At 37.4% G+C, this 144,179-nt stretch overlaps 1 protein-coding gene across 7 annotated transcripts; it reads right to left on the bottom strand.

The window, feature by feature from the left end:
- Window positions 1–52,204: 52,204 nt before the first annotated feature.
- On the bottom strand, window positions 52,205–127,021 carry SMARCA1 (SNF2 related chromatin remodeling ATPase 1). Of its 7 annotated transcripts, none has more exons than XM_082716738.1 (25): window positions 126,675–127,021; window positions 122,021–122,107; window positions 119,072–119,238; window positions 118,648–118,748; window positions 118,041–118,141; window positions 115,477–115,656; window positions 110,917–111,072; window positions 109,648–109,779; window positions 108,552–108,620; window positions 104,250–104,359; window positions 102,050–102,276; window positions 101,027–101,148; window positions 97,735–97,770; window positions 96,646–96,798; window positions 94,037–94,169; window positions 92,229–92,377; window positions 91,368–91,487; window positions 85,916–86,026; window positions 85,574–85,687; window positions 74,714–74,836; window positions 72,271–72,403; window positions 68,227–68,345; window positions 67,902–68,114; window positions 53,771–53,912; window positions 52,205–52,682 (listed from the first exon to the last, which is right to left on the bottom strand). In XM_082716738.1, the coding sequence occupies exons 1-24, from the start codon at window positions 126,846–126,848 to the stop codon at window positions 53,778–53,780; spliced, it is 3,165 nt and encodes a 1,054-aa protein (XP_082572864.1). In that variant the 5' UTR covers window positions 126,849–127,021; the 3' UTR covers window positions 52,205–52,682; window positions 53,771–53,777. The 7 variants fall into 7 exon arrangements, with proteins under 7 accessions (XP_082572864.1, XP_082572866.1, XP_082572862.1 ...); XM_082716740.1 differs by having other exon boundaries at window positions 52,205–52,751; window positions 53,802–53,912; XM_082716736.1 differs by having other exon boundaries at window positions 53,802–53,912.
- Window positions 127,022–144,179: the final 17,158 nt, after the last annotated feature.

Here is a 144,179-nt window from a genome sequence, read left to right as displayed (position 1 = left end):
GATCATTGTAAAAGAGAAAGAAGTAGGGCAAAAAAAAATGTAATTGATCAACTGGACAGATACCAGGTCATAAAAGATTTTCTAAAATGTGTAATAAATTTAGACATTATCCTTTGGCAATGGGAAACCACAGAAGGCTTTTGAGCAGGGAAGTGACATGATCAGATTTATGCTTTAAAAGGTACATTCCAGCTATAATGTAGAGCACTGACTGGAGGATGGGGAAAGAGTAGATGCCAGGAGACAATGAGAAATAATGGTGGCCTGGAAGGGAGTGGTAGTCTGGTGCAGTGAAGAAAATGCAGAACAATGGAGAGATTTGAGAGATACTTAGGAGTTAAGATGTATAGGACTTGGTGATTGAAAATAAAAGAGGAGAAAAAAAGGTGTTAAGGATAAGTCTTTGATCTAGGGCATAAGAAAGTGTGTGGTTGGCAATGCCATTCACAGGGGTAAAGAATGCACAGGAGACTGTCCAAACTCGAAGGACTGTGGAGAGGGACAGATGAGTTTAGTTTCAGAAGTTTTGAGTTTGTAGGACATGTAGTATATTCCAGTAGAGACACTTAATCAGTAAAGAGGCAAAGCTTGGGATGAAAATATAACTTGAGAGCTGCCATCATTTAGAATATACTTGAAGCTATCAAATAAGATTGCCTAGGCAGAGAATGCAGGGCAAAAATTAAAAACGGCTGATGCTCAAGTCCTAAGAAATCCAACATTTAAAATGATACTGAGAGGGAAAAACTAGGAAGTAAGAGGAAAATCAGAAGAGTTGTATCATAGAAGAATAAGAAAGGAATGTGTTGAGCAAAAGGGAGTAGTCAACAATGTAGTATGCTGCTGAGGAGCCAGGTAAGATGTAGACTAAGTGTCCCCTGGATTTAACGACATGGAGATAATTTTCTGTTCTGTATCCCAGTTGTCTCACTCCTAAAATGTAGGAATTGGGTTCATCTTGGTCTTACCCAAATTCAACTAAGTGCTTTTATATGCTTTATATGTTGGGCTTTTTTACGTAATATTCTATTTGAAGAAAAAAAAACTCTATGGATTAAAAAGAATCTAATGAAAGCTATAGGAACTAGATACTGGACTAGGAATTCCAGCTCTAGCTGGAATACTAATATTAGCTATTAGCAATATTAGCCCTTCCAGCTCTGACATTCTGTGATTCTATCTACTCAAGATGCACTCCAATCTATACTTATTTTACTATACTGTCTCCAAATGGTTCCTGATATAGATATTCAACCCTAATTGTTGGCCTCCTTATATTGTCAACTCCATGGTAGTTTCTTTGTATCCCTTTCACACTTCTCTCTATTGAAATCTTTCCAAATTAATTTAAGAGCTCACCTTCTCTCTAAAGCCTTCACTGACTTCAAGTCACACTGACAGTATGTAACTCTGCCTTTGCTTTAGCAACTATCACACACTATCTCTAACTTAATAGCTCTCTGTTTGAGACATGTTAGTCTTATCACTCCAGTGAGATTGTAAACTCCTCTAGAGCAGCAACAGTGTATTTGCTTGCCTATCGCCCCATGCCTGGCACAGGCTACATGCCCAGCAGTGCCTAATAGAAGCCATTTTTCTCCTAAAACTGGTATGCTGCCTGTCTTTTTAGCTGTTAATGCAGCAAGACCAAGCCCAACACTCTGACATCTGTGTAATGCTTATTGCAAAAGATTTTCATTCTATGGCATTTGCCATAGTTGATGGGGTGGGGTGGGGCAGGGAAATGTCAATATTTTAGTTGCAGTAAAGCATACACATAAACACACACACACACACACAGGAAATGCCACAGGAAAGAAAACAGCAGGCACTGCGCTCAGGAACCTAGGACCTTTGTTCCAAACCTTCAAATCCCAGCACAGGCCTGGCCTTAAGAATAAATATTTCAAGCTAAGAGGTATTCATTTCTAAAGAAGGTCATGTTTGAGGTCATAGCTAGTAGACTATACTGCTTTAATGGGGACAATATAAAAATCATACATTTTCTAAACAAGGGCTTTGGGAATGGCTTTGCTTTGGCTTGTGATGCATTTACCCTAGAAGGAAAGCAGGTAAACATGGTTGAGACTTTCATTAAGCTATGAAAATTGATGGAGCCCATTATCTCCTTCTGAAACTCAGCCAATATAAGAGGAGAATGGAAATGACTTAGAAATGGAAATGAGGCACTAACAGAGGTATGAGTGGCATCTAGGCAGTCTGACTGTTATAGTAGCCTATAAGGAACTGGGGGTCCTTCTGGGGGAAAATTTTTGACTGAAGTCAGTTAGCTTTTTTGAAGCACCTCTTGTTCCTATAAGCCTTAGTGTAGCACTCTGTTGTAGATAATATTAAAATACAACTTTGCTGCTCCTTGCTCTATAGAAATCTACAGTACAGTTGGTAGGAGCAAGGACAAAGATATCTGAAATAACAGAAGAACATTTATAAAGTGGTATGAGCTGAAACAAAATGTAAATTAGCTTCAAGCACTCAAAGAAATGAAGAGTCAGGAAACCACATGATGTGTGTATATCTCCATGTGTATGTGTACCCACTTATATCTGTTAAGGAGGTGCTGGTGCAATGATTTGGCAAATTGAGCTTTATCCAGAGGAAGTATATGAGCTAGAATGCTCTCTTTCAATTTGTCTTAACTGTCTTAAAAATAGGGCAAGAATGCCCTATTGTTGAAAGAAATAGGGCAAGAATGCCCTATTGTTGAAAGAAATAGGGCATTCTTTGTAACCATATAAGCAATGGGTACAGAAGCAAAAATAAACAGTACATGTAGGGGCACCTGGCTGGCTCAGTTGGTTAAGCATCTGCCTTTAGCTCAGACCATGATCCCAGCGTCCTGGGATCAAGCCCCATGTCAGGCTCCCTGCTCAGCAGAGAATCTGCTTCTCCCTCTCCCTTTGCCCCTCCCCCCACTCATGTGGTCTCCCTCATTCTCTACTCCCACCTCAAATAAATAAAATCTTCTTTAAAAATTGTGATGTAGGGGCACCTGGGTGGCTCAGTGGGTTAAGCCTCTGCCTTCAGCTCAGGTCATGATCTCAGGGTCCTGAGATCGAACCCTGCATCAGGCTCTCTGCTCAGCAGGGAGCCTGCTTCCCCCTCTCTCTCTCTGCCTGCCTCTCTGCCTACTTGTGATCTCTGTCTGTCAAATAAATAAATAAAAATATTTTTTTAAAAACTGTGTATGTAAAGAAAAGAATAAAAAATATATAGGTTAAGGGTACCTGGATGGCCCAATCATTAAGCATCTGCCTTCAGCTCAGATCGTCATCCCAGGATCCTGGGATCCCTGCATCTGGCTCCCTGCTGAATGGGAAGCCTGTGTCACCTGTCTAAATAACCTGTGTGTGTGTGTGTGTGTATATATATATATATATATATATATATATATATATATATATATATGTTATGTGTATATATATATATGTTATGTTATTTTTGTAAACAAGGCTGGGATTCTGGAGTTCAGCAACAGGCATGCAAAGGTCAGTAGTGGGAGAAAAGTTGGATAGATCAGTTAAGACAAGTCGAAAGAGAGCTTCAAAACCCACAGCTCAGGGCACCTGGGTGGCTCAGTCAGTTAAGCATCCAACTCTTAATTTCAGCTAAGTTCATGATTTCAGGGTTGTGAGATGGAACCCTGTGTCAGGCTCCACATTCACAAGGAGTCTGCTTGAAATCCTCTCTTCCATCTCCCTCTAGCCCTGCCCCCAAATGCTCTCTCTCTCTCTCTAAAAGAAATAAATTTTTAAAAACAAAAACAAAAAATAAAACCCACAGTTAACATCATAATCAATGGTGAAAGACTGAAGTCTTTCCCTCTCAGGTCAGAACAAAATAAGGATGTTCACTTTCACCAATTCTATTCAACATTGTGCTGATGGTTCTAGCCCAAGCAATCAGGCAAGAAAAAAGAAATAAAATGCATCCATATTGGAAAGGAAGAAGTAAAACTGTCTCTATTTGCATAATATAGAATCTTAGTATTTAGAAAACACTAAGGAATCCACCAAAAATCTATTGTAACTAATAAACATGTTCATCAAGACTGCAGGATATAAGATCAATATACAAAAATCAATTGTATTTCTATACACTTGCAATGAACAATCAAAAACTGAAATTAAGAAAACAAGTATACTTCCAATAGCATCAAAAAGAATAAAATACTTAGGAAGAAACTTTAAAAGAAGTGAAAAACTGGAGCACCTGGGTGGTGCAGTCAGTTAAGCATCTGACTCTTGGTTTCAGCTCAGGTCATGATCTCAGTGTCGCGTGATTGAGCCCAGCATCAGAGTCCATGCTTGCTACGGAGTCGTTTGAGTTTCTTTCTCTCTTTCCTTCTTCCCCTGCTCCTCCCACTCATTCTTTCTCTCTCTTTCTCCCAAATAATTAAATAAATAAATACATAAATCTTTTTTTAAAAATTAGAAATGAAATACTGATACTCTGAAAAACTACAAAGTATTGTTGAAGGATATTAAAGATCTAAATAAATGGGAAAACATCCATGTTCACAGATTGGAAGACTTCATATCATAAAGATGGCAATATTCCCCAAATTAATCTGCAGATTCAACATAATCTCTATCAGAATCTCAGCTGACATTTTTGTAGAAATTGACAAGCTGATTCTAACATTAATATGGAACTGCAAGCTTCCCAGGATAGCCAAAACAACCTTGAAAAAGAAAAAAGTAGGAGTACTCACACTTCCTGATTTCAAAACTTTACTAAAAACAACAGTAATCAGGACAGTATGGTAGTAGCACAGGATAGGCATATAGATCAGAAGAATAGGATCATGAGTTCAAAAATTAAATCATGTATCTAAGATCAACTGATTTTCAATAAGGGTGTGAAGACCATTTAGTTGGGAAAAATATTCCCTTCAATAAATGATGCTGGGACAGCTGGATAGTCATATGCAAAAAGAAAAAAAAAAACACCTCACACCTTACACAAAATTAACTCAATATGGATCAAAGACCTAAATGTAAGAGCTAAAACTATAAAACTCTCAGGACACATAGATGAAAGTCTTCATTACCTCAGATTTTACAAAGAATTCTTGGGACACCAAAAACATGTCCAACAACAACAAAAAAAATAATGTGGACTTCATCAAAATTTAAAACTTTTGTGCTTCAAAGCATACCATGAAAACAAGTGGAAAAAAGAACAGAATGAATGCAAATATCTGTAAACTATATATTGAATAAAGACTTGTATCCAGACTATAAAAAGAACTCTTACAAATCACCAATAAAACGACAAATAACTTAAGATATGGCCAAAAGATCTGAATAGACACTTCTCCAAAGAAGATACAAATGGCCACTAAGCACATGAAAAGATGCTCAACATCATTAGTCACTAGGGAAATACAAATTAAAATCACAATGGAACACTGAAAAAATAAAATTAAATTTATAAATAAATAAATAAATAAATAAAACAATAAGATATCATTTCATATGCACTAGGATGGATATAATAATAAAGATAAACAAGGGTGCATGGCTGGCTCAGTTGGTACAGCATGTGATTCTTGATCTCAAGGTTGGGAATTTAAGCCAAAGATTGGGTATAGTTTACTTAAAAATAAATCTCAAAAAAAAAAATAGATGACTAGTACTAAGTATTTAGGAGGATGTGAATTAAGTGGAAACCTCATACATTTCTGATGGAAATGTAAAATTGTGCAGCCACTATGGAACACCATTTGGCAATTCCTCAAATAGTTAAATATAGTAATCATATGACCCAGCAATTCATAACTATATACCCAAGAGGAACCTAAACATATATCCACACAAAAGTTTTCAAACAAATGTTCATAGTAGCACTATCCATATAGCCCAAAAATGGAAATACAAATGTCTATCAACTGATGAAAGGATAGCCAAATTAGTATATCCATATGATGGAATATTATTCAGCCATAAAAAACCAAAGTATTGATATATGCTATAATGTGAATCAAACTTGAAAACATTTTTCCAAATGAAATAACAGTTATATTGGACATACTGTATGATTCCATTTATATGATATGTCTAGAAAAAGCAATTATAGATTACCAATTGCTTAGGATTGGGGCAGGGAGAAAGGGTAAATAGAGAGTGGCTACTAATGGATATGAAGTTTCTTTTAGGGGGAATGGAAATTCTAAAATTAAATTGTGATGATGGTTACACAACCCTGTGAGTATACTAACAACAACTGATTGTACAATTTAAATGGGTGAATTGTATGATATGTAAATTATATATGAATAAAACTGATATCATGAGTTGAATTGTATCTCCCCCCAAAATATGTAAAAATCCTAACCCCCAGTACTGGTAAATAGGACCTTATTTATAAACTTAATCAAGATTTAATCAAGTTAAGATGAAGTCACTACATTGGTTCCTAATTCAACATGACTGGTGTCCTTATGAAAAGAAGAAAATTTTAACAAAGACACACAGGGAAAATGCCATGTACAACAGAAGCAGAGACTGGAGTAATGCATCTGCCAGCCAAAGATTGATACCCACCACAAGAAGACAGGAAGAAGCAAGGGATGATTCCAGCCAGAATCTCAGAGGGACCATGGCTCACTGATACCTTGATTTCAGGCCTCTAGCCTCCAGAGATGTGAAACAATAAATTTCTATAGTTTTAAGTCACCCAGTTCATGGAATTTTGTTATGATAACCATAGCAAAACAATATAGCTATTAAAAATAAATAAAGCAACCCAAAGTGTTTCAACTTGTAGGAGATTTCAAAAATAATTAAGAGACCTAAATTTCTTGTCCCAATTTTCTCCTGACTCACTGGATGACATAAGGCAAGTCACTAGCTCTCTCTGAGCCTACATTTTACCATTTATAAAATAATGCAAGAATTGGGTTACATAATCACTAATGTCCTCTCAAGGATGACATTCCCACTGGTAGTAGAACTAATTAACTTTACAGTTCTGAAATATCAGCATGGGGTCCCAAATTCAAATAACACTATTAAAAACTAGGGAAATATTTTGTAAACAAATCAACTTTGTCCATCTTGAAGCTCTTTTGTTCACCTTGAAATCTTGCTGGAACTAAAATCACACCCATTTCTTCTTAGCTCCTACAGGAACATGAAATCATTCTCCAAGCCTTGTAGGGACTATGAACTGAGACATAACATACTAAGACACAATACAGTTGTGAATTAAACTCCATTTGTTCTCTTACACTTTAAAAATGCAGAACATTCTTTCTAGCATTGTATTAATATAAAACTTATGTGATTCCAACAACTAAGCCTCATTTAACTAAATAAAGAGCATTGTCCTAGTTCTTGTTCTGGCTTGTATTCAAAGATACTTTATGTAGTTTGTAAAACATTGGTTTTGATATATATTAAAGAAATATCATGCTGACATGCCCTTCATTATTAAAAATGTACAGGATACTTACATAACACAGAATGTGTTCAAAATGGTTTCCAATCCCCTTTCTATGTTTTAAAGATTTGGAACATAAAAAGCTTTCCTTTATGCTTCCTTTATGCTTTTTTTATACTCTTTTTATCTCTCCTGTGGTCCTTTCTCTTTGCAAGAAAAGTCACTTGACCCTCTTGACACTGGCAAAATCCTTTGTAGCTCAAGAAATGGAGTATGTATCAGTTGCTGAATTGCGCCCCAGCCATAAAAAGTGTCTTTTCTTCAATACATAGCCTCATGTGAAGTTTAAATTACCTTCCCAGATCACCACAAACCAGCAGAATGCTTTTTCATAGGCTGAATATTCAGGAAGCAGTTTTTTATTTAGTTTCAAAATAATGAACTCTTCTAAGGGTCAGTCATTGGCTTTTTGGCAACTCATTATGGTTTCTATTTAATAGCCTGCCTTTGCACTTAAGGTTTTCTAACTTACTACTGCTAATATGTATCAAAACTTTTTACCCTGTAGGTTTTAATAAAATGGCATTTTTAATTTCATGCTACAGTAGTTAGTTTTAAATTTATTCAGTCACTCATTCATTCAGCAAGTATTTGTTGAGTGATGTGCAAAGCTAGAAAGATACGATTTTTACAAATTAAACCACATTTCAATATAATACATGAGTTGTTATTTAGAAGAAATTTAGAGGGGAACCTTCTGTCAAGTAAGTAATCATTTGGTAAAGAGATGCCTCTAACTTAATGTATGCTGCATTGAGTTTATTTAAAATAAGGACCTTATTAGTTGAACATAGATGGAACATTAATATCCCTAATGGGGCACGAAATGTGGTCTTGAGCCCACATAAGACAGAAAACTGGAATTGAGACTCCTTTTTAAAATTAGGATCCTCAAAATCTACCCGTTCTTTGTAAAAGAGATTGGAACAATTTCACCCATCATCTCAGGAAAACATCATCTAGGATACTTACAGGATCCTGGGAGCTACAGATTGAAAATAAATTCCTCCATCAGAAGTAACATTCTGAGTATGTGACACATTTTTGCATGGGTGTGCCCCATTAACATTATTCACATAGAATACGACAATAAATTAACATAAAATTTGGTCCAGACCTGGTAAGACTCTTAAGGTTCTTATGGAATTGAAACCAATTACTTAGAAATACCTGCACACCCCATGGTATCAAACACCCAAGAAAAGACAACCTTGAGTTTATAATAAAAACATACAGACTAGGGGCACCTGGGTGACACAGTGGGTTAAGCGGCTGCCTTCAGCTCAAGTCACGCTCTCAAGGTCCTGAGATCAAGCCCCACATCATGCTCTCTTCTGTGCTTCCTGCTGAATGAGGAGTCAGCTTCTCACTCTTCCTCTGCTGCTTCCCCTGTACTTGTGCTCTCTTGCTTGAACACCCTCTCTCTCAAAGAAATAAAAATCTTTAAAAAACAGACAAACATGTTTGTATATGTATTAAAAGCTTTTTTTAAAAAAACAATGGGGCATAGTACTTGTTTCAGCCTATAGGTCTGATAACTCAAGTTAACTACTTTCTGAAAATGAAAGAATTTGGGAATTAAAGATAGCAGGGCTGAAATAATGACAATGAAAATAATAGCTACTTTATATTATTTATCAACTTATACATGACTATTTAATCCTTAAGTTACACATATTGATTACTGACACTCATTTTTTGAGGTCAAATCACTGTTCATCTTACTGGAACAGTTTTTGCCTCATCTAACACAATTTTTCAGAGCACATCATTTCAACTTCCAAATAGTAGAAGAAATATACAATGGAATATTATTCAGCCATAAAAAAGAATGAAATCTTGCTGTTTGCTAGACAAGGACAGAGCTAGAGAGTATAAGCAAAATAAGAAAGCCAGAGAAAGGCAAATACCATATGATTTCACATATATGTGGAATTTAAGAAACAAAACAAATGAGCAAAGGGGGAAAAAGAAAGAGAAAGATGTAAATCAAGAAACAGACTCTTAACGAGCGAGAACAAACTGATGGTTGCCAGAGGAGAAGTTGCCGGGGAGGGGAGAGAAGATGGGTGAAACAGATGAGGGGGATTAAGGAGTACACTTGTTGTGATGAGCACATGGTGATGTATGGAAGTGCTGAATTACTATATTGTACACCTGAAACTAACAGCACTTTATGTTAACTCGAATTAAAATTAAAACTTAAAAAATTTGGGGGTGTCTGGGTGGCTCAGTGGGTTAAGCCTCTGCCTTCAGCTCAGGTCATGATCTCAGGGTCCTGGGATCATGCCCTGCATCAGGCTCTCTGCTCAGTGGGGAACCTGCTCCCTCTTTCATTCTCTCTTTGCCTGCCTCTCTGCCTACTTCTGATCTCTGTTTCTTAAATAAATAATAAAATCTCTAAAAAAAACCTTAAAATTTTTTTTAAAAATTTAATGTACAGCATGTTAAAAATACTATGAAATTGAAAGAAAAAGCCATCAGTAGAAGAAAACTATGAAAGGGAAAAATGTCATATGTAAAAGCAAACATATAATAAAGGTACCAGACTAATCACTTAATACACATAAAATGTTATATATAAACTCAATGGTAACCACAAATCAAAAGCCTATGATAAATACACAAAAGATAGAGAAAGGAATCCAAACATAACACTAAAGAAAGCCAACAAACCACAACAGAAGAAAAGAGGAAGAAAGGAACAGAGAACTACAAAAACAACCAGAAAACTTAACAAAATGGTAAAAAGTACATAACTATCAATAATTACTTTAGGGGCAACTGGGTGGCTCAGCGGGTTAAGCCTCTGCCTTCGGCTCAGGTCATGATCTCAGGGTCCTGGGATCAAGCCCCACATCGGGCTCTCTGCTTGGCAGGGAGCCTGCTTCCTCCTCTCTCTCTGCCTGCCTCTCTGCCTACTTGTGGTCTCTCTCTCTGTCAAATAAATAAATAAAATCTTAAAAAAAATAATTACTTTAAATGTAAAAAAACTAATTGCTCCCATCAAAAGGCAGAGTGTGACTGAGTTGAATAAAAAAACAAGACCCATCTATATGTTGCCTGAAAGACACTCACTTTAAACCATGCATACTGAAAGTAATGGAATGGAAAAACAAATATGATCCAAATGGAAGTTAAAAAAAAAACAAGCTGAGGCAGCAATACTTATATCAGACAAAAGAGACTTCAAAACAAAGATTGTGGCAAGAGACAAAGGGCACTACATAGTGATAAAGGGATCAACCCAACAAGAGGACACAACAGTTTTAAATATCTATGCACCCAACATAAGAGCACCTAAATACACAAATCAAATATTAACACACATAAAGGGATAAATTGACAGTAATACAATAATAATAACTTTAACACCCCACTTACATCAATGGATAGATCAGACTCAAATTGAGAAAAAAAAAATCAGTGGCTTTGAATGACACATGAGGCCAGATGGACCTAATAGAGACTATTTCATCTAAAACCAGCAGAATACACATTCCTTTTAAGTACACATGGAATACTTTCCAGGATAGATTACATGTCAGGCTACAAAACAAGTCTCAATAAATTTAAGAAGACTGAAATCATATGAAATATATTTTCTGGGGGAGGAGTCAAGACAACAGAAAAGTAGCAGGCTGAGATGACATCAGCTAGCAGGAGATCAGGTAGATAGTTTATCAAACCATTCCAAACACCTACAATTCCAGCAGGAGATCAAAGAGAAGAAAAGCAGCAATTCTAGAAACAGAAAATCGACCAATTTCTGAAAGGTAGGACATGCAAAGAAGTGAATCCAAAGCAAAGGGAAGATAAACCGCTGGGGGAGCAGCTGGATCCCAGCAAGCAGAGGAGCAATGGAGCACAAAATCAGAACTTTTAAAAATCTGCTCCCCTGAGGGACATCAGAGCCTAAGCTGGGGTGAAGCCCACACGGGGACAGCAGGGTCTCAGGGCCTGCTCCAGAGGCTAAGTGGGGGTGGACCCCTTTCGGGGACAGTGTGGTATTGGGTCCCGCAGGGTCACAGAAGGATCAGGGGTGTCTGAGTGTCACAGACCTCACAGGTAGTAGAGCAGGGAAGCCGGCTACAGAGACGGAGCCGAGAAGTGAGCTCTCAACTCGAGGTTACCTTAAACTGTGATCCATGGCAGAGTCAGGCCACTGCTCTGTGAGCAGAGATCCCACAAGATCCAGGGAGACCCCCCTGGAAGAGCACAGGGATCTTCTGGGTTTGGAGACTCCAGGCAGGGCTCTGTGCCAGAGAGAGAGAGAGAGACGCTTGGTCACAGGCTGGGTGAGCTCAGAGCACAGACAGAGGCCAGGGAGATGGGAGTGATTGAGCACTTTTCTCTGAGGGTGCACTGAGGAGTGGGGCCCCGAGCTCTCGGCTCCTCCGGGCCAGAGATTGGGAGGCTGCCATTTTCATTCCTGTCCTCCAGGGCTCAACAGAAAGTGTTCATGGAACAAAAGCTCCCATAAGCAAACCCAAGTGGATTACTTAGCCTAGGCCCTGATAAAGGCAGTGGAATTCCGCCTCAGGCAAAGACACTTGAGAATCACTACAACAGGCCCCTCCGCCAGAAGATCAGAAAGAAATCCAGCCAAGACCAAGTTCACTTACCATGGAGAACAGCAGAATTCCAGAAGAGGAGAAAGCAAAGCATGGAATTAATGGATTTCTCCCCATGATTCTTTAGTCTTTCAAAGTTAATTAAAATTTTTTTAATTTTATTTTTTTCTTAAGCTAAAATATTTAAACTTTTACACTTTTCTCTTTTAACATTTTTTAACTAGTTTATCTTAACAATACCCTTCATTAAAAAAACTTTTCTGAAACATCATTATTAAAGTCATATTTTATCCTTCATTGTATCTAACTTTATTTTTTGTATACACATAGGGATTTTTCTTCTAAAAAACTTTGGGATATAACTTCTTCTAATAGATCAAAATATACCCTAACTAGTGTAGGACTTTGTTCTAGTCTCCAGCCTGAGCAAATTCCCTCCACTTTCTTTTTCGTTATTATCCCAACCAACTTATCTCATCAATTCATCTTTTAGAAATTTTTTTAAAAGTTTCATTTTATAGTCATATTGCATCCCTTCATTGTGTTTACCTTTATTTTGTGTATGTGTGTGTGTATGTATTTTTTTTCATTCTTTAAAATTTTGGGAGGTAGTTTCTTCTAAGAGACCTAAATACTCCCAGAATTAAGTGGGTGACTCTGTTCTATTCACCAGTCTAATATATATTTTTTCTTTTTTATATTTTTTCTTTATTTTTCCTTTTTTAAATACTTTTTACAACTTCTTTTTACTCCCTTTCGTCCCCCCACAATTTGTGTCTCTTCTGATTTAGTTAAAGCACATTTTCCTGGGGTCCTTGCCACCCTTTTAGTATTTTATTTGCTCCTTCATATATTCTTATCTGGATAAAATGACAAGGCTGAAAAACTCAACACAAAAAAAAAGAACAAGAGGCAGCATCAAAGGCTAGGGATCTAATCAATACGGACATTGGTAATATATCAGATCTAGAGTTCAGAATGACGATTCTCAAGGTGCTAGATGAGGTAGGAAAAGGCATGGAAGATATTAGAGAAACCCTGTCTGGAGAAATAAAAGCCCTCTCTGGAGAAATAAAAGAACTAAAATCTAACCAAGATGAAATAAAAAAAGCTATTAATGATGTGCAATAAAAAATGGAGGCTCTCGCTGCTAGGATAAATGAGGCAGAAGAGAGAATTAGTGATATAGAAGACCAAATGACAGAGAATAAAGAAGCTGAGCAAAAGAGAGACAAACAACTATTGGATCATGAGGGGAGAATTTAAAAGATAAGTGACACCATAAGATGAAACAACATTAGAATAATTGAGATTCCAGAAGAAGAAGAAAGAGAGAGGGAAGCAGAAGGTATATCAGACAGAATTATCCCTAATGTTGCAAAGGGAACAAGCATCAAAACCCAGAAGGTGCAGAAAACCCACCTCAAAATCAACAAGAATAGGTCCACACCCCATCATCTAATAGTAAAATTTACAAGTCTTAGTGACAAAGAGAAAATCCTGAAAGCAGCCTGGGATAAGACATCTGTAACATACAGTGGTAAAAATATTAGATTGGCAGCAGACTTATCCACAGAGACCTAGTAGGCCAGAAAGAACTGGCATGATATATTCAGGGAACTAAACGAGAACAACATGCAGTCAAGAATACTACATCCAGCTAGGCTATCACTGAAAATAGAAAAAGAGATTAAAAAACTTCTAGGACAAACAAAAACTGAAGGAATTTTTAAGCATCAAACCAGTCCTACAGGAAATATTGAAAGGGGTCCTCTAAGCAAAAAGAGACCCTAAAAGTAGTAGACCAGAAAGGAACAGAGACAATATACATAATAGTCACCTTACAGGCAATACAAAGGCACTAAATTCATATCTCTCAATAGTTACCCTGAATGTAAATGGGCTAAATGTCCCAATCAAAAGACACAGGGTATCAGAATGGATCAAAAAACAAAACCCATCAATGTGCTGTCTACAAGAAACTCATTATAGACCCAAAGACACCTCCAGATTGAAAGTGACGGGGTGGAAAAAAATTTACCATGCTAATGGACATCAAAAGAAAGCTGGGGTGGTAATCCTTATATCAGATAAATTACATTTTAAGCCAAAGACTATAATAAAAGATGAGGAAGGACACAGTATCATACTCAAAGTGTCTCTCCAACAAGAAGATCTAACAATTTTAAATATCTATGACCCTAACATGGGATCAGCCAACCATATAAACCAATTAATAACGAAATCAAAGAAACACATCAACAATAATACAATAATTGTAGGGGACTTTAACACTCCCCTCACTGAAATGGACAGATCATCCAAGCAAAAGATCAACAAGGAAATAAAGGCCTTAAATGACACATTAGACCAGATGGCCTTAAATGCCACCTTAGACCAGATGTCCATCTGTGTATCACAGATATACTTACCACATTCCATTCCAAAACAAAAGAATACACATTCTTCTCTAGTGCACATGAAACATTCTCCAGAATAGATTACATTCTGGGTCAAAAATTGGGTCTCAACTGGTACCAAAAATTGGGATCATTCCCGCATATTTTCAGACCACAATGCTCTGAAGCTAGAACTCAATCACAAGAGGAAACTTGGAAAGAACCCAAATACATGGAGGCTAAGGAGCATCCTTCTGAAGAATGAATGGGTCAACCAGGAAATTAAAGAAGAATTGAAAAAGTTCATGGAAACAAATGGTAATGAAAACACGTTTCAAAATCTGTGGGACACAGAAAGGCAGTCCGGAGAAGAAAATATATAGCGATACAAGCCTTTCTCAAGAAACAAGAAAGGTCTCAAATACACAACATATCCCTACATCTAAAGGAGCTGGAGAAAGAAAAGCAAAGAAAGCCTAAACCCAGAAGGAGAAGAGAAATCATAAAGATCAGAGCAGGAATCAATGAAATAGAAACCAAAAAAACAGTAGAACAAATCAATGAAACTAGGAGCTGGTTCTTTGAAAGAATTAATAATACTAATAAACCCCTGGCCAGACTTATCAAAAAGAAAAGAGAAAGGACCCAAATAAAAATCATGAATTAAAAAGGAGAGATCACAACCAACACCAAAGAAATACAATTATAAGAGCATATTATGAGCAAATATATGCCAGCAAATTTGACAATCTGGAATAAATGGATGCATTCCTAGAGACATATAAACTACCACAACTGAACAAGGAAGAAATAGAAAACCTGAGCAGACCCATAACCAGTAAGGAGATTGAAGGAGTCATCAAAAATCTCCCAACAAACAAGAGCCTGGGGCCAGATGGCTTCCCAGGGGAATTCTACCAAACATTTAAAGAAGAATTAATACCTATTCTCCTGAACCTGTTCCAGAAAACAGAAACGGAAGGAAAATATCCAAACACTATTATAAGGCCAGCATTACCTTGATCTCCAAACCAGACAAAGACCCCACCAAAAAGAATTACAGACCAATATCCTTAATGAACAGAGACATGAAAATTCTCACCAAAATACTACCAATAGGATACAACAGTACATTAAAAGGATTATTCACCATGACCGAGTGGGATTTATTCCAGGGCCGCAAGGTGGGTTCAACATCCGCAAATCAATGGGATACAATACACCAATAAAAGAAAGAACAAGAACCATAAGATACTCATAATAGATGCTGAAAAAGCATTTGACAAAGTACAGCATCCTTTCTTGATCAAAACTCTTCAAAGTGTATGGATAGAGTGTACATACCTCAATATCATCAAAGCCATCTATGAAAAACCCACAGCAAATATCATTCTCAATAGGAAAAAACTGAGAGCTTTTCCCCTAAGGTCAGGAACATGGCAGGGATGTCCATATCAGCACTGCTATGCAATATAGTACTATAAGTCTCAGTCTCCGCAATCAAACAACAAAAAGAAATTAAAGGCATCCTAATTGGCAAGGAAGAAGTCAAACTCTCACTCTTTCCAGATGATATGATACAATATGTGGAAAAACCAAAAGACTCCACTCCAAATCTGTTAGAGCTCATACAGGAATTCAGTAAAGTGTCAGGATATAAAATCAATGCACAGGAATCAGTAGCATTTCTTTACAACAAGAAAGAAGAAAGAGAAATTAAGGAGTCAATCCCATTTACAAATTACACCCAAAACGATAAGATACCTAGGAATAAACCTAACCAAAGAGGCAAAGACTCTCTACTCAGAAAACTACAAAGTACTCATGAAAGAAATCGAGGAAGATACAAAGAAATGGAAAAATGTTCCCTGCTCATGGATTGGCAGAACAAATATTGTGAAAATGTCTATGCTACCTAAAGCAATCTACACATTTAATGCAATCCCTATCAAAATACCATTCATTTTTTTCAAAGAAATGGAACAAATAATCCTAAAATTTATATAGAACCAGAAAAGACCTAGAATAGCCAGATGAATATTGAAAAAGAAAGCCAAAGTTGGTGGCATCACAATTCCAGACTTAAGCTCTATTACAAAGCTGTCATCATAAAGACAGTATGGTACTGGCACAAAAACAGACACATAGATCAATGGAACAGATTAGAGAGCCCAGAAAGAGACCCTCAACTCTATGGTCAACTAATCTTTGAAGAAACAGGAAAGAATGTCCAATGGGAAAAAGATAGTCTCTCCAACAAATGGTGTTGGGAAAATTGGACAGCCACATTCAGAAGAATGAAACTGGACCATTTCCTTACACCACACACAAAAATAGACTCAAAATGGATGAAAGACCTCAATGTGAAACAGGAATTCCTCAAAATCCATGAGGAGAACACAGACAGCAACCTCTTCGACCTCAGCCGCAGCAACTTCTTCCTAGAAATATCGCCAAAAGCAAGGGAAGCAAGGGCAAAAGTGAACTGTTAGGACTTCATCAAGATAAAAAGCTTTTGCACAGCAAAGGAAACTGTTAACAAAACCTAAAGACAACTGACAGAATGGGAGAAGATATTTGCAAATGACATATCAGATAAAGGGCTAGTATCCCAAATCTATAAAGAACTTATCAAACTGAACACCCAAAGAACAAACAACCCAATCAAGAAATGGGCAAAGGACATGAACAGACATTTCTGCAAAGAAGACATCAGATGGCCAACAGACACATGAAAAAGTGCTCCACATCACTTGGCATCAGGGAGATACAAATCAAAACCACAATGAGATACCACCTCACACCAGTCAGAATGGCTAAAATTAACAAGTCAGGAAATGACAGATGCTGGCGAGGATGCAGAGAAAGGGGAACCCTCCCACACTGTTGGTGGAAATGCAAACTTGTGCACCACTCTGGAGAACAGCATGGAGGTCCCTCAAAAAGTTGAAAATAGAGCTACCCTATGACCCAGCAATCGCACTACTGGGTATTTACCCTAAAGATAGAAACGTAGTGATCCAAAGGGGCACGTGCAACCAAATGTTTATAGCAGCAATATCCACAATAGCCAAACTGTGGAAAGAACCTAGATGTCCATCAACAGATGAATGGATAAAGAAGACGTGGTATATATCTACAATGGAATACTATGCAGGCATCAAAAGAAATGAAATCTTGCCATTTGCGACATGGATGGAACTAGAGGATATTATGCTTAATGAAATAAGTCAAGCAGAGAAAGACAATTATCATATGATCTCCCTGATATGAGGAAGTTGAGATGCAACGTGGGGGGTTTGGGGGACAGGAAAAGTATAAATGAAACAAGATGGGGAATCCCATGTGGCTCAGTCAGTTAAGCATCTGCCTTTGGCTTGGTTCATGATCCCAGGATCCTGGGATCAAATCCTACATTGGACTCCTTGCTTGGTGGGAGCCTGCCTCTCCCGCTGCCTGCTGTTCCCTCTGCTTGTGCGCGCACTCTCTCTCTCTCTCTCTGACAAATAAATAAATAAAACCTTTAAGGAAAAAAAAAGAAACAAGATGGAATTGGGAGGGAGACAAACCATAAGAGACTCTGCCTCTCACAAAACAAGTTGAGGGTTGCCGGGGGGGGGGGGGGGTTAGGGTGAGGTTGGTGGAGTTATGGACACTGGGGAAGGTATGAGCTATGAAGTGTGTAAACCTGGCGTACAGAAACCTGTAGCCCTGAGGCTAATAATACATTATATGTTAATAAGAATTTTTTTAAAAAGAACATCTTTTTTCGGAGGAGTCAAGATGGCGGAGAAGTAGCAGGCTGAGACTAGTTCAGCTAGCCGGAGATCAGCTAGATAGCATATCTAAAGATTGCAAACACCTGAAAATCCATCGCCAGATCAAAGAGAAGAAGAACAGCAATTCTGGAAACAGAAAAACAACCACTTTCTGAAAGGTAGGACCGGCGGAGAAGTGAATCCAAAGCGACGGGAAGATAGACCCCGGGGGGAGGGGCCGGCTCCCGGCAAGCGGCGAAGCAACCGCGCACAAAATCAGGACTTTTAAAAGTCTGTTCCGCTGAGGGACATCACTCCAGAGGCTACCCGGGGCGAAGCCCACGCAGGGTCAGCGTGGCCTCAGGTCCCGCAAGGTCACAGAAGGATCGGGGGTGTTGAGTGTCACAGTGCTTGCGGGTATTGGAATGGGAAAGCCCGCTACAGAGACAGAGCCGACAGTAAGCTCACAGCTCAGTGTTACCTTGAACCGGTCGCAGGCTCGGTGAGCTCGGAGCACGGCCGGAGGTCAGGCAGACAGGAGTAACTGGGCGCTGTTCTCTGAGGGCCCACTGAGGAGTGGGGCCCTGGGCTCTCAGCTCCTCCAGGCCGGAGACCAGGAGGCCGCCATTTGTATTCCCGTCCTCCAGAACTCTACGGAAAGCGCTCAGGGAAAAAAAGCTCCTGAAAGCAAACCCAAGCGGATTACTCACCTCGGCCCATGGTAAGGGCGGTGTAATTCCGCCTGGGGCAAAGACACTTGAGAATCACTACAACAGGCCCCTCCCCCAGAAGATCAACAAGAAATCCAGGCGAGACCAAGTTCACCTACCACGGAGTGCGGTTTCAATACCAAGGAGAGCAGCAGAATTCCAGAGGAGGAGAAAGCCAAGCACGGAACTCATGGCTTTTTCCCTGTGATTTTTTTTAGTCTTGCAGTTAATTTAATTTTTTTCTTTTTCATTTTTTATTTTCCTCGCCTTCGGGTAAAATTTTTTTTTAACTTTTACCTTTTTCTTTTTTAACATTTTTTAACTAGTTTATCTAATATATATATTTTTTCTTTTTTATATTTTTCTTATCTGTTTTCTTTTTTTTAATTCTTTTCTTTTCTTTTTTTTTCTTTTTTCTTTTTTTTCATTCTTCCTTTTTGAACCTCTTTTTATCCCCTTTCTCACCCCTCACGATTTGGGATCTCTTCTAATTTTGTTAAAGCATATTTTCCTGGGGTTGTTGCCACCCTTTAAGTATTTTCCTTGCTCCTTCATATACTCTTATCTAGACAAAATGACAAGACGGAAACATTCAACACAAAAATAAGAACAAGAGGCAGTACCGAAGGCTAGGGACCTAATCAATACAGACATTGGTAATATGTCAGATCTAGAGTTCAGAATGACAATTCTAAAGGTTCTAGCCAGGCTCGAAAAAGGCATGGAAGATATTAGAGAAACACTCTCGAGAGTTATAAAAGCCCTTTCTGGAGAAATAAAAGAACTAAAATCTAACCAAGTTGAAATCAAAAAAGCTATTAATGAGGTGCAATAAAAATGGAGGCTTTCAATGCGAGGATAAATGAGGCAGAAGAAAGAATTAGTGATATAGAAGACCAAATGACAGAGAATAAAGAAGCTGAGCAAAAGAGGGACAAACAGCTACTGGACCATGAGGGGAGAATTCGAGAGATAAGTGACACCATAAGACGAAACAACATTAGAATAATTGGGATTTCAGAAGAAGAAGAAATCAAGAGGGGAGCAGAAGGTATACTGGAGAGAATTATTGGGGAGAATTTCCCCAATATGGCAAAGGGAACGAGCATCAAAATTCAGGAGATGCAGAGAACACCCCTCAAAATCAAAAAGAATAGGGCCACACCCCGTCACCTAATAGTAAAATTTACAAGTCTCAGTGACAAAGAGAAAATCCTGAAAGCAGCCCGGGAAAAGAAGTCTGTAACATACAATGGTAAAAATATTAGATTGGCAGCTGACTTATCCACAGAGACCTGGCAGGCCAGAAAGAGCTGGCATGATATTTTCAGAGCACTAAACGAGAAAAACATGCAGCCAAGAATACTATATCCAGCTAGGCTATCATTGAAAATAGAAGGAGAGATTAAAAGCTTCCAGGACAAACAAAAACTGAAAGAATTTGCAAACACCAAACCAGCTCTACAGGAAATCTTGAAAGGGGTCCTCTAAGCAAAGAGAGCGCCTACAAGTGGTAGATCAGAAAGGAACAGGGACCATATACAGTAACAGTCACCTTACAGGCAATACAATGGCACTAAATTCATATCTCTCAATAGTTACCCTGAATGTTAATGGGCTAAATGCCCCTGTCAAAAGACACAGGGTATCAGAATGGATAAAAAAACAAAACCCATCTATATGTTACCTCCAAGAAACTCATTTTAAGCCCGAAGACACCTCCAAATTTAAAGTGAGGGGGTGGAAAAGAATTTACCATGCTAATGGACATCAGAAGAAAGCAGGAGTGGCAATCCTTATATCAGATCAATTAGATTTTAAGCCAAAGACTATAATAAGAGATGAGGAAGGACACTATATCATACTCAAAGGGTCTGTCCAACAAGAGGATTTAACAATTTTAAATATCTATGCCCCCAACGTGGGAGCAGCCAACTATATAAACCAATTAATAACAAAATCAAAGAAACACATCAACAATAATACAATAATAGTAGGGGACTTTAACAATCCCCTCCCTGAAATGGACAGATCATCCAAGCAAAAGATCAGCAAGGAAATAAAGGCCTTAAATGACACATTGGACCAGATGGACATCACAGATATATTCAGAACATTTCATCCCAAAGCAACAGAATACACATTCTTCTCTAGTGCACATGGAACATTCTCCAGAATAGATCACATCCTCGGTCCTAAATCAGGACTCAACCGGTATCAAAATATTGGGATCATTCCCTGCATATTTTCAGACCACAATGCTCTAAAGCTAGAACTCAACCACAAAAGGAAGTTTGGAAAGAACCCAAATACATGGAGACTAAACAGCATCCTTCTAAAGAATGAATGGGTCAACCGGGAAATTAAAGAAGAATTGAAAAAAATCATGGAAACAAATGATAATGAAAATACAACAGTTCAAAATCTGTGGGACAGAACAAAGGCAGTCCTGAGAGGAAAATATATAGCGGTACAAGCCTTTCTCAAGAAACAAGAAAGGTCTCAGGTACACAACCTAACCCTACACCTAAAGGAGCTGGAGAAACAACAAGAAAGAAACCCTAAGCCCAGCAGGAGAAGAGAAATCATAAAGATCAGAGCAGAAATCAATGAAATGGAAACCAAAAAAACAATAGAACAAATCAATGAAACTAGGAGCTGGTTCTTTGAAAGAATTAATAAAATTGATAAGCCCTTGGCCCGACTTATCAAAAAGAAAAGAGAAAGGACCCAAATAAATAAAATCATGAAAGAAAGAGGAGAGATCACAACTAACACCAAAGAAATACAAACTATTATAAGAACATACTATGAGCAACTCTACGCCAATAAATTTGACAATCTGGAAGAAACGGATGCATTCCTAGAAACATATAAACTACCACAACTGAACCAGGAAGAAATAGAAAGCCTGAACAGACCCATAACCAGTAAGGAGATTGAAACAGTCATTAAAAATCTCCAAACAAACAAAAGCCCAGGGCCAGACGGCTTCCCGGGGGAATTCTACCAAACATTTAAAGAAGAACTAATTCCTATTCTCCTGAAACTGTTCCAGAAAATAGAAATGGAAGGAAAACTTCCAAACTCATTTTATGAGGCAAGCATCACCTTGATCCCCAAACTAAACAAGGATCCCATCAAAAAAGAGAGCTATAGACCAATATCCTTGATGAACACAGATGCGAAAATACTCAACAAAATACTAGCTAATAGGATTCAACAGTACATTAAAAAGATTATTCACCACGAATAAGTGGGATTTATTCCAGGGCTGCAAGGTTGGTTCATCATCCGCAAATCAGTCAGTGTGATACAACACATCAATAAAAGAAAGAACAAGAACCATATGATACTCTCAATAGATGCTGAAAAAGCATTTGACAAAGTACAACATCCCTTCCTGATCAAAACTCTTCAAAGTGTAGGGACAGAGGGCACATACCTCAATATCATCAAAGCCATCTATGAAAAACCCACCGCAAATATCATTCTCAATGGAGAAAAACTGAAAGCTTTTCTGCTAAGGTGAGGAACACGGCAGGGATGTCCATTATCACCACTGCTATTCAACATAGTACTAGAGGTCCTAGCCTCAGCAATCAGACAACAAAAGGAAATTAAAGGCATCCAAATCGGCAAAGAAGAAGTCAAATTATCACTCTTTGCAGATGATATGATACTATATGTGGAAAACCCAAAAGACTCCACTCCAAAACTGCTAGAACTTATACAGGAATTCAGTAAAGTGTCAGGATATAAAATCAATGCACAGAAATCAGTTGCATTTCTCTACACCAACAACAAGACAGAAGAAAGAGAAATTAAGGAGTCAGTCCCATTTACAATTGCACCCAAAACCATAAGATACATAGGAATAAACCTAACCAAAGAGGCACAGAATCTATACTCAGAAAACTATAAAGTACTCATGAAAGAAATTGAGGAAGACACAAAGAAATGGAAAAATGTTCCATGCTCCTGGATTGGAAGAATAAATATTGGGAAAATGTCTTGCTACCTAAAGCAATCTACACATTTAATGCAATTCCTATCAAAGTACCATCTATCTTTTTCAAAGAAATGGAACAAATAATTCTAAAATTTATATGGAACCAGAAAAGACCTTGAATAGCCAAAGGGATATTGAAAAAGAAAGCCAACGTTGGTGGCATCACAATTCCGGACTTCAAGCTCTATTACAAAGCTGTCATCAAGACAGCATGGTACTGGCACAAAAACAGACACATAGATCAATGAAACAGAATAGAGAGCCCAGAAATAGACCCTCAACTCTATGGTCAACTAATCTTCGACAAAGCAGGAAAGAATGTCCAATGGAAAAAAGACAGCCTCTTCAATAAATGGTGCTGGGAAAACTGGACAGCCACATGTGAAAAATGAAATTGGACCATTTCCTTATACCACACACAAAAATAGACTCAAAATGGATGAAGGACCTCAATGTGAGAAAGGAATCCATCAAAATCCTTGAGAAGAACACAGGCAGCAACCTCTTCGACCTCAGCCGCAGCAACATCTTCCTAGGAACAATGCCAAAGGCAAGGGAAGCAAGGGCAAAAATGAACTATTGGGATTTCATCAAGATCAAAAGCTTTTGCACAGCAACGGAAACAGTTAACAAAATCAAAAGACAACTGACAGAATGGGAGAAGATATTTGCAAACGACATATCAGATAAAGGACTAGTGTTCAGAATCTATAAAGAACTTAGCAAACTCAACACCCAAAGAACAAATAATCCAATCAAGAAATGGGCAGAGGACATGAACAGACATTTCTGCAAAGAAGACATCCAGATGGCCAACAGACACATGAAAAAGTGCTCCATATCACTCGGCATCAGGGAAATACAAATCAAAACCACAATGAGATATCACCTCACACCAGTCAGAATGGCTAAAATAAACAAGTCAGGAAATGACAGATGCTGGTGAGGATGCGGAGAAAGGGGAACCCTCCTACACTGTTGGTGGGAATGCAAGCTGGTGCAGCCACTCTGGAAAACAGCATGGAGGTTCCTCAAAATGTTGAAAATAGAACTGCCCTATGACCCAGCAATTGCACTACTCGGTATTTACCCTAAAGATACAAACGTAGTGATCCAAAGGGGCATGTGTACCCGAATGTTTATAGCAGCAATGTCCACAATAGCCAAACTATGGAAAGAACCTAGATGTCCATCAATAGATGAATGGATCAAGAAGATGTGGTATATATACACAATGGAATACTATGCAGCCATCAAAAGAAATGAAATCTTGCCATTTGCGACAACATGGATGGAACTGGAGCGTATCATGCTTAGCGAAATAAGTCAAGCAGAGAAAGACAACTATCATATGATCTCCCTGATATGAGGAAGTGGTGATGCAACATGGGTGCTTAAGTGGGTAGGAGAAGAATCAATGAAACAAGATGGGATTGGGAGGGAGACAAACCATAAGTGACTCTTAATCTCACAAAACAAACTGAGGGTTGCTGGTGGGAGGGGGTTTGCGAGAAGGGGGTGGGATTATGGACATTGGGGAGGGTATGTGCTTTGGTGAGTGCTGTGAAGTGTGTAATCCTGGTGATTCACAGACCTGTACCCCTGGGGATAAAAATATATGTTTATAAAAAATAAAAAATTTAAATAAAAAAAAAAAGAACATCTTTCCCAACCACAATGGTCTGTAAACAGAAATCCATTACAAGGATAAAAAAGTGGAAAAAACACAAACTCATGGAGGCTAAAAAACATGCTACTGAACATCAAATGAATCAATGAAGAAGTCAAAGAGGAAATTAAAGGAGTATGTGGATACAAACAAAAATGAAAACACAATGGCCCAAATCTTTAGGAGGCACCAAAAGCAGTTCTAAGAGAGAAATTCATAGCAATACAGGCCTACCCCAAGAAACAAGAAAAATCTAACCTTACACCTAAAGGTATAAGAAAAACAAATCCCAAGGCTAGTAAAAGGAAGGAAATAGTAAATACAGTAGCAAAATAAATGAAATAGAGACTAAAAAAATAAAAAGGATTAATGAAACCAGGAGCTTGTTCTTTGTTAAGATAAACAATATTGATAAAATTTTTTTAAAAGATTTATTTATTTACTTTAGACAGCATGCACCTGTGAGTGGGGTATAAGGGGCAGAGGGAGAGGGGGAGAATCTCGAGCAGTCTGCCTGCTGAGTGCAGAGCCCAATGCTATGAACTCAAGATCGTGACCCGAACTAAAATCAAGAGTTGGACACTTAACTGACTGAGCCAATCCAGGCGCCCTAATAAACCTTTAGCCAGAGTCACCAGGAGAATAAGAGAGAGGACTCAAATTAGCAAAATCAGAAATGAAGGAGACATAACAATCAACACTACGGAAATAGAATTACAAGAGAATCTTATGAAAAATAGGACAACCTAGAAGAAATGGACGACTTTATGGAAACATATAATCTTCCAAAACTGAAACAGGAATAAATAGCAAATTTGAACAGTACAATTACAGTAAGGAAATACAACTGGTAATCAAAAAACTCCCAAAAATCAAATATCCAGGATCACATGGTTTCATAGGGAATTTCTACCAAACATTTAAAGAAGAATTATGAATTCAGTAAAGTTGCAGGATACAAAATTAATATACAGAAATCTTCAGCATTTCATACACTAATAATGAAGTGGAAGAGAAATTAAGAAAATAATTCCATTTGTAATTGCATCAAAAAAGAATAAAATACCTAGGAATAAACTTAACCAAGGGGTGAAAAACCTATACTTCAAAAAGTATAAGACATTGTCGAAAGAAAATGAATACAACAACAACAAAAGAAATTGAAGACATCATAAATGGAAAAACATACCAAGCTTGTGGACTGAAAGCATTAATATTGTTAAAATGTCCACACTAGGGGCGCTTGGGTGGCTCAATGTGTTAAAGCCTCTGCCTTAGGCTCAGGTCATGATCCCAGGGTCCTGGAATCGAGCCCCGCATCAGGCTCTCTGCTCAGCAGGGAGCCTGCTCCCTCCTCTCTCTCTGCCTGCCTCTCTGCCTACTTGTGATCTTTGTCTGTCAAATAAATAAATAAAATCTTTTAAATAAATAAATAAATAAAATAAAATGTCCACACTACACAAAGCAATCTACAAATTCAATGCGATCCCTATCAAACTACCAATAGCATTTTTCACAAAACTAGAACAAATAATCCTAAAATTTGTTTGAAACCACAAAAGACCTCAAATTGTCAAAGCAATCTTGAGAAGAAAGAACAATTCTGGAGGTTCCAGATTTCAAGATATATTACAAAGTGTTAGTAATCAGAACAATACGGTACTGGCACAAAACTATATATATAGACCAATAGAAGAGGATAGAAAACCCACAAGTAAACCCACACTTAAATGGTCAATTAATCTACAACAAATGGGGCAATAATGAATAAAGGAGTTGTTTGTTTGTTTGTTTGTTTGTTTTTCAATAAAAAACTGTGGAATTTAAGAAGTTAAACAAATGGCATGCCTGGGTGGCTCAGTCAGCTAAGCATCTGCCTTAGGCTCAGGTCACGATCCCAGGGTCCTTGAATCAAGCCCCTCATCAGGTTTCCTGCTCAGCAGAGAGCCTGCTTCTCCCTCTACTTCTGCTGCTTCCTTTGTTCATGCACTCGTGCTCTCTTGCTCTCTAGCAAATAACTAAAATCTTAAAATAAAATAAATAAATAAACAAACAAAAAACCCAAACAGTGATGCCTGGGTGACTCCGTGGGTTAAACCTCTGCCTTCAGCTCAGGTCATGACCTCAGGGTCCTAGAATCAAGACCCACATTGGGCTCTCTGCTCATTGGGGAGCCTTCTTCCCTCTCTCTCTGCCTGCTGCTCTGCCTACTTGTAATCTCTCTCTCTCTCTCTCTCTCTCTCTCATAAATAAATAAATAAGTCTTTTTAAAAAACAGACTCTTAAAAACAAAGGACAAACTGGTGGTTACCAGAGGGGATATTGGTGGGGAGATGGGCAAAATAGACAAAGGGGATTAAGAGGTACAAACTTCCAGTTAGAAAATAACTAAGTCATGGAGATGGAAAGTACAACACAGGGAATATAGTTGATAATATTGTAATAACATTGTATGGTGACAGATGATGACTACACTTATGGTGAGCACTTAGTAATGTATAGAATTGTTGAATCAATATATTATATATCTAAAAGTAATATAATATCATATGTCAGTTAGTAGTAAGAATTTTTTCTCCTTAAATAATGAAAATTACTTATAGGATAATAAAAATTACTATACATACATTACTTATATGACGTTCTGTATTTAAAAAAAGTTCCCAGGCGAACCCTCCTACACTGTTGGTGGGAATGCAAGCTGGTGCAACCACTCTGGAAAACAACATGGAGGTTCCTCAAAATGTTGAAAATAGAACTACCCTATGACCCAGCAATTGCACTACTGGGTATTTACCCTAAAGATACAAACGTAGTGATCTGAAGGGGCATGTGCACCTGAATGTTTATAGCAGCAATGTCCACAATAGCCAAACTATGGAAAGAACCTAGATGTCCATCAACAGATGAATGGATCAAGAAGATGTGGTATATATACACAATGGAATACTATGCAGCCATCAAAAGAAATGAAATCTTGCCATTTGCGATGACGTGGATGGAACTAGAGGGTATCATGCTTAGCGAAATAAGTCAAGCAGAGAAAGACAACTATCATATGATCTCCCTGATATGAGTAAGTGGAGATGCAACATGGGGGGTTAAGGGGGTAGGACAAGAATAAACGAAACAAGATGGGATTGGGAGGGAGACAAACCATAAGTGAGTCTTAATCTCAGAAAACAAAGTGAGGGTTGCTGGGGGGAGGGGGGTTGGGAGAAGGGAGGTGGGGTTATGGACATTGGGGAGGGTATGTGCTATGGTGTGTGCTGTGAAGTGTGTAAACCTGGTGATTCACATACCTGTACCCCTGAGGATAAAAATATATTATATGTTTATAAAAAATAAAAAATTAAAAAAAATAAGTTCCCAGGCAACAAGTATGTATAGGCATAACATGCATAACAGTCCATTTTTTCCCACTAATAATTTAACACAATGATTAAAATATAGTCTCTGGAGTTTAACAAGCTAACATCTATTGAGGACTTACTAAGTGCCAAACCTATTCTTCACAGTAATGCTCTGAAGTAAAGTGTGACTTAGCGGCATTTTTTAGATGATGAAAACCAAGGCTCTGAGAATCTGAATTATCTACAGCTAGGGAGGATCTGATGGTAAAGCCCAGTGTCTCTACTCTAGCTGCTCCTATCAAGAGGATTATCTACCCAGAGACATGTTATGAAATTAGCCACAAGAAATCTGGTAGAAGGGGAATGTTGTCCACAATCCTTGTCAATGCTGTCAGAGCAAAATCTTGTTTTCAGTTCAACCAATGATTTCAAGTAATTTTGACAACAAGAATTCCAGAGAATTCAGATGTCTTTCCCTGAGCTTTTCAGATTGCTTAAATGTTCAAATTACCCAAAGCAATTGACAGATTCGTTGCAATTTCTATAAAACTTCCAATGGCATTTTTTACAGAAATATAAAAAACAATCCCAAAATTCATATGGAACCACAAATGACCTCAAATAGCCAAACGAAGTTTGAGAAATAAAAGCAATTTTAAATAGCATCCTAAGAGAGACTCTGATATTACATCCCTAAAACAAGGACAAAATGCTATGACAAAGGACCAGAGAAAAAGTTTGTGTATACTTAAAATGTTATTTCCAGGTGTGCCTTGGGTGACGCAGTCAGTTAAGCATCTGATTCTTGGTTTCAGCTCAGGTCATGATCTTGGAGGTGATGGGGTTGAGGCCTGCATCTGGCTCTACACTGAGCATGAAGTCTACTTAGAGTTTCTCTCCCCCTCTTCCTCTGACACTCCCTCTTATACTCTTTCACTCTCTCTCTCCTCTAAAATTAAATCAATCTTTAAAAACTAAATAAAAATAAAGTGTTACTTTCAAAATAAAATTTACTGACAAGCTTGAGCATAAAGCTGAGGAAATTTCCCAGGAAATAGAAGAGACAAAGAGATAGGAAATATGAGCAAGAAGATTAGAGATATAGAGAATCAACACAAAAATTCCAAATTTGGTTAACAGGAGTTTCATAAAAGAGAACTGAGAAAGGAGAAGGAAAGAAAATTACCAGAACAAAAAATACAAGATAATTTTATGGAACTTTTTGAAGAACAGAGTTTCTATGTCAAATGGTCCCCCCTCCCCACAGTGTTGGGCACAATGAAAAAAAAAAAAAAAACCACTCCAAAACAGGCCACATCATTGTGAAATTTCAGAATGCCAAAAATCAAGAGAACTTTCTAAATGCATCCAAAGATTACAAAACTGTTCATCTACAAAGGTACAAGAATCACACTCACATTATATTTTTCATCGGCCACATCAGATGTTCAAGAAGACACCTGAACCATGCCTCTCAAATTCTGAACAAATTCTCAAATGAGAATTCTGTATCTACAAAGTTATCTATCAAGTATAAGACTAGAATGAAAATACTTTCAGATATGTAAAATTCAGAGTTTATCTCTCACACATTCTTTCTTAGGAAGTTACTTGAGGATCTATTCCAGCAAGAAAAAGTAGTAAACCAAAAAAAAAAAAAAAAAAAAAGACACTGAGATCCAAGAACCAGTGTCTCCACCCAAGAACTTCAGTGAAGAGAAGTCCTAGGATGATTGCTGTTCTTTGGAACTGGGGAGCAATCAAGTCAGATTGCAACAAGGTAAAGTGCTCCAGAAGTGAGATATCCATGGAATCAAGAGATGTTGTACTATCTTTAAAAACAGGAACAACCTAAGGAGAGGATTAAGGCAAGAAATGCCTGGGAATTAGGAAAGCAACCAAGCTAGCAGTAAGTAATACAATGCCCACAGACCATTCTGGAAAGAAGTACTTAAGGATACAGTACATTCAGGCAAGAAATATACAAAATAAACTTATAAATAGACATTCTTGTTAAAATGGACTGGTGGTCCTGGCATTAAATCAATGTAAATATAAAGCTAAAATCAAGCAACTATGGAAACTGAGGTTATGGGGACTTCCCACCTCAGGTAATATGGTGAGTAATAACACTACATTTATTGGACTCCCCTAGAGATGGCAGGGGCCTGGGGCAGGCAATGAAATATAAGTGGTATTTGGGGCTTCTAAAAGAGTCTTTTTGAGGGCAGCTGGCTGGCTTAGTCATTAGACCATGAGACTCTTGATCCCAGGGTCATGAGTTTAAGACCCACATTGGGCATACAGATTACTTTAAAAAATTAAGACTATGAAATAAAGCACATTTTGTTTATAAGGGTCTTTTTTACCTTCTTCCACCTTCTTCCTGCTTCTTGCTTGGAGTATAAACACAAGGACTGGAACTCCAGAAGCCACCTATGACCTTGAAAATGAAAATCATATACTAAACATGGTAAAGGAAGAAGATAGAGGAATCTAAGTTCCTAATGAGTTCATGGAGCCCTGCCCATGTCATAACCCTTACCTCCAATCTTCCTTTAGATGTGAAACTAAATCTTTATGTGTTTAAGTCACTATAGTCAGGTCTCTAGAAACTGGCAGTCAAACACAATTTCTAATCAATTACTAGAACATGAAATAAATGTATAAACTTGACATTGTGATAAATTTTATTATATAAAGCATAAATTATGGAAGGGGAGAAGAAAAAACAGTCAATCAATACTATTAAAATTAAAACAAGGTGGAAAAAGTAACAACCTCTTGATGCTTTTTAACATCAATTTTTTTTCCCTCAATCATACAGGGATCTATTAGAAACTGATATACCTTGTGGGTAATAAGTGTTTTTTGGAAGTGTATAGTTTTTTCATTTTCTTTGTATCGCATTAATTTCTAGTAACAGTACATTGAGTAATTTTAATAAAAATATGTATAATAGGATACAAATTTTTTTTAAAAAATTGATTCTGTACATCTATCACCTATTTACCTGCAATGAGATATTTAGAATGCTGTAAACCTCACATTAATGGTGTTTGTATCAGGGTGGTAAGAATTCAGGTGGTTGTAGCCCTCAACTTTTTACTTTGAACTGCTTAAAATTTTTAAAGTAATGACCATGTATCATTTTTAGAAGAACAAAAAAGTCATTTTGAAATGAGATTAGGCTCAAAGGTCTCCAAAAATCTCCAAGCTCTGTAAGTCTATGATGTAATATTCTGTGAAGCAAACATAGATTCATAATTCAATGATAAAAGTCTCCAGATTTTTTTTAAAAAATGTCTCACTGAATCTTCTAGCCTTCTTTGATCACTGATCTTTGTCTAGGCACAAGCCAAATAGAAAAGAACTAAAGGACCTCAAATAATTAACCTTAGAAGACAGTGTGTTCTCAAACTAAAAACAATTTTTTGAATATAAATGAAAATTTTAAAACAGGAAGCTTGCAGAGCACCTGGCTGGCTCAGTCAGAAGAGCATGTGACTCTTGATTTCAGGTCATGAGTTTGAGCCTCATGTGGAATGTACAGATTACTTAAATAAATCTTTTTCAAGAAGCTAAAGAAATAAAATGAAGCATGCTATCTAATCCCAGAACAATGAAGAAACATTAACTTACACAAAAAGTTATTCTAGTATTTAACTGTAATTATGGTAAACTGTTTAGAGAGGTTGTAAATACAGCTTCCATTGGCATCCTTTCTTCAAACAAGGAGTACAAACATATGATCTGGTAGGAATATTCACTATTCCCCTTATCTCCCAGCTCCTGCATGTATCTTTGTCTTTATACACATCCTATAGCTTCCTCCTTCATCTGTAATTTGGACCAATGCCATTTGCCTGGCAAAACTCAGTCCTTCCCACCACTTTAGGCCTATAGCTCTTGGCTACACTATATACTATACTCTGTTGTAACAGTTCTCAGGGCCATAGTATATAACTGTGCAGTTTGTGCACTACATAAAGGCACACAGAGTGGAGAGTAACTGGGAGTTGAAGTCCATCTTGAGTTCAGTTGCCAAGCTAGGCTGGACCTGCCCAGATGAAATCTTTCTCATTAAATTTGCACAAAGGAAACTTATAGGTTCACATTAACTCTTAAAACTGTTGGGTTGAAATCAGAGTTTATTCATCCATTGTTCTTCCTAGATGGTGAACTCATCAAAGACCCTTCACAGAGTAGGAATTTAACGTTTGCTTAATGGAACCTGAATAATTATAAGAGATAAACAATTCCCCTTACTCTCTTAACATCACAGTAAAAACAAGTCAGGTATTTTCTCTTCCTTTATTTAAGTTGAAATACATGTTTTTTAAAACTTCTATAGAAAGAAAGGAAGAATATAAAACTAAAATTTCATAAGTAGTCATTGTATTTTAGGAACTTCATATATATTTCATTTGATGTTCTCAATAACCCTACCAATTGAGGCTTATTCAGAGTAATAGCCAAAATATTTAACAACCGGTACTGTATGGGCATCCATCCGTCAGAGTAGACATTGGCCAAATCAGAACAGAGTCCAGCAATAAACAGCTGCTCCACTCATGCTGGCTAAGTATCAGCTGAATGTCAGCCCTGAATAGATCATCCTCACCTTACCGATGGACAAATTAATGCTCAGAGAGGTTACCCCCACATAGCTTGTAAGTGGTAAGTGGAGAAACTAGGACTAGACCCTGGATGATTCTGAATCCCAAAACCAGTGCTCTTTTCACTATACCATGATGCTTCTCCCTGCCTCCAAAGCCCAGCAGGAGTGTGGAAGTTGAGTCTGAGTTTCCTGAGTTCTAATCAAATGTCTATTCACTAGACTACTTACTTCCCCCAAAAGGAATAACCATTGTTTATGATTCTAGAATAATCACCCTCATTCCACAAGTCACATACAAAAAAGAGTCGTGTTGCTTTAGAGTCACGGTTCATATCATAATAAATCTGAGTGAGACATTTTTATTACTTTATATATTGAAGGGGTCAGCAAAAGGAGACAATTCTTGAATAATGTTCCTGACTCCCTCTGAAATACTAAAAGTCTGCATTCTTTGAATTTGAACTACATAATGTAGTTTCTTTCAGCAAACACACTTCAACTACTGAAGAAAAAAACAAATGTAATTTTGTTCTGTGAAAGTTCAGGGCAATACTTTGCATCCTACACATTTTAGTATCAGCCAAATTCTAGCTTAAGACCTCATATGTTCTATGAACATATGTTCATTTCTGAATCCTATTATTTACTCAGTCCGTGGATCAGCACTGATCCATGATGGCCAGACACTATACATCATGCCAAATCCTTACCAGGAATGAAAACATTCAACAATGCTTGGTTTACTTTTGGGTAGTTTTCCATCACAGCCCTGTAGGAGATTCTAATAAATCTGTTTCTACTGTGAAATCAGTTCTTCTCTGTAAAGGAAAGGGGATATTCCCCCCATAGGTCAATTTTACTAGAATATAATACTAACAGGCAACCAACTCATTCTGATTTGTGACCAAAATTAATTTTTCTGGCAATAGAAGAGTGAACCTAGGGAAAGATTATCACTTTAAAAATGCTTTTTTAAACACCTGATTTTTTTTTTTACATATTAAGTGGTGAACGTTTTTAAAAATGCAAAACTTATAGAAAGACACATTGAAATTGCTTTAAAATAAATCAACTGAATTACAAAATGTGTTACAACTATACTTACACAAGTACACAGAGAAAATACTGTACATATGCCTTCTGCAATATGAATTTTGAATCCTCTTTCCTTGCAAGTCACAGGAGTAGCATTCAAAATATTTAATAATCACTGTGGCACTAGGCCAATCAAAATGAAAGCCAACCCTAACCCTGGGACAGAAGCCTGGAGTCCTCTGCTATACCAAAAATTAACTCTTTAGTTGCTGGGTAGTAAGAAGATCTTGGGGTTCTGAGTGAGAGGTCAAGTCAGCAGGGGTGGGAGAAACACTGAAGTGGCTCAGAAAAAAACCTACTTCTCACTAGGAGGTATTCAGTATTTTTTTTGGTATTCAGTATTTTAATAACCAGTACAGCTGTACTAGCTAGCAAATAATTATCATTAGTATATTTTAATGTATATTATATTTTAATATTTTATTAAATATTACTATATTATTGAAAAATAACCAGTAGGGAAGGTAGCATCTGAAAACTAATCCTACCAGTCAATATTCTATACTTAAAATATCTATTAGTGAGTGCTACAACCCAAGCCCCTGGCCTAACTACCCTACGCTTAAACCCTGCTGCCCAGTCTACCATGTTATATACCATATGACTCGGACATTCACTGGTTACAGCCACCAAGACAGACCATAGCCAATGGAACTCAGTATGGACTTACAATCCAAGGGATGAAAAACCAGAGGCCAGCCAGCAATGCTTTTTGGCCTAACACAAAAAGATAACCTGGCCAACCAATCAGATTCCCAGTCTTAGGATTTTGAGTTAGGAAACAAAAAAGACTGATACAAGCAGGAGTAAGTCCTTTCCTGGCAGGAAATTAGAATGGGAAAGATGATGACAAAGCTATCACTACATACACAAAAGAAGAGAGCAACTAGGGGTGGACACAAGTGGCAGCAGCTAATCGCAGAAGGGAGTATGTGCATCACAATCAGCACATGAAGAACGCTGATGATCCAGGTGCCAGGAGGGACAGAATACAGAGACCTCTGTTTTGGGTTTACAGACGGAAGGCTTCCCACAGAACGGAAAACTCAGAAATAAACCCACAATTATAAGGTCAATTAATCATCAACAAATCAAGAAAGAATATATAATGGGGAAAAGTCTCTTCAATAAATGGTGCTGGGAAAACGGGACAGCAACATCCAAAAGAAAGAAACTGGACCACTGTCTTACACCATACACAAAAAGTAAATTCAAAATGGATGAAAGACCTAAATGTGAGACCTGAAACCATAAAAGTCCTATAAAAGAACATAGGCAGTAATTTATTTGACATCAACCGTAGCAACTTTTTTTCTAGATAGGTGCCCTGAGGCAGAAGAAACAAAATCAAAAATAAACAATTGAGACTACATCAAACTAAAAAGCTTCTGCACAGCAAAGAAAACAATTAACAAAACTAAAAGGAGAGAGGGAGGAGCAAGATGGCTGAGGAGCTTTGATGATATTTAAGAGTCCTAAATATCATCTGGTCCTGGAGTTCAGCTAGATAGTTAACAAACCATTTTGAATAGCTACAAACTCAACAGGAGAGAGAAGTGAAGAAGAGCATCAATTCTAGGAACAGAAAATCAACCACTTTCCAGGAAAGTAGGAGTTACGGAGAAGTGAGTCCAAAGCAACATTTGGGAAGATAGACCATCAGGGGAGGGGCTGGCTACTGGCAAGTGAGAGAGCAGTGGAGCACAAATTCAGAACTTTTAGAAGGCTGCTCCACTGAGGGATGTCGCTCCAGAAGCTAAGAAGGGGGTGGAGCCCTTGCAGGGACAGTGTGGTCTCAGGACCTGTGGGGTCACAGTAGGATCAGGGGTGTCTGAGTGTGCAGAGCTCCCAGATATCAGAGCAGGGGAGCCTAGCAGTGGGCTCTCAGCTCAGGGTTACTTTAACTGTGATCTGCAGCACAGTCAGGCCACTGTTCTTCAAGCAGGGACCCAATAAGCAGCAGATCTGAGGAGACTCACCTCCCTCTTCTGGGACAAGTGACTCAAGATCATGCTGCAGGAATTTGCTGGGTTTGGAGACTCCAAATGGGGCCGTGTGCCAGAGATAGAAACACTCAGTCAGAGGCCCAGTGGGCATGGAGCATGGCCAGAGACCAGGGAGACAGGAGGGATGGACTGCATTTCTCTGAGGGTGCACTGAGGAGTGGGACCCTGAGCTCTATCCTCCTACAGGGCCAGAGATTGGAAGGATGCCATTTTCATTGCTGTCCTCTGAAGCTGTACAGAAAGCATTCAGGGAACAAAAGCTACTGAGAGCAAACCCAAGCAGATTACTTAGCCTGGCCCCTGGCAAGGGCAAAACAGTTCTGCCTTGAGCAAAGACATTTGAGAATCATTGCAACAGGCCCCTCACCCAGAAAATCAGCAAGAACATCCAGACAAGACCAGGTTTACTGATCAAAGAGAACTGCAGAACTCCAGAGCTAGTGGAATGCAGCACATAGGATTCATGGCTTTTTCCCCATGTTCCTTTAGTCTTTCAAAGTTAAATCTTTTTAAATTTATTTTTTCTTATTCTATTTTTTAAAATTGTTCCTCTTTCCTATTTTAATGCTTTTAACTATTTTATCAATACCTTTTTAAAAATCTTTTTAGATTTTCATTGTTATACTCACATTTTATCCTTTCATTGTATTTAACACATAGAGATTTTTTTTCTTTAAAAGTGTGGGATAAAATTTTTTCTAAAAGATTAAAATGTACCCTAAATCTAGCACATGACTTTGTTCTGACTCCGGCCTGATCATATTCCTTCCTCCTTTTCTTTTTCATTTCTCAAACTTCTTTTCTTATAAATTCCTTTTTTAGAATCTTTTTAAATTTTCACTGTTACAGTCATATTCCAACACTTCATTGTGTTTGCCCTTAATTTGTGTGTGTGTGTGTATATATATATTTATCTTTCTTTAACATTTTGGGAAGTAGCATCTTCTAGAAGACCAAAATACACCCAAAGCAAGTGTGTGTCTCCTTTCTATTCACCAGTCTAAAATGGTTTTTTTTTTTTTCTTTTCTTCCTCCTTTTGTGTCCTCCCAGTTTGGGGTTTCTCCTGACTTGGTTACTGTATATTTTTCTGGGGTTGTTGCTACCCTTTTAGTATGTTGTTCTCTCATTCATCTATTCTTATCCGGATAAAATGAGAAGGCTGAAAAACTCACCAGGCAGAAAAGAACAAGAGGCAGTACCGACAGCTAGGAACCTAATCAATATGGATATTAGTAATATGTCAGAACTAGAAAGATGACTATCAAGGAAATAGCTTGGCTCGAAAAAAGCATGGAAGATATTAGAGAATTCCTTTCTGGAGAAATAAAATCCCTTTCTGGAGAAATAAAAGAACTAAAATCTAAACAGGTTAAAATGAAAAAACCTATTAATGAGGTGCGATCAAAAATGGAGGCTCTTTCAGCTAGGATAAATAAGGCAGAAGAGAGAATTAGTGATATAGAAAACCAAATGATGGAGAATAAAGAAGCTGAGCAACAGAGAGAGAAACAACTACTGGACCACAAGGAGAGATTTTAAGAGACAAGTGATACCATAAGACAAAACAATATTAGAATAATTGAGATACCAGAAGAGAGAGGGTCAAAAGGTATATTGGAGCAAATTATAGTAGAGAATTTCCCTAATTTGGTGAATGCAAGAGGCCCCAAAATCCAGGAGGTACGAGAACCCCCCTCAAAATCAAGAAAAATAGGTTAAGTCCACAACCCATCATCTAACAGTAAAACTTATAAGTCTCGGTGACAGAAAGAAAATCCTAAAAGCAGCTCAGGACAAGAGGTCTCTAACACACAATAGTAGAAATATTAGATTGGCAGCAGACCTATCCACAAAGACCTGGCAGGTCAGAAAAGACTGGCATGACATATTCAGAACACTAAGTGAGAAAAGTACTGCCAAGAATACTATATCCAAGTAGGCTGTCATTGAAAATAGGAGAGGTTAATAAAGCTTCCAGGACAAACAAAAATTAAAAGAATCTGAAAACACCAAACCAGCCCTACAGGAAATATTGAAAGGGGTCCTCCAAGCAAAGAGAGAGCCTAAAAGTAACATAGACCACAAAGGAACAGAGACAATATACAGTAACAGTCACCTTACAGGCAAAACAATGGGAATAAATTCATATTTCAATAGCTACCCTGAATATAAATGGGCTAAATGCCCCAATCAAAAGACACAGGGTGTCAAAATGGAAAAAAAAAAGACCCATATATATGCTGTCTGGAAGAAATTCATTTGAGATCCAAGGACACCTCCAGATTTAAAGTAAGGGTGTGGAAAAAAATTAGCATGCTAATGGACATCAAAAGAAAGCTGGGGTGGTAATCCTTATATCAGATCAATTAGATTTTAAGCCAAAGACTATAATAAGAGATGAGGAAGGACACTATCTCATACTCAAAGGGTCTGTCCAACAAGAAGATCTAACAATTTTAAATATCTATGCCTCTAACATGAGAACAGCCAGCTATATAAACCAACTAAAAACAAAATCAAAAAAGCACATCAACATTAATAAATGATAGTAGGGGACTTTAATACACCACCCCAACTGAAATGTACAGATCATCTAAGCAAAAGATCAACAAGGAAATAAAGGCTTTAAATGTCACACTGGACCAGATGGACATCACAGATATACTTAGAACATTCCATCCCAAAACAACAGAATAGACATTCCTCTCTAGTGCATATGGAATATTCTCCAGAATAGATCACATCCTGGGTCACAAATCAGGTACCAACTGGTACCAAAAGATTGGGATCATTCCCTGCATATTTTCAGACCACAATGCTTTGAAACTAGAACTTGACTACAAGAGGAAAGTTGAAAAGAACTCAAATACATGGAGGCTTAAGAGCATCCTACTAAGAATGAATGGGTCAACCAGGAAATTAAAGAAGAATTGAAAAAAATTCTAGAAACAAATGAAAATGAAAACACAACTGTTCAAAACCTTTGGGATACAGCAAAGGCAGTCCTGAGAGGAACGTATATAGCAATACAAGCCTTTTTCAAGAAACAAGAAAGGTCTCAAGTACATAACCTAACCCTACAACTAGAGCTGGAGAAAAAACAGCAAAGAAAGCCTAAACCCAGCAGAAGGGAAACAAGAGAGAGCAGATCAGAAATCAATGAAATAGAAACCCCCCCCAAAAAAAGTAGAACAAGGGCATCTGGGTGGTTCAGTGGGTTAAAGCCTCTGCCTTCGGCTCAGGTCATAATCCCAGGGTCCTGGGATCGAGCCCTGCGTCAGGCTCTCTGCTCAGTGGGGAGCCTGCTTCCTCCTCTCTCTCTCTCTCTCTCTCTCTCTCTCGCGTGCGCTCTCTCGCTCTCTCTCTCTCTCCGCCTGCCTCTCTGCCTACTTGTCATCTCTGTCTGGCAAATAAATAAAATCTTAAAAAAAAAACAGTAGAACAAATCAACAAAACTAGGAGCTGGTTCTTTGAAAGAATTAATAAGATTGATAAACCCCTGGCCAGACTTATCAAAAAGAAAAGAGAAAGGACCAAAATTAATAAAATCGTGAATGAAAAAGGAGAAATCACAACCAACACCAAAGAAATATAAAAAATTATAAGAACAAATTATGAGCAACCATACACCAGCAAATTTGACAATCTGGAATAAATGAATGCATTCCTAGAGACATATAAACTACCAAAACTGAGCCAGGAAGAAATAGAAAACCTGAACAGGAGCACAACCAGTAAAAAGATTGGAGCAGTCATCAAAAATACACCCCCCCCCCCCAGAAAAGAGCCCAAGGCCAGATGGTTTCCCAGGGGAATTCTACCAAACATTTAAAGAGGAATGAATACCTATTCTCCTGAAACTGTTCCAAAAAACAGAAACTTCAAACCTCATTTTATGAGGCAAGCAATACCTTGATCCCAAAACCAGACAAAGACCCCACCAAAAAAGAGAATTGCTGACCAATATCCTTGATGAACAGGGATGCAAAAATTCTCATCAAAATACTAGTCAGTAGGATCCAACAGTATTTTAAAAGGATTATTCACAACCAAGTGGGATTTATTCCTGGGCTTCAAGGTTTGTTCAACATCTACAAATCAATGTTATATAAAACATTAATAAAAGAAAGAAGATCCATATGATACTCTCATTAGATGCTAAGAAAGCATTTGACAAAGTACAGCACGCTTTCTTGATTAAAACACTTCATAGTGTTGGGGCACCTGGGTGGCACAGTGGGTTAAGCCTCTGCCTTTGGCTCGGGTCAGGATCTCAGGGTCCTGGGATCAAGACCCCCATTGGGCTCTGATCAGCAGGGAACCTGCTTCCCCCTCTCTCTCCCTGCCTGCCTCTCTGCCTACTTGTGATCTCACTCTTTCTGTCAAATAAGTAAATAAAATATTTTTTAAAAATAAATAATTTAAGGGACGCCTGGGTGGCTCAGTTGGTTAAGCGGCTGCCTTCGGCTCGGGTCATGATCCCAGCGTCCTGGGATCGAGTCCCACATCGGGCTCCTTGCTCAGCAGGGAGCCTGCTTCTCCCTCTGCCTCTGCCTGCCATTCTGTCTGCCTGTGCTCGCTCGCTCTCCCTCTCTCTCTCTGACAAATAAATAAATAAAATCTTAAAAAATAAATAAATAATTTGAAATTTTAATTTTTTTTTAAAACTCTTCACAGTGTAAGGATAGAGGGTACATACCTCAATATCATCAAAGCCATCTATGAAAAACCCACAGCAAATATCATTCTCAATAGGAAAAAACTGAGAGCTTTTCCCCTAAGGTCAGGAACATGGCAGGGCTGTCCACTATCACCATTGCTATTCAACATAGTACTAGAAGTCCTAGTCTCAGCAATCAAACAACAGATAGAAATTAAAGACATCCGAATCAGCAAAGAAGAAGTCAAACTCTCACTCTTTGCAGGTGATGTGATACTTTAGGTGGAATACCCAAAAGACTCCACTCCAAATCTGCTAGAACTTGCACAGGAATTCAGTAAAATGTCAGGATATAAAATCAATGCACAGAAATCAGCTGCATTTCGATACACCAACAACAAGACAGAAGAAAGAGAAATTAAGGAGTCAATCCCATTTACAAATTGCACCCAAAACCATAAGATACCTAGGAATAAACCTAACCAAAGAGGCAAAGACTCTTTACTCAGAAAACTATAAAGCACTCATGAAAAAAATTGAGGAAGACACAAAGAAATGGAAAAAATGTTCCCTGCTCATGGATTGGCAGAACAAATATTGTGAAAATGTCTATGCTACCTAAAGCAATCTATACGTTTAATGCAATCCTTATCAAAATACCATCCATTTTTTTCAAAGAAATGGAACAAATAATCCTAAAGTTTATATGAAACCAGAAAATCCCCAGAATAACCTGAGGAATATTGAAAAAGAAAGCCAAAGTTGGTGGCATCACAATTCCAGACTTAAGCTCTATTACAAAGCTGTCATCATAAAGACAGTATGGTACTGGCACAAAAACAGACACATAGATTAATGGAACAGAATAGAGAGCCCAGAAATAGACCCTCAACTCTATGGTCAACTAATCTTCGAAGAAGCAGGAAAGAATGTCCAATGGAAAAAAGACAGCCTCTTCAACAAATGGTGTTGGGAAAATTGGACAGCCACATGCAGAAGAATGAAACTGGACCATTTCCTTACACCACACACAAAAATAGACTCAAAATGGATGAAAGACCTCAATGTGAAACAGGAATCCTTCAAAATCCTTGAGGAGAACACAGACAGCAACCTCTTCGACCTCAGCCGCAGCAACTTCTTCCTAGAAATATCGCCAAAAGCAAGGGAAGCAAGGGCAAAAGTGAACTGTTAGGACTTCATCAAGATAAAAAGCTTTTGCACAGCAAAGGAAACTGTTAACAAAACCTAAAGACAACTGACAGAATGGGAGAAGATATTTGCAAATGACATATCAGATAAAGGGCTAGTATCCCAAATCTATAAAGAACTTATCAAACTGAACACCCAAAGAACAAACAATCCAATCAAGAAATGGGCAGAGGACCTGAACAGATATTTCTGCAAAGAAGACATCAGATGGCCAACAGACACATGACAAAGTGCTCCACATCACTCGGCATCAGGGAAATACAAATCAAAACCACAATGAGATACCACCTCACACCAGTCAGAATGGCTAAAATTAACAAGTCGGGAAAAGACAAATGCTGGCGAGGATGCAGAGAAAGGGGAACCCTCCCACACTATTGGTCAGCCACTCTGGAAAACAGCATGGAGGTTCCTCAAAAAGTTGAAAATAGAGCTACCCAACGACCCAGCAATTGCAGTACTGGGTATTTACCATGAGAGACTATGGACTCTGAAAAACAACCTGAGGGTTTTGAAGGGGCTGGGGGTGGGAGGTTGGGGGAACCAGGTGGTGGGTATTAGGGAGGGCACGGATTGCATGGAGCACTGGGTGTGGTTCAAAAACAATGAATACTGTTACGCTGAAAAGAAATAAAAATTTTTAAAAAAAGATACAAATGTGATGATCTGAAGGCACACGTGCACCTGAATATTTATAGCAGCAATGTCCACAATAGCCAAACTATGGAAAGAGCCTAGATGTCCATCAATAGGTTAATGGATAAAGAAGATGTGGTATATATCTACAATGGAATACTATGCAGCCATCAAAAGAAATGAAATCTTGCCATTTACAATGACGTGGATGGAATATGAGGGTATTATGCTGAGTGAAATAAGTCAGAGAAAGACAGTTATCATATGCTCTCCCTGTTATGAGGAATTTGAGAGGCAAAGTGGGGAGTCTGGGGTAGGGAAGAAAAAAATGAAATAAGATGGAATTGGGAGGGAGACAAACCATAAGAGACTCTTAATCTCACAAAACAAACAGGGCTGCCAGGGGGAGGGGGGTAAGGAGAAGGTGGTTGGATTATGGACATTGGGAAGGGTATGTGATATGGTGAGTGCTGTGAAGTGTGTAAGCTTTATGATTCACAAACCTGTACCCCTGGGGCTAATAATATATTATATGTTAATAAATAAATAACATAATGGTAATTACAACTTTGACTTAGGAAGATTTGCACTAAAGGAGACTGCCAGAAACAGATCACTTATATTTATAAGTATGGATGTGCAATAGCACAGATCCAGTCTGAAGAATGGGAAAATTCTGGAACATCTGAGGGGAGTTGCTCACAAATTCCTCATGGAATCACCAAGAAATTAGTATCAATTTCCAAGTCATAAAAATATATCAAGTAGAAGGGCGGGCGCCTGGGTGGTGCAGTTGGTTAAGCATCCATACTTTTTTTTTAGAAAGATTTTATTTATTTATTTGACAGAGAGAGACACAGCAGAGAGGCAACACAAGCAGGGGGAGTGGGAAAGTGAGAAGCAGGCTTCCCAATGGGCAGGGAGCCTGATGTGGGTCTCGATCCCTGGACCCTGGGATCATGAACTCCGCTGAAGACAGATGCTTAATGACTGAGCCACCCAGGAACCCCCAAGTGTCCAACTCTTGATTTTGGCTCAGGTCATAGGATAGAGCCGCACATCAGGCTCTGAACTCAGTGTAGAGTCTTCTTGTCCCTTTCCCTCTGCTCCTTCCCCCCACATGCTTTCTTTCTATAAACATCTTAAATAGATAAGATCTTTTAAAAATATATAGCAGGTAGAACTAAACAATGACCTAAAATATGCACATATTAAAATTTATTAGAAACATAAAACTAAAAACTACATGTCATTTATAACATTGGCCACTCTGAAAACTAACCTGAGAAAATGTAGATTTGGTGGAAATAACCACCATAGAAAAACATGAAAAGTGGTGAAACTGCACATGATAAATTTTGTTATTGGCTGTAATTTTACAGAAAAATCACACGTTCTTGAAAAAATAAGATCTGTAAAGTCTGACTCAGGGAAACCAGACCTTGATGAAAATCATATCCACAAATCAAAAATCTACAATGCCAAGTAAAGTTTACTATGAAAAAGAATTTATTGATAAGGCAAACCCTTACTATAAAGTTAAGACGAAACTAACCAATCCCAATGAAAATACGTTCAGTAGAATAAAATTACAAATGGAAAAAAATGGAAATAGTTTACCTTACAATTTAGAAAATTCATCAAGGACTTTAGTTGGCTTAAGGGAATCTGTTTCAACAAAAGCTTGCTCAATAAAATATCATCAATATTGGGGTATTAGGATAGAGTTCCATATACTAATAACAACAAAATGTAAGACAGTGCCTTAAACAGATGGAAAACTATTTCTCACTATAAAGGAGTCTGGAAGTGGGAATACCCCAGGACTGGAAGGCTGTTCCATGGTCATCAGGGACCCAGGCTCCTTCTATACAGTTGCTACACCATCCTTGATGTGCATCCATATAATTCAAGATGGTGGCTTGAACTCCAGCCATCAAGTCCTCATCCCAACCAGGAAGAAAGAAGAAAGGATGAAGAAAACTTCTTTTCGGGACACTTTCCAAAAGTTGCAATGTTACTTGTCTTTACAACTCATTGGTCAAAACCTGTATGTCTTAAGTTAAAACTTGTATGTCTTACCTCACTACAAAGGAAGCTGGGTAATGCAGGCTTTTAGTCAAGTGTCAGTGTGGAAAAACTGAAAATAGATGTTCTTATTTCTAAGCAAGAAGATATATATTGGGAAACGACTAGCAGTCTCTTATCTCTGTTAGCATGATTGTGATAAAACTGCTTATACTCAGAAACATGGAGTCTAAATATTCTTGGGACCAAAATAGATGGGGGGTCCAAATTGCTAGATCAAAAAGACTACTAGTTTAAAACAGAGTCAAAAATAAAATATATCTGTACCCTTCAAAAACATATCAGGAATGAAGGCTCTAAGTGATAGACTCTGACTTTTCCACTAAGCTATGCACATGGGGACTCAAATGTTATAATTTGGGATACTACTAGATGACTGTAAGTCACACACTAACTATAAATCAGGACACCTTAACAGAAGGAGCCTGTGATAGATTCCCTTCCACACTCATCTTATATCCAGATCTTCTGCAATGTAATTTTGCAGCATCTCCCATCTAGATGTAGAATCAATTTCTCTATCCCTTGAATCTGGTCTGGCTTTATGATTTTCTTTGACCAAAAGAATGTAGTAGAAGGTGTTTGAAATCTAAGCCTGGGTCTCAAGAGACTTGCAAGTTTTGCTCTTTCTGTTAGAACCCTGCCAGGCTACCATGTGAACAAGGCCAAGCTAACCCAGTGGACAATAAGAAATATTGTCTTACCCCCACTGACCAAGCCAACAATCAGTCAACCACCACAACCAGTGTCACCTAACTGATCAGAATTTAACCAAAGACACATGAGTGAGCCCAGTCAAGACAAAAGAACTACCTACCTGAGCCCAGCCCAAATTGCCAAGAATTGCAAGTTAAATGGTTGTCTTGGGGCATGTGGCTGGCTCAGTTGGTAGAGCATGTAACTCTTGATCTTGGGGTTGTTTGGAGTTTAAGCCCCATGTTGGGCATGGAGATTACAAAATAATAAAAATAAAAATAAATGGTTGTTTCAGGCCACCAAGTTTTAGAGTGATTTGTTATGCAAGAAAAGTTAACTGATACAGAACCTAAATAAAACCAAGATTAATTGTCTTCAAAGGCTGAAGCTGACAATTCTGAATTCACTTCCTAATGTTTCCTTCAGTGTATTAATTCTAAAATCTGCATCCTGGGAGAGACAATCACTAGTTCCAGTTCTACAAGGTTTGGGCAGTGCAGCTTGCTATGCTCCAGCACCCACATAACATTGTGGAAGATTTCCACTTGAGGAAAATTATGGCAGGCAAATTATTCACCCACAGTTTACAATGTTTTTTTTAATTACAAAATAAAAACATTTTTAGAAACATAATCCATGCATATTCAAATTTTAGCAGTGTATGTGCATTTATAATAGCATATGAAAAGCATCACTCTTTCTCCTACTATCATGACTGGCAAACATGACCTTTCTCCCAGAAGAGAAAACTCAAAATACTGTGACACCGTTGTATCATAAACAATTATTCACTGACAAATTTTATCTCACCAATAATCACAAAATATGATAGGTGATAAGAAATCCCACATAGGTGATTCGATTCTTGTTAGAAGTTACCAAGTTTGCATTCTGTAAGGGTACCTCTTCTGTAACAGTACCTCTTGTAACACTTTCTGTATTAGTCAATGTTCCAGCCACGTATCAACATGTATCAACCACAAGCTGTAGGACTTGACCTGACTATAGAAGTTAAGCATTGAAACAGTATAAGCATAGTGTTCATACTGGCCTCCAGGGGAAGGGGTTCAAAGTTCCTCTGCGATCCTCTCCCTATCCTCCTACACAAGTAGGAGGAGTGCTGAACTGATGGGTAAGATTCCCAAACACTGTTTGAACCGGAGTTTCTAAATGGGTAGAGCTTTGGGAATCTAAACAATCCCATAGAGAGAGAAAGCCTCTTTCTGGATTCATTCCCTCTGGAGTTGGTAGTTGTGAGGTTTTTTTCCTCATTGGAATGGCAAATTTTGAGATTTGATTTTGGCTTAAAGGAAATGCTAAACAATTCACCTTACTTTGGTTCTGAGTTCCAAGCAGCCTCTACCCTAAATCTCATTATGCTTAAGCACACCTCAGTAGCCCACTAAACCAGGGTTTGGAACAAAAATCCCAGTTAATAGAATGCTACTATGTTTCTTTTCTTTTTATGTACACAAATCCCTTGTGGAACACAAAGAGGTGGTAACGTCAAAGCAGAATTTAAGTATTCCTGAGTCCCCTTGCCTATGACCATCATAATTTCATTCCTTAACAGTACTTGCCTCTCACCTCCACCCCTAACATGGGCATGATCTCAGCAGACAAAGCAAATATGTGCCCCAGGAACTGACATTTGGAGAGCAAAGTCCCTCTAAAGAGACTGAGGTTCAGTCCTCCAACTTGAAGTACTGCTTCTGTAGGCCCAGAATATAATTTCCCGTGTGTAACAGGCAGGTGCTGGTATTGGCGCAAATATTCACTTTAGAAGCTAGGGTAGACTTCAAATTACAGGAAGAGCAAGGTCCTAAAGTCTTCCTAAAATAAGCACCTTTGGCCTATTGGATTGGTAGATATAAATAATCACATGGCCAACTAGATGGCAGGCCCAAACTCTAACTCTCTTAATCATGTTTTAACCTGCATCCAGGGATAAAGAGAGAACTACAGCAAGATGAAATTCTGGGGAACCTTCTCTAAAATTTTCAGAGTCCCTTCTCCACCATATGTTCTCATGTTGACTCTGATTTGAGCAATATCTAAATCCTAATCTACAAATTTGTGGAAAGAAGATAAAGGAATAGAGTAACAAAAATAACCCTTCGTCATTTGCAAGGCTTATTCAGGAGAAAATACATTCCTTGAAATGGCTTTCTTGATCAGGTATCTTCAGTGAGCTCTGGTCAAATGTCATAATTATGGTTTTGGATTTCAGAGGCTTCAGAGTGTGGATACAATCACTGCAGGTAGAATTCACTAATAAGAAATTGAGGCCTTTGCTTCACAGTGAAAGTAGATTTTCTGAGGTGGAGAAGAAAATGTAGTGAAAGAAAAAAGTCAAAAAGATAGTAAGTAATGCCTGTACCCAGAATGCCTTGGCTTTGAGAAATGGGTTGGCCTGGAAATAGTGGGAGGCCCTTAGTCAGCAGGTACAATAATTATAGGGTATTTTGAAACTCTTAACCACAAGATATTCTGAGTTTTAGTTGTGATGGGGGGGCAAACTAGGAAAGAATTAAGAAATGAAGAGAAAGATTAAAGCTTGAGATTTTAGAAACCAGGATAGATGGATAGATACATGAAGGAAAAAAGGACATACCTACAAAAATATAACCAGATGTAATTGTAATCATCTCTCACAAAGGTATGGGAGTCCATCTACCTAACCGTGAACAATACACCCAACACATACTGAGAAAGAGTAGATTGAATACTTGGTGATCAGAAAAAAATGGGTAAATTATCATATTTTACCCACCCGGGGGTGTATCATATGAGGCCATATGCCCTCATATGGCCAGTACAAAAACTAAATGGCATTTGGAGACTTATAGTTGGGTTCTAGGAAAGAACTGAATAAGGTATCAATCCCAACTGATGATGATGATGATCACATACCAAATATTCTAGATAAGACAAGACCTTATGCAAAGATCTTTACTGTCTTAGATATAGTAAACAGACTTGGATCTATATCACTAAAGGAAATATATTAGCTCAAAACTGTATTCATGATGGGAGGTAGATAACTGCACCTACATGACACTCACCATCAATTTTCCATATATAGAAATCCTCAAAAATGTACCACAAAATTTGGTAGTACTATTTGAACAACTTCTAAAATGGATCTCATGGGAACACGATGAGAAGTTAACAAAACATGTCTTGGCAATATGGAAGACAAGGCTGAAAGCCAGTGGGTATGCACAGCTTGAATCTGACCACAATGGCCTAGATGAAATTCTCCCCAGTAGGGAAGCAATGTATCAGGAAATGAACAAATCATCCGGTCACCAGGCCAACAGATTAAAAAGCCTGGTACCACCAGACTGTTGTACTGGCTATATGTCATAGTATAGGGAGAAAGGGCAATGCTTGGTCCAGTTATCTAAATGGACCACTGCTACAGGAAAGGGGCACCAACTACCACAGAGAACACTTCCAGAGACCATAGACTGGGCACTAGCTTTGGCCTTACCAAAAGCTTGGGAACCCTTTCACCTCTGCCTAATGATAATTCCCAATGCCATAACTGTTGGTTATATGAGAAAGTTTCCTTTGTTTACAGAGAGAAATCAGAACCCAGCACTTCGTACCAGGGTAGAATATCCTGATGTAATCCTATCACCTACTAAGTGTCCACAGAGGGGTAGACCTTCTAAGAACAGATAAATGATATACGGTCATTACTCTCCTTAAGCACTCTATACCTTTTAATGAAATAACTGAAGGCTAAGAGCTATGTACACAAGGTGAGTGTCTTAATTTGGGTTTCCCCAGTCTATCATACAAAGTGTAGAAAAACCTTCCAAGGCCTCTGATGGAGTTCTCAGACAAAACCCTTAGACAAAGAGATACTGGCAGTTCAAATCAGCTAGAGTACACAAAAATGATAAGGCTGAGGGATAGGGGACATGACAAACAGCATTAGCTACATGTATTTTAACCACAGGAAAATCATATCCCTTGTCAATTGGGCAGGATAGCTTAGGCAAACTAAATGAAGGAGACATGGAATAGAATACTGACAGAAGTTTGAAATTTGATGACAACTTGAGTTCAGGATTTGGTAAGAACAGCTACAGAGAAAGTGATGTGGACACCAGCACTGCCATGGGCCTTGAAACTGGCACAGGAATCTGAACTAGCTGGCTGCATTGGCTACTGCACCATAGAGGAGGAACACATAGACCACAGTGGAGACCTTTGTCAGTAATTGGGAAAGAACAGCATTTTATTTTGGAGACAGTGGATAGTTTCACCAGTTGAGTTCAGGCTTTTCAAACCAAACACCCAGCACCTAAGATAGCTGCAATACCTTCTCTTAACTGGGAGGTCTCAGACAATGAATCCAGTTTGGGGGCATATTTCAAGGGGGAATTGTATAATGCAACAAGTACCCAGATTTTCCATATAGCAAAACCACTCATAGGCCAGGGAGCCAGCAGATAAAGGAGCTGTGCAATAAAGATTGAGATACAAATAGCTATCAGGCAAATGAGAGATTACTGAGCTCACCACCTTCTTTTGATTCTAAGGAAATTAGAGCCTGAGTACCCAGTGGATCAAGACAGATGCTTTCCAAGTGCCTCTGTGGGAGGATTATTGAAAAACCTATTCACCTCTTGTCTTCTACTGAGGTCCTGAGTGAAGAAAACCACTCAGGGTCCCTGTTCTTCTACTCACTTCCATTCTTGCACATTCTGCAAATAAGGTATCAGGAGGGTCAGATTCTCATACAATTGATTGGAACTTTTTTGCTGGTGGGCTGGATCATTATACATTTGCAAGATTGTCATGAAAACAACACACTCTTCTGCTTCCCCTGGCCTCCAAGCAGCTGGTAAACTACATGTCCTGCTTTTTCTCCTCAAAAGGGCAGTTAGGTCTAGGGCTACTACCCTATCCGTTTCAGTCCCTCATTTGAAATGGGATTTCTTTCCCAGGACTTTTGAATTGTCTATCATACTTTAATTTCTCTGTGAGAACTGACAATAAGAGGTTTCAAATACAGACTCGGGGCATTTTGTATCTCCAACATTGTATTATTTGGACTGTGCTATCATCTGGTGTTCACTGCATGGGCCTCCTTGGTAGGCTATGTTTAACAATAATGCTGTACATAATCTAAGATAAGGAATAGAGTAGGTGGTGAATTTTTCACTAAATATAGTACAATCTTTATGTTAATGTCATGGATAAAACCATTTCACAAGTTTCTGAGGACGACACCAGAGGCATTCATTGAACATCCTGGAGAGTTGAATTTCACTTCTCTTTGGTCCAAGAAAATCTCCTAAGAGTCATGTAAAGATCAGGAAAATGGCCCCATGAAAAGGCTGGAAGAACTTACCTTCAGATTTTCTCCCCTAAAACAGATAGTGACATACAGCTTAACTATTAACCCCTCTGGGTTAACAGGGAAAGAACAAGCAGAGATTGTCAAATTTCCACAAAAGAAGTTTAAAGATCCTAATTGTATCAGCTCCCACCCTATATCTTAAATCCTAAGAAAAGAAATGCTAAGCCGATTGATCAGAGTCGATACCCCTCACTTTTCAGTACACAAAACTTGGAGGTTTCAGTAAAACCCTCCCAGGTATCATTTTCTGTAGCCCAGGTAACTACAGCATTTAAATCTCAATGAGTAGAAAATTCCAAGATTTTATTTTGGGTTTATGAGCTCTGGATTGAAGTTTGGAGTCAAAGCACCAGGTACTGCAGTATTACTTTGCTTACCTTCACCTGTTTTGTGGACCTTACAGGAAGGGTAGTTAAGACAGATTTGGGTAACTCTTTGTCCCTTGACCTAGTATCATCCTGACTTCATTGCCTAATAGCACCTCAATTTCACCCCAACTTCCAACAGAGTACAAGACTCTAAGTCCTAAGAATAGAAACAGTAAAAGGAATCCAATCAGAAGCATGGCAGTAAGAAATATGAAATCTAGACAATGAATGAAGACTTGGAAGAGTCCAGCAGACAGTGGATTGTCATTCTAGATCGATTCCTAGGTGTCATAACCCCTATGAGAAGACTGAGGGTGTGAATTTCATGGCTACCCAACTTTTGCCGGAGACAGAATCGGATAGGAAATGTAAAGGATTTTGGTAGAGGGAGGGAGCAACTCTTTAGTGATCCAAACATTGTTTTGATAACTAAAATCACTGTCCTGCATTCCCAACTTTGCTTATTTGCTATGTGTTTCACACTAGATTCCAATCCATTTTTCCCTGTTCCCTTATAACCTGACCTTGATTTTGATTAATCACATGCTAACAGTTCCATGTGAGAGACACAGGTTCTTTCCTGAGCCAACAGGCCCTGTGGCAAAGGCAGTAATGTAAAACATTCTGCTTATTCCCTTACATTTGCCAGCCATCTTTCACACACATAGGACCATGTGACTACTTTAGGACGATGAAATATAAATAGATGGGACATTTGTCACATGTCCCATGTCTGGACCTAGGTAATGAAGAACCTACATGAGATTCTTCAGCCTTTCTCCTACAGCAGCAGCAGAAAAGGCCACATGTTCCAGATGGTACAGCGACAAAAAACCTTGAAGCCTCAGTCAGCCTGGAACCTTGAGTGACTGTGGGGAAGAGGTCTCCTCCCATTCTCCTATCCTTTTGACTTGCGTGGAATCTGTAGTGTGAGCAAGAACTAAACCCTTGGTGTATAAAACCTCTGACACTTTGAAATTGTTTGTTATCCGAGCATAAGTGTATTCCTATAGAAGCCAGACCCCCTTCTTCTACATGCATAGCACTTATTTTGTACTCTTAACTTAGTTGTTAATAAATCTACATGTTACACCCAGACTCCTCCAAACTGGCTCTATGGGACAGAAGATCATGCACAATTCAGCAAGCAAAGCTTTAACTTTCAACCAAATACACAGTAGTGAGCAATGCAATTCAATAAACACAACTATTTTTCTACTGCACAAAACACAGGAAATAATTAAATTTCTTATAGACATTTCTTTATTATATTTTCCCACTTGAATATTTAGAGAATAATTTAAATGTAATGCATACTGACAGCAAGCACAGTATCAAATATTAGGGTTTTTTTAATATTTTTCTGTTCTCACCCTTTATTCCTTTAGGAAAAAAATATTTAGATGACCTCAAAAGAAACAATTATTATGCTAATCACAGTATGCAGTAACACATACAAGCCCATACTCAATAGAAAAGAAAGCAACAAAGAAGTGAAAAAGTCTTTCTCCTCAAATCATTTTAATTCATTTTTCCACAGCCATATAAATTTAAAGTATGAAACAACAATAATACAGCTATAGAATCTAGGTTCTCTTTCAAAGCAGCGGCATATAAAACATAGAAAAGCTAAAACCTCAGCACAAGCTTCAAAAAGAACAAGGACTGAGAGGATTTTGATGAAGACATGAAATGCACAAAATACAGTACACAAAAATACTAGAATGCATAAAATATAAAGCTACACATTTCAGGTAGAAAGCATTGTAAAATATATAAAATATGCAAGAAATCAAAACCAAAGAGATTTTTCTTAGAGTACCATGAATACACTGGAACTGGCAATTAGCATTTGAAGATGGGAACAAGAAAATAGCAGTTTCCCATTTAAAACTTTATTTCTAGGCTTTAGGATTTCACCTTCTTGACATCCTTCTTTCCAGAGCTCTCAGTAGCTGACTCTGCTTTTCTTTTCTGTGACTAAAATGGAAACAGATTTAATGTTCTGCTCCAATATGCACATTTTTAAATGGCCCAACAATGTTAAATCTAGGATGTAAATGCATTAAAAAAAAATTTTAACATGAATATTCACTTCAATGTTATACTCACAGTTAATGTTCTATATAGCCCAACAAAATATATAACCCAATGTAAAATAACCTCCAAAGATTTTTTTTTTAAGAAAAGACATAAAATACCCATCAAAAATAGTCAGCAAATGTCTACTTACAGATGGTACTATAAATGTACTTTCATCTTAAAGAACTACTTAATACTTAAAGTTTTCTGGACAAAATGCTATTTATGAATGTATTACTTTTTAAAACCATATGATAGATATTAAAATACCATATTTCATATATTCTATGATGTGCGTTACTTTTTCACTTTAGCACCTCTGAAATCAGGATGCATCTTACCAATGATGACAAATTAGTTACCTGGCAGCAGTTTTACTTAGTAATACACAAAATAATGCTGTGTCTTACAAGAGGAAGCCATCTTAGACTTGATGAAATATGGTAGTTTATTTAACCACACTCAAATAAAATGATCTATTAAAGAATATTTTAAATTGTAGCTATACAAGGCAACCTGACTAGATTAAAATCAAGTCATCTTATTATTCAACAGTTAATTTATGACCAAGTAAACCAAATAAAGCTTTGCTGTCTGCTCAAAGTTCTTATTTATACTCATAGTTCCACAAAGATCAGAAAACTTATTTGATCAAATCAGAACTCCCAGTTTCAACCTCAGCCCCACCCCACCCCCCCCAACCCTCTCCTACTCCCCCACGACAACCAGAGTCTCAATTCAAAGGATTTTACTTGCATTATACTTCTGCTTAAAGTCATGAGGAATTTTTTTTTTTTTAAATACTGAGCCCTGTTACTAGGGAGTTCCTAACCATATGCTCTACAAACAAATAGGGAATGCGGTTGTAGCATATTCTTTTTCTGTCAAAAACAAATCAGCACTTCATAAAAAGTTTTTATAATAGGTATCATGTGGCATTAAACATAATATAGGCATTTTAATTATGTAAAAAAAATGAGATCTACCTAAAAGTTAGGAAAATGCTGAAAATTTTACCATTGGAGTTTTAGTTGCCCGTTTCTTCTTTTCTGCTCTCTCTCTTTCCTCAATTTCCATATTTTCTTTCTCAATCAATGAAATCAGAGTATTACAGCGTCTCTGGAATTCCTAAACCAGATAATAAGAGAGTTTTAATTTCTGCAACTGAGACATAATCTTTAAAAAGTAGTAATTGTTTAATGGCATCATTTCTGTGGTACAGAATTCCTTAAGTTGGTATACTTCAGAACAATATTCACACAGGATATTAATAGATTCCACCAAAAAGATGAGGAGGGGTAAATGTTATTCAGTGGGTGAATGGGTAAACAAATGGTGGTCCATCCATACTATGAAATGTTATTCAGCAACAGAAAGGAAAGAACTATTGGTACACACAACAACCTGGATGAACCCGAAGTGAATTACGCTGAGTGAAAACAGCCAATCTCAAAAGGTTATTTATCTTATTATTCCATTTATAGAACATTCTTGAAATGACAAAAGTTTAGGAATAGAGCACTTATCAATGGTGGCCAGGAGCTAGCCCAGGGGGAAGAGTGTGCGTGACTATAAAGAACCAGCATAAGGGAGTCTTTGTGGTGCTGACTACACAAAACCTACATGTGATAAAACTGCACTGAAACACACACACACACACATGTATAACCAATGAAATACGAATGAGCTCTATGGATTGTACTAATATGGATTTCCTAATTGTGACCCTGTAATATAGTTATGTAAGATGTTACCATTGGTTAAAATTTGGTGAAGGGTAAATAGGGCTTTCCTATATATTTTTGTATAATTTCCTGTGAATCCTCTCAAAATTAAAAGGTAACAAAAGTCACATAAACAGGAAAGAGAGGAAGATCCTATTGCCAAAGTAAGTTTTGGAAATATTCAGGTTACAAATGTCAAACAGATTACTCCAGGGCTTCTCAGAGACTTAACTTCCTGCTGAGCACCGTCAAGCACTAGATGGGAGATGTAGGTTGCAAGCAGTTCCCAAAGCTAATGAACCAGCAGAAATTTCTTCTTAGAAGATGTCTTGAGGGATTAGAGCTCTGAGGAGCATATCTCAGGAAATGCTGCCGGATTTGTTAATGCAAGGCAAACAACAGCTGAAAAGATTTTGCATTAACCTTGCCACTACCTGTATTTCACTGCCAGCGAATCAATGCATCCAAACTATAAACGGTTTTCATGAATGTATGGTGAGCATTAAACATATGATTCATTAATATAGGTACTCACACATATTAACCCTGTCTACTCAGCTGTGTTTAGAGATAAATCATAGATAAATAATATTTTAAAGTATAGTTCCTATTCTGTATAAGCAAAAATGTCTGATACATACAAAATAGCTAAACACATGAAGAAAATGTCCATTTATTGGCAATTAAGAACCCCAACAAAAATATGGAAAAAATATAATAGAAATCACAGAAAATTAAAACATTCAAATATTTTAAAATTTTTCACTGAAACTAATGATCCAAGAAATGCAAAGTAAAATAATGCCATCTTTATTAAATTGTCAGTGATATGTGCACACATGTGTATTTGTATAGATCCAGTGTTGGCAATAAGATGGGGATACAGGCGTTGCCTGAGGGGCTCAGTCCATTAAGCATCTGCCTTCGGCTCAGGTCATGATCCCAGGGTCCTGGGATCAATCCCACATTGGACTCCCTGCTCAGTGGGAAGCCTGCTTCTCCCTCTGCCTGCTGTTTCCCCTATTTGTGCATGCCTGCTCACTCACTCTCTCTTGCGTGTATGCACTGTCTCAAATAAATAAAAATTTTTTAAAAGATAAGTTTAAAATCTACATTTAAAAAAAAGATGGAGTGGCGCCTGGGTGGCTCAGTGGGTTAAAGCCTCTGCCTTCGGTGCAGGTCATGATCCCGAGTCCTGGGATCAAGCCCCACATCAGGCTCTCTGCTCAGCAGGGAGACTGCTTCCTCCTCTCTCTCTCTGCCTGCCTCTCTGCCTACTTGTGATCTCTGTCTGTCAAATAAATAATAAATAAAATCTTTTAAAAAAAAAAATAAATAAAAATTTTAAAAAGATGGGGATATGGGAACTCTCATTCTCTGATGATGGGATGCCAATGTTACTGCCTGTTAACAGACTGCATTGTAGTCCCCCAAAATTTATATGCCTAAGCTTAACACTCCCACAGTGTGACTATGTTTGAGTATAAAACCTTTAAGGAGGTAATAAAACTTAAATGAGGTTGTAAGGGTAGGGCTCTAACCCAACAGGACTGGTGTTCTTACAAGCGGAGAAGGAGGCACCCAGAGATACTTTTCTCTACACTCGTGCAGAGAAAGGACCATGTGAGAGCACAGTAAGAAGGCACCATCTACAAACCAGGGAGAAAGACCTCTCCACTAACTAACCCTGCTGGCACTGTGACCTTGGGCTTCCAGTCTCCAAAACTGTGGAAAAACTTCTGTTTAAGCCACCCCATTTGTGGTATTCCATATGGCATCCCAAACAGACTACTGCACTACACTTTGCAGGGCACCTGGCTGGCTCTGTTGGTGAAGCATGCAACACTTGATGTTGGGCTGTGGGTTTGAGTCCTACCTTGGGTGTGGAGGTCACTAAAATAAAATCGTTAAAAAAAAACTCTATACCTCTCTGAAAAACAATCTGAGGGGGTTGAAGTGGCGGGGGGGTGGGAGGTTGGGGTACCAGGTGGTGGGTATTATAGAGGGCACAGATTGCATGGAGCACTGGGTGTGGTGAAAAAATAATGATACTGTTATCCTGAAAATGAATAAATGAAAAAAAAAAACTCTATACCTTTCTAGAAAGCAATTTGGGAATATCAATGGAGCATTTTAAAAATTTCCTCTTTTGAACTAACAATTCCACTCCTAGAAACTTAAAGGAAGGAAGTAAGAGATGTATACAAAAATTTACAAAAGAATGTTTGGAGAAGTATTATTTTTAGCCAGGAAATACTGAGAACTAAATTTCTGATCATGTCAAAGTGGAGGGGCACCAGGGTGCTCATTCTGTTAGCCATCTGTCTTCAGCTTAGGTCTGGATCCCAGAGTCCCGGGATTGAGTCCCAGGATTGAGTCCTGACCATGTTGGGCCCCACTCAGTGGGGAGTCTACTTCTCCCTTTCCCTCTGCTCCTTTCCCCACTTGTGCTCTCTCTCTCTCTCTCTCACTCACTCACTTTCTCAAACAAAATCTTTAAAAAAAGAGAGAGAGAAAATGGAATACACAGACACATCTTACAGTATATATGTATAGAGAAAAAAAGCAAGAGAATAGTAACTACAACATTATGAATAGTCAGCAGCAGCTACCTCTGAACATAGGACAAATGCTAAACTATTATTTTCATTTTCATGCTAGACTATATTTTCCAAATTTTCTGCAATGAACATTTAGGTCCTGGGCAACCTATACGCTTTGAAGAAATGGCAAATGGTTTTAACTTTCAAATTATAAGCCAGAAAAAATGATATACAACATAGGAAATGAAACATATGGAAAGATTATCAACTATCCAAGCATTTTCTACTTTCTAAAATTTCAAGCCCAAAAGAAGGCAGAAAACCAAAGAGAGTCTACCCAGAAAAACAAATTCTCCTTAATGTTTTTTTTTAAAAATTACTATTTATTAAAAATAACCTTACAAAAGCCTGGCACATTCAAGTATCTCCTGCATCCCCAATTACCCAAGGTTAAATAATTCAGGAAAAATAACATCCTTACTTACCAAAACAATAGTGGTATCTTTAATATGCAGACCAAATACTCTTCATAGCTTCATTCAATAACACACATACAAATTAAACAGCATGTTATCCAATTTATCTTTTATAAAAAGGGTTAGGTTGGCCCTGATAAGATTTGATTGTTGGTTTCTAGGGAGACTAGATAGAGTCTTTATGTAAAGCTGATTCTTGAATCATTAAGCTATACCCTCTGGCTGTTATTATTCTCAATAAGTAATACTTGCCAGTGACTGCAGATATCTTTAGATACATGTTCATGGTTCATATAAGGTGATTCAGAGGAAAAAACTAATACTTTTGAGACTGTCTCATATTCAGGGAAGTAGAACATTTCCAAATGACTATAAATAGACTGTATAATAAGTTCTTATCTTCATTCCTTTTAACATGTCACTAACTACTCCAGACACAGAAAAATACCCTCTCAAGAGAAAGGCACCAAGGAATGGAACAGTATGGATGTTACCTTCCTAGCATATGTAATGTCACCTTTCCTTACAGATACCAACCCCATTTTTTATTCACATGCTTAAGCACTGACTGACTAAATGGATGGTATCATAAACAGAACACTAGCTAAAACCAGAAATTACAAGGCGGAAGGCCAGATTATCAATAAAAATGGTGACTCGCTTTTTGAATAACTCAGTGAATGAAAAATTTCATTATGTCAAAAGCACCTTCACCTTATACAATTTCTCCTTTCACACCCATATTCTTCTAAACTCATGTACATCTTTATATTCTTATTTTCCTGGGGCTACAAGGAATGTTTCTTGTGGTCTTTGTTTCCACAATTCTGTGGTCTAATTATCTTTTACCATTTCCCAATCAATGCTGGACTTAAGAATGAAGTTGGAGGAAGAAAAACAGCACACAAGAGGAAGAGAGTATGTAAAAAACAATAAAAAAACTGAAGAGGGTGGGGCACCGGGGTGGCTCAGTGGGTTAAAGCCTCTGCCTTCGGCTCAGGTTGTGATCCCAGTGTCCTGGGATCGAGCCCCGCATCAGGCTCTCTGCTCAGCGGGGAGCCTACTTTCTCCTCTCTCTCTCTGCCTGTCTCTCTGCCTACTTGTGATCTCTCTCTGTCAAATAAATAAATAAAAACTTTAAAAAAACTGAAGAGGGTGAGAAAATGACAAATGGAGGGGCGCCTGGGTGGCTCTGTCAGTTGAGCGTCTCACTTGGTTTTGGCTCATGATCTCAAGGCCATGAGGTCAAGCCCTGTGCTGGACTCTGTGCTCAGCATGAAGTCTGCTTGAGATTCTCTCCCTCTCCCTCTCCCTTTACCCCTTCTTCCCCCATGCTCTCTCTCTTTCTCATTCTCTCTCTCTCAAATAAATATATAATCTTCAAAAAATAAAAAGAAGGGGCGCCTGGGTGGCTCAGTGGGTTAGGCAACTGCCTTCGGCTCAGGTCGTGATCTCGGGGTCCTGGGATCGAGTCCCGCATCGGGCTCTCTGCTCAGCGGGGAGCCTGCTTCCTCCTCTCTCTCTCTCTGCCTGCCTCTCTGCCTACTTGTGATCTCTCTCTGTCAAATAAATAAAAATGAAATCTTTAAAAAAATAAATAAATAAAAATAAAAAAAAGAAAAAGAAAAAGAAAATGACAAATGGAAAACTGGTGTTAGTATCTGTGGCAAAAAAAAAAAAAGTACTGTGTTGCTACACATGTGGGAAATACTGGATTTTTAAAAAGTTAAACAAATTTCTTCAGGGCAGTACTTGGGAGATGCTGTACAGAGTAAGAGTGATAAAGCTAAGTTTGGATCAAAGGGCAAAGAACCTAGACACTAACAGTGAAGAACTTAGGAATTTTACTGAATTTAGCTGACAAAAGGATCTCATTAATGGATTTTTGAGCAGAACTGGTGATGTAATCAAAGATGTATTTTGTACTTGGAAATCTTCCCTTGATAACAGACTCTCAATAGCATGAGTTCATAAAGTCACTGACTCTCAAGATTAGGATCTTTTAAAATCATTCAAGTTGATGCTGTATCCATTCTACTGGGTCTCTGCTAGTTAATTGGCTGGTCTTTCTGAATTCTTCCAATGATGGCACTACCAATAGATTACCTTCCAAGGCTCTGTATTCCACCTTTGGACAAGTTGAAAATGTTCCCTAATGCAGTACTGCCTTATATTTCCCACAATGGGTTCTAGGTCTAATTTTTGAAGTCACAGAGAACAAACTGATTCCCTCTTCTGTATGACAATCCTTCAGATATTACAAGGCAGCTCTCAGGCCACCACCACAATCACCACCAGACCTCCCAAACACCTCTCTTTTAGGCTAAAGAGGCTCTCCCTTTACCCATCCTTCATTTAACCAGAGCGCACATTTTTTCTGTGAAAAGCCAGATAGTACGTATTTTCGGCTTTGCAGACCACACAGTCTCTGTCACAGCTACTCAGCTCTGCCACTGTAGCATGAAAGCACCTGTAGACAATACACGAATGAGTGAGTGTGGCTATGTTCCCATAAAGCCTTATCTACAGATACAAAAATTTGAAATTTGTATCATTTTCACATATCACATAATAGTTTTTTAATTTTCTTCCAGCCATTTGAAAATGTAAAAATAACTCTTGGCTTATAGACCATAGAAAAACAGGTCGGGGTAGGGGGTCTGTAGTTTGGCAAACCCTGTTTTAAACTATAGTCTTTAGATTTACTTTATTTTTTTTAAGATTTTATTTATTTATTCGACAGAGAGAGATCACAAGTAGGCAGAGAGGCAGGCAGAGAGAGAGAGAGAAGGAAGCAGGCTCCCTGCTGAGCACAGAGCCCGATGCGGGACTCGATCCCAGGACCCTGAGATCATGACCTGAGCCGAAGGCAGCGGCTTAACCCACTGAGCCACCCAGGCGCCCATTTAGATTTACTTTAAACAAATTATGCTGCCTCAGTTTTCTAATCGTTTGTTATTCTACTCAATGCAAAGTCATCCAAGTTCCAACTTTTGAATACTAGGATATATATCTCTACCTTTACTTAATAAATGATGAAATGTTTGCAATAAGCAGCATTGCCCCTTACTGTGCAGTGAATATCAATCATGCCAGGCACCAAGTTCAAATATCCTTTGCCCCAACACTCAGCTTCAAAGCATCAATTCAAAAGGCACAGAAAGCATCAGTAGACTTGAAGTGACTTATTGAAAGAGATTAAAGAGGCTCCACATTACATTTCCTATATACTAAAATCCTAGACACTAAGCCTACCTAAGTCTGAATGACAGAAGGTCTGTGCCTGTTATATAGTTCAAAGTCAAAAGCAGGTGAATGAACAAGGGTATAAAATAAATAAATAAATAAATAAATAAATAAATTGCCCTCCACATTCGTGCCTCTAAATTTGTAGGTAGTTCTATAAAGTCAGAATTTTCTTCTACACTTCTTAGTAAAACATAATGGGTGTTTTTCTCCTTTGCTCTTTTATTAACTCCCTTAGCTTTACTTTAAGAATCAATACCTTCAACTGTACATTCTGTGGTATATTTTCCAGGTTGTCACTTTTGAACCTCTATCATACTTTAAGAAAAAGCAACAGCACTCTATATTAGAATCTTAGGGCCCAAGCATACTGGCAGTTAAATGGGAGTTAATAGCCCAGTAAATATATTCTATATTTCTCTAACAAGTATCAACGTTATGATACTTTTAGTTAACTGATGCCATTTACACATCATTATTTATAAAATGTTATTGTCATCTCTTCACAAGAAAACACATAAGTAAAAATACATAAAACGGACTCCCATTAGTGCATTTATCATATTTCAGACTGTTAGAACAGTTCAGTCTTCAATCCCATACTACAGTTGCTAATAAAAACACATATTTATAACAGGCTATTAAAGCTTATGAAATAATAAAGCCTTCAGGGATGACAGCCAAACAAAAACAATCATTAGGAAAAGGTAGATGAAAAGAAGAGAACTTAAACTCATTGCTAGATTTCTTTACTTTCTATCTAAATCTGATCCAACTATAGGAGTTTATGAGATAGAAGTCAACTGAAGCACAAAAGTTCCGTGCTCATTTATTTACTAAATGTCTACTTTGTGCAAGGTGTCCTGCTGGTCCCTTTAGATATAACTTAATTTCACTTGAAGGTTAAGAGAGCAGCAGTTACAAAAAAAAAAAAAAAGACTCTGGGGCAGATGGTGAATATATTAGCCAAGGGAAGGGAAAAAATTGGAGGAACAGAGGAAAGACAGAGATACAAATTTAAATTATTATCAGCTTATGTGGTAACTGAGGTAGACATATGCCCATTTCCATAGAACACTATTTCTAAAATGTTAATCTGATCATTGTCACTGCCCTAGTAAAGCCTTTCAGTGACTCCATTTCCTCTAGACTAATAACGGAACAGCAGCCAACGCCCTTCATAATTTGGCAGCCCACTATTTCCTCATCGCCCAAGACTTCCCTCCTCACACCCTACCATACTAACCTACCCGCAATTTCTGAATATGCTGTGCTTATACCCTTGCATATGATATTTCCACAACCTGGAATGTAGTCCCATGGCCAACTCCTAGTTTTTCAAGACTCAGATCCAAGAAGGACCTCTTCTGGGAAGCAGTTCCTCTAACCTAACCCTCAAGGCAAAGGTAAGCACTACCTCTCCTATACATGCCTCTGTATAGAACCTTTTCTAAAATTAAGGCTCAAAAGGAATATTTTATTCTTTTAGATGCATGAGGAACACTACCCCATGAGCATAAATATATTTTGTTTTTCATATTTTAATAATACTATAGTCAAGGGGCGCCTGGGTGGCTCAGTGGGTTAAGCCGCTGCCTTCGGCTCAGGTCATGATCCCAGGGTCCTGGGATCGAGCCCCACATCAGGCTCTCTGCTCGGCAGGGGGCCTGCTTCCTCCTCTCTCTCTGCTGCATCAGGCTCTCTGCTCGGCAGGGGGCCTGCTTCCTCCTCTCTCTCTGCTGCCTCTCTGCCTACTTGTGATCTCTGTCTGTCAAATAAATAAATAAAATATAAAAAAAAATAAAATATAAAAAAAAATAATAATAATACTATAGTCAAGAATAACCCATCAATATATTTTACAGTTTACCAATTTTACCAATAGTGTATTAAATCATATTTTCATATTTCATATTTCATTATAATGCTCTAAGATACCAACATTGGCTATTAACACACAATTAAGTACTAATATATAAAATAAAAAGTCACAAGCAGCATTATGTATGAAATTTCCTGGACTATGTTGCATAAGCACAAAAGTGTTATTGTTGCTACAGAACAAGTTGGAAATTTTTGAATTTGACTTTCATTTTTCTAAAGTATCTATTTAAAAAATCCTCTGTAATTGGACAGATAATTTATAAAATATCATGTCCCAAACTAATAACCTAATTAAGATTTGCTATAGATAAATCCATAAAAAGGAAGCAAGCTAATAAAAAGCTATAGCAATATTTTCTAAAAAGTATTTTTTTTCTCCTACAGTTCTAATGAGGAATGTCATTGTCTTAATTTTAAATAAGGAACACTTTGATTAATAATAGAGTTGTGATTTGAAAACAAACAGTAATAAGGTAGAATTTTATTACAGTGTATATGACCATGTACAATTCTTTCTCTGAGATGCTATCAGAAAAATTCATTTAACTACCTAAGACAGGGTAACTGTAAACAATTCATTACTAATACTTTGATTCAACTCCAAGGTACATGGCTACAGGCAAATGAGCACACAGCTTCTTGAGGTGGCTGAGAGGAGAAAGAAAAAACTCTTCAGAGGCTAAAAGGCAAGAATGTGTTTTGACTAAAATTAAAAGTCAAAGCAACCCAGCAAAGGATGCAATAAATGGCTATATCAAGAAATGTTCTTCATCTCAAAGAGTTAAAATTCTGCCTTTTCTCCTATAAGTCCTTAAAAGCACCTAAGGAGGTCTAAGGAATTAAACATTGGGTATCTTCCACATGCCCTTTCCAGTAAACTTGAATAACGTGCTAGATCTTTTGAATCTCTCGGATTCTTTTCACATCTCCCAGTCACATTAAGTCTGTTACTAAATGAATGGAGATAATACCCTGCAACTCACTCCCTAAAAGGAGTGGCAAAAAAATTAATGAGCTAATGTTAGTAAACAGATTGGCAAGTATTACATAAAGGATACTACATAAACACAGAGTATTCATTTCCTAATAGTCACTTAGTAAAGTCCTTTTAATTCTGATCTTTGAAAGTCCTAAGATTAAGACCCCATTATAAGACATCTTTCTTAGCAAGAAAATGGTAAGGCGATTCACATGCTCTGAGCTTAAAAATCTAAATTGATCATATCCTTCCTACTTGTTTATGCAAGCTCAATAGCGACTGATTACTTACTTAAAGACCACACAAGTCCTCAGAGAATAAAATCACAATCTTTTTAGCACATAGAAATAGAACTAAAACTCATTTTCTCTTTTGTATAGCCAGCATTTTTAAATGGAGAAGAGCCTCAAAGAAATCTTCGTACTTTAGCTGAAGGCTTTCAAAGTGAGACATATTTAGAAGAGGAGGTTCATGCCTTTAAGCACTGTAAGACTGTTAGTTAAGTCAGAAGCCACATATTCAGTACTCTGAAATGGCTGAATAAAATATAACTATCAACGTTCTCACTTTTTTCCAAAGTATTTCACACTATTTATTGGTATCTCTGGGAAAAAGAGTCACCTTTAAGAAAACTATGTTTTTTAAAGACAGCTCCTTTAGTAAAGCTAAGTTTAAAGTTTACTCAGTAAGATTTTAATTTGAACACAGTGACACTCACATAATGTATCAAATTACAACCTTTGTAGTTCTAAGATAGGATTTTTCAATCAAACAAATTGACTTTGGAAAATACAACTGCCTTCTTCAAGAGGAAGTTCCTCTTCCTAGACTGTGCATGTGATTCACTATAAAGGAGCAATTATTTAAAATAAGAGGGCAGGGGTGCCTGGGTGGCTCAGTCATTAAGCATCTGCCTTGGGCTCAGGTCACAATCCCAGGGTCCTGGGATTGAGCCCCACATCAAGCCCCGCATCGGGCTCCCTACTCGGCAGGAGGCCACTCCCGCTCCTTGTGTTCCCTCTCTAGCTGTGTATCTCTCTGTCAAATAAACAAGTAAAATCTTTAAAAAATAAAATAAAATAACAGGGCAAAGGGATCATCTAGAATTATTAATAATCCATTCCTTTAATTCCTTAATGACTGATAATGCCATGAAATATTCCAAAAAGACAGTCTAACTATATGCATGTTCTAAAATATATTACCTATACTCTAAATCCAGAAATATAAACATAAATTATCCACTAAACAGGAGGGAAATAAAAACAATATGACAGAAAAGTTAACTAACAAAAAGCTTTGGATTAAAATATTTAAATATGAAATAAACCATAATATGTTCTTACAGATTCTTTAGAAATCATAAATTCCACCTCACGGAAGGACAAAGGTATCTTCGTTATTAACAGACAAAATAAAGGTTTCACTTTGTAATCACATAATTAGTTAATATCTGCTCTTTGGAAAATATACATTGGAGATTTAAATCTCTTGGTAAAGAAAGAAGTAAATGCTTTGTAGAAGACAGAGGGAAATAAGAATCTTTACAAAGGAGTTCAGAGACATCTAGTGGTTGATAATAATATACCAGGGTTTTTTCTTAGAAAATAAAATAAAGTTATGTGGTTCTATAGCCATGTTCTTATTACAAATAATGTAAGGTTTTTCTTGCACTTTTGAATCTGTTCCATCCTCTGCTTTAGTTTAATGATTCTAGAAACTGGAAACAGCATTAAACTCTCAACCTTTTAAAAAATGAGTAAGATATCATTGAAATAATACTCAAAATTCAGCAAATGTTCTATCACATAAAAGGGCACTTACGAACTGAAACATGATTCATTGACAAATGCAGGTAGGCATTTGTCTTTTACAAGCTGTTGATGCTGCTCTACATGAGATCATTACACACATAAAACTCCAAATGGCTAAAATTTTTAAATTCATGGCTTTTCAAAGGAGTTCTCTGCTAAACATGGTCATAAATGCACTGTGCTAGAAGATACCTTAAAAGGCCAACTAGCTCACTGCCAAAGTCTTCAGTCAAAAGAGAATCTCATTTTCAAAAATAATAGAAAAGCTATTTACATTGTTCCTCAATAATCTATTGCAATCATCTAAAGTACCCTGTTAAACAACTCTTTCCTCTCTCAAACATCAGCTTTTCATGCTACAGATTATTTTTTATTTTTAATTCGATCTTCCTATTATATCTTATTAACATATATACCTCTTCATATTCTTTGGTGTAAGCATAGCACTTTATTTTTTTTTAAAGACTCCATTTATTTATTTGACAGACAGAGATCACAAGTAGGCAGAGAGGCAGGCAGAGAGAGAGAGAGAGAGAGAGGGAAGCAGGCTTCCTGCGGAGCAGAGAGCCCGATGCGGGGCTCGATCCCAGGACCCTGAGATCATGACCCGAGCCGAAGGCAGCAGCCCAAACCACTGAGCCACCCAGGTGCCCCAAGCATAGCACTTTAAATTTTGTACCATACAGTGGCTAACTGAACTAACTAAAAAAATAAATATTCTTCTACACATTCAAAATAAATAAATAAATAAATAAATTTATCCCTATTAAATGTCATGTTGTGAGACGTAACCTGTCCATCGTTCCAATTTCTCTAGTTCCTTCTGAATCCTGGCTTAATCCAAAGTATTTACTAGCTCTCCAGCATTATGCATTCCATAAACATTCTAATAATCCAAGACCACTCTAAATTTATGTTCAAGTTTTAAGAAATACTTGATCTTATAAAGTATCTACCCAAATTAGTGTCTTCAATATAGCAACTCAGATTTTTCTTTTCCTTTTATTCAGCTTGAACTGAAAATATAAAATGAATCAAATAAAGTATTAAGCACTGTTTCACACCCCTATTCACACTTTAGGCCAAGAAAACACTTATGATAAACACCAACTACCTAAAAATGTCCATTGTTCAGGGGCACCTGGGTGGCTCAGTCAGTTAAGCAGCCAACTCTTGATTTCAGCTCAGGTCACGATCTCAGGGTTGTGAGATCAAGTCCCACGTTGGGCTCTAGCACTGGACATAGAGCCTGCTTAAGATTCTCTCTCCCTCTGTCTTGTTCTCCCCCCATTTCTCTCTCTACCTCTCTAAAATAAAATGTCCATTGTTTAAATTGTTTGTTTCTGGTTCTTTTAATTTTTAGGCTATATAAATCTATTTTGTCTTAATTACCTCAGCTGACAAAAGACTGACAATCCTAACATTAAAAATGTGTTGCACTTAAAAAAGTGTTCAGTATCAATTTGAACACTGTCAAGCAGCAGTAGAATTTAACAAGAACAGAATTCATGTTAGAAAGTAATGAAGTAAATTGCACAAAGCTAAAATATCTCTTCTACTTAATTATTCTCTGTTGTATCATATTCTTTTAAAGATTCAACTTGAGCAAAAATTCCTTCTCATTAAAAACAAATCCTTAGGTCATTCATACCACCTCAAGTATCACCTGCCTAATTACAAAGGGGGAAGGTACCTTTAAAGCTCTGGTGGTCATCAGATTAACCAAGTGATCAAACTTAGCATTACCAAGAGCGGACAACCTATGTCAACGAGCCTCCTGATGTGATGCGGTAAGTACACATCACTTATGTATATTCTTGCCCCAAATGCTTAACCTAAATTTAACAATAAGCAAATGAGTTAATGTGGGACATTCTACAACACAATAAGCCCAGGCACCTTAAAAAAGCCACTGTCATAAAAAAAAAAAAAGAAAAAGAAAAAGTTGTAGATTGAAAGAGACTAAAGAGAATCAACAACTAAATGCAGTATGTGAACTTTGCGTGGATCATCAATTTAAAAAAATGAGTTGAAAGACGCCTTGGGAACACCTGGACAATTTTGTACGGGGAATGTACACTACATGACGTTACTGAATCAATGTTAACATTGTCAGGTAGGATAAAGCTATTATGGTTATGTAAGAAAAGGTCCTTATTTTTAGCAGATAAATGCTGAAGTATTTAGAGATGAACACTCATGATGTCTGCAACTTACCAACTGGCTCAGAAATCTAGATTTGTAGATTTATGAATACCAGATACAGGTATGTATTTCTGAATGTAAAATACAGATTCTATATGTATATATAGATTCTATGCATGTATGTTAAGTACGTATCTGGGAAGAGGACAAATGTTAACAATTAGAGAATCTAAATGAAGAATATACAATATTTGAGATTTTTCAAGATAAAAAGTTGAAGGAAATAAGTAAGAAAAGAATACATACCATGGCAGTTCTAGACTTGATAAACCAGTCAAATCTAAACTGAGGAGCATTCCGTACACACTGTCTTAATTCTTCATATACGTTTTCCCTATCAAAGCCCATTTTGTGTAACATACAAATCAAGAATCTATCTTCTTCCTCAGTATAGTTCTTTCCTTTGCTGGTTCCATACTGAATACGCAACTGATGAAATGGAGCCTTGTATCTTGCAATCTGTAAATTTAAACAAAATAGTGATTTTAGTTAAATGTGCAATAACTCAAAGCTAATCATCCTGTCAATTAAAATAGTCTAATAATAATTTGAAAATTATGAAACATAGTACTTTGGCATCCAGGGCTTTCTTGATACTGATCCTTCGTTGAATTCTTGCTTCTCCACGTTCAATCTGAGCCATAATTTTTTCAATGTCTTGTAATTCATTGCAACGTTCCCAAAAGACAGCTGAAAAAAAGAATTATTACTTTTCAGTAACTTTACTACCATCTTAAGCAAATGAATCCAAGGAGCTATAAAACAAAGAATTAAGATCCCTAATAATTCTTTAAGATAACAAAGAATTAATAAAAAATAAAGAATAATTCATGTATTTCTTTTCATGAAATATGGAATTTTTAGTTATCAACACCAAATGACTAGAATTTCAAGATACTACAGACACTAATTTAAGCTATGTGTTCATTCATTCTGTATCATGTTCATTCAAACATGATACAGAAAGGACCAAACATATAAAAAGAAGAGACGGTGACCATATAAACTTAAAAAACATAGCTTCCCAGCATGCAAAACCAAAAATGAAAACCATTGGGGTGCCTGGGTGGCTCAGTGGGCTAAAGCTTCTGCCTTCGGCTCAGGTCATGATCCCAGGGTCCTGGAATCGAGCCCCGCATCAGGCTCTCTGCTCTGCAGGGAGCCTGCTTCCTCCTCTCTCTCTGCCTGCCTCTCTGCCTACTTATGATCTCTGCCTATCAAATAAAAAACAAAATCTTTAAAAAAAATGAAACCCATTCTGACTGGTGTGAGGTGATATCTCATTGTGGTTTTGATTTGTATTTCCCTGATGCCGAGTGATATGGAGCACTTTTTCATGTGTCTGTTGGCCATCTGGATGTCTTCTTTGCAGAAATGTCTGTTCATGTCCTCTGCCCATTTCTTGATTGGATTATTTGTTCTTTGGGTGTTGAGTTTGCTAAGTTCTTTATAGATTCTGGACACTAGTCCTTTATCTGATATGTCATTTGCAAATATCTTCTCCCATTCTGTCAGTTGTCTTTTGATTTTGTTAACTGTTTCCTTTGCTGTGCAAAAGCTTTTGATCTTGATGAAATCCCAATAGTTCATTTTTTCCCTTGCTTCCCTTGCCTTTAGCGTTGTTCCTAGGAAGATGTTGCTGCGGCAGAGGTCGAAGAGGTTGCTGCCTGTGTTCTCCTCAAGGATTTTGATCCAGCAATTGCACTATTGGGTATTTACCCTAAAGATACAAATGTAGTGATCCAAAGGGGCACATGCACCCGAATGTTTATAGAAGCAATGTCCACAATAGCCAAACTATGGAAAGAACCTAGATGTCCATCCACAGATGAATGGATCAAGAAGATGTGGTATATATACACAATGGAATACTATGCAGCCATCAAAAGAAATGAAATCTTGTCATTTGCGACAACATGGATGGAACTAGAGCGTATCATGCTTAGCGAAATAAGTCAAGCAGAGAAAGACAACTATCATATGATCTCCCTGATATGAGGAAGTGGTGATGCAACATGGAGGCTTAAGTGGGTAGGAGAAGAATAAATGAAACAAGATGGGATTGGGAGGGAGACAAACCATAAGTGACTCTTAATCTCACAAAACAAACTGAGGGTTGCTGGGGGGAGGGGGTTTGGGAGACGGGGGTGGGATTATGGACATTGGGGAGGGTATGTGCTTTGGTGAGTGCTGTGAAGTGTGTAAACCTGGTGATTCACAGACCTGTACCCCTGGGGATAAAAATATATGTTTATAAAAAATAAAAAGTTAAAACTTCAAAAAAAAAAAAAAAAGAAACCCATTATCAACAGATTACTCAAACTTCCTAAGAAACAGCAATTTATACCAAAACTTGCTTTACTTTTGGAACCACTCACTATACTTATAATATTTCCAATGACCTGTATCTTGTTTTCTAAACTTACTTAAAATAGCCTTTTCTCTTAAAGACAAAAAACAAAAAACCCAACAAAGTCACCCAAATTTTATGTATGATTTAAATAATTTGGCTGTATTATGTCACATGTTATAACTTCAGTGAAAGATTTTTTAATACCATACTCTACCTTCTCAAAGTTTTCGTTTTTAGAGCCTATCATAAAAGGAATGTTAGAGCTCTCTGACTTTTATTTATTTTTGTGGGGGTGGGGCTTCAACAACAAACATTTATTTTTCACAGTTATAGAAGCTGGGATGTTCCAAGATCAAGGTGCTGGCAGATGCCAAGTCCAGTGAAAGCCCACACTCTAGTTCATAGATGACCGTATTCCCAATGTGTCCTCACATGGTGGAAAAGGAAAGAGGGCTCTTTGGGGTCTTTTATAAGGGCACTAATTCCATTCATGAGGGCTCTACTTTTATGACCTATCCCAAAGCCCCCATCTGCTAATACCATCACGCTGAGGGTTATGATCTCAACATAGAAATTTGAGGGGGAAACATCCAGCCAAGAGCACAGAATTCGTACCGTAGTGGGCCATTTTCTTCTTTGCACTGGACATTAACCACCCATCTCAGCATCACATGAGGAACTGGCACTTTCTGACTTTCATAAGCACCTCTGTTCATTTTTCATTCTACTTATTCACTCATCATATAAATGCCTGCTATGTATGATATACCCACAAACAGCCAATTGTATTTTCTTTTATTACAACAAGCTACATGAAGTCATTCTAATCTCCCTACTCTCTAACATGACCCTATTTAAGCTGTCCTGAGGTAGTCATGCCACCAGAACATCTGACATGGTATTTTTTTAATCACTTGTTTTCTTAAAATTTCATACACATTGATGCTATTTTAAAGAAAATTCTATTTCAGAAAAATCTCTCTGCACAAAATCTTAGACTCTTTTCATTCTATTCTTGCTACTAGAATTTCTCTCTCTCATCTATTTTTGCCCTAAGACCCCAAATGCCCTAAACTATATGGTAAAGCTTAATAGTAATAGTAATGTTATGCTGGAATCAAGGAAAAGGTAGTTCTTAAATTTGATGTTATATGAAATAAAAACTCAATATAATCAGCCTCAAAATTCCCTGGTAATCACCAGAAACCCTTTCAGATTTCTAAAATAAAAAGCATCTTTTCTCAAAGAACCTGGATTTCTTCAAGCACTAACACTCTAGATAAATTAAAAGCTGTTCCTAACTTGTGTCAATTGTCAGTGTAATTATTAGTACTATAACGTTTCCTCCCTGCTATTTACCACTAAAAAAACACAGAATTTCAGTTGTTAAGCTAAATAGGCTTTGAGAGGTTAACACTGAAATCTAAACCTTTGTATTATTGCTTCAATAAGAAAAAATGCTCTAGACTCTCAACAGTTCATATTCAGACTAAATGTGAAAGTTCAACCTATTTGGAAGTTAGAAACTTGCTATCCTATATATAGAAAACTTGCTAGAGATAATTACCTATCTTTAATAAGATTTGTTTCAGAAGCCTGAGGTTGGATGTGCTGTGACATGGGAATTAGTATTAACTCCATATGCTTCAAGACCAAAGACACAGCTGAGTAAAAAAGAGAGATGATTCTAGAGCCAATCAAAAGATTTATTCAACCAGGCTTTTTAGATCTATTCCAGCTTGCCCCAAGTTAATGGAATACACATGACCTGCCTGGAGTTGACTGGAACCCTGAGGGTGTATGAAGATATAAAATGGCCTGAGAGGAATTTTCTACTTCAAGGATGACCTAGAAAGACACTAAGCCAATCCTTTGAACCTAAAGTCTCAGATCTGAATTGCCCAGAAGACCAAATTCCAGAGATGGGAAAGTGGGAAACTAAATTTTTCAACGCTCATTCAATAGCTACCTTTGTTTCATTAGGGCTTTACTTATCTCTATTAGCTAACTACTGATGATAATAGCAGTCCATTTAGATAATTTTTTAGATGATTTCTAAATATCTAATTCTAATCAATAATTAGATAATTTAGATAATTAGATAATTTCCATTTTTGTGGAAATATAATTATATTTTATATTTTCACTTACACTTTATTTGTAAAAAGTTTAGAAAATCTCTGAACAATGATACAATTAAATTGACACTAAAGAAATGAATAAGGTTACAGTTAAATACTATCTTTAAGGTCATATACAAACCTGAATATTCCATGACCTCCTCAGGGGATTTGCCCTCCACCTCTCGAGCTATATTATCAATGTCATCTCTTCCGTACTTTTCATTAGCTTTAATAAACTGGTTAAAATCTCGCTTAGTCCAGTTTGTGAATCCCTGTGAACAGAAATTAAGCATTATCAATACAACTTAAATTAGCAAACCCATTTATTGTTTTACTTTCTATACAATGATACATTAAAAATAGTTTAAAAGCCTTAAAGTGCCCCTTCTTACAAAATCCCAGGTTTTTTTAGAAAGAGAAGTTGAGTGCTATCAAAATAACTGCTTTTCTATCATGAAGAGAATGCACTTCTCTCCAAGTACTATGAACGGATTTATAGTTCCAAGATATTGTGCAGTTTTTAATTCCGTATTTAATAGATGCCTACATTAAAATACAAATGCAATGATACAAAAATGCTAATACAAATAATAAAACCCTGATATTCTAGTACTTAAACAGTTTTTTTCAAAGATCTGTTCCCCATGTAAATTACGAAAGGAATGTGATCACATTAGATCAAAAAACACAGAGGAAAAAATAAGAATGCAGAAAAAAATGTGAAGCTCTTCTTCACATCATTCCAAACTACAGGTGACTTGAAGAACATGTGTTTGAATCGTGTAGGCCCACTTATAGATGGGTTTTTCAATAAATACTGTGCAGTGCTGTAATGTATCTTCTCTTTCTTATGATCTTCTTAATACCATTTTCTCTTCTCTACCTTACTTTATTGTAAGAATACAGTATGCAATACATGTAACATAAAAAATATGTGTTGATCAACTGTTTATGCTATCGGTAAGGCTTCCAGACAACAGTAGGATGTTATTTAAGTCAAAAGTTACAGGAAATTTTTCAGCTACATAGGGGGTCAACACCCTAACTCCCATGTTGTCTAGGATCAACTGTACTGTGAATAAATCATTTCTATTCAAAATTGTATTCATAAATAGAATTTCTATAAACAGAATATTATTGATCCCACTCACTTTCTTTATTAAAAGACAGAACAGTTTAACCAATCATGTCCTAAATCTCTTTGGTATTATTAGTATGTCTGTGAAGTCATAAAACCAAGGATTTTTTTCCATTCCTTATATCCAAACCCATAACAATGTGATATCCCTCCCTGGCTGTTCAAGACTCTATCTCAAGCCTTTAGCTGATGAAGATTTCAGATGACCCCACATTTTGTATCTTTGCCATGGTATTTTTAAAAGATTAATTGTTTAAGTCACCACAGAAAGTGTTTAAAGGTGAATTCAACTACTAGGAGGGGCAAAAAAATTGATTTTACTTCTAATTACAAACTAGAGCAATTTCTCAGTTGATACTGTATATTCACAATATAGTATACATTCACCATATACTGCAAGCCAAGTAGCATTCTAAGATCATAACTTTATTTTTATGTTCAGGAAATAAATCGTGAAAATAAAACATGAATATTTAAATGTTTTATTTTATTCTGCAGTAAGTCCTAATGGCCAACTGCAATTACATTTGCAAACTAAACTTTACAACTTCCAGGCATTTGGCTCAAAAACTTATGAATATAATTTGTAAAAATTCATTCAGTAAAATTACACATTATAACAAAGAAGAAACCTATATAATAAATAAGATATAAATACAAAAACTACCTCTCAATAATTAATGTGGCAACTTTCCTAGCACTGTGCCTTGCATATTGTTCAAAAGAATTTGTTGAATAAATAAATCTTGCTGGCATCTTTCTACACTAAGGTGGTTTCATACAGTATACATGTTTGTTTATTATCTTGCAAAAGTTTTTTAAGCTATAATTTTTTAATCTCCTATGGATTATTCATCTTCTATAGATTATTTGTATATTGTTTCTACACTCATAAGACTTATTAAAGCCACAATGACCAGAAAGCATTATTATTTTGCTCAAATGAAAACGTTCCATATTTAGTAACTATTAGCTTTTAATTATACAATAATCACCTTACAAAGTTTCAGAACTCTCTCACTGTTACATTAAAGCTCTTTCCAAGACAAGATAAAAGGCATTTTGAAAATTAAATAAAAGATTAGTAGAGTATAATTTCAGAGGACAGTTTACAATCAATAAAATAAATGTAAACTTTCAAGAATATGCTAGTACTTATTGCTTATCAGGAGTCATACATGGTTAACATAATTGATAAAATGTATGACTTCATAGAAATAACTGACACTTATATTTTGCATTTATGTATTTCCTAGCATTTCCAAATGGGTGTGTTCTATAAACAGGATAAAAAATAGGAATAGCTGATGTAAATGTATGTTTACAAAATAGCCCTGTGTGTTGTTGATGTGTCTAATCAGCCCATACAATAAAAGGTAAATGTGTTCTGTATTTTTTTTCTACCAGTTAATTAGAAACACTTTAGTCACTTAAAATATTTTACTTGGGTAAGAAGTTTTTCTTTTTCTTCAGTCTCTTCTGGTGTAAGAGGTTCAGCTGCATCAATCTTTTTTTGCTCCTCTCTTTGAGCCACAGCTGGATTTGGAATATCGGGATTCCTTGGAACCTATAAATCAAGAGATGAATTATAAGTAAACTGTTGAGAAAAATTAATTAACGGTGTATATTTATATATCAATCTTAAAGTTATTTCAACGGTAAACAATATAAAGTCATACCAGAATGACATATAATCTTCTCCACATCTAAGTACAATTATATTACCAAGATAAAAACCATTCTTAACGTGCTGCATGGTATTTTAGGGTTAAACCCCTTGCTAATTGCCACATTATATTCTAGATTTAATTATAACTGTGGGGACACCTGGGTGGCTCAGTTGGTTAAGCGGCTGCCTTCGGCTCAGGCCATGATCCCAACGTCCTGGGATCGAGTCCCACATCAGGCACCTTGCTTGGCGGGGAGCCTGCTTCTCCCTCTGCCTCCACCTGCCACTCTTCCTGCCTGTTCTCTTTCTCACTGACAAATAAATAAATAAAATATTTTTAAAAGTAATTATAACTGTGGAACAAAATACATCATTGTAATATTGTAATATAGGGTAGTAACAATAATGGCATTATGCCAACACCAACATTATATAATAAAATCTCAAGCCCAGAACAAACAAAAAGTTTTGCGGTATAAAAAGAGCCCATATTCACCTGGCAATACAGACCAGGAGAGAGCAGTGCAATGCACCTGAAGTATGTATTGAATGCTCTCATCAGGTCAAAATGCAAAAAGAAAGAAGTGCTTTTACTGCCTGCCAGGGAATGGAAAGGGAGAGCATCTTCACATAAAATGTAAAGACTGGAAGAAGTGAGAAGATAATGAAGAACCAAAAAAAAAAAAAAAGAGAGAGAGAGAGAGAGAGAATATATATATAAAAGGGAAAGGGTAGCAGAGCACACAAACAGTTATGATGGAACCAGCAATCAAGAGAAAAAGCTACAGTAGCAGTGACCAACAGAAACTCTAGTGTTTTAGATACAGAACTACAAATACACTGCCAACTGAGAAGAGAGCTCAAGTCCAAAAGACTGAGGACAGAAACTCAGCTCTCCAAAGAGGTAAGCAATAAGCCATTCACCTGTATCCCAAAGCTGTGGCCCCTATGTTCCATGTGGCACAGTGAACACAGACAACCATTTCAGCTCAGCAATACGGAACAGCATTCATTGTAGGCAGGGACAAACTAAGTCACTCAGGCCAAAGCCTCACATCATTTCTATGTGCACCTGCAGTAACAATGTAGCACCCTTGATTTAAGATAGCAGGTACAGGGGCACCTGGGTGGCTTAGTGGGTTAAGCCTCTGCCTTCAGCTCGGGTCATGATCAGGGTCCTGGGATCGAGCCCTGCATTGGGCTCTCTGATCGGCAGGAAGCTTGTTTCCCCCTTTCTCTCTGCCTGCCTCTCTGACTACTTGTGATCTCTCTCTGCCAAATAAATAAATAAAACCCTTTAAAAAAAAGATAGCCGGTACATAACATGTGTGGTATATTTTATAGGATTCCATTAAACATGAAAAGGATTGACATTAGCCTTCCACTGTTTGATATGTACACCTACTACAAACACCTAATTCCCTAGAGTTATCAGATAGTCATGGTTTTACTACAATGTAGTTATGTTTCAGAGTACACTTCCCTAATTGATATACATTTTCAGAGAGTCTGAAACTATAGCATGGCAACTTGAAAAAAAAATTTTTTAATTTTATTTATCTGTCAGGGAGAGAAAAGAGCAAGTGAGCCCAAGCAGGGAGAACAGCAGGCAGAGGGAGAAGTAGGCTCCCCAAGGAGCAGGGACCCCGATGTGGGACTCGATCCCCAGACCTTGGGACCATGACCTGAGCCGAAGGCAGCCGCTTAACCAACTGAGCCACTCAGACATCCCGAAAAAAATATTTTTTAAAACGACTGCATCCAGTAGCTTTTTAAATATAAACCCCTGGGTTTATATTAATATAAATATATAAATAAATATAAATATAAAATAAATATAAATAAATATAAACTAACTAGATTTAAAAGAATTACTGAAAGAACACGTTCATTTGCAATCATAAGTACCACACAAATTAATAAGTACTGATTAAATGTCTATTGTGTCCATAGCACTATGACAGGTATTCACTGGAATATAAAAGCAGTAGACATGATCCTTACCTACAGGAAGCTCACAACCTAGTTGTGGAATTTTGAAATCTAAGGGCTTGGGGAAATGGAGAAGACGGAAACAACATTCTAGGTTGGAACAATATGAGCAAAAATGGTGAAAGCAAAGCCAAGAAGGACCATACAGGGTTTATATTGAAAAGGAGTAGAAACAAGACCAGGTTGAGATAGATTTACAGGGGCTTTTGAAATTATACAGCAGTGGGGGCATCTCGGTGGCTCAGTCGGTTAAGCATCTGACTTTTTTTTTTTTTAAAGATTTTATTTATTCATTTGTCCTAGAGAGAGAAGCGAGAGCAAGTACAGGAAGACAGAGTGGCAGGCAGAGGCAGAGGGAGAAGCAGGCTCCCCGCCAAGCAAGGAGCCCGATGTGGGACTCGATCCCAGGACGCCGGGATCATGACCTGAGCCGAAGGCAGCCGCTTAACCAACTGAGCCACCCAGGCGTCCCAGCATCTGACTTTTGATCTCAGTTCAGGTCTTGCTCTCAGTGTTGTGAATTCAAGCCCTACACTGCGCTCCATGCCGGGCACGGAGCCTACTTTAAAAAAAAAAAAAAAAAAGCTATACAGTAGACAGCAGCAACCACTAGAGATTTTTCAGTAAAAGACTAAAGTGCCAAAACATAGTGTTTTCACTTGTAAGCTCTGTGCTGGATGGACTGAAGCAAGGAAGCAACTAGAGGTAAGAGAACCAGCTGAATGGTCACAATCTAGAAATGAGGTATGACCACCTGGCCTAGGATGGTAACAAATGGAAATGGAAAAGAAAGTAGAAATTAAAAATGAAATGCAGGCTAGTGATAAGCATAATTAAAAATAACTTTTATCTGGGGCACTTGGGTGGCTCAGTGGGTTAAGCCTCTGCCTTCGGCTCAGGTCGTGATCCCGGGGTCCTGGGATCGAGCCCCGCATCGGGCTCTCTGCTCAGCAGGAAGCCTGCTTCCCCCCTCTCTCTCTGCCTGCCTCTCTGCCTACTTGTGATCTCTCTCTCTCTGTCAAATAAAATCTTTAAAAAAATAATAACTTTTATCTTTTATATTTATTTTCTTGGGTAACTTTTTCAATAACTAAATTTAATTTTTAAATTAGAGAGACATCAGCAATTCCATTCCTGTATATCTATAAAAAGACCTTTGCAAAAATGTTCACAGCAGCTTTACTTATAATAGCCAAAAACCATAAAACAGCCCAGATGTCTACCAACATGAGAATGGATAAGGAAACTGTGTATAGCCTTACAATGGAATCGTACTCAGCAATAAAAGGAATGAGCCACTGATAATGGGACATGAATGCATCTCAAAAAACATTATGTTAAGGGGAAGATACCTTGCACATAATGTATGATTCCATGTGAAATTCTAGGGAAGAAACTAATCTATAAAGGAAAATATCAGAACAGTGGTTGTATCTGGGGAGTGGGTCTAGATATTGACTGGGAAGAGGCAATTTCTGGGGTGACAGAAACGTTCGAGATCTTTCTAGAGGTTCCAGTTATGTCAGCATATACATTTGTAAAAATACATAGAATGAAACACTTAAAAGTTTATACATTTCATTATATACAAATTTTACCTTAAGAAAAGAATCAAATAAATATTGAACTCTGGCTAATGATAGGCACATTGAAGTGTTTCTGGGTGAAATATACTTATGTCTGCAACTCTGAAATGCATTTTAAAAAGTTGGACAGGAGTGCCTAAGTGGCTCATTCAGTTGGGTGTCTGCCTTCGGGTCATAATCCTGGAGTCCTGAGATCCAATCCTGCATAGGGTTTCACTGCTCAGCGGGGTCTGTTTCTCCCCTGACCCTCTCCCCTTTCATACTTTCTCTCTCACTCACTCTCTCTCAAATAAACAAATAAAATCTTTTTTAAAAAAGTTGGATATCCATTCGCTAGAGGCTGGACGAATGGACAAATAGATGACAAAGCAAATACAGTAAGATGTTTATTGGAAAATATATGTGGTGTGTATATAGATTTCACTATACAACTATTTCAATATTCTTGTATGTTAACAATTTTTTTCATAACAAAATGTTTGGAAAAAATTATAGGCATAGCTTTAAAAGTTTAACAGACCCTTGCTGGTATGTGAAATAACTTTGACTTCAAACGTTAACTGAAGAAAAACCTCTTTAATTTTAAGGTATTTCTCTATCAAATAGCTTCAAATACTTCATGTCCAATAAACCATATTTTAACAAAGCATTTCATTAACACTGAACTTTATGCCAGAAAACATAAATGGACTTAGAAACATACCCACATAAAATAAACTGTTTACTCCTATGTACATATCCCCAATACTAAAAATTGTCCCTTGAACTTTAATAAAAGCAAAATCATATTATATTATATTATACCATTAGTTTTTAGGCTCCATGGCAGACTACTACTTTCACATCCACTGCTCATGTTTTTAATACAACAAAACTTTAGAATGACTTCATCAATGTTATGTTAACTATTTTATTTTTTTTAATTTTTTAACATTTTTTTATTTTTGTGTGTGTGTGTGTTCCACAGTTCATTGTTTATGCACCTCACCCAGTGCCCCATGCAATACATGCCTTCCTTAATACCCACCACCAGGATATGCCAACTATTTTAATTCAAATACATAACTGGTAAAATTTCTAAAACTAGAAATGAATCAAAATCCCTATATTCCTGTACCTCCTCCCACAAGAAAAAAAACCTCTTGATATTCATCATTTTTAAAAGCTGTTCATTTTTTATTTCATGAGGTTGTTGTCGGCATTTAACTTCCTGGAGTGATTTCAAAGTACTATGTAAGAATTAAGTAGACAGGGGTGCCAGAGTGGCTCAGTGGGTTAAAACCTCTGACTTCGGCTCAGGTCATGATCTCAGGGTCTTGGGATCGAGCCCCGCATCGGGCTCTCTGCTCAGCAGGGAGCCTGCTTCCTCCTCTCTCTCTCTCCCTGCCTCTCTGCCTACTTGTGATCTCTCTCTGTCAAATAAATAAATAAAATCTTTTATTTAAAAAATCAAGTAGACAAATTATAGACTAACAATACTAATGAGATACCTAAAAGCTATCTCAAGCAACACTTAATACAGCCACAATTTAATCAGTTACCTTTCAAAAGGAAACAACTCAATGATTACTTGGATTTCTAGTCAGACACTAAGGAATTTGCAATTAAGAGCTATGTTCTATGGAAAAATGAGAAGAAAATTCTGGTCTTGGCTAGAACAAGTTTTAGCAAACATTTCATAGAAACATGGAAAAATGAATTAAATGTGGCAACACACAAACTGAAATCCACACACTATACTGTTCTACCACGGCAAAAAGGTGGCTCACAATGGCACATTACCCAAACTCACAAAGATTATGAAACTTCCTCCATTTGTCAAATGTTTCTATCTGTCCCTAAAGAATTTTTTTATGAAGAAAAATGTTAGAATGTTGTACAGCTTTCTTCACTTCAAATATGGCAAAAGCCTTTCACTCCAGGTCTTAGATTTGTCAAGGGACTTCTATCTAGATCCTCTGGATTTTTAAATTCTACACTTGAAATTTCAGTTAAGTCCTCCTCTTCCAACAGAAGATTTCAGGGAACACAATGATTAAATACATTAACTCCTTTAAGTTGCAAGAGCAATAAAACTGCTAAATGTGTCTAACTTGCAACAAGGTCAAAGCTTAGACAGCAAGGAGAATTGACACATAATGCACTGCTACCCACCAAGTGGTTAGGGCAAAACAAACAATACTTCTCAGCCTCAAATAAAACAAAACTCCTTATTTCCAGATATTATCATGAGCAATAGAGTTGTGACCTTGCTATGTTAGATATCAGGGAGGGAAAACAAAATAGAAAATAAAAATGCAAATAAGCAAGATCTGGAGAAAAATGCTCTTTACCAAGTGCTTCAAAAGTACGAAGCCCAGGGTGCTTGGGTAGCTCAGTAGGTTAATCATGTGCCTTTGACTCAGGTTATGACCTCAATGTCCTAGGACTGAGCCCCTGGCCAGGCTCCCTGCTCAGCTGGGAGTCTACTTCTTCCTCTATCTCTGTCCCTCCCCCCCAACTCGTGTGTGTGTGTGTGTGTGTGTGTGTGCGCGCGCGCGCACGCACGTGCACGCTCTCTCTTTCTCTCTCTCTCTCTCTTTCTCTGTCTCAAATAAATGAAAATAAAATCTATTTTTTAAAAAAAAGTACTGAGGGCACCTGGGTGGCTCAGTGGGTTAAGCCTCTGCCTTCCGCTCAGGTCGTGATCTCAGGGTCCTGGGATCAAGTCCTGCATCAGGCTCTCTGCTTGGCAAGGAGCCTGCTTCCTCCTCTCTCTCTGCCTGCCTCTCTGCCTACTTGTGATCTCGCTCTGTCAAATAAATAAATAAAATCTTTTTTTAATTAATTAATTAGTTAATTAAAATTAAAATTTAAATTTAAAAAAGTACTGAGCCCCTTGCTGTCCCACCCAAAATCACTACAGAGTAAGGCTATGGGGACTCAAAATTGACAGAACAGTACCATACACCATAATACCCCCAGCTCTAAGACTACACCTCTCTCCCTTGAGCTAGCAATCCTTTAAGCAGAGGGTGGAAAGGAGTCCCTTTCTGAGAACCTAACTATGCATAAAGAATACCAGGTAACTGCACTGTAACAATTCTGTTCAACTGAGAATAAACTATTGCTCCATTCACACTGTGGTTCTGGTGAGTTTTCTGGAGCTATAGTGGGAAAAAAGAAACACATTAGGTATCTTCGAGAAGATATGTATCAAGAGTTACCAATATCACAACATCCCTGAAAAAAAAAAGCAGATTTTGCAGATGACTAGCATGCCATGCTCATCCGTCTCTACTGTGAATTCAAACACAACACCTACCTAATTAAAGCACCCACCTTAGTTCAGGTCTGCATCCGCTGGTAAAGAATGGAAGAGACAAGGTTCAAAAAGAGCCAACATCCAGAATGTACTCTTAATTTGTCTCATAAATCCTCAGCTAAATATGCATATATATGAGCACAAGGCAAGTCTTCAGATGATACAGAGACAACTCAAAATGAGGATAAAGAGAGCACAGGGCTAGTAGAGTGGAAGGGGCTGGATTTTCCTTCCACCACCCCCACCACACCACTATACTCCAAGCCACCACCATCTTCTCTCATCTTTTCACACTTTAACAGCCTCCTAGCTGGTTTTCCTGTATAAACTCATCATTCTCTGTACTGCAGCCAGAGTGATCTTTTAAAAATGTAAATCTGATCCTCTTCTACCATTTAAAAGTTGTTTGACCCAGGGCAAATTACTCGACCTCTATGTGCCTCAGTTTCACCATCTATAGAACAGGGATGTAGTTTCCGGGCTGTTATGAGGATAATGAGCTAATCTTTTGAAAGAACTCAGAACAGAAAGCAACACAAGTAAGGACGAAATAAGTATCTGCTATTAGTATTTTACCACCCACCCATCCATCTGCCTTAAAAAAAACCATAGTGGTTTTCCTCTGCTCTAGAGCTAAAGTTCAACCTAATTAATGTGACCTACAATGAATGTTCAGCACTTCAGATGGTCTGACTACTCAGTCACCAACTTCATCTCACCCCTCTCCCTCCTTACCAACACTGGGCTGCCTTCAGTTTCCAAAGGGGCCGTTGTCCTTCCTAATACAACCTATGGTCTCCCCGCCCGAGCTCTTCTCTCCCACACTTCCCTTGATTAATTCCTGTGTGTCTCTCTGATCTCAGTGCAATAACATTTCCTTAGGGACCATCACCCTGATCTCCCAATCCACATTAGATACACACTGTCATGATCCCTCATAGCACCCTCTGTAGGCACAGAAAACAAATAATGTCATTACTCTGTGGCGTCAGCTTAATATCTGTCTCCTCCATTAGAGCACAAAATCCGTGCACTGAGAGACCTCGTCTTTCTTCTTCACTACTTTATCACCAATGCATGGCCTAGGACCTGACACAGAGGAGTATTCAACAAGTATGGATTAAGTGAAAAGCAGCCCTTGTTTCACTCATACACCCTTTTCCTGTCATGTATCTCTGGGAGGTGAGGAAGAGAAAAGAGTCAGGTGCCGTCGCATAGATTCCATGTCGTCTTCCCTCTCCTCATTCATCCCTGTTCTCCCTTCTTCCACCTGCCTCCTTCTTGTCATCTTTTGCAGTTGTCCCTTCATTCCTCCCCCTTCTGAGGTTTCTCTCTCTTCCATCTCCTTCCAGTTGGCCACCACTCAACTGTGATTATGAGACCTCACCCCTAACCACAAACTGCCTGTAATGAAAGGAACTACTTGAATTAAAACCAGAGCTGTGGCCAGGATGTGGTGGGCGCTGTACTATGGCAGGGAACAGAATCTCAGAATCTCCAAAGAAGGAGCATAAACAGTCATATTGGCAGAGAGGACTTTTTTTATTGCTGATATTTGACTACTACTTGGCTCACCTCCCAAACAACAAGTCACACCACTATAAACACAGTCCTTATTTAGGGCTGCAAAAAGCAGCAGGGCTATGTCACATGCAGAAATAGCACAGAATGTCTGAGTGGAAAGAGCGTAACATTTGAACACTGAGAAACTGGAGTGGAGACCAGCACCCCTGTTAGCTATATGACCTTGAACGAGTACCTCTCTGAACGTCAGTCTCCTCACCTCTTATATGGAGGTGATAATAACACCTATCTCACAGGGCTGTTAGAAATCAATGATGTATGTAATAAAGCATTTCATAAATCATAAAATGCTCTACACAGATATTTGGTTGACTACTAACTGGGCTTAACATTTCAATTTTTCTAAGTCTCACTAATAGCAATCTACAAAAGTAACAAAACAATGATCTAAATCTAAAATCTATATAACTTTTAGTGGGATAATACATATTTATTTACCTCATGAAATATTACTACTTTATTAACTTTTACTGTTTTCATTTTTATTTTGGATCTACAATTTCCTGTTTCTTCTGGTATATCACCATTTTCACTTTCTTTGAAAGTGATTTAATTCCTGGTCTGAATGTTCAACCATGGTACTTTTATTCTTTGACAACTTCCAAAGACAGACTTCATCCAGTCATGTTGGTTAAATACATTCAAAGGTAATTGTATATCCCTAAGAGATTATAACTAACTTATATTCACTTTCTTATTCCTATTTATGTGTATATTGAAATTTTGTACATAAATAGCAAGCAACCCTTTTTTGTTCCATTTCAAAGAGTAATGTTCTCACTCTGGACAAATAGTACAAACACTCTAGAGATCCACTCTAGTTCCAAAATACAAATGAATTAAGTACCTGATACACATGAAGCTTTTCTCGGCACATTACAGCTACTAATCAAAATAATTGGGCTTTGTTCCACTTGTGATAAAGGTTCACAAAATAAATTTTAAAACACAGCTTCCAATTCATAAAATAGAAAACTTCATAAAATTACTATAGTATTAATATTTTTATAATTTTGCTTTTACTACTGAATTTTACACCTTTGGTTATCCCTTTCCATTCACTGGAAAGTCTATTTCAGCATATAGAAATACCAGGTATGCTTAATCTCTCAGTATGATACCTTTAGGGTGCCAAACATTCCCCTCACTAAAAACAGGTTCCTACCTATCTATATAAATAAGAATCTTCATTTCCAAAAGATCATTTTAAAATGATAGAACTCATTATCACACTTACCATGAACACCTAAGTGGCAACAATCAAATATAACTACCAATAGGGCTTTCATCAACCCAAGAACAATAAATACAAAAGTACTGTTCCTTGGTCATTTTAAGGAAAAGGATTAAAAACTTCCTGTCATCTATCATATATTCACTTTTAATTAAACATATGCCTATTGTTCTTTCTACACATTCTTTCATTACTCAAATATTTAGCATTATTACAATAATATATGTTATTATCATTTTTGAAATATTGGATAATTCTCCATTAATCCCATTCTGTGATGCTCCTACTGGTGATTTAGTAGTTTAATGCTTGACTCCTAATTAAACCTCCTCTTTAATTTATTTTAAGATTTTTTTATTTATTTATTGGACAGAGAGAGAGAGATCACGAATAGACAGAGCAGCAGGCAGAGAGAGCAGGGGAAGCAGGCTCCCCAATGAGCAGGGAGCTTCATGCAGGGTTCCATCCCAGGACCGAGATCACAACTTGAGCGGAAGGCAGAGGCTTAACCCAATGAGCCACCCAGGCGCCCCTCCTCTTTAGCTTTAGAAACATCACTATTTTGATTTACTTTTTTTTTTTTTTTTTTTTTTTTTTTTTTTTTAAGATTTTATTTATTTATTTGACAGACAGAGATCGTAAGTAGGCAGAGAGGCAGGCAGAGAGAGAGAGGAGGAAGCAGGCTCCCTGCTGAGCAGAGAGCCCGATGCGGGGCTCGATCCTAGGACCCTAGGATCATGACCTGAGCCGAAGGCAGCGGCTTAACCACTGAGCCACCCAGGCGCCCCTATTTTGATTTACTTTTATGTTCTCTTACATTAAAATAGAATGCTTTCTAGTCTGGCTTATAGATTATATTAGCTTAAAAGATTATATTATACTAATCTAAAAAAATTTTTTTAATAAATTAAATAAATAAAAACTTGAAAAATTACCTTATAGCCTATTGTCTTCCTATAATAAAGAATTTCCTTTTCCAGGAGCTCAAATAAACGTGGTGGGAAAAACTGAAAATCCTGGACATTTGGCTGCTTTGGAGGTCTTGGAGCCTATGGGAGAAAAATGCATTACATACATATTTGTTTTCAATACATAAAGTGAACATACTTCTTTTACTATTTCTTTTATATATAGAAAAATAAATACAATGACATCCCTTTATGTTGTGGGGCCACATCAAGTAATTTTATACATCATTGTTGTATTTTAAGGACTATAATGTTGCATTGATATAAGTCAATCTAAGTCACAGACCATGTTTTACCATAATGTTTTACCTTCGGAACCTTTGGCTCGCTGACACGTAAAGCCTCTCTAAAGTAGGCATCCACTGCATAGTTCGCTTTGCGTTCTCGTTTAGGAGGTTCAATCCATTCCACCATCCCAAGCTATACATAAGAACAAGGAATTTAATTATTCCAAAATGTTGTTAAAGATCAAACACATCAAGGTTGTAGAAGCATAGAAAAACTAAAGCCATTCAGAAAAAGCAAAACTTGCACTTTAGAAGTCACAATTTTACATCCCAATTTCCAAACCCCTGTACTGTATATGCCAAGTTTAGGTGCAAGGATGCTTTTGTTTTCTTTTTTTCAATAAGTAAGTTTAGTTGTTATTAAAAACTTAGTTCTTCCTTAGTAATTGAGAAGAATTTGCACAATCTGGTTAGTATTTTATGGAGAAATAAATAGTATTTAATATAGAAGACTAACATTGACTCTGGTAACTGAGTTAAGTGTATGAATTAGAAAGTAGCTGAAAGGGGTAAATGATGAATATCAACACGACAGGCATTATGTCCCTTCAAATCAAGAGAAATTTTAAACTGAAATAAGGTCTTGGTAAGGTAGCTATGGAAAAGGTCAGTGGAATCAGAAAAGACCTGAATTTGAAACCAGATTCTGCCACTGTACCAGTTGTATAACTTGGGGAAGATTAATTCCTCCCTCTGTGAAGTGGGAAGAGTAATACCTATCTTTGAGGATTAAATGTGACCACATAAATTAAGGCATTAGATAAACTGCCAGGAGTTAAACCTGAATTATTATTAAACACCCAAAGTTGAGTGAACAATGATGATTAGGTAGCACTACAAAACTCTACCCCAATATCAGCTAGAAAATACAATTTAAAAGCCAATAGGCTAAACTGACAACACAAAATTCTGGAGTCTATAAGGATGGTTTTCCAGTTCAGGTATTTTTCCTGATTTCACAGTGCTTATCCTAGTACCAGCACACAAAAGAGGCCACTAATCTACAATTAATGATCCCACTCTATTTGATCTTATCTAAGGATGGAATTCCAACCTTAGTATCATAGTTTAAGAGTGGATGATAAACTAAGATGACTAGGATGGTTAGAGATCTACAAACTCTCACAGTGTCCAAAGAAGTAGACTAAAAACAGACATATCATGGCACTCACATATGTAAAAGCGTATCAACTAGAAAAGAACACAGTTCTCTGTTGATCCATAAGGTTAAAACCAATGTGGAAAGTAGATTGCTACTCGACATAATTTAACAAATATGTCTTAAGTACCTATTGTATTATTTACAAGTCAATGTCAGGGAAACAAAGCTGAATGAAATAATCTCTCCCATCAAGGAACCTATAAGTCAAATAAGAAGTTTTTTGAAAACGAAAAAATATAAAACAGTGACATGAACTCTCCCAAAAGGAGGTAGATTCCCATTATGACCATACTCAAATAGAGGCTGGATAAATGCCCTACAGATGGGATTTCTTAATTACAAAAAGGTTAAACGAAATGACCTTTAAGTTTATTTTAACTCTAAGAGTCTATGAGATAGTATAATGGGAGTTCACATAAAAAAAAAATACTCAGAGCACTGAAAGCAGTTTTGTTCCCTCCCTCAAATGGATTGATGTGAGAGGATAAAAGATAATTTACCGATGACCATTACATCATTCGTCTCAACTGGAATAAAAATAAATCAGTAATAATTAAAGTTAACTTAGTCAAATTTAAGTTCTTAATGTATTGGCCATTTAACCCATACTTACATGCAGGTCTAGGTATTCAAATTTGGAATAAGTTTTTAGGGCCAATTCCCAAACTTTCAAATACACTAAATCATGCTGAATTAGTTTGTTTTAGATAAGAGTACATTGATACAAACTAATTCAGGTCAGTTTCTTCAGGATCAATGTCAGTCATTATGACTTAATTTACCAGGCATGGTTATAAAATATGCAACTGGTTCAACAAATCCTATATGAAAATCCACCTCATTGTAATTCCCATGATTTATGTATAAACAATATTTTTGTAGGTTTCAATTCTCTTCAAAGGATAATTTGAATCTATCTTAAGAACCTATCTAGAAAATATGAAAAGCCAGAGATAAAAGATAATGTCAAGTCAGAATATTTTTAAATCTGATTTTGTCATTCAATTATAAAAATATAAGTAATCATAATTATTACTAAAATTTCTCTATATTTGTACATTATTTTACTGGAATTGGAAGCACAGGAAACCTGCTATATTAGACATAGACAAGTATTTTAGTAAGTCTAATTTACTCTAAGAATGTAGATTAGAAGTTCCACTGATATTTAGACCCTTCGCTGTTTAATATTTTTCCACTTTATACAACACTCTTAATACCAATAACCTGATAGAAAGAACTGTAAAATTTTTAAAATTTGTATCACACAATGAGATCTCAAAAACAATTTCTACCTTTTCATGCAAATCATCATGTTCACCTCATCAGAATAAAACATAAGCAGTCTAAATTAAGGTTATAGATAGAACAACTAGATACATGTAAGTCAAGACACTAAAAACTACCAAATATAATGATAGCAACAAAGCATTATCAGCATACTAGTTGCGATGCAAACTAAAATGGCTCACCTCTCGTTCTTCAGTAAAATCAATATCCAAAAATAAGCTTTCTTATTTTAACAAAATTCATTTCTGTGAGTTAAAAATATAACAGCTTTACAGAACAATTTCGGCAAACAAAACAATGATAAAATTGTATTATAACTCAAAAAAATAAAATAAATATCTATTGAGTCCATGCTGATATAAATGAGTACAAAATAAATGAGAAGAGACAGGTCTTCCTTGGAAAAATCCCAGTTAATAAATGTAGATGGAATGAAAGAAATACAAAATTACTATTAGTCAAACACCACAATAACTGTTGCAGGCAAATGCTACCAACATATGCTAAAATCAGTGGGTATATGTTTGAGGAATGTATTCCCCAAGATATTTATCAAGGACAAAGGGGAAAATGGTAACTCTACAGTAAAGAAGCCCAGCAGACACCACCTCAACTAAGTGACAAGATTACTATTTCCTGTAATACAACACAACATCTTCTATTCTCTGGTAAGATGTACTGAAGACTTAACATTCCTGCCATGGCATTGTTGCCAAAAAATATATAATCTCAATCCAATCATGAGACAATGCCAGACAAACCCAAAATGAGAGACAAACTATAAACTAACTGACCAATACTCTTCAAAAGTATAAAGATCATGAAAGACAAAGGAAGAAAGACTGAGAACTAACATAAATTTCAAGAGCCTAAGAAGACACAGCCAGGAAAAAAACAAGGTGGGGCAAGAGAATGAGAGGAAAAGTCACAGAATGACAAGAAAATATTTGCAAACTGCATCTTATAAAGGACTGTTACCAAAATATAAAAAGAACTCTCAAAATTCAACAATAAGAAAACAATTTGATTTTAAAAAAGGGAAAAGACCTGAACAGATGCCTGACCAAAGAAGATACACAGATGGAAATAAGCAAATGAAAAGGTGCTCAACATCTTATTGTCAGTGAAATGCAAATTAGAACAAGATACCACTACACACCTATTAGAATGACCAAAATCCAGAATACTGACAACACCAAATGCTAGTGAGAATGTGGAGCAACAGGAATTCTCATTCACTGCTCATGGGAATGCAAAATGGTATGGCCACTTTGGAAGAAGTGTTGGCAGCTTCTTACAAAACTAAACACAAGCTTATCATACACTCCAGCAATCATGCTCCTTGGCATTTACCCAAAGGAGATAAAAATCTATGTCCACCCAAAAACCTACACATGGATTTTTCTAACAGTTTTATTCATAATGGCCAAAACTTGGAGACAACCAAGATGTCCTTCAATAGATGAATGAATAAATTGTGATACATCCAGACAATGGAGTATTACTCAGCACCAAAAAGAAATGAGCTATCAAGCCATGAAAAAAAAAACCAAGAAAGTATATCTTAAATGCATATAATATACCTAAGTGAGAGAAGCCAATCTGAAAAGGCTATATACTGTATGATTCCAACTACATGATATTCTGGAAAAGGCAAAACTATGGAAAGTAAGAGGCTATAGAGAAAGAGAAATGAATAGGCAGAGCACAGAGGACTTTTTAGGGCAGTAACACTATTCTTTATGATTCTGTAATGGTGGATACATGTCATTACACATTCATCCAAACCCACAGAATATACAATACCAAGAGTGAACCTTAACGTAAAAGATGGACTTTGGGGATAGATAATGATGTGTCAATGTAGGTTCAATTGTACCGAATGTACCACTCTGATGTGAGATATTGAGAGTGTAGTAGGCTTTGTTTATTTGGGGCAGGTGGATATGGGAACTCTAATTTTTCCACTTTATTTTGTTGTGAACCTAGAACTGCTCTTAAAAATAAAGATAGTTTTGGGCACCTGGGTGGCTCAGTGGGTTAAAGCCTCTGCCTTTGGCTCAGGTCATGATCTCAGGGTCCTGAGATCGAGTCCCACACCAGGCTCTCTGCTCAGCAGGGAGCCTGCTTCCCCCTAGCTCTGCCTGCCTCTCTGCCTATTTGTGATCTCTTTCTCTCTCTGTGAAATAAATACATAAAATCTTTTAAAAAAATAAATAAAATTTTTTAAAAAAGCTATTTTTAAAAATTGCAATGTGAGATCTTGGATTGTATCCCCTGGAACAGGGAAAGAATGTTAGGGAGAAAACATGTTAATTTAAATGTACTATGATTATGTAAATTGTTAACATCAGGGGAAGCTCAGTGAAAGATATATGTGAACTCTGTACTATTTTTTGTAATAAAGTCATTTTCAAAGTCTATTTCTTTTAAAAATTAAAATTTTTAATTATAGCTCTTACAATTTCAAACAAAATAAATAAAACTCCCATTTTTTTCAAAGGATCTTTGCTGTCCATGCAGTATATTACTATACCCTCCATTTGATAGTGGAAAAAAATGAGTACCCAAAGTCACCTAACTAGTGATACAGTTAGGATTTCAGCTTCAAAATCCAGGAATTCCACCATAATCTTATCCTGTTTCTCAAAAACAATAGTAGCAGCAGCAAAGGCAGCACAAATGATGAGAAAGATGATGGTAATCACCATCATCATCATCATCCATCAAAATTTATTAAAGATAGCAACTGCATGAAATCTGACCTACATCAAATTTCACTCCATAGAAGAACACTGTAGTAGGTAAGTGCCAGTGGGGTTTTTTAAATTATTATTTTAATTTTATTTATTTATTTAAGTAAACCCAACCTCCAACATTGGGTTTGAACTCACAACCCCAAGATCAATAGTCACACGCTCTACTGACTGAGACAGCCAACCGCCCCCGTCAGTGTTTTTTAATAATAGTTATGGGAAGAATTGCTAATTTGAGAGTCTAATGGCTGAGGGTAAAAAGTTACCTTCTGTTTTTCTCTATAATCTTCTCCTTCAAACTTGTACAAACTTTGTTCAGTGTCCATTCTAAAATTTCTCAGAGAAGACTCTCCCATTTTCTGCAAGCGTTCATTCATCTCTGCAGTCTACAGTTCAATACATTGAAATTAGAAAATTATCACTGAATTACTTATAAAAATCTGTGGGTTCTCTATCTTTTTAAGTCAGGTTTGACATGAAATACCCATTCTGTTAATTTACAAGGTAAGAATGCAAGGCTAACATTAAATGAATATAAATTTAACTTGCTCCAAGTATTTTAAATATTTATGTGGTTATTCAAGTATTCTCAATTAGGCTTTCTTTAAAATCTTTTATCCCTGAAGATGTAGCCATATAATATTTTCTGTCTTCTTTTACTATGTTTGAAATTATGCAAAATAATTTGAAAAAAAGTAAATTCAACACAAAATTACAATATTCTGAAATAGTTTATTACACTTTAACAAATAATGCTTTAGTATTTCATGAAATGTTGACAAAAGATTTTCAGTTAATGCAATGTAATCCAGTGTGTTGTGAAAATGTGGTCCTGATATATGTGATTGAATATGAAATTTATTTGGCTTTCAAGTAAATACCAACGTTATTTTGAATAAACATGAGATATAAGGTCATTCAATTTTAAACTCTAGTTCTTAGTCTCTCTTACCAAAAATCAAACTAAAAAACCCTAAACTACCTTTGGATAAAATCTACAAATCCTTAGAGAGAATAGGAGTCATTTGAAACATGCATTTGAAACAACACGAATCCAATTAAGCATGCTGAAGTACTTTGATTTTAAAGCAATTCATCATGAAAACAAATGCCATTTTAAAACTGACCTTCTTTTCCCCTCTTTCCAAAAGAGTTGTAATGTCTTCATCTGTCAGCTCACTTTCTTTAGAAGCAAAAACATGGGTGGCTCCATGACGTATCATCTGCAACATTTCCTCTTTTGCCAGCTTGTTAGACTGTTGGTCAATGAGTCTTCCTAATAATAAAAATAAAAGTTGTGTACATTCAATTATATTTTATTTTTTTTAAAGATTTTATTTATTTATTTGTCAGAGATCACAAGTAGGCAGAGAGGCAGGCAGAGAGAAAGAGGAAGCAGGCTCCCTGCTGAGCAGAGAGCCCGACGCGGGACTCGATCCCAGGGCCCTGAGATCATGACCCGAGCTGAAGGCAGCGGCTCAACCCACTGAGCCACCCAGGCGCCCCCATTCAATTATATTTTAGAGAAAGAATAGCATAATAGTTCTAATCAGACTCTATCACATTTAACCATAAGTAAAGCTCTATAAGCAGAGAAAATTAGTGAGCTTTAAAGTTTTATTAATTGGGGCACCTGGGAGGTTCAGTGGGTTAAAGCCTCTGCCTTCGGCTCAGGTCATAATCCCAGGGTCCTTGGATCGAGCCCCGAATCAGGCTCTCTGCTTAGCAGGGAGCCTGCTTCTTCCTCTCTCTCTCTCTGCCTGCCTCTCTGCCTACTTGTGAACTCTGTCAAATAAATAAATAAAAATCTTTTTAAAAAGATGAAGTTTTATTAATGAATATACCTACAAGTTTTTCTTCTACCATACCTTCTATTTCAATATGAGTTTCCTTCCATAAAATTCAGGTAAAACTCAGAAGAACAGAACATTTTTTTCATTTTCAAAATTCATTTTTCAGATCAAATTTTTTTTCTATTAACAGGCACTCTCTAGAAAGTGATTTAAAAAATTTTAGGGGTGCCTGGGTAGCTCAGTCAGTTAAGTGTCTGCCTTCAGCTCAGGCCATGATCCCAGAGTCCTGGGATGGAGTCTCATGTCCATCAGGCTCCACTTCTCCCTCTCCCTCTGCCCTTCCCCAACCTCCACTAGCCCATGCATATGTATGTGTGTGTGTGTGTGTGTGTGCGCGCGCGCAAGTGCCTCTCTCTCTCATAAATAGTCTTAAATCTATAAAATAACTTTTTTTAAGATTTTACTTATTTGACACAGAGAGAGAGAAAGATCACAAGTAGGCAGAGGGGCAGGCAGAGAGAGAGGGGAAAGCAGGCTCCCTGCTGAGCAGAGAGCCCAAAGCAGGGCTCAATTCCAGGACCCTGAGATCATGACCTGAGGCACAGGCAGAGGCTTAACCCACTGAGCCAGTCAGGTGCCCCTAAAAAATTTTTTAACAAGACATTTTACCTGCTAAATAATATCAGGTACTTCAGGAGACATGCCACTAGCATTCAACTATAAGCTAGTGATGTTCAGCTATCTATTCCATATACTGAATGCAAGGCTTTAAATTAAACAGATCTAAATTAGCACTTTTTTAAAAACTGACTTTTTTCCTGTAAGTTTGCAAATTTTAGTCAACTTTAGAAGTAATCTCCTTGGGGCGCATGGGTGGCTCAGTTGGTTAGGCATCCAACTCGATTTCAGATCAGGTCATGATCTCCAGGGTCCTGGAACACAGCCACACATTGTGCTCCTGACTCAGAAGGGAATCTGCTTGCCTCCCTCTCCCTCTACCCCTTCCCCCACAACACGCATGCTTTGCTCTCTCTCTAAAATAGATAAGTAAATCTTTAAAAAAATAAGAATAATCTCCCTTAAAGAAAATTCCATGTGTTTTGGGGATAAAAACACCTAATTAAGTTTACATGTATAATTACCTTGTTGTATAACAATTGAGTCAAGTCTCAGTTTTATCTCTGCTCTTTCTACAATCCTTTCTTCAACAGTATTATCAGTGATGAGACGGAACACACGTACTGGCTTCTTCTGACCAATACGATGTGCTCGATCCTAGAAGATAGAATCCTAATATAAGATATCTGGTATTTTGGATAAAATATATAGTACAGCCACAATATGCTATAAAATTCTGAATATAAAATTAGTTTCTGAGCTCTCTAGACATGCCACTTGTTAAAGAAGGATAATGAATATTAAGAATATCTATGAGATGCCTGGGTGGCTCAGTCAGTTAAGTGTTTGCCTTTGGCTCAGGTCATGATCTCAGGGTCCTGGGATCAAGTCCCCTTCTGGCTCTCTGCTCAGCAGGGAGTCTGCTTTTTCCTCTCCCTCAGCCTGCCACTCCCCCTGTTTGTGCTCTCTCTCCTCTCTGTCAAATAAGTAGAATCTTTTTTTTTTTTCAAAGAAAAAGTTCTATCTAGAGGTCTCTGTGACAAAAAAAAAAAAAAAAAAAAAATCTGCCAGTATTATACTATACTAGAAATAGAAAACTTCCAGAAAGGCAACAGCCAAAGCCCCTTTAAGACGAGGACTAGAGGGAGTTTACTAAGCAACTTTAAGCCACTGAATGCAAACATCTTCCACACTATCAAGTAGCTTTGTGAGGGGCAAAGTAGTTAGCAAGTGTTGCTATGGTGGCAAAAGTCTGCATAATCAAGCAGTTCTTTCTGCTTATGGAGGCAATTCAGGGATATATAATAAAAAGTAATAAAAATTAATGGTATATTAATATCCTTATTAGATAGTGGTCTAGAATTAGTCCTATGCTTTATAGTTGGTAAAGGTGACAGATGGCAAGTTCTGATAATACAAAAAATGCTAGGGGGAGTGTTTTTAAAACACAGAAGCTGCTAGAGCAAATAGGAGAAGGGAGGAGGACAGGTGAGAAAAACAAAGCAAAGAAGAAAGATTCAAAACAGCCTTTGAACTAAATATAAAAACACTAGAGCTCAGTAACAATTTCAACAAGGCACACTAAATGAGAATGTAACACCTCTACACAAATTTAAATTTTCAAACTCAAATCAGTAAATCATGAAAGATATACTAATTCAATTTCAATTTCAATACAATTTCAATGAAATGAAGTGCTATCAACAAGTTTTCCAGTTTAGTAACCCTGTATCTTACCGGGACTTACTTCTATTGAGTCATATTAAACAGGTAGCTTAGTACCATGCTGAAATAATAATAAAAAATCATTTTGATTTAAAAATGTCCTGGGATGCCTGGGTGGTTCAGTCAGCTAAGCGTCCAACTCTTGGTGTCCACTCAGGTCATGATCTCATGGGTCATAAAACTGAGCCCCACATCAGGCTCCGTGCTCAGTAGGGAGTCTGCTTGAAGATTCTCTCCCTCTGCCCCTCACTCCACTCATGCATGTGCACACATGTGGGCACTCTCTCTCTACAAATACAAATAAATCTTTAAAAAAAATTAAAAAATTAGGGACGCCTGGGTGGCTCAGTTGGTTAAGCAGCTGCCTTTAGCTCATGGATCATGATCCCAGGGTCCTGGGATCAAGTCCCATATCGGGCTCCTTGCTCGGCAGGGAGCCTGCTTCTCCCTCTGCCTCTGCCTGCTTCTCTGTCTGCCTGTGCTTGCTCGCTCTCTCTCCCTCTGTCTCTGACAAATAAATAAATAAAATCTTTAAAAAAAAATAAGAAATTAAAATGTCCTGATGGTCAATGTTTTTAATTCTGTTACCAAAAAAAGGGGAAGGTGGGTAGTTTCCTCCCAGGTTTCAGCACCAAAAAATAGAAATATAAATATATATATAAAATTTTTTAAAAGCAAGGACTTCTAAAGCTATGCCTCACTAACATATGACTTTAATTGCTTCCAAAAATAGTAATTTATCCCATTAATTATTGAGATTTTGAGTGCATAGCTATTTTGCATCTTTGTACTTCTGGAATTACTTTTCTTCATCTCAAAATATGAGTCACACTGGCAGAAGTTGTAGCTCTACTTCAATAAATGACAGCATGATGACAGGTAAAAGAAATAGCTTCTTCAACTGTCTTTAAAAAAAGGATAGGATATTTTCCAATGGTGTCCTTAGGTATCAAATGTTTTCCTGGAATATATTCCTTTGTTATCTTTTTATTTCCTCATCCAAAATGTTTTATTACAAAAGTTGAAATACCTCTCCCAATTTTAGTGCTGAGGATTTTAATATATCTAGTTATCCAGAAGAATTAATATCAACAGGTCACCCTTTTCATTAAGGCATATGTGTATGTCCTCTTCAATATTCAGGAATAGGAAAACACATTTTTGTTTCATGATAAATGCCAAAATAGACACACAAATGCTGTATCTGGATTTGGGGTGTGTGCATTTGCTTTAGTTTCCTTTTTTGTTTTTTCATAGCACAGTATCTTTGTTTTCCAAGATAATCTATTTTAACATCTAGAAAATCTCCCAAATATTGCCCTTTTATCATAAGTTACATCTGAGCCTCATAAATAACAGTAGTATTCCCAGCTAAAATAAATTTCTGACATCATTAAAGATTACTAACCATAGCCTGCAGATCAACCTGTGGATTCCAGTCTGAATCATATAATATAACCACATCAGCACTTGCCAAGTTAATTCCAAGACCTCCAGCTCTGGTACTCAGCATAAAGATGAATTTGCTACTATTAGGAACATTAAAGGCCTCTATTGCTTCCTTTTTTAAATTGATACAGGAAATGGAAGAAAACAAAGAAAAATAAAATTATATTAACAGAGTCCTTAAGAAAAAAATATTTTTAACATACATGTTCAAAAGCCCACTTTATGCTATTCTTCCATCTCAAAAACTTAAGCATATATCTATATACTATACTGTGTGACTTGCTGTAGAAATTATATTACATAAAGTTCCTAATATTTAGAAGCTTACATCAATAGAGACAAACTGAGAACAATCGCATAGACAAATTTAACTAGGCAAGCAATAAATCATTTAAATTATTTAAAGCAACAACAGTGAAAATATTTTGAGGGAGAGCTGAAAAATATCTAGAAGATAAAATGTCAGCTAACTCAACTTCATTCCCATTAGTTTACAAAGTATTAACAAAGAAGGTATAGCTTGGAAGACCAACCGAGAAAGAAAAATGTTCAGAAATGTGAATGAGAGAACTGGATAAAGGGGAGGTTAAGCGGATTTATTTCCATATGATGACAAGAGGCAAACAGGAAAGTAATGAAGAAATTCAATAAGGTAATCCAGGGAAATTTAGTAAAGAGTCTTAAAATTAATGGGATGTTAATATCCTTACTATATAAAGAGCTCATACAAATTAATTAGAAAGAAACACTAAGACCCCAATAAAAGAATGAACAAAAAAATAGGAAAAAAAGAACAGACAATTCACAGAAGAACAAATACGAATGGCTAATAAATACAAAAATAATGTTCAATCTCACTAGTAATCAAATAAATGTAAATTAAAACATAATACCATTTTTTGAAGATTAAAAAATTATAATACTCAATGTTGACGAGGGGGCGGTGAGACGGGCACTCTCATACATTGCTGCAGGGAATGGAAATTGGTACAACCTTTCTGGAAAGCAATTTGGCAATATGCATCAAGAGTCTTAAAAATGTTCATACCCTTTGACCCAGTAATTCCACTTCTAGGAATTTATCCTAAGGAAATAATCAGAAATGTGCACAAAGATTTATGTATAAGGACTTTCACTTTACCATTATTTATAATAGTGAAAAATTGGAAACAACCTAAATGATCAACAATTGGGAGACAAATTATTTATAGTATGTCCACTGGATGTAATATATTTAAATTATTTTTACAATAAATTTTATTATTGGTATAGGAAAGAACAACATAATGCCGAGTAAAAATGTTACCAAACTTTACATATAGTATATATAATATAATATCAGCTAACTTATATAAATTATATATACAAAAATAGATTGGCCAGAAATACTTTTATTTCGCAAATTTCCTTCAGTAATCATATGTTACTTTTATGATCAGAAAATACAGGAAGTCAAATTTTTAATGAATGGAATGGCATGGTCGAAAGTTGCAGCAGAGAAGGTGACACTGCCACAGTCCATATAGCATGTAGAGGGCACAGTACAGAAAGCAGCATGGTGTAGTGAGAGGCAATTTGGTGTAGAGGAAATAGCAAAAACCTGGTGTTAATCATTACCATTTATTATATATGTGTTTCTAAGCAAGCTTTTAACCTCTCTGAGACAGTTTCAAGTAGAAAAAAATACTAGTAAATTATACTTTACTGAGCTGCTAGGAGAATTCAATTGGAACTATACATTGCCTAGCTTAGAGTCATTGCTTGACAAATGTTAGATCCTTTCTCTATAAAAGTGAGGAAGCCAATTAAGTAAAGGTTATAGGAACTGAGTCAGAGGATGACGAGAGACTCAGCCAGCTGAATTTAGCTGTAGCAATGAAGAAAGGGCAAATCTGAGAACTACTGAAAAGGAATTGCTGGCAAATAATTAGATTAAGGAATCAAATGTGGCTTCCCCTTCTTAATAGGAAAATAGACAAAATGACTATGTGGACAAAAGTATAATGGAAAAGTGGGACATTTCAAAAAAAAAAAGGAAGAATGAACAAAAGAAAGAAAATAAAATAACAGCTCTGACTTTGCTGTACCTAAAGTTAACATATGTAATTCAATATCTCTGAAGGGAGAAATTATTTGAAATTTTAAGAAACCAGAAAAATTTGGGTATAATTTGGTGAAGTCCATATTGCTCATAAGCAGGGAGATCAGTCAGAAATGTAAATTGGCTATTTGAGGTCAGAAAGCACCTACTTTTCTGCCTTAGTAACATCTTCATTCCAGGAAAAAGGGTCATTTTGAATACCAATGTATGGCTTGTGCTTAATGTGGATTTGGAGAAACCCATTCTGAAGAATAAATTAGCAAAAGCCAATCAAGCTTCAAGTTACGATTTTAGAAAAAGTGAACTACTATAGAGCAGGAACCAGTGTAAACTTTGAAACACCCCCTATTTGTAAACGTTATCAAAAATATTTCCCTAGGGCACCTGGGTGGCTCAGTTGTTAAGCATCTGCCTTGGGCTCAGGTCATGATCCCAGGATCCTGGGATCAAGCCCCGCATCAGGCTTCATGCTCAGCAGGAAGACTGCTTCTCCCTCTCCCACTCCACCTACTTGTGTTCCCTCTCTTGCTGTGTGTGTGTGTCTTTCTCTCTGTCAAATAAATAAATAAAATCTTAAAAAAAAATTTCCCCAAAATGGGTAGCAGGTAAACCCTTAGTATGAAAAGTGCCTGTATGCCTGCTATGGACCTTATCCTATACTATAACCAAGCTTCAATAAGGAAGCACACAAGGGACAGAATGCTCACTGAAGTTAGAGAAGGACAGGGACATGGACTAAGTCTGCAGCCTGAAATGGGGCCCTAAAGCTGAGAGGTAAAAGGCCTGTGTGCAATTTCATGACATACAGTATATTCTAAACTACAGTTTAAAAACTGCATTCAGCGGGGCGCCTGGGTGGCTCAGTTGGTTGGACGACTGCCTTCGGCTCAGGTCATGATCCTGGAGTTTGGGGATCGAGTCCCACATCGGACTCCCAGCTCCATGGGGAGTCTGCTTCTCCCTCTGACCTTCTCCTTGCTCATGTTCTCTCTCACTGTCTCTCTCTCAAATAAATAAATAAAATCTTTAAAAAAAAAAAAAACTGCATTCAGGGGCACCTGGGTGGCTCAGTGGGTTAAGCCTCTGCCTTCAGCTCAGGTCATGATCCCAGGGTTCTAGGATCGAGCCCCGCATCGGACTCTCTGCTCAGCAGGGAGCCTGCTTCCCTTCCTCTCTCTGCCTGCCTCTCTGTCTACTTGTGATCTCTGTCAAATAAATAAATAAAATCTTTTTAAAAATTTTTAAAAATAAAAAAAATTAAAACTGCATTCATATCTATTATACCCAACAATCCTCACAATATTGTCAAAAAAGAAGCCTAGGTATTAATATTACCCTGATAATAAAGATACTAAGGCTCAGAGAATTAAATAGCTTGCATATACTACAAAGTGGTAGAGCTGGTACTGAAATTTAGGTCTTCTGAAACCAAGTTCAATGCATTTTCCACTATACCAGGAAATCACAATATTTGCCCAGAGCATGAGGATAGACTTAAAAGAGAGACCAAAGACAGAGCCTTGAAGGACCACAGAAAAGTGAAGCTAAATTAGCAAAGCCCTCCCCCCAAAAAAGTATTTAACATTAGACCCGTGACATTCGTGAGGGATAATCTAAAGATCTGTAAGAACTCCCAAATTTGAGAAAGACACTGGGTGCTAGCTAGGATTCCTCACTGGCTAAGTAACTCAGTCCTATACACCAGCCTTTTGGTATTCCAAGATACAAATGCATGATAAGCACCTATACCTATGTTGTCCAATTTCGGTTTTACAAAAATCTAACACTGAGATTATTTCCATTACAAATTATTGTTTCATGAGTCTTTATGGTTGCTCATAAACTGGAAAAATCTCAACTGTTAAACTCCACAAATGGCGAGGGTCTACTGTAGGAAGCAAATCAAGAAAAGAAAATGGCAGAATCAGAGATTACATAGTAGAATGAGAAACAGTAACCAGAAGGTCAGAGATAGCAGTAGTTAGAAGAGTTAAGGGTGTAATGGCATAGTATCATTTAGATAAGTAAGGATGTCTTTGAAGACCTTGAAAAGGATGCTTTGTAAAGAGTCAGTACAATGCAAGCCAAACTGAAGATCTGAGAGAGACAGAGAGGTGTTAGGGAGAAATTCAACACACCTAGCTATTTTATTAAAAGGCCAAAGTTCAAAACTATGTAATGATGAGAAACATGGCTTAACTTAACTCTGATTTTTGAAGTTTTATTTTCTTTTCCTCACCTCTCTTTCTTCATGTGGGGTTTGTCCATCCAGTCGACAATACTCATAACCACGCCACATACAATAATCCTCCAAAATGTCCAGCAAGCGAGTCATCTGGCTAAAAATGAGAACCCTTGAACCTAAAACATTTCCCCCAAAAAAGCAAGTTATTCAACTTGTATAAAAACTAATTTGAAAATTACAAACACATAAGCAAACGTCACATGTAATATAAATATATAGTACATGAACACTTCATGAAACACATACACATACACCTTCGAGGAAAGCTATACAGAATTATACATTGCTGAGTTATGCATGTTTAAGGATTTCAAAACCTTCCACACGTACTGAGATGATTTAAAGTCTGCCTTTTCTCTGTCCTGAGGATGTGATCGGCACACACAACCTTTTACTAGACTACTGCAATAGTCTCCCAACTAGTCTCCTGTTTCTCAACTCTCATCCTCAGTAGAAGTCCTGTACTGCTTCAAAGGTTCTCCTCCAAACATACAAGTCTGATTGTGTCAGCTGACACAGCAAAATCTTCTATAACAAACCTTCCTCCCCACCTTCTAAACAGTCCACACTTTAAAGCATGTTGAAAAGGCCTTTCATAATCTGGCCCCATCCAGCTTTCCAGATTCATCAACTGCCACTCTACCCCAAATACTGTAAACTCTGCATTCCCTTTTTTCATGCTTCTGTTTCATTGTCCTGTGAAATGCTTCCCTCTCATTCTTCCCGTGATTTACTCCTAGACATTCTCCCAGGCTCACTACAAATGTCGCTTTTTTGAAGATTTCCCCAACTCTCAGTTTCTCAACATATGGCACTTATCACAATGAACTACAACTGTTCCTCCTCACTACACTGTGAGTTTGTCCAAGGCCAAGACGATTCCTAGCAGAGAGTAAGTACTCAATATTTGCTGAAGGAGTGAATGAACCAATGAATGATGATATGGAAAATGTTATTCATACACAAGGCACTAATATAAAAAGTCATTTCATGTTAATGTATAGATTTGTAACTCACCCTGTTCTTTGAGTTTGGCCAACAGTTTATCAAGAACTACCATTTTACCACTGTTGCTGACAATGTGCTCATCAGTGGTATAAGGTGGACCAGGTTCAGCACCATCGAACAAATAAGGATGGTTACAACACTTCCGAAGCTGCATCAGAATGTTTAAGAGTCGCATCTTGTCCATCTTGCCAGCAGAGTTTAACACATCAATATCTTTCATCAGGATTTTTGTATACCTAAAATTTTTAACTATAATTAATCATTTATTATATGTAGTTGATGAATCACTAAATTCTACTGCTGAAACCAATATTATACTATATATTAACCAATAGGAATTTAAATAAAAATTTGAAAAGAAAAAGTAAAAAATAGTTTTGGTGAACATGTGGTGAAATAGGAAGATCTTATAAACTGACATGGATATGTTAGTACACTCTTTCTGAAGGGCAATTTGACAAGATAGATAAAAAGTTTTAAAATGTGAATATTCTACATCTGCAACTTTGTCCTTTGTAGATAGCAATATAAGTGGAATAATGTTCATCACAGCACTGTTTGTAATACTAAAAGTTACAGCAATCTAAAAAAAGTTCAGTGACATCAAGCAACATGCTTTTGGTGATCAGCATAGAGTCCTATCTAGGATAAACAACAAATTCAACTTTGAGACTAAATCTGATCAGCAAAACTAAGAAACTCTTGAACATTTTAACTTGTATGTTGCCCACAAACCTGTTTCTTCCTGCTTTAGTCATTGCTACAAATTGCTATCAACTGATTAACTATTCAGATAACCATATCTGATAATTAATTATTCAACAAATAAATATTTGCTGAAAGTTGGCATCCAACTTTTACTTGTTTGAACTAAAAACAATCACAATTTCTTATACCTAATTTTTATAAGGCATTTTTTTTCTGATCCATAAACATTTTTCATTCCCTTTGTTGACCTTTACCCAGGTAAAAGTAGACCTATGTATCCACCTGAACAGTGATTAATATTTAATTATAATAACTGCCAACTTGTATTGAATGAAAGTGCCAGGTACCATGTGAAGGGCTTTATATAAATCATCTTGTTAAATCTTCACAACAACTCCCAGGTATGTACTAGAATCACTCCTACTTTATGAATGGAAATTCAGGCAGTAGTAAGAGAAGGAAAAAAAAACCTACTCAGGGCCACAGAAAGGGAAAAAGTCAGAGTTTGATCTTATGTCTGAATTTAGAGAAATATACTCTTCACCACCACCCTATACTGGTTTCAATAGTAGAGAAGTCATTACATATTATAAGTGATCTAATTTTGTTTATATCAGCAACATTTTTCTTCTTTTTTTTTAAGTAGGCTCCATGCCCAACACAGTACTTGAACTCATGACTCTGAAATCAAGACCTGAGCTGAGATCAAGAGTCAGATGCCTAACCAACTGAGTCACCCAGGTGCCCCACAACATTTTGCTTCTTTTAGCAGCATTATTACATAAGCATGTCTAATTTAGGATTCTTTGTATCTTCTCTTGTCATTTTCCTGCTTTGCCTGTATTTATCAAACCAATTCAGCATCTATTTTTATAATATCTACAATCACTACTCTCATCCATCTTACTGATGTTTATTATTATGGTTATTACTACTTACACTGATGAAAAAAGCAATACCAAAAAAATGCGCAAGTGACATTAGCCTCTTTAACCCTAACATTGACTCGACAAACTAAGTACTATTATCCCCATTTTATAGAAGGGAAACTGAAGTTATATAATTTACCCAAGCTAAATAGCTACAAAGGAGCAAAGTATGTGATTCAAATACAGGTCTTATAATTAACGAGGGCATGTGAGATAATGAGAACTGGGTATTGTATAAGACTGATTAATCACTGACCTCTACCTCTGAAACCAATAACATTTAATTAATTAAATTTAAATTAAAAATTACTTTAAAAAAACAAATTACAGTTCTATAGACTCAAAGCCCATGCTCCTTCCCAAAGGCTAAATAAAATGAATGTTTTTGGTGAATACCAATTTTTTATCAAAATATTTGAACTACTTAACTTGTTATTCAAATAGAAAATGTAAATTTTGATCTAAAGGCACAACTAAAATTTCTTTTAAATTTAGCTTTGGAGAAAGCTACAAAGCTAGATTTTAATAAATCTTTACACATAAATGAATTCCTTGGAAATAAAATAGCTTACCATTCTCGTTGCATTTTACTCAGTCCCAAGTAAATCTTTATTTCCTTTTTAGGAGGCAGGCTCTTCTCTACATCAGTTTTTATACGACGTAACAAAAATGGTTTTAAAACCTAAAAAAGTGATGGTTTTTATAAAAGTTTGTAAAATATTTAATATTTAAACCACAGCACCCTAATGCAAAATTTACTTCCCAGTGCATAACCTGAAAAACACTATCAATACCAGTTGCCAATTTTCTCAATAAAAAAGAACAAATGGCCCATTAAAAAATCAGAACAGGGGCCCTAAATTAGATATTCATAATTTGATCGCACAAAATACATTAAAATGTAAGACAACAAGATAATTGACTATTGAATAAGCATGAAAGCATCTTTTTTTTTAAAAAAAAAAGGTTATTGCCATACAACATTTGCTTCCTTATTCTGTATAGAAATATTTTTTTTAAGATTTTATTTATTTATTTGACAGAGATCACAAGTAGGCAGAGAGGCAGGCAGAGAGAGAGAGAGGAGGAAGCAGGCTCCCTGCAGAGCAGAGCCCGACATGGGGCTCGATCCCAGGACCCTGGGATCATGACCTGAGCTGAAGGCAGAGGCTTTAACCCACTGAGCCACCCAGGTGCCCCTCTGTATAGAAATAATTTTGATGGTAACAGAAATTTTTCCAGAAAAGACATCCAGATGACCAACAGACACATGAAGAAAAGATGCTCAACATCACTCATAATCAGGGAAAGGCAAATCAAAATTGCAATGAGATATCACCTTACATCTATCAGAATGGCTAGTATCAAAAAGACAAGAAATATCAAGAGCTGGCAAGGATGTGGAGAAAAGAAACCCTCATACACTGTTGGAAAAAAAATTGGTGCAGATACTGTGGAAAACAGTGTGGAGGTTCCTCAAAAAAATAAAAATAGAAATACCATGTGATCCAATAATTCCACTCCTGGGTATTTACCCATAGAAAAAGAAACCACTAATTTGAAAACATATATGCACCCCTATGTTTATTGTAGCATTATTTATAATAACCAAGATACAGAAGCAACACCTAAGTATCCATTGACAGATAAATAGATAAAGAAGATATGGTCTCTCTATATATACGTGTGTATACATATATTCATACATACACACATGTATATGTATGTATACATGTGTATATATGTGTGTATGAATATATATTATATATACACACATTAAATACACACACACACACACACAATGGAATGTTACTCAGCCATAAAAAGGATGAGATCTTGCCATTTGTAACGACATGAATGGACCCAGAAGGTATTACACTAAGTGAAACAATATTTTTGAATCTTAGAGGAAATCTAAGTCAGAGTACGGATCAGAGAGTCTCTACAAGTGAGATAAAAATGCAGGCCATTTCAAAATAGTTAAACATATGATTTAAGAGATAATGGTTCAGTATTAAGGAAGATATGGATGACTAGAGAAAAAAGATGAAATAATCAGTATATACCTGCGAGACAAATTCTATCACAGGAAAATAATAGAGCTACCATCACCTGTAGAGTATGTGCAGTGTGGCAGACAGTGCACTATGAACTTTACAATCCAGAGTACTAAATCCTTACAATAAATCTTTAAGGGAAATGTGATTATTTTAATTTATTTTTAAGATTTTATTTATTTATTTTAGAGGGAGAGAGAGAGAGCACAAGCAAGGGAAGGGGCAGAGGAAGAGGTAGAGAATCTCAAGCAGACTCTGCATTCAGTGAGGAGCCCAAAGTGGGGCTCAGTCTCACAACCCTTAGATCATGACCTAAGCTGAAACCAAGAGCCAAATGCCCAAATGACTGAGCCACCCAGGCACCCTTCAATTTTATTAATTTAACTGAAGTCATTTTGCTTGTAAGTGGTAGAAGTCAAATTCAAATCAGATCAAACCGATTCTACAAACAGCTCAGTCCCTGGTTAGCTGTTGTAAGCATGGACAAGTTCCTTAACTTTTCTGAGTCTGTTTCCTAATCCATTCATTAGAAAAAATTATGGTATATGTCTATTACAAGCATTTTAAAATGAGGATAATGATACCTATTTCCAAAGCTGCCATGAAAATTTATAGTAGTATTTGTGTAGAGCTTAACCACAGTAGATGTTAGTAAACAGTAGCCACTACTATTAGAGATCTATGGGAGGTAAGGAAAAGGAAAGAGTGAAAGACAACTTCTGATCTCTGGTTTGAGCCTCCTAAAATTGTCCGAGAGAGATTCCTTATGAGTTAAACTGCCTGTGAGACATTTAGAGAGAAAGACTTAGAAGGCAGTAGGATATACAGGAACTAGGCAAGAAATAATGGAAAGATAAATTCGGGAGTTATAAGTAGATAGGTGGTAGCTGTAACCATAGGAGTGGATCCCCAGGGAGAGCACATATGAAAAAGAAAGTCAAAGACAAAGCCCTACAAAACACTAACCTTTCAGGGGCAGACTGAGAAAGAAAAGCCCATAAAGAGGAATAATATGAGTGGCCAAAAAGGTAAGAGAAAATCCGAGAATCTAATTCCTACCAGAAACCAGGTAGGAAAGGGTTTCATGCAGGAGTGGTTAGAAGTGCTAACCAGTGCAGAGAAGCCAAAATACCTAGCAAAAAGTATACCCTGAATTCAGCAACTAGAAAATGATTAAAGACCTTCCAAGATAAGTTTCAGTTGTGTAGGATGGATAGAAGCCAGTGGTCAATGAGGCAAGAGTAAATAGGAGATTAGGTAGTGGAGATGGAGAAAATAAACCACTTCTTCAAGAAGCTTAGCTATCAAGGGAAGACACCAGAATCACAGCTAGAGACACACAGTGTGAAGAGAGTACTATTTTGTACATGCATGAGTGTGCGTGTGTATGGGTATGGGTTTGGATTATAACACAGCACATACTTGAGCATGTTTACATTTTAGTACAAAGAGTCAATAGAGTGAAAGCTAGAAAAATCAGTCAGTAAAATGGATAAATTATGGGGAAAGGTCCCATAAGGAAACAGGGAGAAATGAGATCCAGAGTTCATGTCGGAAGACTTAGCTAGTGACCAAAGAAAATACCTCTTCCCTTCGGAAAGAAGGTAACACAGAGGCATATATCCTTGGAAGAGGGATATCCTTGAAGGAGTTCCTACCTAGTAACTTTTCCTTTTTCTTTGAGAAAATAATGATGTAACTTACTGAAAAGGGAGGGGGAGCAGAGAGTATCTGGGATAGAAGCCTTGGAGTGACTGGGAAAGGTCTGAAGCAGCTGTTACTGGAAATGGGAAAGAATGCTGTAGAAGGCCATGTTCAAGGATTGCTGACATCATCAAACACCACCTTATGTTATAGAACATAAAACTGGAGTTGTTCCAACATGTACAATTGTATATCTTTCTTTATCAGTGTTGAACAGCCCCAGTACAGAACAAGTCACTTTGCTAGTAAGTGGTAGAAGCAGAATCCTAACCCAGATTGACAAAGACATTGCAGTATTCTGGTTTCGGGCTTCCAGGAAGAAATGGCAGATGGACAAGAAAGTTTGGGAGTATTGGCAAAAGCATGGTTCCAGGGATAGAAAATGGACTCATTGTCTGATAGAGAAGAAAATAACAAAATAACAACAGGAGCACCTGACTCCCTCAGTTGGTGGAGTCTGCAACTCTTGATCTTGGGGTTGTGAGTTCAAGCCCTATGTTTAGCATAGAGATTACTTAAAAAGTAAAGTCTGAAATAAGGTGATGGATGAGAAAAAGCAGGGATCCAAGGACTGGAGGTCTCTGTAAGGTAATAGAATAAGTACAGAAGGGAGTAACATGCGTGAAAGAGCTAAAAAAAGGAGACAAGAAGTTGTTATCAAAGAATTGAAAACTGGTATTTAATGAATGTGAGGGGTCACCTGGAGAAGAGTGGATGACAGAGAAGAGGGTGGAAGGGGGACCTGCAAGATAACTTCACCTTAAAGGATAAGTTCTATACATGATGGTGAAGAACTAGTGGCTTACAAGTGGCACTGGGGAACTAGGAAAATACAGATGCCATCTTAAGGACCTGTGGGGTATGGGAATATGAACAGCCTCTACTGGAGAGGACCACATTATCCATGCAGAAGAGCTAAAGCAAAAAGGCTCTTTCCTAGACAGGCTAAAAAGAGAGCAGAGTTTATTTCCCAAAGAGGCTGTCAGAATGACTGTGAGGGAGACACAGTGAGACTGAGCCAGGAGGTAAACCTACAAGTTCAGATTCTATGGCAGTTTGTTTTCTAGCTTGGAATATATATTTAATTACTAAATTTTCTTGCCTATTACTTACTGCGTGAAGTCTTTCCACAAGTTTTTGATCACCAAGACAATTTTTAGTGTCAAACCAAGAGTCAAAGTCCTGTGGAAGAGTGAAAATACTGCAGTAAGCACACAGGTGGTTGGTTGGTTTTTTGTTTTTGTTTTTGTTTTTAAATGAACTCGATACTGTATAAATTCCTGTAAAATGACACAACAGTATTTAATTTTAAAAACACTTTCAAAAATATGTTTACTGTGATGGTCAATATTATTTATTTCTCAAAAATAGCTAAAATACTGAGGGAGTTAAAATTTTAACTCCACCAGCACTGTTTCCTTAAAATACTTTTATTAGGCTTCCGCATACCATAGTACCATTACATCTAGTTAAAAGTTACTGTATAGTGACTAACATGCCACAGTAATTTTTTAAAAAGAGTTTGGAGTAGAAGTAAGAATATAAAATTGAAGGCACATAATGACAACAAAAATTTTAAACAATAAAAATAAATCAAAGCAAGATAAGGTATATAAAGCAATGGATAACAGAACTTGGTACTTTTTATTACCAATTAATATCAGTAATGAGGAAAATAAGGCTCCAAAGTCCTTACATCATTCAATTCAGTTTGCTGCACTAACTTAACCTTATTTTAATGATAAAAACAATGTAAATCACACATTTACAAAATATTGTTTTTTGAATCACACATTAATTATGAGCTCTTTAGTACTCACCAAATGTTAATGACTACAATAATCAAAGACCATTTTAAAGACTCCACCTGCCAAACTAGTATATAAAAAGCCTTTCCAATTTAATTAAAAGAAAATTTTGAATTTACAATTATGAACTCAGCCTATCTCATTTCAGAAGTTGTGACAGTAGTGCAATATAGGCAAAGTTTAACAGGCAGAATAATCTCAAATAAAAGAAATATTATTCCTCTAAATAACCCCATTTAAAATATTTGTGCTTAAGAATGCTTTTTTCTGAGAAAACTGAAACACACAGATAAAGAATTAAAAATGAAAAAATTATAAATTTCAATCTACATTCTATGCTTTGAAAACAGAAGTCTATGAACATAAGAAAATTATATTTAAAACATATGACTTAAACTTACATCTGCAGAATTAAAGACATCAGGCAATAAAAAGTTGAGTAAAGCCCAGAGTTCATGCAGGTTATTCTGCAAAGGCGTTCCAGTTAGGAGCAAGCGGTTGGTTGACTTGAACTCACGAACAATCTCTGAAAGCTAGAAAAATAACAGTTATGTTAACATTACTTTATTTATTAGAATTCTCAAAATTCAGTTCTGTATCCAACCATGTTTTGAATAAAACAAAACTTGAAAATTATTTTTCTATAGAAAAATATCCTAGCTCAGGTGACATTGCCATAATCAATCACAACTAAACAAAATATTCTAGGCATTTCTACACCTACAAGAATGCAAATCATAGTCTTACCTAAGACCCCTCCCTCACTTCAAAAAATGTATTTCTCCATTTTGGGTCCACAGAAACAGTCAAAATTCCATGGAATCCAGACTAGTCACTTTACACAATAATATCTCCTCCCTGCCAATCATGTTCATCTACATACCTAGCCAAGTTCTAACTTGGCCTGGTGACAGTTTTTAAACACCAGAGCTGCACCCATTTTTCCTATCTTAGTTTAACTTTCTAAATATAAGACTATGAAAATCAAAGCACAAAAGCATAAAAGAACAACAACCTTATCAATAAAAATGCACATTTTTATAACACAAACAATTATTCACTAACATGCATCTTTTTTTATTGGGTATTAGTTTCAATTTGAAATTAGTATCATCCACCTGGTGGTTTTCCTCCAGTTCTGTCCCTGTTTCTCCCAAAGTAGCCCAGTGATCCAAAGAGAGATTCATCGTAATAACTGATGCTTTTCCTACTGTTGACGGAGTTGAATGGCAAGAAATATTGATATTTTTCAAAATTAACACCATACTCTCATTCACAGAAATCAGATAACTCCACGAATGCTTTTTTCTAATCCTTATGAATACATATAAGCTGGTAAGCTCCTCAATAAAAGCCAAATCAATGCAAATAACTTTTGTACACCAAATATTACCAAAATACTAAAATACTGTATCACAACAGAGTTAGGCTGCAACAGATATAGCAAATGAACACTTAATTTTCTTTATATTAAAAACTGTGCTCAATCTTCATTTGCCTCATATTCAATAATTTAAACTTTAAAAAAATTTTTAAAAACTAACTTCATTCATATTCTGTGAATAAAATCACAATCTTCCAACCTTTTTTAATGCTGAATACACAGAAGTAAACAAACAGATATGGTAGTTAAAAGAAAACTTTAACAATGATATTGAAAACTGGCTTACCTTAGATTTTTCATTCTTTATTCTATGAGCTTCGTCAATGACTAGGTATCGCCAATGAAACTTTTTGAATACAGATTTTTCTTTAATTACCATCTCATAAGAAGTAACACAAACATCCCATTCTCCTGGCATCATTTCATCACGAATAAAAGCAGCCTAATGCAAAACAAAGTTCCTCATATTAAAACACACTGATAAGACGGTCACAGAATTAAAACATCAAGAGAATATTAATAATTCTAAGAGACTTGGGAATCATTTAGTCTCATCCATTTTAAAGATAGAAAAACCAAGGCCCAAAGACACATCTGTGGGCAATTATCTAGATGGCACGTTAATACATTCATTGTTAATTAATAACTCATTAATATTAATACATTCATTAACAAAGGAAGCAAATGCTTCCCTAAAATGACTACAGCATATCCAATGAACCAGAGAAAATCTTATCACCAGAAGAGGACTACATTACTAAGCTCTCTTCATAAGACAGTCCAAAAAGAAATGGGCAAAGTAAACTGCCTTCTGAAAACCATGTTCTTACCAAGAGCCAAGCATTACCAACTATTACCAACACAGATTAACAAATGAAAGGAACTTAATATACATGAGTGATTTCAACATTTTGAAATCTCTTAATATGTTCCTTCCCTTTCTAGCAGGAATGAGTCACATATTTTGTTAAGGTTATGAAAGCCCATCAATGCTTTTGTGAACTTCCTGATGTTGTTTTGAGGCTACAGATATGATTTTATAAAGGGGACTTGCTCTATCTAGTACAGGAGACTATTTAAAATAGTGATACTATTTAGAACTATTTTTAAATCTTTCCAGACAGTGGCCAAAATAGTAGCCAAGCTGACTGAGAGCATTTTCAACTTGTACAAACTGAATTCCAGATGTTACAGGTCAAAATAAAACCACAGAAGTTAACAGGGAGCAGCCAAATCTATATTGAGAAAGTTCTGATTAGTACTGTAAATCTGAAATTACAGTGCAAAAACAAAATAACTGTTCACTGCAAACTCATTATTTCATAAAGTCAGTTACACACCAAACACACTGTGGACTCATTCAACAAGTATTTACTGAATGCCCATATATATTAAAGAATCGCCTGGGGCGCCTGGGTGGCTCAGTGGGTTAAGAATCGCCTGGACTAAAGTAAAGAACAAAAAAAGGCCTTTCTAGAGGTCTCAGTTGCACTCTGGGAAGTGGTCATATTTAAAAAGGTAATTAAGACATTAGGGAACTGGAAGCAACATAGAGAGAACCAGGGTGCTAGACCGCTTTTAGTCTTGCCAACACTTTATCTTTCTTTGATTTTGCGAAACACTCAGTTTAATGGTTCCTCCTATAGTTTCATGAAACATATGCATATTTTTAAATTAAATTACCCCTACTTTGAATTTGTGTAACAGAATATTTAGTATCATATAATCCAAAAGCTCTCTTTATAAGTGACAAAATTAAGGCCCTTCAAGAGTCACTCAACGTCACACAGTCAACGGCAACTCTCGAACTAAAACCAGATCTCCTGTTTCCATGTCCAAGATCTTTGATGACTCCGGAGTAGAAAAGGAAGGGGCCAAAACTCAAGTTAGGGGGTGTCTAGCTGGCTCAGTTGGTAGAGCATGCAACTCTTGATCTCAAGGTTATGAGATCAAGTCCCACACTGGAATGTGGAGCCTACTTAAAAAATATGTAAAAACCCTACTTGGGATTCATACCTCTATATACTTGAGGACTACATTAGCATCAAACTGGATCAACAGTATTACTAAGAATTACCCAACTCAATTAAATACCTGTTATAATCGACATCAAATTTTAATAAAATATTGACCTCATAAAATGTTTACAAAAGACCAGGAACTATAAAGACCCAATATATCTATCCCATATGGCACCAAGATTCAAAATCTATCTATAAGTAATAATCTGGATTTTCTCTATACATACTGACATCAATCTCTAAATGTTGAATATAGTACATTATTTATGTTATTAATAATTATCAGTTTACAAACTCTTTCGCTCATGGCCCAGAGTAAAATTATAGTTTAGGTTGCAATCCTTAAAAAAAGGAGCAGTACATATCTCCACCATGTGTGAAACACTGTGCCATTTTCCATTCTATTGTATCTCAATGTTTTAAAAAATTGTTGTCACCACCAACATGAATTCCCGATATTAACAAGTGGCAATATGAAAAACACTGACTTTGAAGATTGGTTTTCAAGGTTAAAAAATTTTGAAGCTGCCAGTAAAATTCCAGTCTCCCCTGGGGTAGAGATAGGACAGTCACAAATTAAATACATCCACTCTTTCTTCAAAACACTCAGAGGTATTTCATGAAATCCTTGGATTCCATATAAGATAGTTGAAAACAACTGACAATTTTACTAAGACACATGAAAACACAAGCATAGCATATTTCCCTTTTGTTTATGATCTTCAAGAAATAATTTCAGCCAAAAATCAGTACTTTAGAAATGTAAAGTTTTATAAGGATTGGCATTACATCAAAGAACAGCAGAGAGAGGCACCTGAGTGTCTGCCTTTGGCTCAGGTTGAGATCTCCAGGTCCTGGGATAGAGCCTTGTTTCTGGCTCTCTACTCAGCAGGAAGTCTGCTTCTCTTACTCCCTCTCCCGCTGTCCCTCCCCCTGCCACTCCTGTTCTCTTTCTCTAATAAAGAAATAATTTTTTTTTTTTTTTTAAGAAAAGAGGGCGACTGAGTGGCTCAGTTAGTTAAGCAACTGCCTTCGGCTCAGGTCATGATCCTGGAGTCCTGGGATCAAGTCCCACACGGACTCCCAGCTCCAAGGGAGTCTGCTTCTTCCTCTGACCTCCCCTCTCATGCTCTCTCTCACTGTCTCTCTCTCAAATAAATAAATAAAATCTTAAAAAGAATAGGAAAAAGGAAAAAGGGGAAAAAAAAGAACAGCAGTGATAAGAGCGAGCTCTGAGTGACTAATTCGCCACTGAGAAATATTAGGCATAGGGAAGAATCAGGCCTGTAATTCTAAATTTATGAGCTCATTATTTCAATATTTAAATTATTTATAAGTTAAATTTAAATAAATTTAAGTAATTTTTCTTCAAACAAAATGATAAGAATAAAATTACATAATTCATTATGTTACCATTCTTTTTTTTTAAAGATTTTATTTTTTATTTATTTGACAGACAGAGATCGTGAGTATGCAGAGAGGCAGGCAGAGAGAGAGGAGGAAGCAGGCTCCCCACTGAGCAGAGAGCCCTGATGCAGGGCTCGATCCCAGGACCCTGGGATCATGACCTGAGCCGAAGGCAGAGGCTTTAACCCACTGAGCCACCCAGGCACCCCTATGTTACCATTCTTTTGAGGATATCTTTTGATAACCTAACTAAATATGTAAAATTGAATTTACTCTAAACTATGTCCTCTGTAGGCAAAATAAAGGCAAAGTTTAATAATATGCTTTCTAAGCTGATTATTCATTTTGATATTTTTGCATAATTTATTTCTTTTAGATTAAATCTACAGTCCTAAATAATTGTAGCCTACTACATTGACAAATGGTTAATTTAAGCAAGAGCTCAGAATTTCTAATATCTAAGAATGTATGCAGATATGTATTTTTCTATTCAAAGACCAAAACTGAAAGTTGTGTCTATGCATAAACACAAAACACAAGGCTCTCTGTACAAATAGAAAAGATTCCAAGGTATAAAGAAAAGATTCCACTACCGGTATACATATATACCAAGTCAAAGTCAAAAGTGAAAAATTTAAGCATAAATTAAGTCATGCAAATTTACAGTTTTGGTGTCAAAACAGCATAAATGATAGAGTCACTGAAAAGACACACTGTAGATAAGGAATTCCTTTATAAAAAATTATTCAAAATGCAACTCAAAAATGTTGAGGTTAATGACCTAGTTGAAATTAAATGCGGATAAGCATAGTAATGGATTGTCTGGGGGCACCTGGGTGGCTCAGCTGTTAAGCGTGTGTCTTCGGCTCAGGTGGTGATCCCAGGGTGGCCTGCTTCTCCCTCTAGTCTATACTAATGTCACAAAGTCGTTTTCTTAGACTCAAGTTAACTCTGTTTCATTCTGGCTTTCAGTTACTGTAGTTCTGGCGAAACTCAGCTACAAAGACCAAGTTCCTAGGGCGCCTGGATGGCTCAGCTGGTTAAACAACTGCCTTCAGCTCAGGTCATGATCCTAGAGTCCCCAGATCAAGTCCCGCACTGGGTTCCCGGGGAAGCCTGCTTCTCCCTCTGACACTCTCCTTGCTTGTGTTCCCTCTCTCCCTGTGTCTCTCTCTGTCAAATAAATAAATATCTTTTTAAAAAGTAATGGACTGTCTGTTATTAATAAGCAACACATCTACTTCACAGGAGTGTTGTGAGAATTAATTAATATATAAAAGGCACTTACAACAGAGCCTAACATAGAGTTACTTACTAGTAGCAGTCAACTTCAATGTCTTTTATGGTTAATAGCATACAACTTAACCCCAGAAATGATGTTATTCTCGATGGCCTCTTTAAACCTATTTCTCACTTACTCTCACATCCTTGTCTCCAACGAAACAAATAACGCGGAGGGATGGGACCCATCGTTTAAATTCATTCATCCAGTTGTATAAAGTAGACTTTGGAACTAAAACCATGTGAGGTCCGGGAATGTTTCGGTAATGTTTCAGGTAACCGAGCAAAGCAATCGTTTGTAAAGTCTTACCAAGACCCTGCATTATCATTACAAAGAAAAAAAAAATCCGTAAGTGTTTATTTAATGAAAACATTTTATTATAATAACATTACAAAAGACATTTGTCAACTATGTCACATAGGGAAAAATTTAAAGACTTTTGTTTTTTTAAGTGAATAACAATTCCAATTTGTACTTACTGTGTGTACAAAAAGAAACCAGGGGACTTGCAGTTAGAAAGCTCTTTGTTACTCCTCTTAAAGGAGTCTACTTTATAATTTTTTCTAGAGGCAAAATTAGGAATTTTGTGTATGTTTCACACTCATTTCCTTTACCAGCCTGCTTAGATACTAGTCTTTCTTTCCCATTGTTCCCAACATTATTATATATGATATTATATATTATATATTGTGAAATATTCAGACTATGCATTTCAAGGGACTTGTGGCTCTCTGTACTTATACCTCACACCCTTGAAGACCTATGGAACCATAAAAGAACAGAACATAAAACAACTCTGCAGCCAGAAAGGGCCTTAGAGATCACCGGGTCTGGTGAACTTTTTAAAAAACAGCATACTGAACGCCACAAACCCACCACCTAACTGATAAGAAAGGGAATGATGTTCTATGATGTGTGGTCTTTTAAAAGAGTTTCTGGCTTTATCTCTATGCAAGGTATATATTTGCTTTCATAAACCCAGACTTAAACTATTTTTATAGGGTTTATCCCATCTAATGTTTCACTTAATGAGATGCATCAAAACTTTAAAATATTTAAAATTCTTTTATCATGTAATTCCATTTTTAGGAATCCTCTGGAAATAATTTGAAAGGTGCAGAAAAACTAAATTACAAGGGCTCTCAAAACAGTATTATTACATACCATATGTACATATATATCAACCCATATATATTAAATATACAATATCTATACTACACATCCATCCAGATGACCTGCAATAAGGGAGAAGATGAATAGAACCATGGTAACTTCCCATGATTAATTATTATAGAACTAACAATCATTTTTACAAATATTTGAATTATATAGAAAATGTGTGAATGTGAAGAAATTAGAGGATCATATTATATGTAAAATATGATCTCAACTATATAAAATAAATACATTTGGACTTAAAATACTAAATGAAATATGCCAAAATGTCAACTGTGATTATTTCTATGTAGCATAATTATGATTTACTTTCAATTTTTTTCTTGATTTTTTTCCTAATTTTCTATACCCCTTATTAAAGTCTCTTTCCCTTTTTTAATAATTAAAAAGAATCTGGTGTCAGCATAATTTCAGTATGAAGGATCTTTAGATCCTGTAGACAACCTGCAGCCAAGAGGAGCTTAGGGCAAGTAATCACAGTCTTTCTGCTATCCAATTAACCAAGCTCCTCCTCCTCTGAGCTAACCGTAGTCTCCAACCCAGAATACTAAATATAAGGACCTACAGAACCTTGATTTAAAGGACCTCCTGCCACACATCTAACAGTTCCTCAGCATCTATGGGATCAACTACTACACTACATATTATAGACCATAAATTGTCATATGGCTCTTCTGGATAAGAGTAATTACAAATATGGCTCCAGAGTCACATAAATATGAGTATCACTGGGTCATAAAGATCTAGAACTCCTCCCCCCTTAATCCTATCTTATTCATTTGGTCTTAAAATACCAATCTAGGCCTTCATGTATTCCCCTGATCTGCTGAATTAGCATCTTAAATGCCTTACTTTTTCTCTTTGGTCATTTTGTTTATATACCCATTATTCCTTATTTCCCAGGTCCTACCTGGTATATCAGGACTCTGCTATATCAGGACTCAACATTGCTCTTTACTTCTTTTTATTATATCTATTCACTTTCTGACTGCTCACATATTGAGGTGCTTATATTCATTCATTCACACTTTCATCATTTATTGTTTGGTTTATTCATCCACTCATTTAGTGTTTGGTTTATATACCCCACCTCATTACCAAAAGGATTTCAGGTCACCTACAAAGAAAATAGGTTTCAGGTGGCCTACAATGAAAACATGGAACGTTAATAATAAAATAGAAATAAAGAAGGGCTGGCCATTATGTCACACAGGGTCTCCATTTTGGCATTCATTTTGGCTCTGAGTTTCCTGGAAGCCAAAGTGCAAACAAAACAAAAGTACAAGGAGGTCTTTTAAACCATATGGGGAAAATGCACTAAGAATTTTGTAGCCTGTGAAAGTAGATGTTCTTGAGGTTACTTAAAGAAACAATTCTAGACTTTACAAATGCCTTTTACATTGTAACTAAATAAAGCAGTTAGCCTTCAGGGCAGGGGAAGGGGGCAGGCAATACAGCTAATGTATTTCAAATTTACTTAAAAATTGAAAACCAATATTGTGCTTTTAGCTATCGACTCCTTACCATTTCATCTGCCAAAATACCATTGACTCCATTTTCATACAAAGAGATCAACCAGTTCAGCCCTCGAATCTGATAATCTCTCAGTGGTCCTCCTTTCACATCTGAAAAAGAAATCAAAATGTCTCATACTTTCATTAATACAGTCAAATACAGGGGTGCCTGGGTTGTTCAGCTGGTTAAGCCTCTGCCTTCAGCTCAGGTCATGATCCTGGGGTCCTGGGATTGAGCCCCCTTGGTGGCTCCCTGCTCAGTGAGGAGTCTGCTTCTTCCTCTGCCCCCTTCCTCATGCTCTCTCATGCGTGATCTTTCTCTCAAATATATAAATAAAATATTTTTAAAAATACAATCAGGAGGGTGCCTGGGTGGCTCAGTGGGTTGAGCCTCTGCCTTCGGCTCAGGTCATGATCTCAGGGTCCTGGGATCGAGTCCCGCATCAGGCTCTCTGCTCGGCAGGGAGCCTGCTTCCCTCTCTCTCTCTGCCTGCCTCTCCATCTACTTGTGATTTCTCTCTGTCAAATAAATAAATAAAATCTTAAAAAAATACAATCAAGAATAATTTTTCTAAGACCAAACTAGAAAAAAAATACCAACATAATGAGATACTTACATGAAGGTGACACCTCAAATCTAACACACACATTAGATGTTTTCCGACTCTCTGAGAGTAGCTCTTCATCTTCTTCTTGTTCTGTGCGCCTGTGGCGGTAGCTGAAATGAAAAGAAATATCCTTATATTCATCCCAAATATTAAGCTGTCAATTAAGCTACTACTGTACACTGTTAATGTCTGTCATGAAAACAAAAGTGAGTTCTAAGGTCTTGCTTAGAAGTTGATAGAACCAGCATACATTTTTATTGATTTCTAGTGAGGAAAAATTGTTGCTTCCAAAACTTATTTATACTGACAATAACCTTATTTTTTAAATACAGAATTATACTGAATAAGAAAAGACGGAATGAGAATATAAGAGGAGGGACAGGTGGAAACAGGAGGAAGAGAGGGAATAAAGTAGAGAGAGATGCCAACATACTCTCCAGCAGAAATTAAGCTCTGCTTGTCATCTTTCTTTATTCGGGGACGTCCCAATTTCATGTTCAGAGGAGATGTTGGAGATTTCTGTGCTGAAGGTTGAATGAAATGTGCAAAAAGTTCTGTCTGCTTTAATAAAAATTCAAATCTCTTCGCTCGGTCTGCTTTCTAATGTACAAAACAAAAGAACAAGTAATGACTCCCTTTCTTATTCGAAGTTATTTAACAAACACTTAAATTGCCCTGCTACTTTGCACTATGTTCTAAGCACTTTAAACATACAGCTCATTTAATTTTCTTAGTAAACTTATGAGGTGGGTACTAATATTATCTCCATTTTACAGATGATAAAAGTAAAGTAGGGAGAAGGTAACTAACTTGCCCAAGTTCCCATAGCTAGTAAGTAGAATTTGAAAATGACGTTTTCAGACAGTCTGGAGAGAAGCCAAGTGATCTAACAGCAGTAAATGTCCCAATTAAAAGTACCCTGCTTAAAGAATCAGGGCCAAAAAAGCAAATCTTCTTTCCAAAACATAATGATTTTCTTTTCCTAGTGAACAAAATAAAGCATTATAATATAAACTATATTCTAAATACAGAAATATAAATTATTAGCTATGCAACTAGGAATAATTAATATCTTAGAATACAGCATCATCTTATCTCGAAATACTGTGAATGCATGGTAAAATAATGTAATAAATATTTCTCCCTTCAATTACAGTGATCTGGAAAATTGCACTTTCTTAAAGATTTTATTTATTTGAGAGAGAGAGAGTGCAAGCGTGGGGACAGGGCCAGAGGGACAAGCAAACTCCCCACATGGAGCCCAATGTGGGCCTTGATCCCAGGACCCCGAGTTCATGACCTGAGCAAAAGTCAGACATTTAAATGATTGAGCCACACAGGTGCCCCTGGAAAATTGTACTTTATGCTAATAATATAAAAAGTGAGCACAATTTGGAGGAAAAATATATACACACATGTAAGTAAAAATAGTTAATATATATTAACTGTTAACAATTGGTGTGTTTTATAATTAATGAAATAGAACTTCAATAAAAAAATCTTATAAAACCAAAAGATATATACATCGTTCTAGATAAAGAAAAAAATGAAAATGATTTTTTAATTCCCAATCACTTTCTCACCACAGGAAAGAGAATATTTGATTGCTAATGAAGGCTGCATAACTAATAACACCAGAAAAGTACAAGAGTTCTTTAACATAAACACAAGAATTAGACAAGTACATTCAGACCAGAAGTTGGAAGGAGGCCAAACTTTTCCATTTTATGTTACCCTCACTGGAATGTTGTTTTTAGAGTTGTTAAAACATTAACTGTCTGCATCAGACGTGACCTTAGACATTTAGGCATGGAGTTTGGTAAAATCACTAGGAACAGCCAAAAAATAGACTTCATCTCTACTTATTTTTATATTATTGCAAAAACAACCCCTCAACCAAAAAGTTCAGTTCCAACTAAAATGAAAGCTAAAGTATGGATTTTATCTTTTAAGATTTTACTTATTTGACAAGAGAGAGAGAGAACACAAGTAGACAAGAGGCAGGCACAGAGAGAGGGGGAAGCAGGCTCCCCACTAAGCAGAGAGCCCCATGCAGGGCTCCATCCCAGGATCCTGAGATCATGACCTGAGCCAAAGGTAGAGGGCTAACCCACTGGGCCACCCAGGCACCCCTAAAATATGGATTTTAGTGAATAAAAATTTTTTTAATAAAAACTAATTTAAATCTATGGCAAAGCAGTAGGTGGGCATAACTGAGATTATACTGCTTAAATATGTAATGTTTCCAGGTATTGGGCTAATCTCCTTTCCTCCAGAAAATGTATTACTATATTACATGCTTTACAATGTATAACATTAATATATCCAAAGCAAGAAGAGAAGAAGAAGAAAAATATCAGTCTGGCTTTGTGACCTGCTTTCTTTCAGCCATACTGATGCTGCCACTGATTATGTTCACTTAGTGGAGACAGTATTTTTAACTTAAAACATCTTATGATGGAGGTGGCAGCGTGGCTCAGTCAGTTAAGTGTGTGACTCTTGATTCAGCTCAGGTCATGATCTCAGGGTCCTGGAATGGAGCTCACACCAGGCTCTGGGCTCAGCAGGGAGTTGGCTTGAGGATTCTCTCCTTCTCCCTCCCCCACCCCTCAAATAATCTTTAAAAAAATATCTTGGGGGCAGCTATGTGGCTCAGTTGCTTAAGCATCTGCCTTCAGCTCAGGTCATCATCCCAGGGTCCTGGGATCATCTCAGATGGGCTCCCTGCTCAGCGGGGAGTCAGCTTCACCCTCACCCTCTCACTCCTCTGTGCCCTCTCATGCTCTCTCTTGCACTCTCTCTCAAATAAATAAAATATTTTTAAAAATCTTATTATGGGATAAAGAGCACTTAACAAAAGTGAAGAGATGAGACTTCTGTTCCCAACTAGTCCATATAGTTTCTCTGATCCTTATTCTTTCATATGAAAACAAAGAGATTCATTTATTCAATAAAAAATCTATTATGATGGGGCTGTCTAGGTGGCTCAGTTCATTGGGTGTCTGACTTTGGCTCAGGTCATGACCTCTGAGTCCTGAGATCAAACCTCAAGCCCCAAGGCCAGCATTAGGCTCCCCACCCAGCAGAGAGTCTGCTTGTCCCTCTCCTTCTTGCTCTGCCCCTCCCCCTAGCTTGTGCTCTGTCTCTCTCAAATAAAAAAAATATATTTTTTTAAAATCCATTATAATGATTATATATTAAATTACTTTCCAATTCTAAAATCTAGGACCCTATATTCATTATACATACACTGATACTTTTTCAATCTTTCACATCTCCTCTGTAAAAAGCAACTATGGTGAAACTAATTTAAGACTGAGTTTCTTCAATAAGGAAAAAACCAACTATGGTAATTTACTATCCTACCCAAGAATATATTTACCATTTTCTCTTCATATTCTGGGTCCATTTCCTTTTCAGATTTAGAAGCTTTAGCAGCAAGTTTGAGTTGAAATGAAGAAACATTTTTCTAAAATTTCAAAAAAAAATAAGCCATCAAATTACAAAGCAAGATCTTAAAAGTGGTCAACATTTGCATCTGAAGAAAGTGAAAGTAATTAAATAATAAATAAATGAAACTGGACAACACATAGACCAAGGATGAGAGCATGTCATGAAGCAGGGCTTATAATTAATCCAGTTCCGTGCAGCTGAGGTCCAATGAAAAAATCTGACTTGTTAAAGCCAGAGAAATAACATTAATTAAACACCAAAAGGTGAAACACTGACCTTTTTCACCTTTTTTTAATTTAAAGCATAAAAAAGCCTATGACCATTGAATAGAAGATTCAAAATCTAGAATATGCTAATATTATCAACCACAAACCAAAATATTGAAGGAAAGTAAATATTAATTCTCAGAAACACTTCTTTATGTAATGGAAACAAGCCAGACTCTCAGAAGAAGACTGTGGTTTCTGTTCCTGAAAAGACACGTTTTATTGTTTTCATATTCTAATCAGAACTTTAAAACTTTTTAATGTAATGCAATGTGTTCATTCCTATTTAAATAATAAAACAGTACAGTTTCTAACTTTTGCTTTATGTTAATTTTCTCCAACTGGAAAGAAAAGTATTTTCAACCATATTACATAAACATTTCATAGAAGCAGTTTCTCAAGGTTATCAACTATTAACTTTTGATATTTAAAAAGTTGTAATTTAGTGAAAACTGGCATAAGTCAGCTTCTTAAAAATACTGAAATTATCTGGAGGGCTATTTTATGCACACCATCCTTCGTAAAGATAAACTTGTCCTTGTAAATACAAATAGGCATATAAAATACACCACCTTTCCTGTAAGAAATGGAGAAATAAAATAATAAAAACACAAATCTACCTCTTAGTACCAGAACCAAGAGCATTTGTTTTAACACAGACTGCACAAATCAAAACACAAATCTGTCTGTGAAAACTAAAGCCATTTTATCGTGACTTTTTGTCGACCAGTTTCCAAAAATTTAGGTTCTAAATCAACAAAATGTTATCTTAAATGTAAGAAAGACATGACTCCGATAGTTAATGAGTATGTCTTCCAACGTTTACTGAAATTTCTATTTTGAGAAAATCCAAACAAAGATTATGGAATTTGACCCTTGTCAGAGTTCCACTTTGAAGCACTGATCAGGTACTGTTCAATTATTCTTAACCCAAATAATAGCCATCTTGATTTAAGCACCTCATATGTATATATCGTCTATGTGGGGTGTTTTTAATATAATCCTGGATGGGCAAGAACAGAAAACTGCTAAAATTCCCTCAACCCCACACTTTCAAACTGTCACATATACTCTAAATCTGATTTTATTTTCAAAGCAACAAGTAAAGAAAAACTGGGTAAACACACACACACACACACACACACACCTTTACCATTACTTGAAAAGCTGTATAAAGTCCAGTTTTCAACTTTCAAAACAGTCAAAATTACTTCCCCTCATATACACAAGTGTATATCTAATAATGTGGGACATAGATTTTACTCATAGAAAAATTAAAGCTTTAATTAGAAAAAATTTCACTCAATACTCTTGTCTACCTTGTGGTAGAATACTATAAAATTTAATTATATGCTGATTAAAATTCCTAATCTTGAGCAGTGCTATTAAAAGCTGTAGGTAATTACTTAATTGGCACTATCTTCCACAACAAATTTTAAAATACCTACCTTCTAAACCTCCTTTGTATATTTTCAAAAGTACACTTCTCACACAAGATAAAACAGTGACTAAAATAATCTAATGAATTTCTTATGGATTTTATTATCTGGTAGTTTAGATGCCATAAGAATATACCAAAAGGTCATCAAGATGCCCTGTCTTAAAGACCATGACCATTTTCTTAATGCTTTCATTACCAAAAACAGCAACTCCAACTTCCAGTGTTAGGTTATCCAACTATCACTTAAACCAAGTAAATTCTACAACCAGAAGGTAAGCAAAAATGCCTTTCTGTAGCTGAATGTCACAGGTCAATCTACAAAATCTCATCTATATTACGCATCACAAGAGGCACTTCTTCAGAGCCTATTTTCTTTATTTGATAGACAATTCTAGCAAGTTTGATAATCTGGCTTGCCATACTACAGAGAATAAAAGCAGCAGCAAATGACATGGGAAAGATCACTAGAAGAAGACACAATGTAAAAAGCAAGAAGGGATGGCAGAAGCCCAGGACTAAAACATGAGTCCACCACAGTAACATCCCTTTTCCTTACACACAGGGCTAATGATTTCCCTCTACCTACTGCATCACTTGTACTTCTGTCTCTTTGTATTTTTACAGTTTTAAATGGTTTTATGGTTTTGTAACATCGATGTCCTTTATTATAAATTCTTTCTGATCAAAGCAGATGAAGTGTTTAAAGAATGATAGCTAACAGCCTTACAATTGGAGGAGGAGAGAGAAAAATCATTAAGAGAATCAACACAATACTGGAAATGTCTGGGAAGCGGTTATTTAATTGAGGGGAAACAGCCTCCTGCATCTCAAATGCCTTTATATAACTTCCAGAGCACAATAACTAATGAACATGAGGAACAGGTTAATCTGCACTTTCAGTACATCACTTAAGGAGTCAAGGGAGTGAGCAATCTATTTAGATTTGGGGGGTATGTTTGCCAAATTACTTTATTTGAAGGAATGATACAAATGAAAGAACTTAAGTAGATGTTTTAGTAGTCTTTAGCTTTTTCAGGAAAAATAAAAAAGATTTGGTGACTAGAGTAATAAACTTCAGGTACTCAGAAAGTTCCTGCCATGCAACATCTCATTTCCCTAAGCTGAGCAGACAAATGAGGTATTATCAGGACAATTTCTGATGAGGTTACCTAATTCATTAATAGATATGTATCAGTTCAGTGTTTGTTACACGGGGTTTTTTATTGACTCCCAATCTTCTCACAATTCAAAAAATTTACACAATCTGGAAATTCAGCAACCTTCACTGCCATGTGAAAGACAGTTTAGCCCCTACCTCTGCCCAGTCTAACGAATAAAAAGCACCTAGACTCATGTCTGAATTCTCCAATATGTGATTTTGTATTGACACTTGGCATTTGACCCATCTTTACAATATTGTCTTATTGATCCAAGTACCACATAGATCTTAAAATGTGCATGTTTTCTATGGTTTTCACTTAACACTACAATTGTCTTTCTGTTTAGTCAACCTTATAACAGTAAAATATGTCACTTAAACAACTGCTGCATTTAAAATCACTCTAATTCACGGCAAAAGGTGTTACTTTCCCTCAAAAGCTTTTCATTTGGTCGTATCCTATCAGATAATGATTCAGACAAAGCCACTTGAGATCTCTAAAGCATAATTTTAATTACCTACCGTTTTTTTAATTGTAATACATCTACTCGTAAACAGAAAGAAATCCACCCATAAACGATCCATTCTACAATTTTATTATACATCAACAATCCTTATGTCCCATCCTATTTTTTATTTCAAATCTGAACGTGTTTCATAGTTCTATTTGAATGTCTTGGTCCATATGAGATATGCCTTATGGAAATAATACATATTTTCTGGATTTGGCTTTAATAAGGTGTCTAAGCGGTTCCCTTACGTATGTTAGAAGCAGCTCATCCTAGCGACGCTGGGTTAAAGAAAAATTAAAAAATAAAAAGCCTGCGTGTGTCCAGGAGCCAGCAGCGCCCACTAGGAGAGGGAGGCGGAAGCCTGGAAGGCTTGGGGCCGGATTGGGGGACCATTTGGGTGGCCCTGGAGTGAAACACTATACCGTCGGGGGCGGGGCAGGAGAGGGTGAGGGTGCACACGTTGGAAATTTTCCTAAGCCAGCGTCCACGATTCCTCAGTTTGGGGTTTGGATTGCGGGGGAAGGGGGGCTAGGATGCGGAGAGCTCATTTTCTCGGGGTGACAGCCCCGCTTCAGCAGGCAGGGACCAAACGAACAAGGGATGATTTTTTTGCTGCCACCTAAAAGGCCGACATTGCCATTCAAAAAAACAAGCCTCTCCTATCGTCCTCCCCCTCCCAACCACCAGCACCTTAAAATTCAAATTAAAAAAAAAAAAGCCCCAGCAGAACCCCTTTTGCGCGGGTGTGGGATTGAAGGGCCCAGATTTCCCAGGCAGAGGCCGACGGGAAGGGGGGGAGAGGGAGCGAGCAAGAGGAGAGGGAGAGGCGGAGGCTTTTTCCTGCACAGCCCCATCCCCCACCCTGTTACCCCAGTTCCGGGAATGTGAATGGGGCCGGGGGCTGTCGAGGGGCTCCAAAGCCCCCAGCTCCCAGGATAACGGGCACCCTCCACCCCGCGCCGCGCCCGTGCCCAGCCCCGCCCCCGCCCTCCAGGCGGCAAGGAGGAAAGGGGGAGGGGAACGAATGCTAGACTGTTCCGCCGCCCCCCACCCCCAGCGCGCCCTCGGCCCCCATCCCCGGCCCCCATCCCCGCGGAGCTCCGCCGGTACCTGTCGGCGCCAAAAGGTCAGGGCTTGGGCCCCTCGGAGGGGCCCGACTCAGGATTTGTTCACCACACACACACACACACCCCCTTCCTATTTACCTCCTTCTTCTTCTCGCCCTTCTCCGTGGCCACGGTGGCTTCGGTGGCCGCGGCGGCCGCTCCCTCCTCCTTAGAGGTGGATGGCCCCGGCTGCTCGTCCTCTATGACCACGATTGTGGCGGTCGCATTAGCGGGTGCCACGGTGGCTGCCACTGCAGCGGAGTCCTGCTCCATGGCGTTGGAGCGGGAATGAGAAGGGGGACGAGGAAGGGGACGAGGGCTCCTGGGCGGCGGCAGTGGCTGCACTGGAAAGAGCTAGATGGAGCAGGGGTGGGGAATCACTCCGCTTCCAACCCCTTCGCTCAGCCCCCCCTTCTTTAAATAACCCTCAACCCTGCCCCACTTCCGTCCACCCACCCTACGTCATGGCCTCCCCCCGTCACCCTCCCCCTTTCCTCCACCCCCCCTCAACGATCGCGAGACTCCCCCTCCCCACCCAGAGCCCGGGCCGGCCCCGCACGACCAACTGTTGCCTGAGTGTGGGGCGCGGACTGGGGTGGAGGCGGGAACCCACAAGCCCGCGGCTCCCTAAAAATCTCCTTTCCCACACGCCCCCAACAGTCAGCCTGAGCTCCCCTCGCAGATGTGTGCAAAAGGAATCCTCTTTCCCTTAAATCTGCTCTTTGTACCTCGAGGCGCTCTCCTCTTCTTGCACAAAGAACTTTTCCTCTGCTAGTAACTGCAAGGCAAAAGGTCTTTCTCACCATTTGCAAAGCCCAGAACCCCTCCGGGGACTGCCCTTTCCCAGGTCTCCAAAGAGGGATTGGTGGTGCTATTCCCACCTTTGTAAATTCTGCAGAAGAACTCCTTGAATCTCCTAATTGCAGCTGCAAACATTCTCTTACAAGGCAAAGCGTGACTTTTCGGTTTTATGTATATTGCTCTATTTGCAACTCTGATACTTCTCAGATGGCCAATGTGCAGGAGCCCTTCTTTTGCCTTCACTACTGAATTTTAAAACTCCTGCAGGGAGACAAAGTGAAGGGCCTCACAGAACGTGGGGCAAATCATGGTAGGTACCCAATATTAGTAATTGGATTGAATTACTGTGAGTTTATTGGTGTGTGTTCCTTTTGTGCCCCTGTTATTAAGTAGTAATTAAACACCAATAATATGCGTGATCATGGATATGAAAGAATTTTGTAAAGGGTGGAACATTATGCAAGGTCAATTATTAAATATTATTGTTTCTATTTCTATTTATTTTGATCAAAAATGGGAAGATTTACATCTTAGTTTTTAAATTTCAGTCATTAGGTAGGAAAGACAGAAAACACATCAAAAATAGCAGACCACTCTGCAGGGAGCCTGATTCCTCCTCTCTGTCTCTCTCTCTCCCTGCCTCTGCCTACTTGTGATCTCTGTCTGTCAAATAAATAAATCAAATCTTAAAAAAAATAGCAGACCAAACCAGGATCACAAGATCTTTAATTTCCAAAATGAACCAAATGCTTTTCAAAGTATAGAAAAATCATGATTAATTTCCCTCAACACAAATTACCAACTAAAGTCAAGTATGATTTATGTGAATGGGAGGAAAGCACACAATTGTCCCCCAAATATCTCTTTTTCCTGGGGACAGTAGCCTAAATTCCTTTGTTTTAAACCTGCCACTCCTTAGTATGCAAAATCCTTGTGACATTTTAGTTTCTATGGGTCATTTAGACCTTAGCATGAAGGAGTGTGAGGTCCCATCCAGAGACTGGTTTTACCCAGAGAAGTTTTTAGAGGAAAGGAGCAAGACACTGGTGACTGAAGGAGTGTGTCACTGAGAATGGTGGTGCTAGCTTTGCTCTGATTTGCTTTTATTATGTTCTTATCATTTTCCCTTGTTTCCCATCCTGAAGTACACCTGTGTACTATACAATGGATATAGGGATTCTCTGTATAACAATGGTTCATATTTCTGGAACATCAGCCTTAGTCAAAAAGTGGGATGGAATTAAGTCACTTAACTGATCACTTAAAACACTGTTTTTCTATTAAATGTGCAGATGTATTAAGGAATGAGCTACAGAGTTGGAACTGTCTCCAAATAAAAGCTTGAGACTTCCAGTTAGACGCCCTACCCCTTCCCCACCATCTGTTCTGTCTCCTCAGTCATTAAAAGTCATTCCGTGGGGAATTCCGTTCAGGAAGGACAAAAAGAGAAGGATTCTGCAATTCGTCCATTTACCTGACTTGAGAAGGATACTTTTAGACAAGCAGGATGGAAGATTTCTTTTTCACCAAACTGTAGCTATGGGGGATAGAATTCACCTTTCCTTGCCTGGGGTTTCAGATGAAAAGGGGGGTCAGTAAATACTTGTTATGTACTGGTGTGTTCCTGCTAGTGAAAATACTTTGTTACATTGTATTTCTCATTGCCAATGTAGGGTATTTTGGTTACATCCTGAGCTAAATGTACTTTTATGAGGACATCTGGGAAACTCACATTTCTTTATAATAGCTTTTCTGTGGAAATGTGTTCCAAGTTCCAAAAAAATTTTAGAAATTAATTTGGGGGACAGAACATATTTGTATTTTGGCTATTTTCCATGTATGTATAATGTGATCCTTCCTTTTTCAGCATGACATTGCTGAAACTGCTACCAAGTAGTGCGTTTGGTTGGAAAGGTCAATGCTTGGTCCGTAGACCTTGCTTCAGGATTCATGTAAATATTGCCCTTTGGCTTGTGGCAACAGCTGCTATTTACAGAGCATGTGCTATCCTTATTTGCAAATCTGCCTAAAATTCATGATCTATAGACTCTGTTCAACAAGAGTCACCTCGTTTCTGAACCTACTCAACACCTTGCTCTATCTGCTACTACTTTCTCCTATTTTGTCTTTTCATTTGAAATTGCTATACTCCAGTAAGGTAGGAAAACAAAGCAAACTTTTATAGAGGACATTGGGGCCATATTTGAGAACCTCAAGACCAATCTTAATCTACTGAACAATATATCCATTCTGTCGGGTTGTGAATATTGCAGAATTTATTCAGTAGTCATTTTTATATAGCCAAACTTGTCAGTAGCTGCCAGAATGCATGTGCAGTGGTGATTTAAGTACTTTTATAAAGTTCATGAAGGCAAGGTCAAAATTCTCTTACATTGAAACCACAGTATGACTTAAAACTACATTGTAATTCCACTTATCAATGTTGTTCAGAAGCTGGTACAAGGGATTCTGGTCACAGTATCTTGCTTACAACTATAGTAACAATTCTGTTCACAGCAGTAAGCTTTCTCACCATTCTTCTTGAAGACATTTATGATAGTGGAATTTCTGAAAATGTGATATTTCCTTGGTGCTCTGTATGTTAAGGAAAAGGTAATCGTAATAGCCAGTATGCATCCACAATTTCTTAAGCGAGGTTCCTTATGTAGAATATTGCTAATCCTGCTGGTGATTTTATGAAATAAATGTCATGATCCCTGTTTTACAGATCAGAAAATGGAGACTGAGGTTATATAACTTATCTAAGTTCTCACAGCTAGTGAGTGACAAAACCCCGATTCAAATCCCAGACCAGCTGGCTCCAAACTTCATCTTTCTACTTCACCTTTATTTTTTTTAAAGATTTTATTTATTTGTCAGAGAGAGAGAGCAAGAGAGCGAGCACAAGCAGTGAAAACAGCAGGCAGAAGCAGAAGCAGGCTCCCTGCTGAGCAAGGAGCCCTGCAGGACTCAATCCTAGGACTCTGGGATCATGACCTGAGCCGAAGGCAGACACCTAACTGACTGAGCCACCCAGGCACCCCTCCACTTTGCCTTTATTAAGTTCTCTGTTCTTCACAGGGCTTCCTCCTTGACAGTAGAAATCATATTGGGAAAATTACTGAAAAATATTTCTGCCATCTGTCTCCATAGTGTTCCCTCTGGATTTATGAGGAGGCACTGTCACTCTTAAGGCTCTGATAGTATGCACAGCCAGATAATTTCTTTAGCTCCACAGAAAAGTTGCTGTAAGGTGGAGGTTAGAGAATAACTTGGGATTCTTGCATGGCCTATACCCAAAGTAAATTCTCAGAAGAGTGATGGGACTTAGGACTCAAGACAGGGTTTGGGAAAAACTAACTGAAACAATAGAAATGTGCAAGAAGAATTGTTTGCAAAATGTGCAAAACATTCATAAATGGAATACTATGCAATCATTATGAAGGATTATGGAAATACGTATCTGTTGGCATGCAAATATGCTGCTAACATCTTTTTTCCCCATTTTTTTAGTTTTTCATTTTATTTGTTTCATTATGTGTATATAAAGTATTTGAAAAAAATAAAGTATTTGAGTCTCAACAGTCGAAATTATGTTAAAATATATATTCATTAAACCTCTACTGCAACACTGCCTTATCTTTTTCCTGCTTCTAACAAGTAGCCACTTCAGTATTCTTTTTGGTTGTATTTCCCATTTTTAGACCAAAAAGCTGGCTATGTCATATTCTCCACATTTAGTGGAGATCACTCTATATTATATTAGTAGTCTTTCGGATCTTTATAGCTTCATGTTATATAATCATGTATCTCTCCCCATTTCCCAAGTTATTTTCATCAAGGCAAGTCAATATGACAAATTCTGCCTAATAGGATAAGAGTAGAATAGATGTCTCTCTCCTAGGCCAGTTGTGTAAGAGCCAATTTGTGACCCTCTTGCTCCCTGTTCCTTTGCAGTCGTGGTGACAGAGGTCCCTAATATACTGTTAAGTGAAAAAAGGCAAGCAAAAAATATAGAATGATCACATTTTTGAAGAGAAAGAAAGGAAGGAAGAAACTGTTTACACGAATAGATTTCCACAAAGGAAAAGGTCTCAAAGGTTCTACTCCAAATGTTAACAGTAGTTGTAGGAAGGTGGTAGGATTATGGATGAACTTTTTCCTTATTTTTGTCCCTCTATTATTTCTAATTTTCCTTGATGAGGGTGTTTATACTTATACAGTGAATAAATAACATTTTAAAGATTAATTGAAAAATATTGCTCAAAATGAGGCAGGTTGAAATAATCTTTAACAGATGGAGTAGGAACAAGTAGACAGGATGAGTCAAAAAAGGGAAAGAACAGTTTCATACCAAAGACACAAGGTAGTTATTTAATGTGTAAAATAAGAGAAGGAATATAAATTACTGGGCTATTTACAATGTTACCTGGCTAAGGAGCTATTTTTGAGGGGCGCTTGGATGGCTCAGTGGATTAAAGCCTCTGCCTTCGGCTCGGGTCATAGCGGGGAACCTGCTTCCTCCTCTCTCTGCCTGCCTCTCTGCCTACTTGTGATCTGTCTGTCAAATAAATAAAATAAAAAATCTTTAAAAAAAAGGAGCTATTTTTGACATTATCATTTTAAGTTGTATGTAAAAGAATTCTTCTACTCTTAAAAATTATCACACAGGTGCGCCTTGGTGGCTCAGTGGGTTAAAGCCTCTGCTTTCGGCACAGGTCATGACCCCAGGGTCCTGGGATGAGCTTGGGCTCTCTGCTCAGCAGGGAGACTGCTTCCTCCCTTCTCTCTCTGCCTGCCTCTCTGCCTACTTGTGATCTCTGTCAAATAAATAAAATCTTTTAAAAAAATAAAAATTATCACACAAATCCTGGTTCTGAAAAAAGATATAGTCGATTTTCTAAATACTTCCCAACCTGGAATTCTGTACACCAAAGTGTGTTAAAATATGTAACACATGCTAAGTAATCTGAATTGGGTTTGCTAAAAGCACATGGTGAATATTATTAGAAGCAGAATAACATAATTATTACCAACTTAGGCCTCTAGAGTCAGAAAGACTTGGAGTTCAAATGCTACCAAATTATTTAACCTCTCTAAGCCTCCGATTTACATCTGTAAAATGGATATAATATGTAACTCAAAACTAACTGGAATTAAAATAACAATTAAAAAACTAATTCAGAGTGACTTTATGAGGATTTAATGTAAAAATACATGTAAAACATTTAACATTGTCTTAGCATGCCATTTGCATGCAATGGCTGGTGGTTAACAAGAAGAAAAAAAACAACATCAGACTAAGCCAAGGGAAAAGCCAGGACATAAGAAAGTCAGTCTAGAAGTCAGTCCTGAACTAAAGTGAGAATAAAGCAAAGCTGTTGTTCGCCAAGTTAATTTTTTCTGTTCATTATCATCTATTAGGGTCAACAATTTGGTGCAATTACACTTCATCAAAGGTAAGTTTTGAGGAGAAGCAGTCAATGAGGGAGAAGAGGATCAGCACATACATAGAACCCTACATAGAACATGACCTCCTTGAGGACAGGGACCATACCTGATTCATGTTTGTTAAAAGGCTGCATGAAATGAGGTGGAAGGAAAGAGGCCCAGGGGCTGGTTCCTTCAGGTTTTATGTTGCCTTCTGTGGTTTCTCCCATTTTTCCTCCTCTAAGTTTGACTTAGGTGTCTATTTTGGCCAGATTTCACATGCACAAAAATATATTTATAGGACACTTTTGAAGGCTCTTTTATAGCTTGCCCACTATGGATAGAACAAAACATGAAGGACTATGATGGCTTGCAAAGAAAATAGATTAGGTCCTTGTCCAGCGCCTAGACCAATTGTCTCAAACTTGAACACATCAGCATTACCTGGAGGGCTTGTTAAAACTCAGGTAGCTTGCCCCAATCGCAGAGTTTCTGAATCAATAATTTTGGGTTGTGGCTAAGAATTTGCCTTTCTTTTCTTTTCTTTTCTTTTTTTAGGAATTTATTTATTTATTTGACAGAGAGATACAGCAAGAAAGGGAACACAGGCAGGGGGAGTGGGAGAGGAAGAAGCAGGCTTCCTGCTGAGCAGGGAGTCCAGTCAGGGCTGGATACCAGGACCCTGGGATCATGATGGGAACCGAAGGCAGACACTCAAATGACTGAGCCACCCAGGCTCCCATGCTTTCTTTCTTTCTTTTTTTTTAAAGATTTTATTTTTTTATTTGACAGAGAGCAAGAGAAAGCACAAACTGGGGGAGCAGCAGAGGGAGAGGGAGAAGCAGCTCTCCACTGAGCAGGGAGCCCCAGCATGGGGACCAGCAGAGGGAAAGGGAGAAGCAGGCTCCCCAATGAACAGAGAACCCGACACAGGGATCCTTGTGGGGCTCAAGGCAGGGCTCAATGAGGGGCTCAACGCAGGAATTGACCCCAGGATCTAGGATCATGACTGGAGCTAAAGGCAGACACTTAACCAACTGAGCCACCCAGGCGCCCTGGAATTTTCCTTTCTAACAAGTTCCCAGGTGATAATGATACTACTGGCCCAGGGATCACACTTTAGAACCAGTAACCTAGACTAGAGATCAGCAAACTTTTTCTGTTAAAGGCCAGATAGTAAATATTTCAGACATCGTGGTCCTCAAGGTCTTTGTCACAATAACCTCTAATGGGGTAGCATGAAAACATCCAAAGACAATAGGTAGACACATGACAATAAATGGGGTCCAATAAAGCTTTATTTAGGGACACTGAAATTTGAATTTCATATAATGAAGTATTATTCCTCCTTTGATTTTTTTTGGACAATTTAAAAATATGAAAACCATTATTAGATTGAGGCATACAAATATTGGCATCAGGCTGTGTTCGCTGATTCCTACCTGAAAAAGGCTCATTATCTAGGGAAGACAAAACAAATACACATGGGAAAAAGAGACATAACAAAGCAATAAATGTATGAGAAGATTTTAACCTCAGTAGTCCTCAAGGAAATGCAAATTGAAGCCACAATGAGATACTGGTACACATCCACTAGAATGGCTAAAATGTTTTCAAGATTAACCACACCAAGAGTTGACAAGAATGAGAAGCAATAGGAACTCTCATATAGTGCAACTGAGAGTGTAAGTTGTACAACCACTTTGGAAACCAGTTTGGTATCATTACCTAGAACTGAACACGTATGTACCCTATGATGGATTGTGGTAGAGAAACAGAGAAGCCACTCCGATTCCCCTTCAAGGAAGGACATTCTGCACAGGTATGGGGAATGCATCAACAGATAGCCTCAAGCTGCCAGCTCCCTGAGGGTCGGCCTTAGCCGCAGAGAGATGCCTTACTCAAAGTCATGCTCTTCCTAAGGTGAATGAGTAAGGCAAGAGAGTAACTGAGTGAGGTTTGAAGCAGAACACACAGATGGGCACTACTTATTCCCAAGTTCCACACCAAGTCAGCTCAAGCTTTGTCAGACTTGTATCTCAGTTCATCTTCTTCCACTGCTCAATCCTGCTTCCTTCACCTTTCTTCCACAAGTGTTAGTCCCTAATAAACATCTTGCACTCAATACTCCATCTCAGCTTTTGTTTCTGGAGAGCCCAAATTGCAACACCTTGACCTAGTAATTCCACCAGGATAATATATCCTAGAAAATAATCATATGTGCACCAAAACCCATATACAAGAGTGTCCATAGTAGGTTTTATTTATAATAGCCAAATACTTGAAACCATTTCAATGTCCATCAACAGGAGAATGAATGAATTGGGATGTATTCATACAATGAAATATTATGCATCAAAGAAAATGACAGATACAGCTACATGAGTGACATAATATTGAGTGAAATGAGCAAGATACAAAAGAGTGAATACTGTATGAGGTCATTCATAGAAAGTTGAAAAACAGGCAAAGGCATTTATGGCTGCATCTGTAATTGGCAAAACTATAAAGAAAAGCAACAAAATGGGTAACACAGAAGTCAAGATAGTGGTTATGTACAGGAATGATCTTCAAAAATTTTAACAGCTGTTATGACACAAACCTTGGCTAATCCAAATAGACAGAAGCTTTTATACCTCATCAGAGTATGCGAGCTCAGTACCAGCCCTGGTTTAATTCTGGATGTATGAAGAAGAGGTGGTCGAGAGAAAGGCGTCTGGTTTGGGGGTGTCTTCCAAACTGCTAACAACGTTTGCTTTCTTTTCTTTTTTCTTATTTAAGGTTTTATTTTTTTTTAATTTTATTTATTTATTTGAAAGACGGAGATCACAAGTAGGCAGAGAGGCAGGCAGAGAGAGAGAGAGAGGGAAGCAGGCTTCCTGCGGAGCAGGGAGCCCGATGCGGGGCTCGATCCCAGGACCCTGAGATCATGACCCGAGCCAAAGGCAGCAGCCCAAACCACTGAGTCACCCAGGCGCCCCTAAGGTTTTATTTTTAAATAATCTCTACACCCAATATGGGGCTCAAACTCATGACCCCGAGGTCAAGAGCCACATGCTCTATCAACTGAGCCAGCCACGCTCCCGAACGGTGTTTGATTTCTTGACCTGGATAGAAGTTACATGGGCACTCACTTTATAATCATTTGTTAAACTGTACATATATATTTTATGTTCATTAAAAGAAGGAAAAATAGGGGCACCTGGGTGGCTCAGTCATTAAGTGTCTGCCTTTGGCTCAAGTCATGATCCCGGAGTCCTGGGATTGAGCCCCACATCGGGCTCCCTACTCAGTGGGGGACCTGCTTCTCTCTCTCTCCCTGTGCCTCTCCCCTAGCTTGTGCTCTCTGTCTCACCCTCTCTCTCAAATAAAAAAAAAAAATAAAAATCTTTTTAAAAATTTTTAAAAAGAAGGGAAATAAGCATACTATGGAAAATTGTAAAAAAATGTTTTGTAAACATTTACTTAAAAAAGTATAACTGTAAAGTGCTGCAGAGGTGGCGGGGAAGTGAAGATAAGAATGATCAGAGCTCATCCTGTGCTTATTTGTTCTGTAACAATATGATACAAGGTAGACCTTGAGAGGTTCTATAAGAGATACACAGAGACGGTTGTTCAGGAGAGGGAGAATTCTTTTCCAGCTGAGGACTGAGAGAAGAAAAGCTTCAGAGGACCATCTGAGGTGAGCATTGAAGAATAGAGAGGATTTCAGCAGGTATAGTTGCAGGGAAAGTTATCATTAATAAGATGGAAGTAGTAGTATGTGATCAAGAAATTAAATAGTCAAATATTTAAAGCAGTATTTCACAACTTGTTTTGATGCTTAACACTCTTAGGAAAATTCCAAATCGTGCATTATTTTCTGCAAGGGATGATTATATGTTCCACAGATACCTATCAAATAGCTGCGGTGCTAGGTGCGTAGCCATAGCAAGACAGACAAGGTTCTGGAGCTTACACGGCCTATATCTGGACTTACGTCTAAGTTACCATTCTTCCTGAGAGCAGAGAATAATCTAGCCTTGTCCACATGAACTCAGTAAATTCAATGGTGTGTGTGTGTGTGTGTGTGTGTGATATTTCATGTTAAACTCAGATTTCAGAGTTATCTCTTTCCTTCTTCATGCCCCTCATGTTGATTTGGAACTGTAGAGTTTATGCAAGACTGAAATAGCAGTGATGGGGAGGAGGTGTCTACTTCTTGGGTTCTTAATATATTCTGCGCCAGCCTTCCTTAGGTTATACAGTCACCCTCTCCTCTGTCCCTACTGCCATTCATTAAGTGGGGGGGGGGCAAGTCCCCAGCAAGCCTCTAATGGCATAGTCCCTACTGTGTCCCTAATGGCTACCCAATGCTGCTTCCCCTCATCATGACCACAAGATCCCATCTTCTGGGTTTTTTTTAAGGTTTTATTTATTTATTTGTCAGAGAGAAAGAGAGAGCACAAGGTAAGGGAGGAGTAGAGGGAGAAACCGACTCCACTGAGCAAGGAGTCCAACTTGGACTCAATCCGAGGACCCTGAGATCATGACTGGAGCTGAAGGCAGATGCTTAACCCACTGAGCCACCCAGGTTTCCCAAGATCCTATCTTCTAAGTTCCCTTTTCTACTTGCCTTCTTCTTCTCAGTTCTGAGGTTCTTATCTACTAGGATAGAGGGATGGGTTCAATAACCTACAAAGCAAGAATATGTTCTGCCCTTCTTTCATGACAACTGTGTTGGAGGCAGGACCAGCCTCATGTGCCACTGCTTGCCTTGAGAAGGGTCACAGGATTGAGGATAGAAGGGAGCTTAGGTAATCTTCATAGATCATCCCACTAAATCTATCACAGTGTAGATTAAATGTCACAAATAGACAAAAACTCGGTTGAATTTAGCCATAACTCTACTTTCTCTTTTAGGGTTTTTGAAGTATGTACTAGAGAAATCTTTACGTGCCATGTAAGAATTTTGATCAGATAAATGCAGCTTATGGGTCTGATGGGTATCACCTTGAGAACTTGTAGAATTTTTATCATTTTTATGGTCTGTATTTCAACATCGGCATCTCTTTGATTTTTTATGGATATATATTTAACAGCTTATGACCATTAAAAAAATTGAACACTCTATAAAGGCTAAGACCAAGATAACATGTTAGCAGTATTCAGCTGAATGATCAGTGGAATACCTGAATCACAAGCATATCCGTCTGATTGCTACTAACTGCTGCATGTGTTCAGTTCTTAAGGAAAATGCTGGGTAGAAAATAAGGCTTGTAAACAGTGATCTTGGGAAGTAACTGGAAAGATATGTTCAGGGCAGAATCCTTGGAGCCTTAAATGCCAGGCTAACTCCATATTCTTTCGGTTCAGCATCTCCAATTTCTGAGGGGAGAAGGAAAGTAGGACTGGGTGCGCAATGCCAGAGCTGACTATGGGATTCTTGAAGCAGAAAGGAGAGTCTAACCTTAGAGAATGAAATAGAGGTGGAAGTCAAAGGAAATGAAGAAACCACCTAGGATAGGAATTAAGTAGCAAGTACCAAATTCTATAAGGAACAAAAAGTATAAATGGAAATATGTAAAAAAAAAAAAAAAAGAACTCTTCTTTATGCTGCTTTTTATGGAAAGCAGTATCTGTACTGGATTTGTGTATATGAAAAGTGAGTCTTTTCAACTAGTGGTGACTTAAAAATCTGTGAATCATTTATACCTCTGCCCAGCCTGCCTTTCAGCCTCTGGCTGCTGACTCACCGATGCGAAATCTTCCCGGGCCTCATCTGTGTTAGGCAGGCCTGTTTCTGCCTTCACAGGCCTTAAGCTTTCTCACTTGTGAAGGCTTCAGCCAGCCTCATATTAAACATATTAAAATGCATCCACATTCTGCATTAAATATTTATATTTTTGTTATAAATTTTTGAAAGGGCTTTTGTAATTTTGTTCTTGAAATTATTTGTCTGTGCATAACTAATTTAATTTATGATGGCTGTGATTTCTCCATAATCATTATGCATATTTGGACATTCTTGGGAAGTGAGAAGATCCAACCTAAAAGTTGTTTTCAAAGACTGAATTTTTTAATAAATAGAAAATTGAATAATTAATGAACTTGATATGTTATGTTTTGTAGCCTTTAATTAGATGATTATTTTTGAATTTTCCCATTTTCTTTTAGTATTTTATACTCTCCTTAAGATCTCACTTTTTAATTTGTCTCTAAAAAGCCTTTAAGTTCTAAGCTCTTAGTTATAGTTGTCTAATAAAAAAATAAGCACTGCGCACTGACGTGTGTGTGTGTGTATGTGTGTGTTGTGTGTTTGTGGTGGTGGTCGTGAAGGTGGTGAGACTCGTGTTTTCTTGAAGCTAGAATTTCGTTTATTTGAATTTTATTAAATGACCATTCAACTCTTTGCACTGCATGTTTCTTGTATGTAAATACAAGTATAGGGTATAAGACCTTTAGTTAGGCAAATGGTCATCTGATGATGATAGGTGAGAACAATCAGAGGTATACATTAAGGAATTTACTATAGAATTGAGAAAACTTGAGTTAGTAGGTACTGTAGATGAAGGTGAGCAAGTTCATCAATAAACCTGAAGCTTTAAACTGGGGTGACAAGTTAAACAGTGGTACCATTAACAACTGTAGCTAAGTCAGAAGGTGGTTGTGGATAAAATAATGATTTTAGCCAACTTACAAAAATTATTTAACACCTACATAAGCTCTTAAGTAAGCATAGTCCCTGAAGTGAGACTTCAAATATACAATAATTTGCTGCTGGGTCAGACCTAGGCATGATTACATTGGTCAAGCTTGCCTTCCTTCTGTCTGCTGACCCTAGGCTGAGGGGGTATATATTTTTACCTCATTTTGACTTCAGGATCAGCTACTCCAACATATCACAACTACCACTTCAGACTCCCTCGCTTCATGACTTCTGCTTTGCCTGCTATACTAATTCTCAAGCTTAGTACACCTTTTCACTATATTTTTTCTACTCTTGCTTTTGATCTGCCAAGTATAGACAAAGAAAATTACAGACCTTTGCTGATTTGGACAACCACGGAAATTCAGGTTATTTGCCTCCAACTGGGCTTGCTCTGTTGCTCTAAAACCCCTTATTTTAAAAAAAGAGATTTTATTTATTCATCTGAGAGACAGAGAGAGTGAAAGAGAGAGAGCGGCGCATGCGTGCATGACTGGGGAAGGAGCAGGGAGGGAAAAAAAATGCAGACTCCCCACTAGGTGGGTAGCTGAACTTTGGGCTTGATCTCAAGACCCCAAGATCATAACCTGAGCCAAAATCAGACACTTAACCAACTGAGCCACCCAGGTGCTCCTCTAAAACCCCTTAATTTTTCTGGATTCATTGTCATTCTCCAATGGTGCCTGTTCCCTTTTTCTCCACCTTGTTCAAGTTCCCAACCCCTCTCTCTCAACTTCAGTTTCATTACCTTAAATGTGATAATTCAGGTAGAGCAGTTACCATAAAGCCTGACACACAGAGGGTTCTCAGTGAAAACTTATTGTTAGTACTGTTAATACTGAATGAACAGCATATTGTGTTTGGTTAAAAAGTTCTGACTTTGGGGGCGCCTGGATGGCTCAGTGGGTTGAGCCACTGCCTTCATCTCAGGGTCCTGGGATCAAGTCCCGCATCGGGCTCTCTGCTCAGCAGGGAGCCTGCTTCCCTCTCTCTCTGCCTGCCTCTCCGTCTACTTGTGATTTCTCTCTGTCAAATAAATAAATGAAATCTTTTTAAAAAATGCAAACTATAAAAAAAAAGAGTTCTGACTTTGGAGTCAGACAAACATTAAGTTTGAATGTTAAATTTGACATTTACTAGTTAATGGGCAAGTTGCTAAACCTCTCCAAGTCTCAGCTTTCTCACCTTTAAAATGGAAACAGTAATATTAGTATTTTACAAGGATTTAGTGAGGATTAAATGAAAGTGTATATGTAAATCTATTCAGAATGTGTCTGTCACAAAACTATTGAACATCAGCCACCAGGATTTTTACTGGTATTAGTATTATAACACTCACTACTTTTTTTTTTAAGATTTTATTTATTTATTTGACAGAGAGAGATCACGAGTAGGCAGAGAGAGAGAGAGGAGGAAGCAGGCTCCTGCTGAGCAGAGAGCCTGATGCGGAACTCGATCCCAGGACCCCGAGATCATGACCTGAGCCGAAGGCAGCGGCTTAACCCACTGAGCCACCCAGGCGCCCTCACTTACTACTTTTTTTGGAGAAAGTCATCTCCCCTGTCAGGGACCACAGTTTTTAGTGTCCTCATCTCAATATATTTCCGGTTTTTTCACAACCTCTTATTCTTTACAACAGCTATTTGAGTACCCCACTATGTATCGGGCACTGTTTTAGATGCTGAGGATACTGTAGGTTTGGAGGAAGAAATCTCTCTCTTCTTCCCTAAAGTTGATTCCTCCATCTGTACCTTGGATTCTCGTCTTTCCCAATCACCAGGAAAATTTTCTTTTTTTTTTTTTAAAGATTTTAGTTATTTCTTTGAGAGAGAGAGAGAGATTGAGCATGATATGGGGGCGGAGCTGAGGGAGAGAGAGAAGCAGGCTCCCCACTGTGCAGGGAGCGGGAAGCAAGACTGGATCCCAGGACGGAGAGATCATGACCTGAGCTGAAGGCAGATGCTTAACTGTCTGAGCCACCCAGGTGCCCTTGGAGGAATTTTCTTAGAAATTTTCTGTTTCCATTTTCTAATATCTTAAATGTATCCCTCTTTCCTAGCCCCTTCCCCTTTGCTTTAAAATGGCTTCAGGTTTTGCCAAGAATTTCTGACTCTGGGGTGCCTGGGTGGCTCAGTGGATTAAAGCCTCTGCCTTCGGCTCAGGTCATGATCCCAGGGTCGTGGGATCGATCCCAGTCCTGGAATCGAGCCCTGCGTCGTCGAGCTCTCTCTCTCTCTCTCTCTGCCTGCATCTCTGCCCACTTGTGATAAATAAATAAAATCTTTAAAAAAATAAAAGAATTTCTGACTCTTCTAATTAATTGAATTAAAATTGTATTTCACTCCTTTTTATTTTCAAGCCTCTTCAGTACACGGAATCTTGTTTCCATTCCTCACAATATAGTCCCTTCTCAATTCCCAATCATCTTGTTCCCATCTTCACTACTTACTGAAGCCACTTATGTGGTGGTCTCCAGTGACTTCCTTGACACATCTAAAAAGTCTCTCCATCCTCATTTTTCCATGCAGCATTTGACACTGCTAACCTTCCCCTACATATTATTTCTTTGTTTTTCATTTTCATTGATTGCTAACAATTTCAAAAACAGGAATGTGCATAATATAATATAACCAATTTATGTACCTTCTACCCGGTTCTATTGAATCTTGCAACATTAACTTTCAGAATGGGTTTAAAGAAATAAGTATTATAGATATAGTTGATATTCCCTGTACGCCTCTCCCCAGTCTCAATCCACTTGAATTTGGTGATGATTATGCCCTATCATGTTTTATATACTATTACTATTATATCTATGTAACCATAAGCAACAGATAATATTTTCTAAATATTCTTTTTTTTAAGATTTTATTTATTTATTTGACAGAGAGAGATCACAAGTAGACAGAGAGGCAGGCAGAGAGAGAAGGAGCAGGCTCCCTGCTGAGCAGAGAGCCCGATGTGGGACTTGAACCCAGGACCCTGAGATCATGACCCGAGCTGAAGGCAGCAGCTTAACCCACTGAGCCACCCAGGTGCCCCAGTATTTTCAGACTTTATATCAGTAGACTACTGCACATGTTCTGCTCTTTTTACTCAACATTATATTTTAAGATTTAATTCTGTTAATACATAGTTCAGATTATTTGAATTTCAAAATAGTATTTAACTGTATTCATGGTGATTTATTTGCCCATTCACCTGTTGATGGACATTTAATTTGCTTCCTTTTTTTTTTTTTGAGATAACATATAATGCTATAATGAGCATTCTCTTTAAAAACTTTATTTATGGGGGTGCCTGGGTGGCTCAGTGGGTTAAAGCCTCTGCTTTTGGCTCAGATCATGATCCCAAGGGCTGTGGGATTAAGCCCCGCATCAGGCTCTCTGCTCAGCGGGGAGCCTGTTTTCTCCTCTCTCTCTGTCTCTCTGCCTACTTGTGATCTTTGTCTGTCAAATAGATGAATAAAACCTTTTTTTAAAAAAAAAACTTTATTTATGTATTTATTTGAGAGAGAGAGAGTGCATGAGCACACATGCCTGCAAGTGGTGGGGGGAGGGAGAGAGGGAGAGAATCCCAAGTAGACTCTGCACTGAGCATGGAGCTTGATGTGGGGCTTGATCCCATATATGACCCTGAGATCCTGAGCCTGCGATCAGGATATAGCTGAAACCAAGAGCCTTTGCCCAACCGACTGAACCACGCAGGCACCCCTTCAATGAGCATTCTTTTTCATGTCTTCTTGTGCATAAAGGTTAGAGTTTTGCCCGAGTTTATACCTGGAAATTGAATTTCTGGGTTGAATTGCATTACATATTCAACTTTATTAGGCCATGTCAAATTTCTCTTCCTAGCAGTTCTACCAGCTTATGGTAGAACTTAAGGAGTTCTACCAACTTCTTCTAGCAATGGATCAGAGAGTTTCATCTGTTCTATATCCTCAACAACACTTGGTGATATCTGAATTTTTAAAGTTTGCCATACCAATGTTGTGAAAAACTACCTCATTGTTTTAGTTTTCAATTTCTCTGAATAGTAATGAAGTGAAACATCCTTTAATGTCTTTTTAAGAAATTTTTATTTAAGTAAACTCTACACCCACCATGGGGCTCATGGGGTTTAAACTCATGACCCTGAGATCAAGAGTCAACCTGCTCTTCTGACTGAGCCAGCCTGGCACCCCCGTCCTTTCATGTCTTTTTTGGCTATTTGGGTTTCTTTGAATATGAATTGCTTATTCATGTATTTTATCAATTTTCTTTCTTTTTCTCACTGATTTATAGGAGTCTTATACATTCTGAACACTAATTCGCTCATTAATTTAATCAAAATTTCTCTAGTATATACTTTGTTCCAAGAATGGTTATATGTTCTGGGATTGTAGCTATGAACTAAACAGAAAAAATTTCTGCCCTCATGGAACTTACATTCTTGTGGGGGAAGGAAGGTAAATAGTAGACAACATCAATAAATAAAATAGATAAAATAATGGATAGTGATACATTTTATGGGAAAAAATGAACATGGAGGATGAATGAAGAGGCATGTTTTGTGAAAGTGGTTAAGAAAATTGTTGAATGGCAATTTTAAATAAAGTTGTCTAGGAATTCCTCAATGAGAAAGCAACATTTCAGCAAAGACCCGAAGGAGGTGAAAGTGCAGGTAAACAGCAAGTGCAAAGGCCC

This window comes from Mustela nivalis, assembly GCF_964662115.1.
Source record: "Mustela nivalis genome assembly, chromosome: X".
Lineage (NCBI taxonomy): Eukaryota > Metazoa > Chordata > Mammalia > Carnivora > Mustelidae > Mustela > Mustela nivalis.
Note: the sequence above shows the minus strand (reverse complement) of the source record. Positions and strands in the feature narration are given on the sequence as shown.

Bases quoted from the DNA above. Each gene is read 5' to 3' on its own strand.
- SMARCA1 (XM_082716736.1), bottom strand. From the start codon at position 126,848: ATGGAGCAGGACTCCGCTGCAGTGGCAGCCACCGTGGCACCCGCTAAT. The intron at 118,142-118,647 runs GTAAGTATCTCA...TTTCTTTTTCAG, and splicing joins ATTTGAGGTGTCACCTTCAT to ATGTGAAAGGAGGACCACTG. The intron at 97,771-101,026 runs GTGAGGAAAAGA...TTATTTCCTTAG, and splicing joins CCCCACATGAAGAAAGAGAG to GATAAATTCCTAGAAGTGGA.